We start from the raw sequence: 144179 nt of genomic DNA on the forward strand, positions 1-144179 counted from the left end.
ACCAGAGAAACAATTAGATAATGCATGCTAGAAGGGTGAAGTAGAGGGATGTGCTACTTTATCAACGGTAGTAACGATTCCGTAGTAGGGCAGAGGTAAGCGCTGCTCTCGGGACAGATGGAATTCTTGTGAGAAAGGTCCTTTGCTGTTCTTTGGTTAGCGAAGCAGACAATGGAGATGTTTTAGTGTTGTTACTAATCGAATCGTAAAAAAGTTACAGTAAGAGTTCACGGAGCGGTCTTGTAAAGGAGGGGTAGACGAGAGCAGAGCAGAGCGAGTTGCCGCAGCGGCTGCTGATGTCAGAACGACCGCGCTGGGATTGGATAGTAGGTTAGAGGCGTAAAAACGCTCCGGATTGGTGCATTAGTGTAAAGCCGCGCTAGGAGTGGACAAATACAGTGTGACGTAAACGCTCCCTGATTGGTGCGTTAGTGTGAGTCACGCTGAGACTGGAGGATTGTGATAGTGATGTAGACATTCCTGATTGGTGCGGTAGTAAGAGTCGCGCTGTGAGTGGACAGAATAGCGGTACCATTGTAAGCGGACTAAACGGTATACGGAAAACGAGAAAATGTTTTACCAACCACCAGAAAAGAAGAAATCGTGGTTTGGGAAAATTAAAAGATGGTTCAAGAAAGTAGTTGAGACTAGGGAAGGACAGTTACTTCTTCCACCGAAAACCCCCACATCTGCAATGATTGCGAAATATGGGTACCATACTTGTATTTGGTTAGACAATTGGGTAAAATACACCAAGGACGATGGAGTCCTGGCGTTTCCAGAACATGGTTCCTTTAATTTAGCTGTTTTGAGAAACCTCCGAGACAAGATGATGAACTTAGAACCGAGACCTAGACCGACGCAGTTTGAGGCATTGACGGAATGGGAAGACGAGATGCATGCACGAGAGAAACAGAGAAGTGGTAGGGGTTACAGATATATGTTCGGTAGATCATACGGACATGAGACACATGACGACAGGATGAAAAGGTGGCGGAATGCAAGTATGACTGAAGGTCTGTATCCCGTGAGAATTATAGGAGAAAATGAAGGGTGAAAATGTACTGAGAAAAGGTGGAATATGGATTCGAGTGGGTATGAAGTGAATGAATCAGAAGATGATGTTCTTGATGAAGTGTTTTACAAAAACCCACCACCGTATCGACCAGAACCAGAGGCATTGACACCAAGTGCCCCAATGAGAGAAACCTTACGAATAATTAAAACAGAGACCATGTCACCAGAACTAGGGAAAAGTAACTCTGCAAGAGAGACAGAAAAACAGACAGAAAGTAGGGTAAATGATGAGAATTCAGTGGAACTGGCCAAAAATACCCTAGAGTTGAATGAGAAAATAAGAGAATTGACCAAGAATCTAGAAGCTGTAACAGTTCCAGTAACGATAGGTCCGGTAATGCCCATATTTGAGAAACAAAAAGATACTGAACATTGTTTGACAGTGCCATACAGAGGCCAAAATACAATTGGGAATACTGAACAGAGTCAAATTGATAATCCGTGGGGACCAACAATGAATATGTTTCAACTGAATGTTTCAACTAATCCATTTGTGAATCAGATTTACGCTGAGAAGAGCAGGATCACCATGGAAACAGTATTAGAACCACAAAAAGCCCCAGAACAAAATAATGTAAATAATTCAGTGGGGCCTTCCGTAGATGAGTTAAATGAATGGATCAGAGAGTTACAGAAAAAGGATATAGAATCCCAGTCAATAGATGTGGCAAATTTACAAATAGTATTGGAAGAATTAATATTAGGAACTATCCCTACTGAAAAATTGAAAAATTACCAGGATGAGGAATTGTTGTTTCTTTGCAAGAGTGCAGCCTGGAGAGCGAAAAACTTGCATGAGAGATTAGAGGAAATTACGAATGAAATGGGAAGAGATTTTGAAAAAGTAAAAGCACTGCAAAAATCCTATAGAGTTGATTTCACTGAGAAGGATATAGAGAATCTGAATACCGCAGGTAGGATAGGTCAAATTAAGGACATAATTGGTTTGTTGAGAAAATGGGGAGATGTTGACAGATGGAGAAGCAAGTGGTGCAGAAGACGTGATAATATCACAGAAAAGACATTTTCAGCATTTCCTGTTAGAGAGAAAGAAAAAGTGACGACAGAATACCCCATGGGAGAGATTCCAGGGGGAGGGTATGTCCATGTTCCATGGACAAGGCAGGACATTTTGTCTTTCACAAATGATTTCCCTCGACTACGCGAAAAGCCCGTCGAGTGGTACCGGCAGGTAGACAGATTTGTAAAATTGGCAAAGGTATTATGGATAGATTTAAATAGTCTATTTGATATAATAGTACCAGCAGATTTGTGGACAGAATGCAAGCTGATGATAAATTGGCCTACTCAAGAGTATCCTAGGGACCCTAAGACAGGAGCTCCCGATCCAGAGGTAATGAAGAAATATGAGCAAGTTATGCATTCCTGAAAAATAAGGTACCCCCTAAAGAAACTGATTGGGTAAAGATTGACAGGACCCAACAGGAAAGCAAGGAGTCAGTACATGCATATTACGAGAGACTAATTCAGGCTTTTAAACAGTTCAGTGGAGATGAGAACCTTAGTGATAAAGACTTGAGCCATTTCGTATACAGGTTTGTATATGGTTTACGCCCAGAAATTGGTGATATGATAAAGCAGCATACAGTTGATTGGCAAAATAAGAAAATAGATGAAGTTTTGAGACATGCAAAATATTTCAGTGATGAGATTGAGGCAAAACAACGAAAGCTGAAGGAAAAGGCAATGTGGGCACAGGTAAAGGTAGCCGAACGACAGGAAGCTCAATTGGTAGAACAAGCAAATAATCCAGGAGTGAGACCCCGATTTGGTACAGGGAAAGGGAAAGGTAATATAGAGGAAGCCAAAAAGAAATGCCCATGTCACAATTGCGGTGAGTTAGGGCACTGGAAATCCGAGGGTAAGAACCCTCCAAATACTAATATTAAAAATCGATTGTTGAATCCACAGGTGCGGAAAGAGGTGGGTGGTCAACTGCAGCAACAGCAGCAGGTGGTTACTTCCCAGAACCAGGTGCCAAAACCACCTTTACCACAGAACAGAAACTCACAGAAGTATAGTAAAGAATCGGGATTCTACAATGAAGAACAGGTAAATAAACCATCAAGTGCTCGCACTGTTTCGCAGTATTGTCTGCAACATGATGAGAGTGATTCGGAAATGGATTATTGGCGGTGCCGAAGGGAGGAAGAAGAGTGCGTACTTGGCGCAACTCTAGAAGTAGACCAGACAGGACCATTTGTAGATGGGAAGATTAATGATGATAACATTATTTTCCTAGTAGACACTGGCGCTACTCGATCTACTGTTAGATCAGCAGATGTTAAGAACCTTTCTCTTTCGGATCCAACCAACAGTTAAAAACACATCTTACAGACCCTGTTAAGGTTAGTATAGGGAAATTTTCTGACATGCACCGATTTGTGGTGTGTGACACCAGTCCTGTGAACTTGCTAGGTAGGGACCTACTGTGCAAGATGAACTGCTCTATATTTTGTACTCCAGATGGAATAGCCTTTGAAACACCAGATGAGGATGTATTGTACAAAAATGACCATAGCTAATAGAGAATGTGAAACTATTGGAACATATGCAGTATTTAATCCAGATGAATTGCCCAGAGAATTGAAACTGTCTGTAAAAGCAGAGGTTTGGGATTTTACCGGAGAAGATGTAGGGTTAATGAGAAATGTAGACCCAGTAAAAATTACTGTCAAAGATGGAGTTAGTTATCCAAACATTCCTCAGTACAGATTGACACCTGAAATAATTGAAGGAGTAACTCCAATAATTGAGAAAATGATCAAGCAAGGAATTATTGAGCAGTCCATGTAATTCGCCCATAATGGGCCTGAAAAAGCCAAATGGGAAATTCAGAAAATGCAAGCCCTGAGAAAGGTAAACAAAATTGTTGTACCATGCTGTCCCATTGTGCCAAATCCATCAGTGATTTTGTATCAAATTCCCCATGATGCAGAATGGTACACAGTAATTGATTTGTGCCATGCGTTCTTTTCCATTCCATTGCATCACGACAGTCAGCAAATTTTTGCATTTCGGTTTGGAGACCGTATTTTGGCATGGTGCCGAATTCCACAGGGGTATACAGAAAGCCCCTCAATATTTAATCAGTTGTTGAAAAGGTCATTGGAGAGCCTGCAAAGGCCCGAGAATTCAGTACTAGTGCAGTATATCGATGACCTCCTTGTGGCGTCGAAAACTCGTGAAGCTTGTGAAGTAGACACTATAGCCTTACTAAATCACCTGGTAGATGGAGGATTAAAAGTGTCCCCAGCCAAACTGCAGTATTTTAAAAAGGAAGTACAGTATTTAGGACATAACATTGAAAAAGGATTGAGGAAAATAACAATAGACAGAATCAGAATCATAAAAGGAATGAGAGCCCCCATAACTCAAAGAGAAGTGAGAATGTTTCTGGGAATGGTAAGGTACTGCCGCCAGTGGATCAGCAACTGTTCGCTGATTGCAAAACCTCTGGTACGGCTAACAAGGAGTGATGTAAAAGATACCCTTGAATTGAAAAAGGAAGAATTGGCCGCATTCAAACGATTGAAAGATGGGTTGTGTGAAGCCCCAGCATTGGGAATGCCTGATTATGAAAAATAATTTGAGTTATATTGCAGTGAAAGAAATGGATGCGCACTTTCTGTGTTAATCCAGAAGCATGGAAGATTGAGGAGACCAATTGCATATTACTCATCAATGCTTGACCCTGTAGCTGTAGGCTTACCTGGATGTCTGAAAGCAGTGGCTGCAACATGTCGAAGTTTGGAGCAGAGTGAAGCAATCGTGATGGGATATCCTTTGAAAGTGTTTGTACCTCATGATGTGGCGATTCTTTTAACCAGGAGTCGTACGCAGTATATGACACATAGTCGGCTGACTAAGTATGAGAAAGTCATATTAGGTGCAACGAAAGTGAGCCTTGCAAGATGTGTGAATGTGAATCCAGCAACATTGTTACCTGATGGTGAGAATGTGGAAGTGAGAGATGAAGCAGATCATGATTGTTTGGATGTGCTTGAGTATTGTACGAAACCACGACCAGACATAAAAGATGTACCTTTGGCCGAAAATGAGTATGTAATGTTTGTTGATGGGTCATGTTTGAGAACAGAAGAAGGAGTGTTGAGTGCAGCATATGCAGTAGGTACGGTTTCCACAGTGATGGAAGCATCCTATCTGAAAGGAGTGAAATCTGCCCAAGTAGCAGAGTTAGTGGCTCTGACTCGAGCATGCAAAATTGGGAAAGGTGTGAGAGTGACTGTGATAACTGACAGCCAGTATGGCTTCGGAGTTGTCCACGATTTTGGTCAGTTATGGCTGCAAAGAGGTTTCTTGACCTCAAGTGGAACTCCTATAAAGAATGCTGAAGTGGTTGGAAAGTTGATTGAGGCGATACAGCTAACTAAACAATTGGCTGTGGTGAAATGTGCTGCTCATAACCAAGGGGAAGATCATGTTACTGCCGGCAATCGTTATGCCAATGACATGGCACAGTATTGTGCTAGAAATCATTATTCAGTCAATCGGGCAAAGGAGAAAGAAATGACTTCCTATTCCTTAATGTTTACTAACGTTGTAGGGACATGGGAAGAAGTAAGACAATTGCAGGAGGAAGCAGGAGATGAGGAAACAAGGCAGTGGGTAAAAGCAGGATGTGCAACAAGGGAAAAAGATCATGTGTGGGTCTATCGAGATGGAAGACCAGTCATGCCTGATAGCATGTTGTCTACCATGGCACGGATGTATCATGGCCAGGGACACATAGGGAGAGATGCTATGATCAGGTCATTTAAGCAGACCTGGTACAACCCAAAATTCAGAATCATATCAGAAAGTCTATGTCAGAGATGCCTAATTTGTCAGCAGTACAATCCTGGGAGAAAGACAGTAGTGAGTCTGGGAACTATAGGCCGAGAAGGAGGGCCTTTTACCAGAATGCAAATAGATTTCATTGAGATGACAACATGTAACAGATTGTGGTACTTTCTGGTCATAGTCTGCCTATTCTCCAGGTGGGTAGAAGCATACCCGACAAGGAGAAATGATGGATTGACAGTAGCAAAGCTGCTTTTGAGGGAATTCATCCCTAGGTTCGGGTTCCCAGTGACCCTTGAATCAGACAGAGGAGGGCATTTCTATAATGAAATTGTAAAATTGGTCAGTGAAGCATTGAATGTACAACAGAAACTGCACTGTGCCTACCGACCAGAGGCTTCTGGTGTGGTTGAGCAAATGAATGGTACAATCAAGAACAGAATTGGGAAAATGTGTTTAGCCACAGGAATGAAATGGCCTGATGTCTTGTCTCTAGTTTTGATGACCATACGTGCAACCCCAGATAGAACTACAGGGCTAAGTCCTCATGAAATAATCATGGGACGTGCAATGAGGCATGCATACATACCAGTCAACAAGCTGATGACAATTTCTGATGACATGGTGTTGGAGTACTGTAAAGCCTGGCTGACTCAGTCCATTCTGTGTTTCATCAGGTTGGAGCGGATGCCACCACCCTTGAAAAGAAGCAAGCCCATGATTTAAGCCCAGGAGATTGGATGAGGATAAAGGTCCACAGAAGAAGAAACTGTTTTGTTCCCAGGTGGGGAAAGCCAAGACAAGTCATTCTGACCATGACAACAGCTGTGAAGTGTGCTGGACTGAAAAACTGGATCCATGCCAGCCATACCTTGAGAATACCAAATCCGCTGGATTGCAAGGAGAAAGAGTACTATGACGAATCAGAGTCAAGTACTAAATGAGATCACGAAGAACCAAAGACACATGAAAATCCTGAAAGGGGGGAAAATGAACCAAAGCAGATTCTGGTCCCCAGAAGTGTCTCTCTGAGAAGAAGATTGCAGATCTCTGAAAGCTCAGATTCTGAAGACGAGTAGAGAAAGAAAGGTCCTAATAAAGAACCTAAAAAGAAAGAAGGAAAAGACGAAGAAAACGCAGTAAAAGAAGGTCAAAGAGAACAGATCCCAGATGAAATCTTGAGAGAAATTCCACCTGAATTAATAGACTTGAATGAAGAAGGGACAGTTACAGAGAGAGAGGGACAGATTGCGGAAGACCCCCGAGGAGGTGTAGGGAACTGCAACACCCAGCTAGGTGAAGGGACAAGTAGTCAGCAGGAAGATTGTGTGCCGGAGATTCGAGGAGGGAAAGAAGTAGGGAAACCAGAACAAGTGGTGGATAAAGAAACTGGTGAAAAGGAAAAGCAAGTTGGGACAGAATCAGAAGACAGTGGGAACGAAATACCTGAAGGTCGAGTTCTGAGACAGAGACCTTGGAGAGAGGAAAAGAATGAAAAGAATGTTAAAGAAAGTAAAGTGAGAAAAACTGTAAAACCAGAAGTTTGGCCGAACAAAATAAAAAGACTAAGATATCGACTGTCTCGAGTGAAATCACCCAGAGCTGAACAGGTGAATGAAGTCACAAGTCAGGAAAAATCAAAGGAGAAAGAAACAGTTGTAACAAAAGAATCTGGAAGAACAAGAAAACCTAACCAGAAGTATAAGTCTCCAGAATGGACTTATGTGGCCCTGCCTGAAGAATCTCAAGAGGCAGATAGTCAAGGAAATCCAGAGGAGGCTTTACTGAAAGTGGTTAAAGAAGAAGAAGAATCAGAAATCCTGAGAGTTCTCTTGTCCGACATTGGAGAAGAAGAAGCGGAGATTCAGGAAATTCTGTATCCTGATTGGGTGAAAGAGGCAAAGGACGATGAGATGCCAAACTGATTAATCAAAGAAGCTGTTGATGTGGAAAACGATAATAAAAGAAAAGAAGTAGAAAACCAATAGAACCAAGTAGAAGTTTAGAAGCTTTGGGGTAGAAACTGGTCACAAAGTAGCAGAGGCTAAGTCAAAAGACACGGTCTATTTTAGAAAATGGCTAACACAGATGGTAGTAAAAGTAGATGTACATTCATGAAGAGATGGTGTAAAACATGTTGCTTTTGTACAGGATTATTAATTCTTTTATGGAGCATCCTAGCTCTTGTAATATCATTTAAAGGCACAATAGATACAATAGAAGGAAATGGTCAAAACAAAACTAACATAGGTAAAAAATCAAAATTAGTACCGACTGTAGCAACAAACATTCATTTGCATAAAGATAGGTCTATTAATGATTTTTCTAATAATGCATTTTCAAAATTATTGTATGAATATGTAAAGACTATGGATGTAAGGGACTGCTACGTCTGCATGCAGTTACCTGCTTCTGTGGCAGAGGGAGTGACATATCATCACCTACCAGCTACTTATGGAATAACATGTAGTGTAATAGCTAGTTTGTTTTATGAGATTGGGAAATTAGAGTATTATTTTTCAGATATAGATAACATTTTTGCATTAGTGCCTGCTAATAATAAGTTGAATAAGGTAAGACCTGCAAAGGTTTATGTGAAATTTTCCTAGAGACTAGTGAACTAACATTAAAAGCTGTGTTTAAATATCATTTGACATGCAGTTTGCAGAAAGAAGAAAAGACATTTTTAAATATGGTTGAGGAAAGAAGGCATAAAATGCACAAAAAGGCAACAGAAGGAAAAGTTGAGAAAACAGCTTGGGACATAGAAATGGAGAAACACCTGACAAAAGGAGAGTCAACACCAACAATAGCTTTAGATAAGCCTCAGATAGGAAAACTTTGTATAAGAAGGAATCAAACTGCATATGATAACTTGTTTGTAGGTAACAGTGAGTGCCATGATACATACCGAATCATGGGTGGATGGGGATTCAAAGGTGGAAGAGATCCAGTATTTCCTGGAATATATTTTATCTGTGAGAACAGGGCATATTATCGTTTGCCGGACCATTGGTATGGCACATGTTATGTAGGCTTGGTATTTCCAAAAATCTTTTACATGGACAGAGAAGAGGGTGTAAATAGTTTAAATAGTCATTTAACGCGAAGAAAAAGAGAATCTTGGGCAGAAATTGTGGGTGACATCTTTTGTGCATTGATACCGGCAATGGGAATAACTCTGAATGCAAATAAAATTAGAAAATTATCTACAGTAGTGGATTGCTTGTCAACAAGCACTGCTCATGGATTCTTATTGGTAAATACCTAAATGGTTGCCATGCGTGCTATGGTAATGCAAAATCGTCTTGCCCTTGACATTCTTTTGGCAAAAGAGGGTGGAGTCTGTGGAATGCTGAATGTTCAACATTGTTGCACTTACATTCCAGATGAAAGTAAAGATCTAAAAGTTTACATTAAAAATATTACTGAATTGCACGATGAACTTGTACCACTGGAGGTTGAAGATGTATGAACAAGAATGGGAAAGAAAATAGCTGCTATTAAATTTTTTTTAGTTAAAATAGGTAGTACTGTTATAGGTAAAATTCAGTTTCCATTAACATGTGTGATAGTTGCAGTATTAGTGATAAAATTAGGGTGTATGTGTTGCAGGAAAAAGAAAACAAATAATAAAATAAAAAGAGATAAACTTAAGAGAAAAGGAAAAGATCCAGAAAATGATTTTGAAGAAATAGCTTTAGATGAGTGGAAAGATAATATGTACAAGAAGGTAAAGTGAGATGATTATGAAGAAACTGAATTTTGAGTTATGAGTAAGAAGTCATCTTCGTAAAAGGATACTAAATTTGGGTGTTTTGTGGTGATAAAATCACCAAAGGGGGAATGCTGGAGCGAGGTTTTCCCTAAGAAACGTATACCTCCTCCATTTTATCAATTTGAATTAACATGAATAACTGATTAACATTAAGAGTATTAATTGTTTGCTGTGGGTTTAATTAATCAACATTACTAATTAGAAATACACGTGGGAATCGCATTTGCATGGCTTGATTGATAGGTAAACTAATTTTGTACGCATATTAATATCAGATTTTAGAATTTGCATGTTTTATGTTGCTTTTGTGATGTGATTTGTGAATCGTGCTTTAAATTGTGAGTATAAACTGCAATGCGTGTTGCTTTTGCTAGATAAATACACACACATAGTGGGTTTAGTGAGGGAATAACATTTTAATAGTCATTTCCATGTATTAATTACGTCTTATGTTTCTTTGCTTAAGTTGACCTTTCTGGAGTGGCCACAAAATGGCTGCCATCCCTATTCTGACACCCCGACATAACACAGAAGTCACTGAGTGAAGTGCGCCTGCGCTAAAAGATGAGCAACAATAACCTCGTCCCGACCCCAGGCAGACTGTATTCGTGAAGGTCATCCTTGGAGGAGCGCCAAGCACCAAACAAAGGATTTACTTAAACTATGAACTATTATACTTGATGACACAAAGGACACGGCTCTGCATGGGAATAAAACATGCCCTGAATGGACTAGAAACTGTTACAAATGTACTCAAATATTGAGAAGCTGCATCTAATGCAACATTTGATGTATGAGAAGCAGGAAGAATGGTCCTGGTTAACCAATTAAAATTGTTTTGTAACATGTATTGAAACATTTGCCGATAAAAATTTATTATAAAAGTAGACTAGAGAGGGTAGGTCATTTAGTCGACTCTCAAGAGAGCACTCTATTCCTTGCACACCATCACTTTACTAGATTGCCCGACGTTATGCTGACGGAGAGGACGGTGACACTGCTGGACAGCTTCTGCCAGAGACTCTGATGGACTGATCAGATGCCCAATTAATTTACAAACTGATTCCTTGATTTATGGGCATAGAGACGAAAGATCTGAAATTGACATAGAGGACGACATTTAGCCAGATTAGGTAAATATGCAAACCAAAAATATTGAATGCTATATGATTTTCTTATGCTTTAATTAGATAAACATATTGTTTGCATTTAAAGAACTGTGTTGGGTTATTATTTGAAGTATTTTAATGTATATTGTTTATTAGGAGTTAGGGGTTGCTATTCCCAGAAACTGGCTGATCCATGGCCAATAGCATGGGAGGAACTGTTAGGGTTTAATGTATTTGAGATCCTGGTGAGGTAGGAGGTATAGATAAACTTGTTGATAATCATCAGGTGATTGGTGCACTCTTCCTCCCATTTCCAGCGCATGAAGTAAAGAAAGAAACTCCCCTCTCTTGCGGACCATTGATACTGATAGTGGAATGAATGATTTATTGGTGTTATGGGCCCCACCAGTGAATGAGTGAGTGAAATGTGGTCTGGTCAGTAGCAAGGGGATTTGTGGAGTTCAGCACTGGAGCACTGGGACATTACATGTGGGCTTGGATGGGAAAAGGATTGGCAGGGAGGGCGCAACAGGCAGGCTGTTCTGTGACGTGCGCTGCCGCTAGAGGCTCCACCTAATGAAGGAAAAAGAGGAGTTTCTGACACAAAATATCTGCCTAATATTATATATTTAAGCAGGGAAACTGTGATTTATCCTGGTTTCTAGGTCCACTGTAGAAATCAGCCAGTCTGGCAAGCTCTCACTTGTGCTCGGCACTCAGCTCTGTCACTCCCAGCTCTGTAAATCAAAAGTGAAAGCGCTTGCAAAACAAAAAATTATTCCTCTTGTGCACTAGAAGCTGCAATTTTTCATGAAAACACATATTTTGGATACTATTTATTAGAAATTTAGCATTTGCAGCGGAGGACAGCATTTACCAGCATCATCATGGGTCCGTACCACATTGATGCTAGGTGCGTGGCGGCAGCTCCGGTGCCGAGGCTGATCTCCGGAGCTGGGAAGGGAGCAGTGGGCTAACTTGCCTGGTCCAGTTTGGATTTGGGTCCTGCTGGCTGACGGATTTGTATTCCGTTCTCTTGCCCTCGCCGCTTCTGTCTCTCCCGGGTGTTACAGGCTGGCTCACAAGCAGTTCCCGCGGGGTCAGCAAGAGGTTCCCACACTGCGTGCGGCAATGAGGCATAAACGGGGGAAGACTGAAAGTAAGCAAGTTGGCCGCTCTGAATTTTTCTCCACCGCCTCTCATCACGCTAAGTTGGGCTAATGCGCTGACAGCGCTCTCCTCCTGGGTCTCCTTCCAAATCATGGCATACGGTGTGGTCGGCGCAGGCGCAGCCCCAGAGGTATCACACGCATGCAAAACCAAAAATGAGTGTGAATGTACCCACCAATCAGCAGACAAACAAGGATTTAAAATGTAATAGGAGCCCTATTGCATTTTAAACGGAAGTGCTGGCATCAAAGTAGGCACGAACAGGATGGGGTGGGAGGGGTGGTGGTGGTCAAAAAAGTCACAGACTACGGGAGGGAACGGGGAAAGGCAGGGAACCAAACTGATTTTACAGTAAAGGGGCTGATAGCCTCGGAAGGGTAAAAATGACGACATGCCCGTCAGGAGGCAGGATTACCAAGCCAACCACCAATCAGAATGCAGAAAATATGATGGAAGCCAATCAAAAATAAGTCTGGAAAGTAGGCGGAGCTTCCCTCACTATATTGTATACACCATCTCTCGACGAGACAGTGCATGTGCTGCCTAGTCGAGACCTAAAAAGATTTTCTACTGCAAGCACATACTTTATTAAGAAATGGGAACGTGACAGGTTTGGTTAAAGAACTCTATGTGCCCAGCTAATAGTCACTCCCACCTGATCCTCGCTTGTCACTCAAACTTCTCAAGAATGTACATGTTCCTGGGTGGTCGGTATGCACGTGTAAGTACGGAAATATGTAGTAGTAGTCTCATTAAGATGTTTTTAGAGCTCACTTTGAATGTGATCAGAGCGTGTTGAACATCTGTGATAATTCTCAACGTAGATAGTCCTGACTACGATAATACGCTTGATTGTATTTAATTTCTGCCCATATCTTGTGTGATTAGCTCAACCTGGTGTCCCGGTTTTTTTCCCCTTGGTAGTCTGGAACTTGTAGTCCGTCATTTATAAAAGGAGAAACAAAATGACAGGTCCTACAATGTAAAGAATAAAAAAAGAGGACTAGTTAAGGTACTGACACCTGCCATTGAACTACTTCCCAATACTGCCAGTCAGATATGCACATAGAGGATGTTGTTTTTGGTTCGGACTCAAGGCAACCACCAGCTGGTTAAGGGAGACCAAAGTCCAAACCAACAATTTTGCTTTCCAGAAAGAAACAAGGAAGAAACTACAGCGTGCTGTAATTCACACAGGACAGAGTGTAGGACAGTGAGTTGCAGGAGCAAATAAGTAGCAGTCAAAGCAGCCTCTACTCTGCGTTTATAATTTACCTCTTGGATACCAGGTACCTCTGTCTCTCCAAGAATCATGTTGCTGCTTCCAGATCCTCTAGATGCCACCCTTGCACCCATGCCAGTCACCGCTGCCCTGGCACTATTGAAGACCCTGAGGTGCTGATGACGCCATTTGCCTGCCCCTAAATATGCTGTCACCTCATACTTGAGGAGTGCACTTTTCAGACTATCTTCTTGGATGGTGCAAGACTCCCATATAGGTGTGGCTTAGGTGTGCATTAATTGACTGCGTGGCTCTCCTGCATCCTTGAATGGCTGGTAATAATGGAGTAACCTAATGCAACTTGACATGTGATAGGTAGTGGTGAATGTCAATCTCTTACTGCCAATCTTTGCGTTTTTATAATATTAAATTATATGTGAGCGAGTGGGTGTTTGTTGCTATGCAGGCTTTGGATGGAGAGGACATTTGTGAAGTCCTCTCAGTACTTAACTTGAACGGGTGGGCCCACCTTATTAATTGCACTGTTATGGTGGAACTAACATACTTCATTTGGGGACTGATGTGTTACTATTACTTTTGCAAATGTTAATGCAAAACCAGAGAACAATTTTATATGTTGACCTAATTTAACAGGGTGTGTTATTTAATTACAAATAAAGGAATGTGTATTTATAATGCACATGACTGAAGAAATAACAGCTGACTGAATGTGAGGGTTAGTTGCCTACTTTGATTTATGTTTTTACTTTAGGTTCTCTTGGCTTAGTAATTAAGACTGCATAACTTTTTTGCAAACTGCAATTAAGTTTTTACTGAAACTGCTCTGAAAACTAAAAGGGCTCTGTGGCACACCCGATTTTGTAATTATGTTGTATACTAGAATTTGGGCATGGTGCAATACATTATTTATAAATCGGTAAAGGTATCTAAGCCCCAACAAGTCCACCAGTGTCTATACATTCAGAATAGCTTTTCACTTGTTTTTTGCTCTTCACCAATCAGAGTGAACTGGAGCATGTTGTGTAGGATGCGTGCTTTGTACTTTTCAGGGAATGTGCGGAATGTACAGCTCTGTCTCGGAGTCGAAATACAGGAGCCTGGCCAGCTTCTTTCTTGCTCTTGACACAAACCAGTACGGCCAGCTCAGTTTTTGCAACAAAAGAAAGGGGGCGAGGTTTGTAAAACCTTCGCCTCACATTGAGTAAAGGTATTAAAAGCTGGAAGTCTTCGGGGGTGGGTAGGAGCTCATTCACAGAGTAGATGTAAGGCTGTGAAACAAACGGAACTTGGGTCCCGATCGAACTTCTTCCTGGGCTGTCGAAGGGCTCCTCCAGCTTGAGTTGGCAAGGACGTCGCATGATCGATCGGTGAGGTGTTCCTTACTTTGTGTACATAATTTCTAAGTTTCTTTGCTACATGTATATATGATACATTTTATTCTGGTTTTGCACTTGATTTACTTGATATATGGGAGTCTGCATTAACTTCCTTTCTAAAATATTTTTTGTTTTTTTATTTATTTATTTATAAAGTTTTTGATAGCGAGAACGTAACCCAAGCGGGTATCAGAGCTCTTTACAGCTGTACAGAGGTGAAAACAAAGTTGCTGGGGAAACAACAACAACAATGATAAACAGGGCACTGTAAACAAAAGAGGAACAGTAAAATACTTAGCAGGAAATAATGTAGCATATACGAGCAACAAACCAACAGCAGATGAGCACAAGCAAACGGAGTGGTCATAGTCAGTGGAAGTAGGTGCCGTCAAACAAGGGCATTCATCCATAGGGCTTTCACTTCTTTTTTGAAAGACGCCGTAGAGGGAATCAGTCTAGTGTGAGAAGGCAGGGAGTTCCAGATTCTTGGGGCGGATGTATGATGTAACAACGCGAGTCATTACAACGCGTGCAGTTACATCGCGGTCGTTACAACGACTGCGATGTTACTACGCTATACCATTACAACGCAAGTCTCTACATCGACTTGCGATAGATGGCGTGCTAACATTAGAAAAGCGTAATTTAATATTCCAACTCCAGTCAACAGTAGGGAAGGTGTTGGGATAGTAAACTACACTATTTGTAATGTTAGCACGCCATCTAGCGCAAGTCGATGTAAAGACTTGCGTTGTAATGGCATCGCGTGGTTACATCGCGTTCGATGTAACGACCGCGAAGTAACAGCATCGCGGTGTACTGGCTGCGATGGTAACGATGTTTCCCCTTTGGGGCAATACCGGAAAATGCCCAGTTATAAGTTTTCTTTTTCTGGAATCTTTGAGGTTTCAGCAACAGAGTTGTGAACTCCTAGAAGATCGGCTCCTGCCAGAGAGCTCCAGTTTTTTAGCTAGGTACATCGGGGTCTTGAGATCAATCTTAGCCTCCAAAGGTAGCCAGTTTAAAGATTTCAGTACCGGTGATATGTGGCTATTTCTTCTGGCACCTGTGATGAGCCTTGCAGCTGAATTTAGGGAAGCCCTGAGCGGAGCCAGCTTGTATCTGGGTAGCCCACATAGAGTTGCACAGCCATACTCTAGCGTGGAGATTACTAGAGCTTGCACAGCACATGTGGAAGTTGGCCCCTTTGGTGGCTGCACTAATGTGTTCCTGCATGCTCAATGACTTGTCAAGTATAATTCCAATAGACCTAGCAGAGTCAATAATGTGAGGGGTACAATTGAGAGCTGTTAAGTGTTTCAAGTAATCAGCGTTGATGGCCTTCTTTTTGGTTGGTGCTATCAGGAGGAATTCCGTTTTGGAGGAGTTGAGCTTAAGATTTTGGGTAGTCTGCCAGTGTTGAGTTTTGAGTAAGGTAGAGTTCAGTGATTTGATGTCGTCAGGGGAAGAGATTTTCAAGTAAACTTGGGTGTCATCTGCATACATGTGATACTGAATGTTGGAAGAATTGAGTAAAACCGTAAGAGGTTCCATGAACAAGTTGAAGAGCGTGGGAGAGAGAGAGAAGATCCCTGAGGAACCCCAAGAGTGGATGGCAAGGAGTTGGAAAGGGAGTGATTTACTTTAAATCTTTGCGTTCTGTTGTTGAGAAAGGAGGAAAACCAATTTAAAACAGGGCCGGAGAGACCAATCCTTTGTTTCAGTAATTCTAGGAGGTTATCATGCTTGACCGTATCAAATGCTGAAGATAACTCCAGGAGGATTAGAAGGCAGGCTTCATTCCAATCAAGCATTTTTAGGGCGTCATCTACTATATGAGTATTAGCCATTTCAGTACTATGACCCTGGCGAAAACCCGATTGGTATTGATCTAAGAGCTGGAATTGATCAATGTGGTTACATAGTTAGACAAGAACACATTTCTCAAGGAGCTTCGATAGAATTGGAATGCAAGTGATTGGGCAAAGGTTATTGAGGTACTCTTGATCAGCCATGGGTTTTTTGAGAATGGGCGAAACCTGCCCTACCTTCAGGCATTCAGGAATCATACCTTGATGTAGGGAGGCATTTACTATTTTGGTCCAGAGGGGGACTAAGGACCCTTTTATTTCATTGAAGAAGCTGGAGGATAGAGGGTCATTGAAGTGGTTAGAGGGTTTTAGAGTAGTAAGCAAGTTGAGAATAGAGCAATCATCATAGGGAGTGAATTGGTTCCAGCAAACGTTATTTTTGGGTTAAAGTCCTATGTAAGGAAAAGGCTGGAGTAGAGTGGGTTGGCTCCATCAGGAGATATTTGTGGAAGAGGGAACAATGGTGGGCAGAGGAAGGGGTGGAGGGTGGGGAGTAGGGATAGTCTGGCAAGGGAAAGTAGGTTGTTTGCTTTGGAGAGCTCGTAGCTCGTTTTTGATCTTAGTAGTCTTTTCAACGAAGGAAGAGGCAAACCCTTCACAGGTTGGCAGCGTAAGCGCCTGCGATGGCGGAAGGGTGGGAAAATAGTTGGATTGGAGTTTGATCAGTTCAAAAAGTTTTTTTGGTCTGTTTCTGGCATTATCTAGTTGGCTTCTGAAAAAGTTAAATTTGGCCATCTTGATGTGTTTGTATTATTGAATTAATAACGCGTGTGTGTCACTTTAAATGCACCTGAATTTGTTTTCTTGCCTCGCCTTAAGAGAGTGCTGGGTCTTGTTTTATCGCCTCATCTTTTGGGATTTCTATTTAACGTGTGTTGTTTAAAGGTGCAGTAGTGCATTTTCCTCCTCTTGGGAGTGCAGGGTCCAGGTGTGTCTTATTGTGTCAAATTACAGCACTACATTGTAAGGCATGCAAGTATAGTACGAATATAAAGAAGTCCATTATCCAATCACTAACACAGAGAGATTGATTGAAAAACACCTAACTTGCCTATCAGACGTCTGTGTATACGTACTTACATGTCCCTGCTTGAAAAACTATGTGAGAAGCACTATGTTTCCCGCAAAAAAACAGATCCTGGAACATATGCGTACCATCCAAAATAAAGATCAAGCTTATCTGGTGGAACACCACTTTTAGGAAGAGCATAAAAGTAATCACAATCTTAAGCCTTTCTTTGTCATTGATCGCATCCCTCCAACTATCAGAGGGGGAGACATGATACGTAAATTAAGACCACTGGAATGCAAGTATATACTGGAATTGTATACCAGTGTTCCTCAGGGTCTGAATTCTGAAGAAGAATTGTCATGGTTTTTAGGTGTTCCAGAGTTATCTATTACACAGTAATCGTTTCTCCTCTGAATATGATTTATACTTTGCAATGTAGGTATTTTATACTATAGGGTATATTTTATATGATGTAAATAGTTGGCCTATGATGATATGGTTCTTTTATTAATTCTTGTAACTTTTCAATATTTTTCTTTATTTTATGTTTTTTTAACTTATTTTCATTCTCATGTATGAGATTGAGCATTGATCTGATGGATTGAATTGTGACTACGTGTTTCTTCATGCTCTTTTACAGGACTTGTCATGAAGCGGTATACGCACAAGCACTAGAGGGATTGCTATAAATATGGGATTGTAGTATTGAAAATTATGCAGTTTTTTATTAGCTGTGGATACAGCATAAGTCTCCTAATCACTTGTATTTAATAGGGCACTGATCTTGCGTATTGGAATGTTAGATTGCCCACTTGGGCAGAATTGTCAAATTGCCAGTCAAGTCTACGGGTAATAGCCCACATGGGCAGTATTGTCTATGGTCTTTTTGTGATTGTTTGCTGAAAATTATCTCTGCATGATCACTGTACATTAGCTATTGTTTATAGGCAAGGTATTTGTCCTTATGAATTCCAAACCTCACTTTATGGGGAGTATGCAGCCAATGATTATGCTGTTATGTACACATTTGATATTTTGACATTTAGCCAATCTGATATTTGATATTAGACATTTTGCCAGTTTGGTAAATTTTTGATACTGGACATGGATCGATTGTCATTGACACATGAATTTTGCCCTTGAATTTTGCTTTATGAATTGTGTCCTACTTCGTAATTGCTTATTCATTTTGTAATTATCGTATGCTTAGACAGACCATCCTGTATTTGTATCTATATATACTTACATCCATAAGCTTGAGTGCAATGTGCAACACAATGTCACTACGAAATGGCCGAAGTGTAAACTATACGAGAAATGCTCCCTGTTAGTCTGTTTTTTGTTTTTATATTGAGCACGCAGTCACATTGCACGTAACTTTGTTGTTTCACCCAATCAAGGCGTGCAAACGCCGAAAGGCTTTGGGTTTTTCGACTTTGTACCTGGAATAAATCACCCCAAGCACTTAATGGATTGTGCCTCGTAATTTGCAGAAAGGAGTGTGCGCCTTGCAGCTTTGTTGCGGAGTGAATTGGAACTTATACAGGGGTATCCTCGTACCCTGGCGAGTACCTTGGCTGTTGTGTCCTTCAACGAGGCTCTTGATTCTATATATATATGTATGTATATGTATGTGTGTATACGCCGAAACGCATATATGTCGTTCAAAAATTAAACTGAGTGATGAATACCACTTGGACCTTGGAGTGCTGGATGGTTATTGTGAAAAGCGATAGTCTTATTGGGATATATATGTAGACACGCCACTTGGTGTTTGGCAGTCCCTCACTGTATAGGCTGTCACTTTGGACTCGACTTACCAGCATGCCCCTGTTCTCGAAATAACACGGGAGGCATTACAGCCAATAGCAGAGGCGGGGAGTAACAACGTGTGGAAGGGAGTGGCCTGAGATCGCCACAGGACCTTTAAATAATCCCCAGGTGTGAGGCTCTATTGGGAAACAAGAACCGGCACTGAAGAAAGCACGAAGACTCGCTGAAACGCGTCTGCCTGGTGTTTCCTGGACTTTGCTTTTATTTTGGCAGAATAAATCCTGGATTGTGTACCTGCATATGTCGGGCTCATTCTTTCCTGGAGTGGGCATTGGGTTTTGATATTATGCCAGTATGCTGGAGACTGGCTGACCGGCATGCCCTCCCGATCTGGTGTGACGCGCAAAGACCAGCACCTTTGGATGTTTGTATGCAACTACAGCGCGTCACCCCCCCAAGTGGTTTAAACAGCACAGGCTGTAATGTACCACACGGGGAGAGAGGCTGCAGCAGATGCTGCTGGGGACACTCCAGGTACTGCAAGATAATCCCTGTGGTCGAGAGCGGATGTTTGCGAGTTGCCGAGACACGCCACTTGGTGTTTGGCAGTCCCTCACTGTATAGGCTGTCACTTTGGACTCGACTTACCAGCATGCCCCTGTTCTCGAAATAACACGGGAGGCATTACAGCCAATAGCAGAGGCGGGGAGTAACAACGTGTGGAAGGGAGTGGCCTGAGATCGCCACAGGACCTTTAAATAATCCCCAGGTGTGAGGCTCTATTGGGAAACAAGAACCGGCACTGAAGAAAGCACGAAGACTCGCTGAAACGCGTCTGCCTGGTGTTTCCTGGACTTTGCTTTTATTTTGGCAGAATAAATCCTGGATTGTGTACCTGCATATGTCGGGCTCATTCTTTCCTGGAGTGGGCATTGGGTTTTGATATTATGCCAGTATGCTGGAGACTGGCTGACCGGCATGCCCTCCCGATCTGGTGTGACGCGCAAAGACCAGCACCTTTGGATGTTTGTATGCAACTACAGCGCGTCACCCCCCCAAGTGGTTTAAACAGCACAGGCTGTAATGTACCACACGGGGAGAGAGGCTGCAGCAGATGCTGCTGGGGACACATCAGGTACTGCAAGATAATCCCTGTGGTCGAGAGCGGATGTTTGCGAGTTGCCGAGACACGCCACTTGGTGTTTGGCAGTCCCTCACTGTATAGGCTGTCACTTTGGACTCGACTTACCAGCATGCCCCTGTTCTCGAAATAACACGGGAGGCATTACAGCCAATAGCAGAGGCGGGGAGTAACAACGTGTGGAAGGGAGTGGCCTGAGATCGCCACAGGACCTTTAAATAATCCCCAGGTGTGAGGCTCTATTGGGAAACAAGAACCGGCACTGAAGAAAGCACGAAGACTCGCTGAAACGCGTCTGCCTGGTGTTTCCTGGACTTTGCTTTTATTTTGGCAGAATAAATCCTGGATTGTGTACCTGCATATGTCGGGCTCATTCTTTCCTGGAGTGGGCATTGGGTTTTGATATTATGCCAGTATGCTGGAGACTGGCTGACCGGCATGCCCTCCCGATCTGGTGTGACGCGCAAAGACCAGCACCTTTGGATGTTTGTATGCAACTACAGCGCGTCACCCCCCCAAGTGGTTTAAACAGCACAGGCTGTAATGTACCACACGGGGAGAGAGGCTGCAGCAGATGCTGCTGGGGACACTCCAGGTACTGCAAGATAATCCCTGTGGTCGAGAGCGTATGTTTGCGAGTTGCCGAGACACGCCACTTGGTGTTTGGCAGTCCCTCACTGTATAGGCTGTCACTTTGGACTCGACTTACCAGCATGCCCCTGTTCTCGAAATAACACGGGAGGCATTACAGCCAATAGCAGAGGCGGGGAGTAACAACGTGTGGAAGGGAGTGGCCTGAGATCGCCACAGGACCTTTAAATAATCCCCAGGTGTGAGGCTCTATTGGGAAACAAGAACCGGCACTGAAGAAAGCACGAAGACTCGCTGAAACGCGTCTGCCTGGTGTTTCCTGGACTTTGCTTTTATTTTGGCAGAATAAATCCTGGATTGTGTACCTGCATATGTCGGGCTCATTCTTTCCTGGAGTGGGCATTGGGTTTTGAAATTATGCCAGTATGCTGGAGACTGGCTGACCGGCATGCCCTCCCGATCTGGTGTGACGCGCAAAGACCAGCACCTTTGGATGTTTGTATGCAACTACAGCGCGTCACCCCCCCAAGTGGTTTAAACAGCACAGGCTGTAATGTACCACACGGGGAGAGAGGCTGCAGCAGATGCTGCTGGGGACACTCCAGGTACTGCAAGATAATCCCTGTGGTCGAGAGCGGATGTTTGCGAGTTGCCGAGACACGCCACTTGGTGTTTGGCAGTCCCTCACTGTATAGGCTGTCACTTTGGACTCGACTTACCAGCATGCCCCTGTTCTCGAAATAACACGGGAGGCATTACAGCCAATAGCAGAGGCGGGGAGTAACAACGTGTGGAAGGGAGTGGCCTGAGATCGCCACAGGACCTTTAAATAATCCCCAGGTGTGAGGCTCTATTGGGAAACAAGAACCGGCACTGAAGAAAGCACGAAGACTCGCTGAAACGCGTCTGCCTGGTGTTTCCTGGACTTTGCTTTTATTTTGGCAGAATAAATCCTGGATTGTGTACCTGCATATGTCGGGCTCATTCTTTCCTGGAGTGGGCATTGGGTTTTGATATTATGCCAGTATGCTGGAGACTGGCTGACCGGCATGCCCTCCCGATCTGGTGTGACGCGCAAAGACCAGCACCTTTGGATGTTTGTATGCAACTACAGCGCGTCACCCCCCCAAGTGGTTTAAACAGCACAGGCTGTAATGTACCACACGGGGAGAGAGGCTGCAGCAGATGCTGCTGGGGACACTCCAGGTACTGCAAGATAATCCCTGTGGTCGAGAGCGGATGTTTGCGAGTTGCCGAGACACGCCACTTGGTGTTTGGCAGTCCCTCACTGTATAGGCTGTCACTTTGGACTCGACTTACCAGCATGCCCCTGTTCTCGAAATAACACGGGAGGCATTACAGCCAATAGCAGAGGCGGGGAGTAACAACGTGTGGAAGGGAGTGGCCTGAGATCGCCACAGGACCTTTAAATAATCCCCAGGTGTGAGGCTCTATTGGGAAACAAGAACCGGCACTGAAGAAAGCACGAAGACTCGCTGAAACGCGTCTGCCTGGTGTTTCCTGGACTTTGCTTTTATTTTGGCAGAATAAATCCTGGATTGTGTACCTGCATATGTCGGGCTCATTCTTTCCTGGAGTGGGCATTGGGTTTTGATATTATGCCAGTATGCTGGAGACTGGCTGACCGGCATGCCCTCCCGATCTGGTGTGACGCGCAAAGACCAGCACCTTTGGATGTTTGTATGCAACTACAGCGCGTCACCCCCCCAAGTGGTTTAAACAGCACAGGCTGTAATGTACCACACGGGGAGAGAGGCTGCAGCAGATGCTGCTGGGGACACTCCAGGTACTGCAAGATAATCCCTGTGGTCGAGAGCGGATGTTTGCGAGTTGCCGAGACACGCCACTTGGTGTTTGGCAGTCCCTCACTGTATAGGCTGTCACTTTGGACTCGACTTACCAGCATGCCCCTGTTCTCGAAATAACACGGGAGGCATTACAGCCAATAGCAGAGGCGGGGAGTAACAACGTGTGGAAGGGAGTGGCCTGAGATCGCCACAGGACCTTTAAATAATCCCCAGGTGTGAGGCTCTATTGGGAAACAAGAACCGGCACTGAAGAAAGCACGAAGACTCGCTGAAACGCGTCTGCCTGGTGTTTCCTGGACTTTGCTTTTATTTTGGCAGAATAAATCCTGGATTGTGTACCTGCATATGTCGGGCTCATTCTTTCCTGGAGTGGGCATTGGGTTTTGATATTATGCCAGTATGCTGGAGACTGGCTGACCGGCATGCCCTCCTGATCTGGTGTGACGCGCAAAGACCAGCACCTTTGGATGTTTGTATGCAACTACAGCGCGTCACCCCCCCAAGTGGTTTAAACAGCACAGGCTGTAATGTACCACACGGGGAGAGAGGCTGCAGCAGATGCTGCTGGGGACACTCCAGGTACTGCAAGATAATCCCTGTGGTCGAGAGCGGATGTTTGCGAGTTGCCGAGACACGCCACTTGGTGTTTGGCAGTCCCTCACTGTATAGGCTGTCACTTTGGACTCGACTTACCAGCATGCCCCTGTTCTCGAAATAACACGGGAGGCATTACAGCCAATAGCAGAGGCGGGGAGTAACAACGTGTGGAAGGGAGTGGCCTGAGATCGCCACAGGACCTTTAAATAATCCCCAGGTGTGAGGCTCTATTGGGAAACAAGAACCGGCACTGAAGAAAGCACGAAGACTCGCTGAAACGCGTCTGCCTGGTGTTTCCTGGACTTTGCTTTTATTTTGGCAGAATAAATCCTGGATTGTGTACCTGCATATGTCGGGCTCATTCTTTCCTGGAGTGGGCATTGGGTTTTGATATTATGCCAGTATGCTGGAGACTGGCTGACCGGCATGCCCTCCCGATCTGGTGTGACGCGCAAAGACCAGCACCTTTGGATGTTTGTATGCAACTACAGCGCGTCACCCCCCCAAGTGGTTTAAACAGCACAGGCTGTAATGTACCACACGGGGAGAGAGGCTGCAGCAGATGCTGCTGGGGACACATCAGGTACTGCAAGATAATCCCTGTGGTCGAGAGCGGATGTTTGCGAGTTGCCGAGACACGCCACTTGGTGTTTGGCAGTCCCTCACTGTATAGGCTGTCACTTTGGACTCGACTTACCAGCATGCCCCTGTTCTCGAAATAACACGGGAGGCATTACAGCCAATAGCAGAGGCGGGGAGTAACAACGTGTGGAAGGGAGTGGCCTGAGATCGCCACAGGACCTTTAAATAATCCCCAGGTGTGAGGCTCTATTGGGAAACAAGAACCGGCACTGAAGAAAGCACGAAGACTCGCTGAAACGCGTCTGCCTGGTGTTTCCTGGACTTTGCTTTTATTTTGGCAGAATAAATCCTGGATTGTGTACCTGCATATGTCGGGCTCATTCTTTCCTGGAGTGGGCATTGGGTTTTGATATTATGCCAGTATGCTGGAGACTGGCTGACCGGCATGCCCTCCCGATCTGGTGTGACGCGCAAAGACCAGCACCTTTGGATGTTTGTATGCAACTACAGCGCGTCACCCCCCCAAGTGGTTTAAACAGCACAGGCTGTAATGTACCACACGGGGAGAGAGGCTGCAGCAGATGCTGCTGGGGACACTCCAGGTACTGCAAGATAATCCCTGTGGTCGAGAGCGGATGTTTGCGAGTTGCCGAGACACGCCACTTGGTGTTTGGCAGTCCCTCACTGTATAGGCTGTCACTTTGGACTCGACTTACCAGCATGCCCCTGTTCTCGAAATAACACGGGAGGCATTACAGCCAATAGCAGAGGCGGGGAGTAACAACGTGTGGAAGGGAGTGGCCTGAGATCGCCACAGGACCTTTAAATAATCCCCAGGTGTGAGGCTCTATTGGGAAACAAGAACCGGCACTGAAGAAAGCACGAAGACTCGCTGAAACGCGTCTGCCTGGTGTTTCCTGGACTTTGCTTTTATTTTGGCAGAATAAATCCTGGATTGTGTACCTGCATATGTCGGGCTCATTCTTTCCTGGAGTGGGCATTGGGTTTTGATATTATGCCAGTATGCTGGAGACTGGCTGACCGGCATGCCCTCCTGATCTGGTGTGACGCGCAAAGACCAGCACCTTTGGATGTTTGTATGCAACTACAGCGCGTCACCCCCCCAAGTGGTTTAAACAGCACAGGCTGTAATGTACCACACGGGGAGAGAGGCTGCAGCAGATGCTGCTGGGGACACTCCAGGTACTGCAAGATAATCCCTGTGGTCGAGAGCGGATGTTTGCGAGTTGCCGAGACACGCCACTTGGTGTTTGGCAGTCCCTCACTGTATAGGCTGTCACTTTGGACTCGACTTACCAGCATGCCCCTGTTCTCGAAATAACACGGGAGGCATTACAGCCAATAGCAGAGGCGGGGAGTAACAACGTGTGGAAGGGAGTGGCCTGAGATCGCCACAGGACCTTTAAATAATCCCCAGGTGTGAGGCTCTATTGGGAAACAAGAACCGGCACTGAAGAAAGCACGAAGACTCGCTGAAACGCGTCTGCCTGGTGTTTCCTGGACTTTGCTTTTATTTTGGCAGAATAAATCCTGGATTGTGTACCTGCATATGTCGGGCTCATTCTTTCCTGGAGTGGGCATTGGGTTTTGATATTATGCCAGTATGCTGGAGACTGGCTGACCGGCATGCCCTCCCGATCTGGTGTGACGCGCAAAGACCAGCACCTTTGGATGTTTGTATGCAACTACAGCGCGTCACCCCCCCAAGTGGTTTAAACAGCACAGGCTGTAATGTACCACACGGGGAGAGAGGCTGCAGCAGATGCTGCTGGGGACACATCAGGTACTGCAAGATAATCCCTGTGGTCGAGAGCGGATGTTTGCGAGTTGCCGAGACACGCCACTTGGTGTTTGGCAGTCCCTCACTGTATAGGCTGTCACTTTGGACTCGACTTACCAGCATGCCCCTGTTCTCGAAATAACACGGGAGGCATTACAGCCAATAGCAGAGGCGGGGAGTAACAACGTGTGGAAGGGAGTGGCCTGAGATCGCCACAGGACCTTTAAATAATCCCCAGGTGTGAGGCTCTATTGGGAAACAAGAACCGGCACTGAAGAAAGCACGAAGACTCGCTGAAACGCGTCTGCCTGGTGTTTCCTGGACTTTGCTTTTATTTTGGCAGAATAAATCCTGGATTGTGTACCTGCATATGTCGGGCTCATTCTTTCCTGGAGTGGGCATTGGGTTTTGATATTATGCCAGTATGCTGGAGACTGGCTGACCGGCATGCCCTCCTGATCTGGTGTGACGCGCAAAGACCAGCACCTTTGGATGTTTGTATGCAACTACAGCGCGTCACCCCCCCAAGTGGTTTAAACAGCACAGGCTGTAATGTACCACACGGGGAGAGAGGCTGCAGCAGATGCTGCTGGGGACACTCCAGGTACTGCAAGATAATCCCTGTGGTCGAGAGCGGATGTTTGCGAGTTGCCGAGACACGCCACTTGGTGTTTGGCAGTCCCTCACTGTATAGGCTGTCACTTTGGACTCGACTTACCAGCATGCCCCTGTTCTCGAAATAACACGGGAGGCATTACAGCCAATAGCAGAGGCGGGGAGTAACAACGTGTGGAAGGGAGTGGCCTGAGATCGCCACAGGACCTTTAAATAATCCCCAGGTGTGAGGCTCTATTGGGAAACAAGAACCGGCACTGAAGAAAGCACGAAGACTCGCTGAAACGCGTCTGCCTGGTGTTTCCTGGACTTTGCTTTTATTTTGGCAGAATAAATCCTGGATTGTGTACCTGCATATGTCGGGCTCATTCTTTCCTGGAGTGGGCATTGGGTTTTGATATTATGCCAGTATGCTGGAGACTGGCTGACCGGCATGCCCTCCCGATCTGGTGTGACGCGCAAAGACCAGCACCTTTGGATGTTTGTATGCAACTACAGCGCGTCACCCCCCCAAGTGGTTTAAACAGCACAGGCTGTAATGTACCACACGGGGAGAGAGGCTGCAGCAGATGCTGCTGGGGACACATCAGGTACTGCAAGATAATCCCTGTGGTCGAGAGCGGATGTTTGCGAGTTGCCGAGACACGCCACTTGGTGTTTGGCAGTCCCTCACTGTATAGGCTGTCACTTTGGACTCGACTTACCAGCATGCCCCTGTTCTCGAAATAACACGGGAGGCATTACAGCCAATAGCAGAGGCGGGGAGTAACAACGTGTGGAAGGGAGTGGCCTGAGATCGCCACAGGACCTTTAAATAATCCCCAGGTGTGAGGCTCTATTGGGAAACAAGAACCGGCACTGAAGAAAGCACGAAGACTCGCTGAAACGCGTCTGCCTGGTGTTTCCTGGACTTTGCTTTTATTTTGGCAGAATAAATCCTGGATTGTGTACCTGCATATGTCGGGCTCATTCTTTCCTGGAGTGGGCATTGGGTTTTGATATTATGCCAGTATGCTGGAGACTGGCTGACCGGCATGCCCTCCCGATCTGGTGTGACGCGCAAAGACCAGCACCTTTGGATGTTTGTATGCAACTACAGCGCGTCACCCCCCCAAGTGGTTTAAACAGCACAGGCTGTAATGTACCACACGGGGAGAGAGGCTGCAGCAGATGCTGCTGGGGACACTCCAGGTACTGCAAGATAATCCCTGTGGTCGAGAGCGTATGTTTGCGAGTTGCCGAGACACGCCACTTGGTGTTTGGCAGTCCCTCACTGTATAGGCTGTCACTTTGGACTCGACTTACCAGCATGCCCCTGTTCTCGAAATAACACGGGAGGCATTACAGCCAATAGCAGAGGCGGGGAGTAACAACGTGTGGAAGGGAGTGGCCTGAGATCGCCACAGGACCTTTAAATAATCCCCAGGTGTGAGGCTCTATTGGGAAACAAGAACCGGCACTGAAGAAAGCACGAAGACTCGCTGAAACGCGTCTGCCTGGTGTTTCCTGGACTTTGCTTTTATTTTGGCAGAATAAATCCTGGATTGTGTACCTGCATATGTCGGGCTCATTCTTTCCTGGAGTGGGCATTGGGTTTTGAAATTATGCCAGTATGCTGGAGACTGGCTGACCGGCATGCCCTCCCGATCTGGTGTGACGCGCAAAGACCAGCACCTTTGGATGTTTGTATGCAACTACAGCGCGTCACCCCCCCAAGTGGTTTAAACAGCACAGGCTGTAATGTACCACACGGGGAGAGAGGCTGCAGCAGATGCTGCTGGGGACACTCCAGGTACTGCAAGATAATCCCTGTGGTCGAGAGCGGATGTTTGCGAGTTGCCGAGACACGCCACTTGGTGTTTGGCAGTCCCTCACTGTATAGGCTGTCACTTTGGACTCGACTTACCAGCATGCCCCTGTTCTCGAAATAACACGGGAGGCATTACAGCCAATAGCAGAGGCGGGGAGTAACAACGTGTGGAAGGGAGTGGCCTGAGATCGCCACAGGACCTTTAAATAATCCCCAGGTGTGAGGCTCTATTGGGAAACAAGAACCGGCACTGAAGAAAGCACGAAGACTCGCTGAAACGCGTCTGCCTGGTGTTTCCTGGACTTTGCTTTTATTTTGGCAGAATAAATCCTGGATTGTGTACCTGCATATGTCGGGCTCATTCTTTCCTGGAGTGGGCATTGGGTTTTGATATTATGCCAGTATGCTGGAGACTGGCTGACCGGCATGCCCTCCCGATCTGGTGTGACGCGCAAAGACCAGCACCTTTGGATGTTTGTATGCAACTACAGCGCGTCACCCCCCCAAGTGGTTTAAACAGCACAGGCTGTAATGTACCACACGGGGAGAGAGGCTGCAGCAGATGCTGCTGGGGACACTCCAGGTACTGCAAGATAATCCCTGTGGTCGAGAGCGGATGTTTGCGAGTTGCCGAGACACGCCACTTGGTGTTTGGCAGTCCCTCACTGTATAGGCTGTCACTTTGGACTCGACTTACCAGCATGCCCCTGTTCTCGAAATAACACGGGAGGCATTACAGCCAATAGCAGAGGCGGGGAGTAACAACGTGTGGAAGGGAGTGGCCTGAGATCGCCACAGGACCTTTAAATAATCCCCAGGTGTGAGGCTCTATTGGGAAACAAGAACCGGCACTGAAGAAAGCACGAAGACTCGCTGAAACGCGTCTGCCTGGTGTTTCCTGGACTTTGCTTTTATTTTGGCAGAATAAATCCTGGATTGTGTACCTGCATATGTCGGGCTCATTCTTTCCTGGAGTGGGCATTGGGTTTTGATATTATGCCAGTATGCTGGAGACTGGCTGACCGGCATGCCCTCCCGATCTGGTGTGACGCGCAAAGACCAGCACCTTTGGATGTTTGTATGCAACTACAGCGCGTCACCCCCCCAAGTGGTTTAAACAGCACAGGCTGTAATGTACCACACGGGGAGAGAGGCTGCAGCAGATGCTGCTGGGGACACTCCAGGTACTGCAAGATAATCCCTGTGGTCGAGAGCGGATGTTTGCGAGTTGCCGAGACACGCCACTTGGTGTTTGGCAGTCCCTCACTGTATAGGCTGTCACTTTGGACTCGACTTACCAGCATGCCCCTGTTCTCGAAATAACACGGGAGGCATTACAGCCAATAGCAGAGGCGGGGAGTAACAACGTGTGGAAGGGAGTGGCCTGAGATCGCCACAGGACCTTTAAATAATCCCCAGGTGTGAGGCTCTATTGGGAAACAAGAACCGGCACTGAAGAAAGCACGAAGACTCGCTGAAACGCGTCTGCCTGGTGTTTCCTGGACTTTGCTTTTATTTTGGCAGAATAAATCCTGGATTGTGTACCTGCATATGTCGGGCTCATTCTTTCCTGGAGTGGGCATTGGGTTTTGATATTATGCCAGTATGCTGGAGACTGGCTGACCGGCATGCCCTCCTGATCTGGTGTGACGCGCAAAGACCAGCACCTTTGGATGTTTGTATGCAACTACAGCGCGTCACCCCCCCAAGTGGTTTAAACAGCACAGGCTGTAATGTACCACACGGGGAGAGAGGCTGCAGCAGATGCTGCTGGGGACACTCCAGGTACTGCAAGATAATCCCTGTGGTCGAGAGCGGATGTTTGCGAGTTGCCGAGACACGCCACTTGGTGTTTGGCAGTCCCTCACTGTATAGGCTGTCACTTTGGACTCGACTTACCAGCATGCCCCTGTTCTCGAAATAACACGGGAGGCATTACAGCCAATAGCAGAGGCGGGGAGTAACAACGTGTGGAAGGGAGTGGCCTGAGATCGCCACAGGACCTTTAAATAATCCCCAGGTGTGAGGCTCTATTGGGAAACAAGAACCGGCACTGAAGAAAGCACGAAGACTCGCTGAAACGCGTCTGCCTGGTGTTTCCTGGACTTTGCTTTTATTTTGGCAGAATAAATCCTGGATTGTGTACCTGCATATGTCGGGCTCATTCTTTCCTGGAGTGGGCATTGGGTTTTGATATTATGCCAGTATGCTGGAGACTGGCTGACCGGCATGCCCTCCCGATCTGGTGTGACGCGCAAAGACCAGCACCTTTGGATGTTTGTATGCAACTACAGCGCGTCACCCCCCCAAGTGGTTTAAACAGCACAGGCTGTAATGTACCACACGGGGAGAGAGGCTGCAGCAGATGCTGCTGGGGACACATCAGGTACTGCAAGATAATCCCTGTGGTCGAGAGCGGATGTTTGCGAGTTGCCGAGACACGCCACTTGGTGTTTGGCAGTCCCTCACTGTATAGGCTGTCACTTTGGACTCGACTTACCAGCATGCCCCTGTTCTCGAAATAACACGGGAGGCATTACAGCCAATAGCAGAGGCGGGGAGTAACAACGTGTGGAAGGGAGTGGCCTGAGATCGCCACAGGACCTTTAAATAATCCCCAGGTGTGAGGCTCTATTGGGAAACAAGAACCGGCACTGAAGAAAGCACGAAGACTCGCTGAAACGCGTCTGCCTGGTGTTTCCTGGACTTTGCTTTTATTTTGGCAGAATAAATCCTGGATTGTGTACCTGCATATGTCGGGCTCATTCTTTCCTGGAGTGGGCATTGGGTTTTGATATTATGCCAGTATGCTGGAGACTGGCTGACCGGCATGCCCTCCTGATCTGGTGTGACGCGCAAAGACCAGCACCTTTGGATGTTTGTATGCAACTACAGCGCGTCACCCCCCCAAGTGGTTTAAACAGCACAGGCTGTAATGTACCACACGGGGAGAGAGGCTGCAGCAGATGCTGCTGGGGACACTCCAGGTACTGCAAGATAATCCCTGTGGTCGAGAGCGGATGTTTGCGAGTTGCCGAGACACGCCACTTGGTGTTTGGCAGTCCCTCACTGTATAGGCTGTCACTTTGGACTCGACTTACCAGCATGCCCCTGTTCTCGAAATAACACGGGAGGCATTACAGCCAATAGCAGAGGCGGGGAGTAACAACGTGTGGAAGGGAGTGGCCTGAGATCGCCACAGGACCTTTAAATAATCCCCAGGTGTGAGGCTCTATTGGGAAACAAGAACCGGCACTGAAGAAAGCACGAAGACTCGCTGAAACGCGTCTGCCTGGTGTTTCCTGGACTTTGCTTTTATTTTGGCAGAATAAATCCTGGATTGTGTACCTGCATATGTCGGGCTCATTCTTTCCTGGAGTGGGCATTGGGTTTTGATATTATGCCAGTATGCTGGAGACTGGCTGACCGGCATGCCCTCCCGATCTGGTGTGACGCGCAAAGACCAGCACCTTTGGATGTTTGTATGCAACTACAGCGCGTCACCCCCCCAAGTGGTTTAAACAGCACAGGCTGTAATGTACCACACGGGGAGAGAGGCTGCAGCAGATGCTGCTGGGGACACATCAGGTACTGCAAGATAATCCCTGTGGTCGAGAGCGGATGTTTGCGAGTTGCCGAGACACGCCACTTGGTGTTTGGCAGTCCCTCACTGTATAGGCTGTCACTTTGGACTCGACTTACCAGCATGCCCCTGTTCTCGAAATAACACGGGAGGCATTACAGCCAATAGCAGAGGCGGGGAGTAACAACGTGTGGAAGGGAGTGGCCTGAGATCGCCACAGGACCTTTAAATAATCCCCAGGTGTGAGGCTCTATTGGGAAACAAGAACCGGCACTGAAGAAAGCACGAAGACTCGCTGAAACGCGTCTGCCTGGTGTTTCCTGGACTTTGCTTTTATTTTGGCAGAATAAATCCTGGATTGTGTACCTGCATATGTCGGGCTCATTCTTTCCTGGAGTGGGCATTGGGTTTTGATATTATGCCAGTATGCTGGAGACTGGCTGACCGGCATGCCCTCCCGATCTGGTGTGACGCGCAAAGACCAGCACCTTTGGATGTTTGTATGCAACTACAGCGCGTCACCCCCCCAAGTGGTTTAAACAGCACAGGCTGTAATGTACCACACGGGGAGAGAGGCTGCAGCAGATGCTGCTGGGGACACTCCAGGTACTGCAAGATAATCCCTGTGGTCGAGAGCGTATGTTTGCGAGTTGCCGAGACACGCCACTTGGTGTTTGGCAGTCCCTCACTGTATAGGCTGTCACTTTGGACTCGACTTACCAGCATGCCCCTGTTCTCGAAATAACACGGGAGGCATTACAGCCAATAGCAGAGGCGGGGAGTAACAACGTGTGGAAGGGAGTGGCCTGAGATCGCCACAGGACCTTTAAATAATCCCCAGGTGTGAGGCTCTATTGGGAAACAAGAACCGGCACTGAAGAAAGCACGAAGACTCGCTGAAACGCGTCTGCCTGGTGTTTCCTGGACTTTGCTTTTATTTTGGCAGAATAAATCCTGGATTGTGTACCTGCATATGTCGGGCTCATTCTTTCCTGGAGTGGGCATTGGGTTTTGAAATTATGCCAGTATGCTGGAGACTGGCTGACCGGCATGCCCTCCCGATCTGGTGTGACGCGCAAAGACCAGCACCTTTGGATGTTTGTATGCAACTACAGCGCGTCACCCCCCCAAGTGGTTTAAACAGCACAGGCTGTAATGTACCACACGGGGAGAGAGGCTGCAGCAGATGCTGCTGGGGACACTCCAGGTACTGCAAGATAATCCCTGTGGTCGAGAGCGGATGTTTGCGAGTTGCCGAGACACGCCACTTGGTGTTTGGCAGTCCCTCACTGTATAGGCTGTCACTTTGGACTCGACTTACCAGCATGCCCCTGTTCTCGAAATAACACGGGAGGCATTACAGCCAATAGCAGAGGCGGGGAGTAACAACGTGTGGAAGGGAGTGGCCTGAGATCGCCACAGGACCTTTAAATAATCCCCAGGTGTGAGGCTCTATTGGGAAACAAGAACCGGCACTGAAGAAAGCACGAAGACTCGCTGAAACGCGTCTGCCTGGTGTTTCCTGGACTTTGCTTTTATTTTGGCAGAATAAATCCTGGATTGTGTACCTGCATATGTCGGGCTCATTCTTTCCTGGAGTGGGCATTGGGTTTTGATATTATGCCAGTATGCTGGAGACTGGCTGACCGGCATGCCCTCCCGATCTGGTGTGACGCGCAAAGACCAGCACCTTTGGATGTTTGTATGCAACTACAGCGCGTCACCCCCCCAAGTGGTTTAAACAGCACAGGCTGTAATGTACCACACGGGGAGAGAGGCTGCAGCAGATGCTGCTGGGGACACTCCAGGTACTGCAAGATAATCCCTGTGGTCGAGAGCGGATGTTTGCGAGTTGCCGAGACACGCCACTTGGTGTTTGGCAGTCCCTCACTGTATAGGCTGTCACTTTGGACTCGACTTACCAGCATGCCCCTGTTCTCGAAATAACACGGGAGGCATTACAGCCAATAGCAGAGGCGGGGAGTAACAACGTGTGGAAGGGAGTGGCCTGAGATCGCCACAGGACCTTTAAATAATCCCCAGGTGTGAGGCTCTATTGGGAAACAAGAACCGGCACTGAAGAAAGCACGAAGACTCGCTGAAACGCGTCTGCCTGGTGTTTCCTGGACTTTGCTTTTATTTTGGCAGAATAAATCCTGGATTGTGTACCTGCATATGTCGGGCTCATTCTTTCCTGGAGTGGGCATTGGGTTTTGATATTATGCCAGTATGCTGGAGACTGGCTGACCGGCATGCCCTCCCGATCTGGTGTGACGCGCAAAGACCAGCACCTTTGGATGTTTGTATGCAACTACAGCGCGTCACCCCCCCAAGTGGTTTAAACAGCACAGGCTGTAATGTACCACACGGGGAGAGAGGCTGCAGCAGATGCTGCTGGGGACACTCCAGGTACTGCAAGATAATCCCTGTGGTCGAGAGCGGATGTTTGCGAGTTGCCGAGACACGCCACTTGGTGTTTGGCAGTCCCTCACTGTATAGGCTGTCACTTTGGACTCGACTTACCAGCATGCCCCTGTTCTCGAAATAACACGGGAGGCATTACAGCCAATAGCAGAGGCGGGGAGTAACAACGTGTGGAAGGGAGTGGCCTGAGATCGCCACAGGACCTTTAAATAATCCCCAGGTGTGAGGCTCTATTGGGAAACAAGAACCGGCACTGAAGAAAGCACGAAGACTCGCTGAAACGCGTCTGCCTGGTGTTTCCTGGATTTTGCTTTTATTTTGGCAGAATAAATCCTGGATTGTGTACCTGCATATGTCGGGCTCATTCTTTCCTGGAGTGGGCATTGGGTTTTGATATATATATATATATATATATATATATATATATATATATATATATATATATATATATATATATATATATATATATATATATATATCTATATATATATATATATATATATATCACCAACTGTGCTCAGCAAATGAGGCCGCACACACTGCAGGTGAGGAACATCCTTTATTTAAATGCAAACAGGCAGCTTCCGATCCCGTCGTAACATCCCTGGCCTGACGCGTTTCAGAGTCTTTTACTCCTTCCTCAGAGGCAATCACTCGCATTCGTTACGTTCCATGCAATACTGACAGTTCCCTGCGTGCTTTAAATACCTTTTATTGGCCTCCGGTGTGCCATTGGTTTTCAAAGTATTTCCCATTGCACGCTGGTTCTCGTAGTTCAATGCTGCACAATTTAAAACCCTCCAGTGGGTCCAATTGCGCTGATACTTTTAGGGATACTTTTTTTCAGCCCTCCATTGAGCCCCCAGATCGGACTTTGCCTGCTTTAATATTTAACCTGCTGTGCCATTCACAAGAAGAAAGTTCCACAATGTATGCATCCATAATGAGCCCCGGATGGCGCGATCCATCTACGGCCTGGAACCGCCGTATATAATATATCACCAACTTTGCTCAGCAAATGAGGCCGCACACACTGCAGGTGAGGAACATCCTTTATTTAAATGCAAACAGGCAGCTTCCGATCCCGTCGTAACATCCCTGGCCTGACGCGTTTCAGAGTCTTTTACTCCTTCCTCAGAGGCAATATATATATACACATTATTCCAAGAGTTTAGAGAGTAAGAATGCACACTCAGAAGTCCATTGCTAATCACCAGGTTTAATCCTGTAAACCGCTACGCGTTTCGACACGAAAGTGTCTTGATCACACGAATTACCACAGTAATACATGACGTGCATAAATAAACAATAAACATAGAAAAGGCACTCAATTTGGCACCCTACTTCTGACATCACCAATGGCAGCCATCTTAGAACGGTCATCTAATGCTTTTTCGTGCATAAATTGACATAACTGCATTCATTATTTCGTAATTACGAGGTAATTGCAGTGCTTAATTTGTGCTGGTGCTTTCCGGTGCTTAGCACCGGCACTTATTTATCAGGGCCGGGTCTACATGTGTCTACCCGTCATATAGCATTAATCATATAAATACCTCACTCAGTTACTGACTCAGCGCAGACAGTGTTGATTTTGTCTCCCGAGTTATGAATCTCGGTAAAGAGTGTTGCGGCTGTCGGAGCCAAGATGCATATAATATGAATCATGATTCATTACTGCTCCAACCAACCCAGACTGGTCTAACCATAATTATTTGCTGCCAATATCCATATTGCATGCGCATTTGCCTTAGGCGCCGCCACGGCGCCGGCCCCTACTTCAGTGTTGCTGGTGGCAGGATGGGACACTGATTAGCCTAGATTTGGTTTGACAGGGGTAGGCTGCAGAGTGCGCAGGCAGCGTGCGCAGATTTCTTTTCAGAATGCCATGCCCCGGCACACCCGCACTCCACAAGTCAACAGCGGATGACGTTGAGGGCAGGCAGCAGCACCAGCTCCTGCAGACAGGCCTATCAGTTAAAAAAGGCAGTGTCCCGGCCACCAACCACCAGTAACTGTAAGTAATAAAAAGTCATGCTATGCTCATGTTTTTTGTTGAGCCGAGCGTGGTGTTGTCGTGACGGTTACCATGGTAGCGCCACAATCTGAAGATTCAATGATGCCCAGGGCCCTGGCCTAGCTGTACAAATTATATCACAATAGGACCCAGAGGCGCAACTAGAGCCCAATTTCAGGGGGGCGAGGGGGGCTAAGAAAAAATTTCAGGGGGGGGGCTGAATCTTTTAAGCCATAGGCAGAGTGGAGCTGCAGGGGTTCTTAGAAGGGGTGAAACACCAGCAAGGCCTCATTAACATGCAAATGGTCTTTTAAAGACCTGTGAAGTGCTTGGGTGCGGCTGTGTGGGTGCCGGGAAGCTGTCTCATCCCGGGCTGCCACACACGACGGGGGGGTGCTGAAGCCCTGTGAGTCCAATGGGTGTTGCACGCCTGATAGGACCGCCGGGTTAAGTTAAAGGCCCTCCCTTGAATTATCCTCCCCTAAACAATTTACTGCTTTAGACTCGAGTGGTTAAATGCCATGTTAATTAAACTTGTTGCCTTCTTTTTTACGTATAGTTGCACACCTAATGAATGTACCCATACTCTTGAAGGCTCTTTAAGCGTGCCATGGTTTGTGCTTGTAATCGTGCCTTAATATGTATTAAAGTGATGTTCAAAACCAACTGACAGGGGTAGGTATGCCTCGCAATAATGTCCTCCATTAATTTGATTTAAAGCAATCTATACAGCGTGGCATAGCGGCTGACTCGTGCGGACTTATTTTTCCAACTAAATATTTTCTTTTATTTACGGTGGAGGCTGGCAGAGCTGCAGTATGTATGTGTCTATTATGGACTTAACCAAGATTGGAAAATGCTCCAAGTTCAAGCTTAATGTAAGCTCAAACGTACTCTCCCCTTTCTGCTGCTAAAAGACTTTTAATCACCACGAGAGCCCCCTCAGAGTTTCTTCCCTCTCCCCCAGCCCCTAAACAATCTGAATCTGGCACACATCCCTCGCGTGGCCTTTAGAAGTTAAAAAGAGCCTCTTTAATGGACACAAATATTGTTTCATGGATGTAATTTACTATTTACTTCAGTGTTATGATGACCAGACCAAGAAACCCTGTCTACATTTTACACATGGTGGAAGAAAAGAGAAGATTTTAATATTTCAATGGAATTAAATACAAACGTTGGTACAAAGAGCACTTAACTTGCACAAAAAATGTATACTTTTGAGCAGACAAGGCTGACTTGCAGTGGGTTAATAGAAAACGCTGTTTGTTGAAGGCAGCATCTTAATTTATAATTCTTAGCTACCAATATATGAGTGACATTTTCATGCTTCCTGGTCTGAGTAGTTGTGTGTGACATTTCCATGCTTTCTGGGATTACAACTGATTTATGTGCTAGTTGAGGATTTGGGTGGAACCAATAGAGTAAGTGGGTAGAGCCAGTGGAGGAAGTGGGTGGAGCCCCGGGAAAGTAGGTGTGGCCGCCACCAAACATTTGAGCACCTGCACTTCATATTTGACAAATTAAGCACTGGGTAATTGTGAAATACAAACTGAACAAAATTAGTAAATGTCTCCAGCATGTCATATTAGAATATACCAAAATGATTCCAAGGAAAATTCCATCATAATATTGGCAAGCTGTTCCATCTGTCATGACCGTATTCAATAAAATACATCGCAAATGACAATAAAAACAGTATGCGTACTGAATGCGATATTATAACCTGGCTGTATATCGTCCAAATCAAAAGGAACTCCAAATAAAGAAACAATTGTAAAGAACTGAATTTCATGCGAGCTAGTGCCTAAATGAAGATTCTTCATATCTAATGGGCAAGTGCCAAATTCAAAAATACTCCATGCAGTGGGACAAGATGTAGTGTAGAGAAATCAAAAACCAAGTGGCTGTGTCAAGAGGCCTTCCTATGATTTAAAAAGATCAAACTGTGCCACCCAACACAAAATAATCAATACTAGAAAAAATAATTATAAAAGTGCTTGAAAAAAAGTCTCTTAGCTTTGTGGAAAGTGCATCGACAGTCCTGATGAAGAAAAGGGTAGGGTACCCGTGAAGTATCAATCAAACATGCTGATGATGGGTCCCTTCCTTTCTTCCTGTAATACAATAAGACAAGAGACTAAATTAAAATCACACTATATGAGTAAACTACTTAAATTTACAGCAGCAACATTCTTTTTACAGGTACAGTATACAAAGGAAAAGCAAAACTCAGCTTTTAATTGTCATGTAGATGAGTGGCTAATTCCTCATCAAGGTTGTGCCCCCCGGGAATCTAGTTTCTAGCTCAATGATCCATTTGGATTCCTTTTTCCATAGAGCTAATTCTCTATTGCCACCTCTTTTACCTACATTAACCTGCTCAATAGCAAAAAATCTCAGTAAAGAGTTATTTGAAAAATGTTTCTCGTGAAAATGGCGGGCGATGGGGTAATGCAGATCTATATTGGTGATGGCACGTAAGTGTTCCTGAACTCGTTTTTTGACCATGCACGTAGTGCTACCTACATACCTCAGTTTACACGGGCATTCCAAAACATAAATGGCAAAACTAGTACTGCATGTCAGAAACTGATCTATTGTTCTGTTTTGTCTAAGCCCTGGTATCTCAAACTCCTTAACCATGTGGCTACTTTTACATGCTCTACAGTGGCCACAGGATAGAAACCCTTGAGATTGTGGACATTCCTATTAGGGGTTTCTGAGATGTCTCCTTTAACCAAGATGTTCCTGAGACTTCTACCCCTTCGATATGTTATCAGTGGTCTGTTGCTTATACTAGGACCTATGACGGTATCTGACTTGAGGATTTTCCAATTATCGGCAAGTATCTTTTTAACCTTAGCAGAGTCATGGTTCAATGTAGTAATAACTCTGGATTCCCCTTCCTCCTCAGTTGTTAGGTGTTTTGCTTCCAGAGTGCTTGATCTGGTCGTTTCCTTGATTTTATAGAGCGCCCGAGTAAGGGCCCATTCTGGATACCCACGTTCTCTAAACCTGATAAGAATTCTCTCTTGTTCAAGATTGTACATTTCATCAGTGCTACAGTTCCTTCGCGCCCTCAGTAACTCTCCGAAAGGAATGCTCCACTTCAAAGCCTCTGGATGAACACTGAGGGCATGAAGGAGACTGTTCCTTGCAGTTTCCTTTCTATGAAGACTAGTAACCAGTTTGTCTCCTTGTATCGTAACCAAGGTATCGAGAAATTCTAGGCTTTTTTTACTCATATTGGAGGTGATAGTGATGTTATATGGGTTTGTATTTAAATTCATAATGATGTTTTTGGCTTCGAGTTCAGAACCACTACATACAATAAAGAGGTCATCAATATATCTAATCGAGACCCTAACCAAGTTAAAGTCAGGTTCGAGATTTTCATCTTTGCGAATTTCCTCCTCCCATTTGCCCAGAAACAGGTTCGCAAAACTTGGTGCGAAGCACGAACCCATCGCTGTACCGCGCAGTTGCTTGTAGAGATCACCATTGAACATGAAGATATTGTTGGTAAGAAATATCCTCATCATCTCTACAAGCATGTGAGTGTGCTCAAGATAACCTATATCCCTTCCTTTCAAAAAGTGAAAACAGGCCTCTATACCCTGGTCATGGTCAATAATGGTATACAAAGAACTCATGTCCAGGGTAATGAGTATGTAATCACTTGCCCATTTCACTTTCTCTATTTTATTCAAAAAATCTTTGGTGTCCTTAGTATAGGAAGGTAGAAGTGTTACATAATCTCTCAAAAAATGGTCTATATATTTTGATATATTCTCATGAACACTCCCTATAGATGATACAATAGGTCTACCCGGTGGTTTAGTGGGATCCTTGTGTATCTTGGGCAAAAGGTACAATATGGGCAATTTGGGAAAGTCTTTCTTCGGGAAACAATACTCCTGCCATGTAATCAAACCTTCCTCCTGTCAACAGGCCAGTCTTTCCCAAGTACCTGTTATACTTTGATTGTATTCTGTGGTGTTACTAGTATCATAAAAATTAACATCACTCAATTGTCTCTGTGCTTCGTCAATGTAAATTTTTCTCCCCCAAAGTACAATATTACCACCTTTATCTGATGGCCTGATAACAGATAATGAAATCCCCCTGTTTCTTGGATAGATTAAACCTTATATTATTGTACTTTGCTGTTCTGTACTTCTGTTTGATAAGTTCTTTCATGACCACTTCATGAAAGGTATCTATCGAGTCATGAGGAAGAACCGGACAAAAAATAAATTTTGGTTTGAAAGGAGTACACGCTGCTTTATCGGTACTAAGACCCTGTGTGTGCATACCCCCTTCCTCCTCAGCTGACTCATTACCCAGGCTGTGGATCGTTTGTAGTACATTAACATCTCCAACAGTTAATGTGGGTAGAATTCTTTCTTCACCCCCCGATGCTGTCAGATTTTCTTGGGGTCTGTTATTAAATAAAGTATGCCAGGGAAAGGTGCGAGTGTAAGACCTGAGGCAGATAAACCGGAGGGAAAGATGCTTAATATCAAATTCAGACGCTATGAAACACTAAAAAAACAAGAAACCTCCAAATGGTGGGAGGCGATCTCCCTCCAAGATTATATGAAAAAAGATATGATACCACGAGGCTTAAGAATTTACATCACCCCATCGCATGAATCCCCCAATCCTCAGATGCTCGATGAATGGGCGGCAAATTCAGCATCTAGCTCAAAGAACATGCTAGCGATATTGGTTAAATATGCATGGGAAGAACGTGAAGCAATCATTAAAGAATTTAAATAAATAGAGGAGGACTTCAAAAAAAGTACAGTACAAGAGAACATAAAAAAATTCAAGGATGATCTGAAGGGAAGGATGAAAAAATATGAGGATGATATAAAATTTCGCAAACAAAGGAAATTACATAGAGACTGTGGGGACTATGAAATGGCCGCATTCTAACTTATAGTCCCAAATACGACCATCTGTACAAACAACAGAACATCAAGGAAACGGGAATCATTGACCCCGCCGTCTCGGCAGACATACAAGAAAATGTATTTATAAGTGATTCAGACACTGAAGGTTCCGTACAAACAGTCAGTACTGTCTCAGATGTAGAGATAACATCCAAATCCGTGACTTTTTTAGACGAATTCCGGGTGTTGAGAACGCGACGACAAAGAGAACAGGCACAATCAACACCACAAACATCACAGAAAACTCGAGGACAAGGTCGGGGGCGAGGGAGAGCAAGAGGCAGGGGCGCTCCAAGAAAAGACGTCTCAAATGGAAACAAAGGAGACACAAACAAAGAGCCAATGGGAACCAGATGTGGGGGCTACAGAAGAGCCAAATAAACATGGATATTACAATGGTAAATCGAACTATTATCAATCTCTCATCGAGTTCATTAACTGAAACAGAAAAAACTACTTTGTGTCTAGGACTTACTTTTTGTCCTACTGAATTGTTTAATTACACCAATACCAGGCTAGACATTTTTAAATTCATACAAAAGCTGAAACTAAAAAAATGTCATTCTTTATTTAATAACAGACCCCAAGAAAATCTGACAGCATCGGGTGAAGAAAGAATTCTACCCGCATTAACTGTTGGAGATGTTAATGTACTACAAACGATCCACAGCCTGGGTAATGAGTCAGCTGAGGAGGAAGGGGGTATGTACACACAGGGTCTTAGTACCGATAAAGCAGCGTGTGCTCCTTTCAAACCAAAATCTATTTTTTGTCCGGTTCTTCCTCATGACTCGATAGATACCTTTCATGAAGTGGTCACGAAAGAACTTATCAAACAGAAGTACAGAACAGCAAAGTACAATAATATAAGGTTTAATCTATCCAAGAAACAGAGGGATTTCATTATCTCACTTGCCGAAGACAAGAATGTTGTTATCAGGCCATCAGATAAATGTGGTAATAGTGTACTTTGGGGGAGAAAAATGTACATTGACGAAGCACAGAGACAATTGAGTGATGTTAATTTTTATGATACTAGTAACACCACAGAATACAATCTAAGTATAACAGGTACTTGGGAAAGACTGGCCTGTTGGCAGGAGGAAGGTTTGATTACATGGCAGGAGTATTGTTTCCTGAAGAAAGACTATCCCAAATTGCCCATATTGTACCTTTTGCCCAAGATACACAAGGATCCCACAAAACCACCAGGTAGACCTATTGTATCATCTATAGGGAGTGTTAATGAGAATATATCAAAATATAAAGACCATTTTTTGAGAGATTATGTAACACTTCTACCTTCCTATACTAAGGACACCAAAGATTTTTTGAATAAAATAGAGATAGTGAAATGGGCAAGTGATTACATACTCATTACCCTGGACGTGAGTTCTTTGTATACCATTATTGACCATGACCAGGGTATAGAGGCCTGTTTATACTTTTTGAAAGGAAGGTATATAGGTTATCTTGAGCACACGCACATGCTTGTAGAGATGATGAGGATATGTCTTACCAACAATATCTTCATGTTCAATGCTGCTCTCTACAAGCAAGTGCGCGGTACAGCGATGGGTTCGTGCTTCGCACCAAGTTTTGCGAATCTGTTTCTGGGCAAATGGGAGGAGGAAATTCGCAAAGATGAAAATCTCGAACCTGACTTTAACTTGGTTAGGGTCTGGATTAGATATATTGACGACCTCTTTATTGTATGGAATGGTTCGAAGCCAAAAACTTCATTGTGAAGTTAAATACTAACCCATATAACATCACTCTCACCTCCAATATGAGTAAAAAAAGCCTAGAATTTTTCGATACATTGGTTACGATACAAGGAGACAAACTGGTTACTAGTCTTCATTGAAAGGAAACTGCAGGGAACAGTCTCCTTCATGCCCTCAGTGCTCATCCAGAGGCTTTGAAGTGGAGCATTCCTTTTGGAGAGTTACTGAGGGCGAGAAGGAACTGTAGCACTGATGAAATGTACAATCTTGAACAAGAGAAAATGCTTATCAGGTTTAGAGAACGTGGGTATCCAGAATGGGCCCTTACTCGGGCGCTCAATTAAATCAAGGAAACGACCAGATCAAGCACTCTGGAAGCAAAACACCTAACGACTGAGGAGGAAGGGGCATCCAGAGTTATTACTACATTTAACCATGACTCTGCTAAGGTTAAAAAGATACTTGCCGATAATTGGAAAATCCTCAAGTCAGATACCGCCATAGGTCCTAGTATAAGCAACAGACCACTGATAACATATCGAAGGGGTAGAAGTCTCAGGAACATCTTGGTTAAAGGAGACATCTCAGAAACCCCTAATAGGAATGTCCACAATCTCAAGGGTTTCTATCCTTGTGGCCACTGTACAGCATATAAAAGTAGCCACATGGTTAAGGAGTTTGAGATACCAGGGCTTAGACAAAACAGAACCATAGAACAGTTTCTGACATGCAGTACTAGTTTTTCCATTTATGTTATGGAATGCCCGTGTAAACTGAGGTATGTAGGTAGCACTACGTGCATGGTCAAAAGACGAGTTCAGGAACACTTACGTGCCATCACCAATATTGATCTGCATTACCCCATCGCCCGCCATTTTCAGGATAAACATTGTTCAAATAACTCTTTACTGAGATTTTTTGCTATTGAGCAGATTAATGTAGGTAAAAGAGGTGGCAATAGAGAATTAGCTCTACGGAAAAAGGAATCCAAATGGATCATTGAGCTAGAAACTAGATTCCGGGGGGGCACAACCTTAATGAGGAATTAGCCACTCTTCTACATGACAATTAGGAGCTGAGTCTTGCTTTTCCTGTTTATACTGTACCTATAAAAAGAATGTTGCTGCTGTAAATTTAAGTAGTTTACTCATATAGTGTGATTTTAATTTAGTCTCTTGTTTTATTGTATTACAGGAGGAAAGGAAGGGACCCATCATCAGCATGTTTGATTGATACTTCACGGGTACCCTACCCTTTTCTTCATCAGGACTGTCGATGCACTTTCCACGAAGCTAAGAGACTTTTTTTCAAGCACTTTTATAATATTTTTTTTTTTTTTCTAATATTGATTATTTTGTGTTGGGTGGCACAGTTTGATCTTTTTAAATCATAGGAAGGCCTCTTGACACATCCACTTGGTTTTTGATTTCTTACACTACATCTTGTCCCACTGCAGGGAGTATTTTTTAATTTGGCACTTGCCCATTAGATATGAAGAATCTTCATTTAGGCACTAGCTCGCATGAAATTCAGTCCTTTACAATTGTTTCTTTATTTGGAGTTCCTTTTGGTTTGGACGATATACAGCCAGGTTATAATATCGCATTCAGTACGCATATTGTTTTTATTGTCATTTGCGATGTATTTTATTGAATACGGTCATGACAGACACAACAGCATGCCAATATTATGATGGAATTTTCCTTGGAATCATTTTGGTATATTCTAATATGACATGCTGGAGACATTTACTAATTTTGTTCAGTTTGTATTTCATTATTACCTCGTAATTACGAAATAATGAATGCAGTTATGTCAATTTATGCGCGATAAAGCATTAGATGACCGTTCCAAGATGGCTGCCATTGGTGATGTCAGAAGTAGGGTGCCAAATTGAGTGCCTTTTCTATGTTTATTGTTTATTTATGCACGTCATGTATTACTGTGGTAATTCGTGTGATCAAGACACTTTCGTGTCAAAACCTGTAGCGGTTTACAGGATTAAACCTGGTGATTAGTAATGGATTTCTGAGTGTGCATTCTTACTCTCTAAACTCTTGGAATAATTACGAACCGGCTTGGGGCTCCTACCGGCCGATGCACCTCCTGACAACGGGACTGATCCCGGAAGGACCCAGATTTGTTTACATTATATATATACACATATATATATATCAGCAATTTATATACATCTATACACCACCATGATGGGATGAGAGCACTGGAACATTTTTTAGGAAAGAGACCCATTGAATTCCATACCCATAACAAAATGCTAATAGACCTAACTAAGTTTTGTTTGTATAACAATTACTTCTTATTGCAGCAACAGGTCTATCACCAAGTGAGGGGCGCGAGTTTTTCGCCCAGCTACGCCTGCCTCCATATGGAATGGTGGGAGGAGATGGTAGTAAAAATCAAGTATGCAGAGATATGGTCCAACAATGTAATCAAATGGGTCCGGGCTATTGACGATCTATTTATGATCTGGCGAGGGTATAAACAGAGGGCAGAGTAATTTATCAATGATTTGAATAATAACAATGTTAACATCCATCTCACATATTCCATCAGTGAGAGCGCAATTTGTTTCCTGGATGTGGAAGTGTATGTTTCAAACAACATATTAGAAACACGCCTGCACCGTAAACCAACATCCGGGAACACCATTCTGCACTCAAGCAGTTTTCATCCGAAGCATACAATTCTTAACATACCCTATGGGGAAATGCTAAGAATTCGGAGAATATGCAGTAACGAGTCAGATCTAATAACAGCACAGAATGAATGTAAATCTCGCTTCCTAGCAAGAGGGTATAAATAAAAAACGATAAATGATGCAATAAGTCGAACCAGAGCCAAAACACGGGAAGTTTTACTCTTCAAACCATCTGCCAGTAAAACTAAACGAGCAAATAGAACAGCCACAGAAAGCAGCCCTCGCTTAATTCTCACATATAACAGACAGAAGGACAGCCTGAGAAAAATTGTTAAGAACAAACGGCACTTAGTGCAAAATGATCCGCTTATAGGGGATAAAATGCCAGCTACCACCCTAATTACATATAGGAAGGCGCCAAGCACCAGAGATTACATAGTCAACAGTAGTCCTGAAGTAACAAAAAGTACCAATTGGCTGTCCAACTGTAAAAGTTTTGTTCGCTGTGCAGTCTGTAGGGCATGCAAATATGGTGAAAGCAAAACATCATATTCAACATCATTCAGGGATCGACCTACGGTCATAAATAAATATCTGACCTGTAAGTCTGAGTTTGCCGTGTATGTGCTGCAGTGCTTTTGTGGACTGCGGTATGTGGGGAGCACAAAACTGCAGGTCCACAAGAGGGTACTCGAGCACCTGCAGGCCAGCACCTGATAAAAAAGATCAGCTGACTACACAGCGAGTCATGTGATCAAGGCTCTAAGGAGCCTAAACCTGTAATGGCCGGCATGCTGATGGGACAATAAAAAACAATATTCAGCACCTTATATGTGGTCCGTGCTCCATTCTTCATAACTAAAGTGTCAGTGGTAGTGGCAAGTGGAGTGAGTGGGATATTATAAACTGGTTTTGTTTTCTCTGGTTGAACGCGTACCCCCTCTCGATGCGGGCGGGCAGCTCGCAAAGAAAACCCAGTCTGGAAACGGACACAACTCTACAATCCAGGAGGATTTACGGTGTCCTGCCCCCCCAGCAGCACTAACACAAACAGCTACTGGCTCCAAGCCAGGACGGACTCGAGTCGGAGGATGCGGGGCGAACTGACGACGGAAGCAAGGTAGGACTGCGACAAGTGATACGCTGGGTAGAGAGGTGTGCTAGTGACCTCTGTGGGGCTTGAGACGAAGAGTCCCAAACGCCAAACCCCGAACGGGCACAAGTTACAACATACAATCCCTCAAACATGTCGGCCAATGCACTGAGAGACCCCGAGGCAGACGCAGCAGAAATTTTTAGCGACATGCATACACTTAGTATGGACTCAGTACTCCATAATGCACCAGTAGAAGCACGAAACACAAGTCTCAGGGACAAATACAAGATATTAGAAAAACTGATGAAAATGAACAGAGCAAGTGGTGGGAGGGGAAGTCCCTCCAACGTTACCTTGATGTTGGAAGAATTCCAAGAGGTTTAAGGATCCTTATAGCCCTAAGCTATGAGACACCAGACCCCAGAATGATGAAGGAATGGGCCGAGACAAATTTAGAATCATCAAGAAAATTAGTAACTATATTGGTGAAATATGCAGAATTGGACAGAATCAAATTACAAGAACAAATAGAAACCCTCAATGAAGAAATAAGTGAGATGGGACATAGTGTAGAGGAAACCAAACTTAAAGAGGAGATGATTAAACGCCTTTAAAAGGAAGAGGAAAAAATAAGAGAACGAAAAACATACAAATATCACAGAGATAAAGCCGATTATGAATGCGGGAGAATGTTTACATTCACAAAAAAATATAATTCGATGAAGATAGCAAAATATAGCGGTCTCTCCAAAATACAACCCAAAAGCAATAGAGGCAAACAAGCAGACTCCTCAGCTTCAGAACTAAGTTCAGCAATCGAAAGTGAATCCGAAACGGAAACAGGAAATAGGGATACAATTCCCAGCAACCATCTCACTAGAAGACGAGCTGAATTTTTTAGTGGAGGAGAGAAAACAAACACTACGACCACGGCGAAAGCAAAATCCACAAGGGAAAGCAACACCATTAAACGCTGCGAAAGGAGACGTGCCAAACGAAGTAGAACAGACCAAAAGATATCAGACCCGTCGATGGAACTGCAGATAAATTCCAACACAAAGCCCGCAAAGACCAACAACATCACTGTAACGAATCTAGCAAATATAGATCTGAATAGAGCAGAACTACAATTACTCTCCCTTGGACTCCCTTTCTGTCCAGAGAGCACGTTTGACTACTCTGCAACCAGGATGGATATATTTAAAGGCATTAGGAAACTCAAACTTAAAAAATATCATCTTCTCAAGGAAAGAACTAATGATGTATGAAAAAAATAAGAGGATATGGAACTTGGACAAATCTCATCCCCATACAATTTAACAGCAGAATAAATGCCACTCCTAAGTGATCTTAAAGATTTGGCTCAGGAGAATACAACACAAGGAACCAGCAGCCAAATATCCATCACAGAAATAACAACTAGACCTAAAACTCACGCAAAACTGTTCAAAGCAAAATCTACGTTCATCCCTGTCACGCCCAGGGATGCAATAGATACATTTCATGAACAGATCACGGTGGGGCTTAAACAACTGAACCGCAAAATCAAAGACACAAGAAGGACAAAAAAGAATAAACAATAAATGTAATATCATCAATTACCAAATTTAAAAACAACAAAGATACCATCATAAGAAATGCGGACAAAGGTGGCAATCTGGTCATTTGGGCGAAATAAGATTATGTAAATGAAGCCATGAAGCAACTGGCTGCCAGGCAATGCTATCGAAGGAGTGATCCAGCATCCCTAAAAGCCACTTATAACACCTATTATAGCAAATTAATGGCTTGGAAGGCTATGGGTCTAATTTCAAAGGTGGAATACAAATTTCTAGAAACGATACACCAACAACTCCGGTTATCTACTTTATTCCCAAACTCCATAAAAACCTGTTGAAACCACCAGGCCGCCCGATTATATCCGCCATGAATGGACTAATGGAAAAAAACTCCCAGTATGTTGATCACTATCTTCAGGAGTTCGTTCAACAATTACCATCATTTTAAGAGACACAGGAGATTTACTGGCCAAAATTCACAATTTTTCCTAGCAACCAGAATATTTGCTGATCACCATGGACATCACAGCACTCTATACAAGCATTAATCATAAAAGTTGGCTGAGAGCTGTACAACACTATCTCAGAAAAAGAGCGGTGACAGAAGAACAGCACAGCAGAACGCTCTTGGACATGATAGACTTTTGTCTAAATAATAACGTTTTCTTATTTCAGAGCATTTTATATCAATAGCTACGTGGTGTTGCCATGGGGGCCAGCTTCTCCCCAGTTATGCCTGCCTTCACATGGGCTGGTAGGAGGAGCTGGTCCTACATAGGAAATTCGAAAAAATCTTTAATACGAATATAGAGACTTGGCTGAGAGACATTGATGATTTGTTTTTAATATGTCATGGGTCATAATCCGAAGCAAAGAATTTTATTGGACAACTTAATGTTAATGAAATTAATCTGCAATTCACCGCCAATATCAGCCCAGATATGGTCACGTTTCTAGATACAGTAGTATATATTTGCAATGGGAAACTAGAGACCAAGGTACACAGGAAACCGACAGCGGTAAATTCTGTCCTACATGCGGCTAGTGCACACCCGAAGCATCTCATCCAATGTATTCCCTATGGGGAGATGATTCAATTAAAAAGAATTTGCAGCACTGAGATAGAACTACATGTCTCTCAGGAAATTAGTCGAACACGTTTCTTGGAAAGAGGATACACCAATAAATGTATAGATGCCCCCCATTCTCAAAAGCCAGAAGATAGACATTGTTAACCTACTAGAACTTGAAGAATTACAACCAAACGTGGCTATAATACAAAGGGCTACCAATACAAATAGTGAACACACACCAGAGGATACCTTCAGAATGATAGTAGGTTACAGTAAGCAAGACAAAACCATCAATCGAATTATCCCAAAAAACTGGCCAATCGTGTGTAATGACCCTGTGATTGGCCATCTACTACCTAACAGACTGTCTATCACCCATAGAAGAGCGGCCCAACATGAAAGATCAGTTGGTGAAAAACAACCTCATTGACAGACAGAAGGGTAACTGGCTGAGTCAAAGAAAAGGGTTTTACAAATGCAAATCCTGTAAGGCCTGTCAACATGGCACTAACAAGACATCCTATACGACGGCATTCAGCAACAAAGAGCAGTGCATAACCAAGGCTTTGACATGTAGGACCGAGTATGTTGTATATGTCTTGGTGTGTCCCTGTGGGCTTAGGTACATGGGAAGTACCAAGCTACAGGGACACAAAAGGATATTGCAACACATCAGAGCAATTAAAAATCATGACCCCGTGTACCCAGTAGCCCGTCACTTTGAGGAATACCATCACTCAGACCCCAAAGATTTAAAGTATTATCTTATAGATAGTGTACCGGCTACTAAAAGGGGTGGTGACAGGGAGAGAGTGCTACGCAAGCTAGAAACGAGGTACATACCAGAATTCGATTGTAAACATCCTGGAGGGTTAAATACCACTGAAAACCTGTATACATGTATCTAATAGCTTATAGCCACAAGCAAGATGATACACAAACTGATAAAGACCACCTAACTCATCAGGAGAGACGCTGTTAATAGCCAAACGGCAACAGAAGTCAGTAAAATAATAATGATTTTAACATTTTTATTCACATCTTTTTTTATATGTACACTTAGGAATATATTGACACCAGCACCTTTGAATTTAGTAGCACTAATTTCACTCTTTATGGTCATATGTTTACACTGACTTTACTGACATAATTGTTTACAATCTGGGAAGTTATTACATAGTGTTTAGGATAAACTAGTACTGTATACCATGCATAATTTGCACAAGAAATAGACATGCCTATACAATTAGATTTTTGGTCTTTTAGATATTTTAAACCTAAGTTTTTAGTGCATTTTTACATCTCAAAATGTACTGTTTGTGTATTTTCAGGGTACTGGGTAATGTTACATTTGGAAAAGGTATTCAAACTAGGCCTGGGCTAAAATTCCGTTCCGCTCACGGAAATTGCGATAATTTGACATTTTCGCGTTCCGCGGAGAGCGCGAAAATGTCAAAATTTCCGCAATCTGTATTTTACCGGAAATCTTTTGCTTGCTCGCACTGTAAAATAATAGATTCTCGCGATGGCCTTTCCTGAATCCCCGCGTTCGCCGACAAGTTTTCCCGATCCGGTCGCGTTCTCCACGAGATGTTGGATTGTTGGTAGCCATTTGCGCTGTCTCGCAGTAACGTCATTCGTCGCGCGATCACGTCTTTCTTCTCGCGATCATGCACCGCGAGACAAGTGAAAACAAGATGGCCGCGCCTGCGAGCAACCGCATGGGTAAGTTGGCGAGCCGCGACCACGCAGAAAATACCGCGAACGGGCGGGAAAAAAACTTCCGGATCTTTCCGCGTGCTTGCAGAGATTTTTAACATTTTCGCGATAATTTGCGAAAGTGAATTTCGCAAATTCCGCCCACCCCCAATTCAAACCTGTACGACGTAACAACCCACTCCGGTTTGGTTAGGTAAAGCATGATGTCTAAACAGTACTATTAGTTTGTACACTTTGCACATAAATTTCTTAAAGTTTTACAAACATATGTGTACTACTTTTAATGTTTTTAACCCGTGGTAAGTTTAATGAAATTAATTACTCTTTACGGATGATAAGACAAAGGTGTTTAAGTATTCAGTAAGCCTGCTGTTATGTCAAATCCAGACGTTGGGTATTTATACCAGAATTCAGTGGCCGATCTGTATATTGGGCTGAGTATAATCAAATGTACAAGTGCAAGATTCTTCAGACTGTAAGGTCTAAAAACGGTGTTCACATATAAATATGACTGACTTTAATTATATTCACTTTTGCACTGTCACTTTAAACACTGTTGAAAAAAATTATATAAAAAAGATCAGCTGACTACACAGCGCGTCATGTGATCAAGGCTCTAAGGAGCCGAAACGCATAATGGCCGGCATGCTGATGGGACAATAAAAAACATTATTCAGCACCTTACATGTGGTCCGTGCTCCATTCTTCATAACTGAAGCGCCAGTGGCAGTGGCAAGTGGAGTGAGTGGGATATATATATATATATATATATTTCCACAGGACTAGTCCTTAGATTTGGTTAAACATGCATTATTATATATATTTATATGCATGTATTTTTGTATATGCTCCGGGATCCCGCACATGGGCAGGACTATTCAGTGCTTAGAACTTTGATGAGTATACCCCTGGAAGAGAACTAGGATTACAGGTCATTTATCCTAATGCTGCCTCAGCCATGTACTGCTATTGCATTGTAAGTACACTTCTTTAAATAGGCGTGTGTTCAACTTTTCAAAATTAGAGCAAGGTTGTGGTGGTCTTGATGGATACAGGGTAGTTGTTTGAGATCGTGGGTGCTTAGTTTGAGAATTCTTGTTGCCTTTGTACTTTTTCTACACTTTATTGCACTTCAGTCTAATGGTGTTCTGTATGCAGGTCTGGCGAATGCCACCAGAAATGGTGAGCTTGTCAGCCACATGAGGGAAGTGCTGGTTGTGATTGCTTTATAAATGACCAATACATTTTGAAGATGGCTTGAGAAGTAAGGGGAGCCAATAGAGTTCCATGTGAGGTATGTAATCCGATTTCTTCAGCACATGGATGAGACATGTGATGTGTAGGACAACCTTAAAGGAGGCTGTTGTGGAGCCTGAAAGGTCATGCATTAGGGCATTGCCACAATCCAAACACAAGTTCAAGTGCATGAACAGCAGTTCTGAAATTACTTACTGTCAGGAGTAGTTTCACTTTCTTTGCTGGTAGCAGGCCACCTGCGGCTTCTTGCAGATGTATTTGTCAGAGATGGGGTTACTTAATTTGGGTAGGGTACTCCCACCAGATAAGTAAATCTACCCTAGTCAAATCAAAACACAGTTCTGAGTGAAACGTTGCTCAACCCCAGATAGCAATGGGAGGAGCAGTAGATCATTTTAGAAAATACACTAGGACCATCAAAATAAGGTTAAGGGGAACAGGAGTTATGAATTCTACACATTTTAAGGGAATTCTTTTTATGATAAGTCTTACAACCTAGAGTCTATCTAGCTCAACAGGACAGGCTTCTGGGCACTTGGTCTCCCTCCAGCTAGGTATGCTGTAGAGTCTACTCTGCTTTAGTCAGCTGGGCACTCTTGGAATCAGGAATCCTTACTCTTTTTTGTGTCACTAAAGCAGGTAAACAGGAAGCCAACCAAGCAGTTCTACTTCCAGGCTGCGAGCAGGATTCAGGATACCTTAAGTCCATGTACGAGTCCTCTAGTTCCAGCAGGAGTAAAAAGTCAGGATTTCTTCCAAGCAGGCTGTCTTCTTCGTATGGTCCTGGAATGTTCTGAGGAGGTGCTAGAATTGCTAGATTTATCCTGTGCACCATCCAATGATTGGAGAAATGCCGCCACCTCGTACTACCTATTTTCTCAAAGTCCCCAGCTCCTTTTGCAGCGCTTCCTCTTTGCCATACTGTAAAATTATCCAGGAGTCCCTGTTTCAAGATGGCAAAAACAAGCTGCCATCAGATAGACTTGACTCCCAAGCCACTCCCCTAATTAGGTGTGCTCTTTTTTCACCTGAGAGGGAAAACTGTTTTTCCCTCATATTTTGACTAGAGCCTGGCTCTCTGAGAGTCCTGGCAATGAAGCGCTCTTTGGCATCTCCAAATCAAATGAGGTAGCGCTCAAGCTGCTGTTTGTTCTTTCAACAGTTCCTGTCCACAGCAAGATAGCTAATCCCTGCTAAGTGTTCAGCAGTTTAACACCTAGGCAGGCAACTTTCACTCAAATCAGGGTCATTATTTCTCCTTGCCAAGAATGCATATTCTAGCTCTCTTGGTTTTATGTGTGGTATGATGATCCTAAGGCATTTATGGTTCAGGCATCCTAAGGTATATATAATATTTGGGGAAGTCACTTTTCTGCCTTAGATATCAAAATCTGACTTCATCATTAAATCTGATTTTCAAATCTAAGCAGTGAAAACTATAAAAACATTCTCAATGCTAAACTTGGGGGTTGGTCTAGAAGGCCTACACAGGAAAAAAACTTTGGGCTTTTATTTCACTGTGAAAGTACACTAGCACCAATATGCAGTGTGTCCTATTTGTATACATTAGCTCTGTGCCCTTACAAGGCATACTGTAAGGGTAATATATGAACATAGAAAAATGGGCTCTACCTACATGGCTATGGCATTATTCTCTGCCAAGTTTCACTGCAGGGTATTTTAACAGCAGCAGGCTAGATCTGTGGTGCTCCTTGCAGACACATATATTTTTGTCACATGTGTGTGGTGTAAATATACATTGTAGCCCACATATGAAGTTCTTTCCAGGTTATAGACACACTCTAGGCCCCATTTACGATGAACCTACCAGGAAGTTAAATACGGAGTTCCAGTGTACTGTACATTTTAGACGGAGAGCACAGACACTTTCTGCTGTTTAGCTGTAGTTAACTGCACATAGTCCTAAAAGTCAGCAAAAATAATGGCCGGTAAAAGGAGTTGCTCCTGCTGAGAATCTGTACTACAAAAAGAAAGACTGTACCAGGAAGGACTGCACCTGCAGCACCCCAGGATTCCAAAATAAGTACTAAGCCACTGTTGAAGGCATAGAGAGAGTCCCCAGGGGCTGACCTAACTCTCACTTTGCAAACTACTTCAGTGATTCCTTGAGCATTTGGGCTAGCTCCTTGTAAAGCCACAACAACAGAGCACTCCTTTTCAAGTGCCCAGCTGGTCCCTGACTAAAGATTAACGTGTCGCTGCAGGAGCATGCTGGGGAATCAAGTCCGGATCCACCACAAGGTGCCCATCAAGCCTATGCCCATGTTTAGAGGTAGATTGTTCTCTCTTGCCCAGTTGAAAAAACTGTGAAAAAGTACCCTCTTTCTGCATGGTTGGCCCCACTTTTTGCTGAACTGCTGATGTACTTTGACTGAGTGTGCCCTAGGCTCCTGCCAATCAGGTACCCAGGGCCTATGTTCTTTCCCTAAAACTGCATTGAAGACCAAACCAAATTGGCACTCTCTGGCCACAGGGCAGTCCCTGGTAAATGGTACCACAGGTACCCAGTGCATTGTGACCAGACAAGGCCTCTAAGGGCTGCAGCACCTATTGTGCCACCCTTGGAGGCCTTGTACCTTTACACTCACACACTGCCTTTGCAGTCTGCGTGTTTTGGTGCAGAACAAGGTGATGAGTCGACATGGCACACATCCCTGTGTGCCATGCCTACAACCCACTGCCCTGGCATAGATCATCCACCCCTCTAGCTGGGTGCACTATACCAGTGGTGAGGGTACAGGTGCATGAGCCCTGTACCACTTCAGTGTCTAAGCCAATTCTTAGACATTGTAAGTGCAGTACTGCCATTAAGAGTATATGCTGCTGGGAGCTTGTCATTACGAATTCCACAGTACCATAATGGCTCTTCTGAAAACTGAGAAGCTTAGTATCAAACTGCTCAGCACATTAAACCCACACTAATTCCAGTGTGGGATTTAATGAAAAATGCACACAGAGGGCATCTTAGAGATGCGCTCTAAAAAACGACTTACCACTAGTGTCCAGGCTGAGTGTCTGCTTTCTGCTGCCACCACCAGACATGTTTCCGGAGCCCTGGGTCGAGAGCCTGCTGCTCTCGGGGGCCTGAACCAATACACATCCTTGGACGACGTGCCAAGCCTCCTCCCCCAGGATGGGAAGGGTCCATGAAGGGGAAGCTTCAGAGGCTTGCCGCCTTTGTGAGCTTCCCCAGGCTTTTTGCTGCCTTCAGCAACTGGTCCCCACTTGTTCTGACCCCAACTTTGGGCGGGAAAACCTGCGGGGAAAAACAAGTGAGGTGAAGGTATATGTCCCCCTCCCACTGGAGGGTGGCATAATAGGGGGTGTACCGACCCCAGGGAAGAGACCCATTAGTCCCAACCTTTTTAACTACCTGTAACACCTCTAAATCTAGTATTTAGAGGCAACCCTGAAGCTTGCTTTCTCAGAGAAGAAACCACAAGAAGGAAAGAAGAAGAAGGACCGAACAGCTGTACCAAAGCTGGGAAGAGGAGGACGTCTACTGACTTGGCCCCAGCCCTACCAGCCTGTCCCCACCCTGAACCTGCAGAGGCAAAACCCCAGTGTGTCCTTCAGCCTGCAACCTCAAGAACCCGGAGGACCTGCCCTGCCTTCCAAGGAAAAGACTTTGTCTCCCATGGACACCGGATTTGGTTGTACATAAAGCCTTAAATGGCAAAGGACCCAGTTACCTAGCTGATAAACTCATCCCCTACCAGCCGGGTAGGACCCTACGCTCTGACGAGAAATCTTTCCTAATTACTCCTCGCTTCAAGAAATCCCGTACAGGAGGTAAAGCCTTCTCTTATAAGGCCCCCATGTTATGGAATCAACTCCCCCTAAAATTTCAGAGATGCGATGATCTTTTGATTTTCAGGAAACTCCTTAATAAAGAACTCTTTGCCGTTTAGTTCTTTGTTGGTTCTGTTCTTGTACTGCTCTAGTGTGGAGATACCCCTTCGGGGTTGATTCGGGCACTTTATAAAAATTTTAATTAAACACCTGCATATGTGGTTACAATAAAAGGAAGGCACTCTCATAGGGAGACCACTTTGCTCAAACCACCATTGAAGAACAGGAATCAAGTGATGAGAAACAGGAACCATCTCTCCATAATCGACTGAAGCCGAAGACTAGTGTGGCAGGATATATTAAATGGGGGATTGAGATGCAAATAAGCCCATGGGACTACTGCTGTGCAGGCTGCCATAATCCCTTGAACCTGTAGCTACTCTTGAGCTGAAGTTGAAGACTGCTGTAGGAGACAGTGCAAATGTAACTGTAGATTCTTCACCCTTTCCCGGGGCAGAAACACTTTTTCTTTTTCTATGTCGAACAAAGCACCTATAATCTTAACTTGAGTCAGAAAAAGACCCGACTTGTTCTCCTTCAGTAGCAAGCCCAGGAAGGAGAGAGTCTTGATGAACTGGCCAGACCAGATGGAAGAGCCTTGAACTAATAATGATCGTCCTCAATTGCAAAGTGAAAGTACCTCTGACAGTCCTAATGGATCATTATGTGAAAATAGGCATCCCAAAAGTCCAGAGTCATTAGGTAATGCCCTTCTGCTATCATTGGAGAGAGATCATTTTAAATGTCAAGTTCTTGACCAATTTGTTCAGTTTTTTTCAAGTTCAACACCCGTTGGAACTTTCCCCCTGGCTTTGGAATAAACAATTTATGGAATAAAAGCCTTGATAATTTTCCTCTTGATTAACTGGTATTATGGCCCCTTTCTGTAAAAGGTCTTTCATTCCCTTTGGTATTAAGTGTATGTTTACCAAGCCTATTTTCAGCAGGCTGACCCGGGGCCCTAGATACTGCATCATCAATTAGGACTTGCAAATCTGCCCTAGAAACTGTAACAATCTGATCTGGTGAAATGCTAGATGTCGAGTAACATGGTTGCTCATCCATTCTACTCCGTGAGTTGCACTATAGCAGCAACTACCTAAATATGGGTATCACTGACAACGTGATGATCACTGGCTATTAAAAACACCTAGATGCATGTCTCCCATGGCATGCGCTCTCAGTTTAGCATTGGATGGTGGCGAGAGACGGCAGAAAATGAAGACTCTCGGTACAAACTCCTCTACAAATAGCATCACCACCTCAACTGCAACACCTGGGGACTTAGGAGAGAATGTGGCCTAAAGGCTAGAGCTGCAACCTCAGGTATGAGTATCGGCAGGGAATCTCAACAGGCTGGGCAAATCACTTAATCTCCCTCTGCCTAACAATATAATGTGTCTGTGTAGCGCAACTGGTACTCATGTAAAGCGTTCTGATACCTTCGGGTCAAGTTTGCGATATCTAAAACTCCTAAAAAAATGTGGTACAGCAGCAGCAGAACAGTAAGTCGCCACCGACTCGTACTCCAAAAATCCCTGCTCTGTATAGCGTGAGGAAGGTAGCAAAAGCAAGAACAAGAGGCAGGGGAGGAGGGATGGATCTTATATGCATGCTGCTATTGAATGTATTAGAAAGAGAAGAAAGCTTTGGAAGTGTTCTGGGGAGAAGGGGCAACCTCACACTGTAAGGGCTATAACGAGGAGGACAGATGTGGGGTAATAAGATTCTTAGGAAGGTTACAACGGCTGCAGATATCCATGTGTTTATATTTCAGTGCCAATGTTTTCATAGATTTCTATTGCATGAGTGATGCTTTACATATAGCACTGCCACTCATATCAGACAATAGGTTAAATAAGAATGATACCAGTTGCAGCTTTCTATAAAAATATGATTAAATACATGAATGAGTAAAAAAATAAAGATGGATCAATACAGCTGAACATCTCTAATAAAGATCAGCGATAATTATAGCCCTCAAACTCTAAGACATCCTAATGGTGGAGGACTTTGCAATGATTGCTAACTGAAGACAAAGGCTCAGGTTTACTAACCGTTGGACAGCAATACAAGTAGTTTTGCAGTACTGCTTTGCACGAAAATGAGAAATAGCTCAGCGTCAAATTTACAACTTATCTCACAGCGAAGAAAAAATAGTGCACAGTGACATTTGCATCCCAATACTGGCAGTCCATGATATAGCGCAAAACAGCAGAGAACAGAGTATTTGAACTCTACTAAGTAGACCCTCAGAATAGAAACATTTGGTAGACAAGTGCAGAAAGTGAAGCTGGTTAGCCAGGAAACATTATGGAGCGCAAAAGGGAAGAAGCAGAAACTCAACAGAGTAAGAGGAGGTAGAAATCTCATATGAGAATTCATCAAACTCCAGTTGCTTCTGTCCTCCAAGCTCCCCCCTGCCAAGAAAGCTGCACGGTGAAATGCATTGCTGGGCTGTATAAATCTGGTGGTATGCATTCGGTAGGTCAGTGGATGAACTAGAAAACAGGGAGCATGCTGGAAGAGGCGCATCAAGGGAAAACTGGTGCAGAACCTCAGGATAGCCATATCCACAGGTGGGGGTCCACACAGTCTAAAGCAACTCACTGCATTATCTTAAGTAGGCTAGATTACTGTAATGCTCTGCTATTGGAGTCTCCAATGTTCCTCATTGAACGTCTTCAAAGAGTGCAATCTTTCGCGGCCAAAATGGCCCTGATGAAGCCACGTCGCTCATCGGATTCTTTGGCCCTTGCAGAGCTGCACTGGCTGCCAATACTACAAATAATTCAGTTTAAATCCCTTTGTATAGTGTTCAAAGCCCTTCATGGTTCACGGCCTAAGCCCCTACAGGAGAAATTCACCTGGTACATTCCAATGAGGTGTCTTCGCTCGTCTTCTGCCCACCTGGTGCGAGTTTCTAGATTCCGAAGAGTGAAGTCAGGCGGCAGAGCATTCAGCACTTCCACCGCAAGGCTCTGGAATAAACTTCCATTAGAAATTAGACAGTCTCAGGACCTCCTGCAGTTTAGAAAGAAGGTTAAAACTTAGCTGTTTCCCAGATGTTAGTCCTGCGGTTGGGAGAACGCTCATCGCAAATCCACCTCTTTCCATCTGGGGGTGTTGATGTCACATACGCTAGGGCCAAGGTACCCTTTGGGTGAAAGTTGTGCTCTACAAATTCGCTATACAATACAATACAGTAACAGGGATTGGTGCACAATCACCAGAGTAGGGTCAAGCATTTTAGCCAGCAGTAGGGGGGTGTGGTCCCCCGAATTCGTGAAATTTGTTCCTACCGCATCCATGCCCTCCAACCCCTGTGCAAGCCACTGTAGCTGGGAGGCCAGGTAGTAATATTAAAAATTCGGTACTCCCAAGCCCCCCTTCGCCATTGGGCGCTGCAGTGTGCTGAGTGAAACCCTCTGCTTCCTTGTTTCTCAGATCAGGTCTCGGAGCAAGGCGTCAAGCTGCTGATACCAACCTGTGGGTATTCCCATTGGGATGTTGACAAACAAATATCAAATGCGTGGTAACATGACCATCTTTGACAACGAGACATGGGACATAATTGGAAGACGCAATGAACACCAGAATGGGACACAAGCCTTAAGGGATCGAAATGCCCATGGAAGATTTCCATCCCGCAGGTCTTCCAAGGAGTGAAAAATATGAATCCCTAGGTACTTAAAAGTGGAGGCAGCCCAATTGAGATACAGCCGTAGGTTCGCAGGGCGAGGGTCAGTTGGTGACGCCGGGAACACATATGTTTTTTGTCTATTAACCCGCAAGCCAGCCACATGTTCAAATTGTGTTAGGAGGTCGAATGCTGTTGCGGTGCCCATCACTTCATCGTTAACTTAAATTAGGAGGTCATCAGCATAAAGTGAGATGATACGTAGATGATATGTTCCCGGCCTCCCACCGACAGCCCCAATCCTGGACTCCCCTGATGGAACAATGCCGCCAGTGGCTTAATCGCAAGAGCAAATAGGAGGGGCGACAGCGGGAACCCCTGTCTTGTAGCACAGAATAATTGATATTTCATTAAGACCACCTTGCCCGTTTGAACCCTGGCAGTGGGATGGCCATAGAGCAGACGCACCTACTTAACCCAGTCATCCCCCAGACTCATACGTGTCATTGTTTCAAATAAAAAGTCCTACCTGACAGTGTCAAAGGCCTTTCCAGGTCTATCGACAGGAGAGCTGCCTCAGGTAGTAGCTGCACATCAGGATGATATAGTACTGAGTGTAGTCTGCACAAATTATTAGAAGTATTACGGGACAGAACAAAGCCATTTTGATCTCTTTTAATTATACCAGACATGAGTGGCAGAAGCCGAAGCGCCAGCGTCTTACTCAGTATTTTAAAATCTGTGGTGAGCATGGAAAGGGGCCTGAAGTCGGATACCTGTGCCCCTTCTAGGACTGTCTTAGGGAGGGGGATCACCATTGCATCCCTAACTGAAGCAGGGAGTCGCCCTATTTGAAATAATTCTGCATACATGGACTCCAGTCGGGGAGCCAAGGTCGAGACGTGTGCTGAGTAAAACTCTGCTGGTAGACCATCCGGTCCCGGGGTTTTCCCAGTGGCCATACTCCATGGCTATCTGAATCTCTTGGGCTGTAATGGGAGGGCCCAGTGCCTCCCTATCCTGCAGGTCTTGTACAACCAGAGGCAGGTGTGCCAGGAAAGCTAACTGGTCTGCCTGCAGGATCTGCGGGGGCAACTCATATAGGTTCTAGTAATAGTCTCGGAAGAGGTCATAAATGCTCTCAGGATCATGAATCGACTGATTCGTGTTAGTGCGCACATGGTTGATTGGGAAGCCCTGAGTCTCTGGTTTAATTTGCCGAACTAATCGGCGTCCAGGTCTCCCTTCCTCCTCATGCGCTCTAGTTAAGTATCCCTTATTAACATAACACCTCAATCGTTCCAGGGCCTGATAGTACCATGTCTGTGTGTCCTTCAGTTGCTTTTGTTGCGCTGGACCCTGATTCTGTGCATCACTTAACTCGTGTAATTTATCCTCTAACAATTTTATTTCCTGGTGTAGTTCCCGTTGGGCCCGAGTTGATTGCCCCAGGCAACAACTTCTTGTCACCAATTTAAAAGCCTCCCATTCCACTAAAACTGTCAAGGCTGTCTGCGCATTCAAAGTAAAATATGTGGCTGCGGCGGGGCTTAGTGACTCCCGAAAGCAGGTGTTCTCCAGCATTTGCACATTAAGGCACCACACCGGGATCAATGGGCGCCGTCTCGTGGGCTGGAGGGTCAATATCAGGGGACTATGATCTGGAAATGTATGGCCTAGGTATTCAGTATGTGTGATGTTTTGTCCTAGGTTCGGGGAGCACAGAAAGGTGTCGATCCGTGTATGTAACTGGTGTATCAGTGAGCAGAATGAGCAATTTCTGTCTTGTGGATGCTGTGTCCTCCAGATGTCTTCCATCCCCCATTGGTTCATCAAGTCCCTAAATCCTGCTGCTGTACAGTGGGCCTGGGCCCTTAACAACGGTGGGTCTGATCTGTCCAATGAAACATCCACTACACAATTAAAATCACCACCCGGGATTACCTCCGACTCTGCCCCATCAGCTATATGTGCAGAAAGGCTTTGCAGGAAGGGAACATGTTCCTGATTGGGCGCATATATACATCTCAAGATAATCTCTTGTCCACACAGCCTCCCTGACAAGAATCTATATCAATCATCTTTATCTATTACCGTGCGGGTGGGCTCAAAGGCCACCCCAGCTCGAACACAAATTAAACACCCCTCTAGCATGTGCGGAGTATGATGTGCCCTCCAGTGCCTATGCAATTTTCAGGTTTCACTGTGAGTTAAATAGGTCTCTTGAAGTAAGGCTATCTGTATCCCACTTCTACGGAGAAACCTGTGCATATTGTGACATTTGACAGCCGTCCCCATCCCCCTAATATTCCATGTCAGAATCTTCAGTGTCCTTGTGTGTGCATTATTCAAATAATAACAGAACCATCCCTTGCCTCTCATCCCCCTCAACTGCTCCTCCAAACATTGTGCAGCACCATACCTGCATTCAAAGTAAAACAAAACTAAGTTGTAAACCTGCAAAGAACCAAACTCCCATTCCCCCGAGCTGCCTGGCAATGGCCTGCCGCCCAAACTGCAAATAGTGCATTCAAGATGACAGAAGGCCCCAACCAAGTCTAGTTGTGGACTTCTAGTTGGGGGTAGGCTCATAAATATAAACCCTGATGGTTCCACTGGCCCGCGCTGGCCTGAACCCTCTAAGTCCTGGCCCTCCGGATCCACTGGCGCGAGTCAGGCTGTACCGACATCAACCCACAAGCAGCGAAGCTGACTGTTCAGAGACGATACATGTCCTCCATATGTTCAACTCAACCCCTATAATTGAACTGTGTATCATAGTGAAGGAGAGATGACATACACCTTTTACGAAGGGCACATAGGCAAGTTAATTGTTGCTTACTATGACTAATGCGTGGAACAAAGGAATGAATATTTATTTATTTGTTGATTAATTAAAACCATTACAAAAAGAGGACAAAAATAAATACAAACCAAACACATTACCTAATTGAACATTCCAGGATACAATGCATAAAGTTGACCACAATCAATTAACTTTTTCCAGTTCGGGATAATTCAACATTATTATTTCATTTTTAAAATAGTTTACAGGACGTGGCAGTTTTCAAGAATAAAGTGCACATGTGCCATTCTATAAAAATAATAAACAATATAAATGGAACAGTTATCTAAAAGTAGTATTTTAAAACAAACAATTAGTACATTATCTAAAGGTAGTACTATAAAAACAAACAATTAAAAAGTGCCATAAGGATAATTCATCATCATCTTAAAAACAACAGCATCATCATTTACAGCCTTAACAAATTCAACATATACTTTGGGTGTCAACCTTACATAATTTCTTTTCCACTGCAAGTATAAATTTTACAAATTGGTGTATAATATAGACGTTGACACCACTTAGGCAGAATATTAATGCCGATCTACAAGTCCTAAGTCCCATTTCTTTAAAAATAGGTTTTAAAATTATTTTTCGTTCCTTCATCATTTTTGGGCATAGTGTTACAATATGCAGCAAGGTTTCGTCATACTGCCCACACAGCCGACAAATATTTGATGCCCATTTGAACTCCCATTTAGGGGTTCCATCTTTGGTTGGATAAATTCCAAACCTTAATAACATAAATTTCTTCTTAATTAAGGGTTTTTGGTGATGAAAAAGTAAATAAGGTTGGGCCAACATTTTGTCGAAACAATTGGCAATAGACCAAAAGTGTTTTTTTTTTCTCAGCTCCTATTTATCCGACAATTCTGACAGCAAGGCGACGGTTGAATTAATGATTTTTTTATAATCCATTTTACTCTTTGTTTCGTCTTCCAATTTGGGACATTCGAATTTTAGGAGACACTCAGCTAAATAATCCTGCCAGCTTCTAGAGTATTCACTGGTCGAAATCTCGCTCCAACACATATTGGCCAACGTGCCCTCCTTGGCTCTAGATAATGCCAATAGTGTTTTTACAAATGATGCTTTACGCACTAAGAGCTGTTTCCGTAAGCCAAATTCCAGTCTTAAATTGGCACATGAAATCTGACTAGGAATCCTAAAGACTGATTTATATGTCCTTGAAACTATGGCCTCCAATACTTTCACGTCTCTACCCTTAAAAATAATAGACCCATAATCCAGGGAGGGAATAAGTTTTGCTTTCATAACTTTAAGTAGATGGTCATAATTGGGGCATACTAATTTATCTCTTAACTTTCGAAATGCGAAGGCAAGTGAGGAGCCTTTAGCCTCCAAGTTATTGAAGTGCTGTCTGAATGATAGCATTCATCAAATGTAATTCCCAAATATTTATAAGTTTTTACACAGTCCACAGACAAACCATTGATACTCAAGTCCTTTACCCCAAGTTTGCCTTTTCCTAATAACATAATTTTTGTTTTTTTTATATTAATTGTTAATCCATTTTGGGTTACATATATATTAAAAGAATGTATTAATCTTTTTAATCCTATCATAGTTTGGCTAAGTAAAATAGTATCATCAGCATACTGTAAGTATTTAATTTCTTTACCCATTACAGAAGGGGAATGTGAATTTACGTCATTAAAATGGGTTGGGAGATCAGACATAAATAAATTAAAAAGACAAGGAGCGAGCACACATCCTTGTTTTAACCCAAGATTTGTCTCAAGGCGGCGGGTAGTATGTCTACCATTGCCGATTTTGACCTGCACCCAGGTATTTGAGTACAATAATTTAATCATTTTTAAAAGAGTTTCTGATATACCCCAATTCATTAACTTTTTCCAAAGAATATTTCTGGGTACAGAATCAAACGCGGCTTTTAAGTCAATAAAACAAATGTACAATTTTTGTTTCCTACATATGGCTCTTTCTCCTAGTAAAGACAATAAAATCAAATTGGTAAGAGTCGATTCTCCCTTCCTAAATCCTGTCTGAAAGATTGGAATCAATTCTTCTTTTTCCGCCCAAGACTCCAACTCCTCTAACAGACAACTTGCGAATATTTTAGCATCTACGTCTGTGAGGGTAATTAAACGATAGTTTGCAGGATTCTCCTGGGGCCCACTTTTGTAGATCGGCTGTATTATACTTCCCCTCCATGAATCCGGAATACAGCCTGTCTTACGAATTTCATTGAAGAGGACCGTTAATAACTCTAGCCAATACTCAATTTTGACTTTAAAAATAGCGTTCGGCATTCCATTAGGTCCAGGGGCTCCATTTGATCTAATTTTAAGTAAAACCTTTTTAACTTTATCTACCGACCATAACTTAATATTCGTAGAGCCTGGTGTGTCCCTTACACCAAAAGGGTCACACCCTTCAACTGGCTCCAATTTACCTTTATAATCAAGACATTCAAACTCCTTTATCAGTTGGCTTCGGGAAGTTAATTTATTATTAAAAAAATGTATCCAGCTTAATTCATCTATATTGGCACTTGTATTTCTAAAATTTCCATTTTCTAAATTATTAATTATGCTCCAAAACATTCTCAGGTCCTTAGATTTACATGCGTAATGGAGTTTAGCCCATGACTCTTCATAATACAATCGTTTAGCCCTCCAGATTTCATTCTTGTAACCCCTCTTTAAATTTCTGATTTTAAGCGATGTTATGAAGTAACAAGATCCCTTAGCTTTTCTATATACCGATCTTATTGATTTATTAAGAGATCGTTTCAGATATAATAGACGATGGGAAAACCAACCCGGGTTCCTAGGATTCAAAATTCCACCCCCAGGTCGTCCCCTATTGGGGAATTTATTCAATAGAGATTCACATAAGGTTGGCCAAAGGGCAATCATCGAGATTCCATCAGAGTATTCGACCCGTGCATTTAGGATTAGAAGAGAGAGAAAGTCAATAATATCTTTCTCTGTTTTCTCATTCCATATTAACCTTTTTAAATTAAAAGTGACCGGGGCCGATCTTAATATTTTAGTCTCTGGTAAATACTCGAAGGGTAAATTGATCGTAAAAACTTGCGGATTGTGGTCGCTCTCAATCCTTTGCACAACCTCATAGCTTTGAACTTGATCTGCGAGTTTATCTGACAATATCGTATAGTCAATTATGGAAAGACAGTCGGCTTTATTAAATGTTGGAAGATGCTCCCTATCATACAACATCGTTAAATTGTATTTAATAAATTCACAATTAGACCATTGGGATAGAAGATCTGAGAGGGTTTCCCGATTTTTATACAATAAAAGGTGAGTATTAAAAAAGGAGAGATGACATACACCTTTTACGAAGGGCACATAGGCAAGTTAATTGTTGCTTACTATGACTAATGCGTGGAACAAAGGAGAAACTCTAAATCCAATTGCGTGCATGCATAAAGGGCGACAACACCTGTCTGCACCATCCAGCCAGATCAAGCCCCGGAACAGTTATTTCATCAATTTATATGCCATGTAAATCCCCCTTGTAGAGCTATAGCAACCCTAAAAGTAGGGCATAAACATGCTGGTCATTGTTTGACAGTAAGTCAAATTGCAATATGTTCCACTTGTGTTTAGGTGCAGCCACTTCCTCTGAAGATATCAGCCAATATAGGATGCTGGCAGCTCAAATGATAACCTATATCCTGTTTCAAAGTTAGAACCATCATGACTCTGCTGGAGACTGTGACACTGACCGCCACAGAGGGCAATAGAAACAGCACAGCCAGATGTGTCAATCTCAAGCGGCACTAGCACACCAACTACCAAAAGAAAAATCACAGACAGAGGGGCATTCACATGGAAACGAGTATAAAGTATTTCAATTTGGTCAGAGGATCGCAGACTGTCAGAGAAACACATCAAAACTATAGAAGGATGGTCTAGCATTCATTAATTTTGACCTGCAGAAGAAGACTGACAACATCGAGACATTAATTGCTGTAGAATACATTAACTGGATGTCAGTTCTTATCTAACGACTGGATAACACCTTCGTGGACTTCAGGGAGGTCCTTTAAGACATCACTTCACTGGAATACCTACCCTTTAAAGCAACACTATAGTGACATGCATGCACGCTGGGCAGTTCCAAAAAGACCTAGATGCAGGCACTGTTAGAGAACATTAAAGATTCTGTAGGAGCTCTGGGAGCCAACACTATTGCTTTCATTCAGGTCATTTACTACATCAGTATCTTATTTTCTTGAACCTCCTACTTTGGTTCTTGATTATTTTGCTTCACCTAGTAGCTTGCAGTTAGGATGTGTGCGATTGGGTGTTAGCCCCAATTTGCATTATCTTTTGTTTTGCAGTCTTTGGCGTAAAGCAATTTTGGTGCTGTAGTTGTGTCAACTTTTGTCATTAAAACACTTCTTTACATCACCCATGGTCACGATAAACTAAAGTAAATCTTGGTCAAACTAACAACAACGTGCAGAACCTTGAGAACAGCACCAATTCCTTTCTATGCAGTAAATCTAGTTGTTTTGGTTAATTTCTGCTAATCAGCACTAGAAGCAGAACCAGAAATGTTTTGAAAAACCTGGATACACTGAACACAATATACTAACACTTTTGAGAGAGAGCGCTGGGGGTGTCCATGTATGTGGTTAACATTTTTGAAGTATGCCCTACTTGAGTTATTGTCCAACAAGTTAATGGATGCTTTTCTTGCCTGACCTGTCAAAATACAGAGGAAATCAAAAGCTTTTATGTTCAGAGATCTTATTATAGGCTATGAGTGCATCTCTTTTTATATCTAGATAGTTAGGATGAGGATACAACAGAAATATTTGTTATGTTTTAGCCCTTTCTTTCTGTGCCATCATTCCAATGCAGACAAGGGCAGATCCTGCCTAGGTAATAAACCCTACCTTTTCAAGAGCTTAGACTATGCTGGTGTGTTAAGGTTTCACATTCATCTTTACCTGTCCCCATCCTTTCAAGATTATTTGCTCTTTAGGAGATTGGAGGGGTTACTAGAACATTGCTTCACCGTGGGAACAATAGGTGTTTTTATGATAGTTCCAACAGATAGCTCAGTAGTCAACTGTGTGACTCACACACACACTTAATGCAAAGGATAATAGTGTTCATTTAGATCTGGTAGCACTGAATCCAGCCCACCTTTGTTAGTTAAACTAAGCTGAAGCTGTGTCTTATCAGCCCACAGCTCCTGGGCTTGCCTGGGCAAATTACTGCAGCCTATTTGCTCTTGTTAGAAGAGAAGGTAAAGACAGTCCAATGTAGGAAACCAGTTCTCCCAGTTCTATGGCTTTCATGTGATTAATTTGTGATCAGTATTAGTATGCATGCATTTTATGGATAGTCTTTGATGCTCAAATGGAATGTCACTCACATGGCACCAGTACTAATACCAGTGAGAATACGACATGTACCACTGCTATTGTGTCTAAAGAAGCATTTTCCGGGCAAGCCCAAGTGAACACTGTGCTTACAAATAGACTGTAAAATCGACCACAGTGAAATGCATTTTCTCCTTTAGGAGATAGCCACAATCACATAAGCTAACCCTAGACCTAATAGAAGAAAGGAGGGTTCATTGTTACAAATAAGCACAGTTTACCATTGAAAGTACTAGAGAGTTGGTGAACATTTTAGGGTGAATCCTACACCTTCCTATGTTGATTAGGGAGTCGCTTGACCATTTTGTCTTGCGCTGATCAGTGTTCAAGATGAGAATGATGAAGGTACAGAAAAACATCAGAGAAACAGCAGTCCAAAGGGCAAATTATATGAATAAGTTCATTTTGAGAAAAAACCCAGACACTACTGATGAGTCACCGTGGAAAATAGAAACGTTTACTGTGAAGAGATGAGTGAATTCTTAGATTCCTCTTGAGGAAACAAGAATAAATATCCTAAATATAGACATCCACTCGGGCCCCATTATGCTAGCCGACAAACACAGTGTATCCATCCTATTGAGGCAGTAGACCTTGAGTTGCTTATAGGCAGGGGTTCATTTAAAGATCAACAGAACCAGCTGATGTCCTGCTCTCCAACCCGGCAGCCTGACGCCTCATTTAGAAATGCTAGATCCATTGCGTTCCTGAGAGCCTCACTTTGTTCTGCTGTCAGAATCCTTACGCTAGTGGCATCCACAACAGGGCCGCTGGCTACGCTTTATCAGAACGCACACCCTATTTATGGCCTTTGAATGTATACAATTTTATGTTTGCGACTGCCACGTAAACCATGGTGTTTTATAGTAGGAAATGTTCAGAAAAAAATAAATCATCTTATCTTCAGGCAGAAGCTAAAACCATTTTTATTTTGTTGATGTTATACTTCCCATTTCCTCCTTACATCACTGTTACCAGAAACGCTCAATCTGATTTTAATTGTGTTTTTATACTTTTAATGGGGCTGGTTTTACAATTTTCATAATATATTTTTAAAAGCTCTGTGTTAGCTTTTCAATTTAGTTTTTTTATGTAAGTATGGGTTTTATTCCATATTTGATTTTCCTTGGGCATAAAAAGGCAAAATAAAATATAATTTAAATTAATTGAATTTGGCTGACCGGCAAATGCATGACTTCCTGAATGAAGGTTTAAATTGCATTTGTATAGCGATTACTACCCCAGATGAGTATGCAGTTTTCACCCTTGAGTTCATTGCATGTATTTATTCTGGGTTGTGTGTGAGCAGCAGGGTCGCTAAGTGTGTGTACCTCATTTTCAGCAAGCTAGAGTTTAGCAGAAACCAGGTATCTATTACGTAGGTGTGCATCACTAGGGAGTGGTCTGTACGGAAGCTCTGGGGCAAATTTCATGCTCTGGACTTTTTTCTCCACAGGCAAACTTGTGATGATTCATATATTATTTAGCATTTTTCATTCTAGTTGTTGTTTGTTCCTTTCCACCTCCCCTTCATTTACCATGCTTATCACTGTTAGTGTCTAATTAATAGGGGTCAGATAGCCAAAGGGAATAGTGGGTCCTAGGTGTCTCATTGAAATGCTTCATTCCTACAGGGCCATCACAGGAACTCTTTTTTTCTTTTTTTTTTTTTTTTGAAAACCTTTATTGACAGTTCAATAAGAACAAGTATGGGCCTACAACCCCCCAGGGCCGGCCGCTAAGCAATCAGAGCAATAACGACAAGTATAAACACAGGCAGCACTTCGGGGAGCAAAATCATGCTGCTAATACTGTGAACAGCCAAGTAGGGCACCAGGAGAAAGAGGTTTTCATTTTATGATGAAACAAAGCAGAAGGATCAGGTGACAAGCAATTTTAAAACAACGATCACGGATATGCAGAGTAATGAACGTTAGCGATTTACAGCAATCTATTCGGTCAATGGCGCAAACACAAGAACATCAGGATGGGGAAAAACATAGTATACAGTTGCGCCCGCAGTCCCCCGCCAGAACTCCCCAAGAACACCCCGGAAGTTGTGAACACATGGAACGGCAACGAGGCATAGCAAAAGGAGGTGTATCACGCTGATCCCAGAAAAAGAAAAACAAAAAGAATCAGAGAAGAAAAAGGAGGCCATGGAAAAAAAGATGAAAGAATACAGAATCCCCTCCCCCAACCCCCCACCCTGCACCTCTGCAGATGAGTACGGCCCCCCCCCCCAGCAGTGTGCCTGTCGCCCTGGAACCAGACCCGAAATGTAGGAGAATAGGGAAAAAGAAGTAGGAAAGGACCCCCACCAGACGGGGGGGTAGAGAAAGTATTTATAAACTGGCGGAGGGCCTTCATAACAGACCCCCGGCTTCTCCCTCCCGCACGGTAAGGTTCCCCTAAAGTGAACAAGGAACAGCACAAAAACAATCTTCTCAAACCACGATGGGGAGCATTATGCACCTATTGTGCCAGTAGCCATGTCAGGAGAGCACACCACCCCAAGCCCGCCCGTCCACTAGGCGACCACCCCCGAGGGGCCAGCCTCATCCCTGACCACTCTGTGGAATTCTGCCCATGCCAACCCCTCGACCCAGCACCATACCCAATGTTCCTAGGCAGAGGAATGTCCAACCACGACAGAGAAGCGACGCACACAGGCGGGGTGGAAGTCTCTGAGCATCAACACAGTCCGCCGCGTGAGGAAACAGGCTTCCCAGTGCTGCCCCAGGATCTGCACTGCACGCAAGGTTCAGGAAGGCAGAAGCAGCCAAAGCAGACATTAGTTGCTGGAGTTGTCTCTGGGTCGCAGGAGGGCATGCACGGGATGAGGCCACCACATCCCACTCAGGTCCAACGCCTCCGGGACAGATCAGGCCCTCAGAAGGTCGAACACACTGTAGCACACTGGCCGGGGCGTCCAGTCGTGTACTAACCTCAGGGGTGGCCGCCACAGCGTCCTCCTGCGCGCAGTGTGGGTAGACTCTGTGTTCGTGCGGACAGGCGGGCCGCCACTGCCCCAACTCCGACGCCACACCATCGAGCTTACTCCCCAAGATCACGAACCCATGAACCAAGGAGGAGTGAAGAGTACCAAGAGCCTCGAGGAGGTCGCCGTACCCCAGCTCAGCTCTCTGTGATCTCGCCGCCACACTCCCAAAAATCGTACGCTCACAGGCCCGCTGCGGCCCAGCGGACAGGATGGTAGGCTTCATCGACCCAAGATGGCCGCCAAGTATGCCCGACCCTCACCGGGGCCGGGACCCCGGGACAAGCGTCGCGATGTCCACGTCGCGGGTGACCGGGTTCCGGGGGCAGGCAAAAAACTATCCGTGGTCACGGGCAACAGTCGTCCCCACCACGGACCAGCTCCCGTAGAAATCCGGGGGCGGCCCGCAATGATCGGGGCAGGATACGGACGGCGGCCGGGCAGCTCACCAGCAAGGCAGGGGCAGTCACCGGAGGATCTAAGATTTGCACCCCCGGTCATGCACTCGGTCAGCTACACTGGGCAGTAGAAGTGACCACGCTGAAATGTAGGCCGAGTTTGGCACCGCTCCGGTGGGCCGACTCCACCCAGTCACCACCGGCCGCTGTTGTCGCACTGCCACCCGGCCACGGCGTCCACTCGATGTCCCGGCTCCAGGGCCGCACAAGCCGCAAAGTTCAGATGCAGTTTTCTCCGGCGATAGCACGGCTAGAAACCTCGGAGTCACATAGTCGGGAGCCCCTCTCCTTCAGGAACACGACCACGTAGCACAGGTTGAGGATCTCAGGCAGGATATCCGTGCGGGATGCGGAGGTTCACGGAGCCGGGAGTCTACGCTGCCGTCCCGGTCGCCATCTTGGCTCCTCCCCCTCACAGGAACTCTTGAAAGAATGATGTGTGATTTGAGTTAATTGGCGCTAAATGCTGCCAGATAGTAGCAAATCCCATAACTGCTAGTGGTGTAAGTAGTTGTACCACCAATGATATTTCTAGATCACTTCACAAGTTAGCTGTGGTATTCACTGCATTTGCTATTCAAGAGTTATACTTATCTAATAGGATATTCATACATCACTACAGCATTTCCGTGTATTCTTTACTATCTGTTCTCATACCTTTACTCTTGCCAGTTACATTGGTAGAGTAACATTTATGAAAATGAGGTAAACAAAATGCATACTATAAAATCCAAATTGAAAGACAGGGGGCCAGTGCATAACGATGAGACTGCTAGGAATAGAGTGCATCAAGCGTGGGTAGCCTAGGTCGAGTGGCCGGGATGTTGAAAGAAAATATCACCTTAAATATAAGCGCCTGCCGGCATGGTAAGAATCTAGCGAATATCATGATAAAGAGAGGGAATCTAAGTTCCCCTGAGCCATAAACTGGGTTGAAACAAGGCTCCAAACAGAGCTGTGCTGCAAAAAGAGAAAAAGAATGCCACAGAGGAGTGATGCGATAGACCAGGCTAATCCACCACAGAGGCAACATTGCAATGACCACCGTATAAAGGATACCGTCACACAAGAGAGCACAGAGATGATTCATGGCTCCAGTTGGGACATCAACAGGGCCCCAGCAGGGAGGCAGCAAGGGGTTGGGTAGGGTGTGGCAACTCCTGGAATAGGAGGAGGCAGGTAACAGCTGAGCACAGCCCAATTGGCCAACTTGATGTGGCAGTTGAGAACAAACCTTGGAGCCGGAGAGGAGGAGATCTCAAGGGTGAAATTTTAAAAAACGGGCCGCAGTGGCACAGGAATGGCAGAGCACAGCCTGCCCAAAATGTAGCCCCACTACTTAGGAGGACGAGTCCAAGGGACTGTGGACACAAGCAGGCCTCCAAAAACTCCTGAATACAGGTAAAGAACAGGGCGAAGGGTGTATCAAAAGTTAGGTGGGAAGGCTACAAAAAAGCTGAGAGCTTAGAAATGGGGCACCCTTATGTTCACCCGGGAGATAACCCGAAAGCTGATCCGGGACAAGGCTGGCGTAAAACAGTGGTGCTCTCTGAGCTATTGAAGAGCAACATAGGATTATAGCTGAATGGCACGCCCAATTTTCTTAAAAGAGATGGTGTTATGGTGTGCAACAAAGCAGGCCAACTTATACCAGCATTTTGTTTTTAACTGGTGGTTCGGGAATCCATAGGCTCTGCGCTGCTCAGAAAATTAAACTTATTGAGAGATTAATAAAGTGTCCATAAATAAAGAAGCAACATTTAAAAACCTTCCGTAAATGTGTAATAATGATTCAGTTGAACTCCTTGGATGATTAAGTGAGTGTCCTCAAAAGAAAAAAAGTTAAGAACCACTATCCTATACACACTTGAGAAATATTTCTTACTTCCCTTGGGGGTACCCAAAAAGAAAGAATGGGCACTCCTACAAAACAAAGCCCTAACAGAGGTTCACGCTCAGGATGACACTGAACTGTCCCTGAAAAAAATTTATTGGCAGTCTATGAGGCATAACCACCTTGGAGCATGAAATTGATGGGGTGGTAATAGATATAAATATCTTGAGAATAGACTTAAATTCTCGGAAGAGGTTCGGACAGTCAAAAATACAGTGAGAGAACATACTGTCTTTGGCAAGAATTTAAGAGCAGAAATAATCTAACTTAAGGCAGCCACTCAATAATGCAAGAACAGAAGTTGCTGAGGAGCAGTCTTGGCTATATATCATCTGTCTGATGAGAAGATAGAGGAGGCATCCACAGAGTGCTCCAGTGAAGCTCTACAAAAAAACACCATCAAACCGGTAGAGCTTTCCAATGTATTTATGTTCAAGAGACGCCATCATGTGCCAGGCTCCCTACCAAAATCAGAGCCACTACCCAGACCTATTGTTACGGCATCCTCAACTCTGTATACCAGGACATAATTATGTAGGTGGTTAGACTTAACTGTCTGATTCAATTAGAAAACACACGTTTTGTTATTCCCAGCCTTCAACCAAGAAGCGCAGGCAAAAAGAAGTTGCTTCGAAAACCCCAAAGTGAAACTTTGTAAGAAAAACCTCAAGTACATGATCTTATTCCCAGCTAAACTGCGAATGATGTCAGAAGAAAAACCTGTGTTTCACGTATCCAAAAAGTATCTCGAAATTGCAAAATGACTGCAGGAAAGTAGGTGGGAAGAAACCATTATTGTCACCAAGGCACATGACAGGAGACAGTCAACCAAGAGAGACAAAAATCCATACAGATAGCACTGAACAGGTGAGCTGTGTGGACCAGGCATACAACTCCTTTGAAAAAACTCTAATGGAAACAGTGAATGTCAGAGATCACAAGAGGCCAGATGTGTTTGCCCCAACCCCACAAAATGTCTTTCCTCCCCAAAAGAGTGGAAATGAGATAGGTTGGAATGTTGTAACAATTGTAAAATGATTAACATCTGAAGTGGGAAACGGGGGAGAGATGGAGAGGTGGACATTTGGAAGCTCATTAATAGAGGCAGTAGGGTAGTGTGGTGTGGTGGGAGATAATAAATACATCCCATTATGAAATGGCTCAAAAAGATCTTATGGATACTTCCTTTGTCTGTCCAGGCCATGATATTATCAAGGTTGGACTATGGAAATATCCTATACCTGGGCGCTGCTAAGACCATGATCAGACATCTTCAGGTGGTCCAAAACTCTGTTGCCAGGCTTCTATTTCGGCTTCCCGAGCACTCTTCTGCATCTGAACTCCACTGGCTCACGGTGGACAAGCACATTAACTTCAAGACTTTTTGCTTTATGCACAATATCAACTCAAGTGCGGGACAGCAGTTCCTGCAAATCGAGTCGTCCCCTACCGCCCCTCATATTCTCTTCGCTCCAGTAATCGTTCCCTTTTCAGAGGTGCCCAGAGTTAGACACACCAGTATGGGTGTCAGCTCCTTTTCTTTTCTGGGCCCTAAACTGTGGAATACTCTCCCTGAATCTCTTAGAGGCTGCACCTCCTTGTCACCTTTTGCAAGGAGCTTTTGAACCTGTTCCTAAGCTCGGAAATCCCTATGGGTAGCTATGCGCTATACAAGAACTCAATAATAATAATAAAACCCTTCATGGGGAATGAGAGGTATTCCTGTAGAGTCAGAGGAAAGGGCTACAATACAATAACATTTTAAGAATATTGTCTTGGAACGTGAATGGTCTGAGTTGCAAACTGAAGAGAGAGGTAGTGGTGCAGTTCTTCATTAGACATAATCCAGAGCTACAACTCCTTTGGAAAACCCATTTGGAGGGCCCACTCCCCTCACGCCTAGGCTAAATACAACGCAAATTGAACACTTAGAACTGGACTTGAGAAATTGACTCTTCAACGGTACTAACCTGGTTCCTATATCTGACCCGCACTCCATTGCAGTCGACCTAAACCTCTGACTTTTCCTTTGGTTCATGGTGAATAGATTACTGCAAATTGCACTTTCTGCTTCTTGGCGCTATTTTCACCTAAGATTTTAGAAATTAATATCAATGGTTCTACTGATTGGTGTTTGATTTTTTTGGTGCCATTTTATTTATTTAAAACTACTCTATATTTCTAAATTAGTTTGGGATTTTTCTTGTGTTATTCTTTTAATGTTATTACTGTATGAGTGCTCCTTAAATACTTTACACATTGCCTGTAAGTTAAGCCTGACTGCTTTTGTGCCAAGCTAGTAGATGGTTAAGAGCAGGATCAGTTAGTGACTTTTGTGGTTATTGCCTGAGTGGGACTTCTACCACCTTCCACAAATATCCCAATTTCATACAGAGACCAATTGGTACAACTGAATTCAAGCTCAATTCCAGTTGATTATATGTTAGTCTTGGCACACTGGTGGGGGATTCCAGTGCTACCTTTTGGTAGAACTGCACGAAGCAAGATGATTGATTTGGCATTATTTTTGTATGTGCTTCAGATTGTCCTAAATATGATACCTGACATAAATTGTAAGAGAATGGACAGTGGGCCAAGATGCTTACTGTGGAAAAGTGCAATTGCAACTCTTAGCAAAGAACCCTATAACAGCAGGAGTGCTCTTGCCGACCGCAGAAAATACTACTGGGCCTCCCAACTGTCATTAATGAATGTATTTTTAGCTTTCAGGAAGAACCGTCAGCTAGAGAAATGGCAAGCTGACAACTGGAAGTTAGAATGAGGTGATAGGCTAACTGTGGAAACACTCAGATAAACTTTAAAATACTTTGGGCCAGATTTATCAATATTAGGAATAACGATTACCTTAATGCGATTTTCTGCTAATCACAATTAGTAAATTGGTATTCTTAATGTATGAAACTCATAGACGTTCATTTAGCGATTCCTAGTGGGTCGCATATTGACCTGCCTCATGAATATTAATGAGGTATGTTGCAATTTGTGACCCATTAGGAATTCATGTCATCAAAAAGCACTCTTTTTTCAAATGCAACTAATTATTCTTAAAGGAAAATGGGATGCTTTGATAAAAAAAGTTTTTTTTATTTTTCTGTTTGTTTAACAGATAAGGTTCCCATTCGTGAATACATTACCAATACACTTCTGAAGTCACTAAATTAATAATGTTTTGCGGCAGTAATTCTATTGCAATACATACCATTCCGATCTGGTATTTGGAAGGGACTCCCCTTCGAAATACCAAAATGGTATCTGGTGGCCAACCAAACTTCCGACGTATTGTTCTACTGAATCTCAGTTTTGGTTTGATACATACCAAAATGCTTTTTTGCGGTCACAGAAGGGCCGATTCTGCAAATTTGCCTGCTTGCCACAGCAACAAATCTTGATACATGTGGCCCTAAGAGATCCATGCATGTGGGAATGATTTAAAAAATGTTGGACTTAGTGAGAATATTTAAATTAAGGGATATCTCATGGTCAAACTTCGGTAAACCTTTTGAGGACTTACAACAGGAGTTTGAGATGTCCTATATGCAAAAATACAGGTACCTTCAAGTTAAGAAAGTACTCTAACTGCTAGGGTTGATTCCCTTTGTAGTTTCTGAGTTCAAAATTAGGTACTCAGTCTTCCTCTTCCTGTTACTAGGCTCGACATTGCTAGTTTTTTTTCTTTAGATAAGCATTTTTTATGTTTTTCAGCCTTCCAGCCAATTGTGCCATCATATATTACTATGTGACACGAATTGATGACTTTATACGATCTCGTTTTGGCTCACTGTATCGGACACCTTTGTGTAATCAAAATAAAGTTTAATAAAGATTTGTTAAAAAATAGTTAAACATGTACTCTTACAATACAGTGACCTTTGCAAGCATATGCCCAAGGAATCACTACACTGAATTGAGGACCATATGTATAAAAGTTGGGATTTGCAATTTTCAAATCGCGAATCCGTTGAAATCACTATTAGGGAATCATAAAAGGAAATGTATGTAAACGCGGATTCCACTAATAGCGATTTCTACCTATTCATCATCGCAATTTGGAAATCACAATTTTTTGAAATTGCAAAATTGCAATTTCCTAATAGGAAATCACAAATTAGCAAAAGTTACTTTCTGGATGCAGACTTATTATGTCAAACCAGGAAGTTAAGAAATTCAGGGTGTAGCCAAACCCGGAAGCCTAGGAAGGTGCTGGAAGGGAGGCGCCCACATGTCTCACCGCTGGGAAGGCAATACCTTTGATTGAACTACATCATTTCCTAGAAAGATGAGAACAAGGACTCTGGGAGCAGGAAGTCTCTTTTACTGTTTACTCATTTGCTTCCTCTCTGGTAGGAGGAGGAGCCACGCCATTGCTGCCACTGCTGCTCGCGGCTTGACTCGCGGCTTGTTTGTCTGTTCCGCAGCCTGATCCGTTACGATCCGCGGTGATCTGCTGCAGTCGGTCTGCCTGCCTGCACATAAAGAGCCCGAGAGCTTGAGACCGAGACCCGAGACTCGACCGCCCGCCTGAGACCCGCAACTCCACGCCGCCGCCCCTACCTGGTGCCTCTTCTCCTGCTGCTCGCGGCAGGATCACTGGAGGGCAGCAGCAGGGGTCAAGCTGAGGGAAACTGTGGAGACGTAGAAGAGATATTGTAATTGTACTTACTTATATAGCGCTTACTAACCCTGACAAGGCACTGAAGAGCTTTACAACAAGTAGCACGCTACTCTGGAACCGAAGGCGCCCACGGTTCTTTCTTGGAACATAGAGGGCACGATTAGACCCTCCCTGCTTGCTCCTTGGTGTGGAATCCAGTCCACGTTTTGCAGAACGCCGGAGGAGTGAGAGAGAGAGCGGTGCAGAGCAGAGGGGAGTTGAAGCGGCGCCGCCGCCACGATCGCCGTTACCGCTACCGATACCGCTAGCTGCTGTCAATCACTGCTGCTTAGAGCTGTAGCACCATCGCCCCGTAGAACCAGCAACAGCACTTGCATTAAGCGGCCACTAAGCAGTTACAGCCACAGACAAACCAATCAGCTATAGCCGCTATCGTAAACCGCCTCTACAGCCACACATCAGCCGCAAAACGGGGTGTGGGGGCCCAGCCTGCACTCGACCTTTTCACCAGTGGCGGAGGGCACTAGTGAGCTGCCCCCCGTGATCGCCAGAAAACCACAGCGAAACCGCAGGCAAAAACCGTTTCCGCCGTTCTCGCTGCAAGCAACCCACGAACCCCCCAGGCTTTAGGCTCCCCAAGCCTTGGGAACTTCAGATATCGGCCCTCCTCCCCCTGCGCTGCCACCTGCGATTGAGTACCAGAGCCTGGAGATGGAGGACGCACAGCGGTGAAACTGTACTTACGGTGAGCACAAAGGGGGGAGCGCAGCGCAGCGAAACTTTCTCATTTGAGCAGCAAAGTGGGTCTTCGCCTCTACCCTCGCGCTCAGTTATTGAAAGCGAGTTGAGGAGTATGTAAAAAATCGGCAGAGGGGGCAAACTAGAGCAGGAGGAGCAGAGAGGAGCAGCGAACTAAGGCACTAGCAGCCCTGGTTATAGATAGGTGGTCTGATACCACTGATACCACTGAGGGGTATTTGTCAAGCTAACTGCTAAGCACCATTCAAACTGCTCGGTCCTCTGAGGTGGTGTAGGAAAGCATCAACTAATACCACATTCCCCTGGCTGTTTGTTTTTGGGCATCTTTTGACATGTTTCAGACGGCCGGACAGCCCTGGTGATATGAGATCAGGGCGTATTCGCGGTTGCCCCACAAACAAAGGGGGGGAAAACAAACGCACGAAGAAATGTAAAACATCGCAGAAAGAGCTTGATGGAATAAGAGAAAAGCCACTGACTAAATCCAGGCAAACAACCCAGAAGGAAGGCTCATTAATTGACTTAACAAACATCAATTCTAATAGCCCGCGTAGCGAGCAACTGACACAGGAAAAAAAGAGCAGCAGAACAAAAACCAGTCTTGCATTGCTCCAACCAAAAATCTACACAAAGTTTCAATTTTTAAAAAATGCGGCGGACACACTACTCTCAAACACCAATGAATCTCTAGGTTTACAGCAACCCATCGAACCATCTCAGCCTACTCAGCCCGCGCAGCACTCTGGCTTACAGCCAGTCAATAACAGCAACGGAAGCCCCTGCCCTATGGCTAGGAGGCCATTACAAGTGACATCAACCCCTCAGCGCGATAAAAGCTGCATCACAAGGGGCGCGATAACCAAAGGGTTTCAGCCAGGAACAAAAATTCTCTTAGAAGCAAATCTGATCCAAGTGCATAGGACAAATAACAGCAATAAAAAAGATCAGCCAACAAATATACTCCACAAAAGCTTCACAGACCCCCGCACTTATCCCAATGAAACCTCTTGCGAGGGCAATACATTTGGTACTGGAGACGAAGCCAACGGTTCTATGAACTGTATAGCAAAAAACAAAGAACAAATTAAGAATCCCAGCAACTACAACTTCGCAAATGTAAATACCAAAAAGGAGCGCTGGGAAATAAATGATCCAATTCTGAGAAATCAAAACCTAACTCAAATTGAACAAGTAATGGATCATGATAGCATGTCAAGGCCTGGGAAGAACATGGCCCGCACAGATAGGTCATCAACTTTGCCACTTGAGGCAATAGAAATATCCTCATTCCTGGGAAAGGAAGAGTGGGAAGATCTACTAGCTGCATATACTCAAGACAAAGGCAAAAGCAAGTCAATCATCAAAATGCTGAATACGCCTATCACAATAAGCGACATCTCACATTAACATCCAGTGACGGATGAGGAGGCACCAAAGATGGGTCAAAAAAGCCCCACAATTTCTGACAATCATGATGAAATCCCAAAGCACGAAAATGCCTGGTGCAGTCTGCTCAAAACAATACAACTCTTAGTAGAATCCCTCAACTATCAATCGGATAAAATGGACACTCAATTGACGCTACTTGACACACTGGCTGTATTTGTGGTTGCCATTGACGGGAAGTTGGGCACGCTAAACACGCTTCTTCAAAACAAGCTGGCTCAGCCGAATCAAATATTTGGGAATGCTAAAGAAGGGTGCGGATGCGGCACAATCATTGACAAATTGGCAACTTTACCGACAATATTGAGCAATCTGTGCACACAGCTTAGAAAGCCCTCCAAGTGCAAACAATGCAACCCTCGTAACAGCTCCTTTTTGGCTGACACAAACAACTCAAGGATTAAAGAAACGCCGGTGAGCAACAGACAAGGCAATTGCAAATTAAGAGCACCTCCATCTATAATCCCAATAAGTTCAGGGATCTGTGAATCCGGAACAACAGAAATTCCACTCTCTGCATACTCTGAGGAAGAAAAAGCAAGCCCAAAAACGAACGCCAAACAAAGACGAGCAAAAAAACGCAAAGGCAGGAAACACAAAATTGTCTCTCAACGTAAAGGCTTTATGCACCTCTTTGGGAATGTTCCAACTATGGAACAAGGCGCAGCTCAATCCGAGCATGCCTTGTGCCCACCGGAAATTGAGGAAGCCATCAGTACATCTGAGACTCCCACTAAGGCAAAAACTCCTAATAAGACGGGGTGTTATATTAAGCCCAAAACAAAAATCACGGAACCACCTGGGATTCGCATACAAAAAGAGCTTGAAACAGGAACACAAAATTGACATCCCCAAACCGGTGAAGCTCGCAATATTTTCCTTGAATCCAGCGCGAATCAGGCACAAAACAGTGGCAGACAGCACGGCCCCAACTTACAGAAAATAAAAAACCAAGAACACACTTGGGGTGCGAAGCCTGGGAATATTCAAGGATCAAAAAAGGCAGAGACGGCCATAGGGCAGCCAGCAAGTAATTCACTGATAATAACCCAAGAAGCACCGCCCACGAAGAGAGAAGAAGAAACAACATCTACTATAGGGTCAGCGGATTTTACACGCAACATCTCCAGGCCCGGCGAAATGTGCCACCCGGCCGGGCAACCAGCATTGAACAAGCATACTATTAGTCGTGACCTAAGAGTAACTGCACTCAACGCAAACCAGGTGAATACAAATGCAATACGACTAGTAGAGGACCTGCGACTCAGCCCCCGCAAAAAAGAGGGAGGACTGTCAAATGAACAAAGAATCGCTGAGTCTCTGGTACGAAGCCAAACACCTGGCCGAGAGCTAAGAATCACTGCACCTAATTCTTGCCAAATGAAAACAACTGTAAAAAGACTAGTAGAGGATATGCGATCCAGCCAACTAAAAACAGAGAGCGAGCAGACAAGCGAACAAGGACATACAACAGGCGTCGTTTGGTTCAACCCGAACTACTGCTCGCAAGGAAGACATGACATACTGAATAGGGGGAACATCCTACGACTGCTATCTCATGTCACCTCTTTGGCAGAAGTAAAAAGCTCAGACCTGGTATCCATTGAATTTGTAGTCGATGAGCACACAGGAAGAGAAAAAACAAAAGCAACTTGGACAACCTTGGCAATCTCACAAAAAATATATGCTGAGGCTGAAACCTTTAAAAACTGGGGAATCACAATAAAACCATACGTAAAGCCTAGATACCCTGAAATTCTTGCCCCGGTGAAAAAAGAGACAGAATTAACTATTACGAAAAGCCTCAGAAATCCGGTCCTGAGAGGCGCGGCAGGGCCAGAGGGCAATAAGGTTGATCAATATAATGACAGTGCCCGACGTATAGTAGACGAACACATACAATCATTGGGACTGCCCGACCCAAGATGGATAGCCAGAACTTTAAATAACAACGAATGACAAACCGGCCTCAAGCCAGGGGAGGCCGCACACGACTCATTAAGAACATGCTCATGGAATATTAATGGCTTGGCCTCCAAAATATCAGACTCAGGGTTTATGACATACATCAGGAACTTCGACGTCGTGGCATTCCAAGAAACATGGCTTGCAGACCCCCCGCATCTTCATGGCTACTTACGCTTTTTCTCCGCTGCAAAAAGGACAGCTAAATACGGGCACCTTAAAGGTGGCCTAGCAACTTATATAGCAGCCACAAGCATTTTGACGGCAAAAGAAGTTGGCCCAACTCTCACAGACTTATTGGCGGTAAATATTCACCTGCCACAACTTATAATAGGCTCCACCGAAAATGATATTACTCTAATCAACGTCTACATTCACCCGAGAAAGAAAAGAAGCTAAAAACCTTTGCAGCTTCATGGAGTCTTGCATTAGGGAAAGACCTACAACAAACGTTATTCTCACTGGGGACTTCAACCTCAACCTCATGGGCGCCACGCAAGAAGTTGACCCACAAATTCAAAATGCAATCTGGGACATTCCTATACAAGCGATTTCACAGATTTCCAAGCAAACAAAGCTAGGTAATAAGATTCTGGAAGATCTGGTACATTTCAACATCAGGGCCTTAAATGGAAGGACATCTGGAGACAATTCCCCAGCTGCAACTTTTCATTCAACAAGAGTAAGCAGCATTTTAGACTATACCTTCATTTCATTACCATTATTTCAGTTTTTAAAATTTAAAATCATATCAGATAGGTCGTAGCGGAGACAGCGATCACTGCCCCCAAGAAACCATCTTTAAGATTGCAAAACCCAATTTTGAACTCTCGAAAGAACCAAAAGAGTTAACCCATACCGTCAACTTCAAAAAAATTAAGTATTCAGCAGTAATAGACGGAGCCTTAGTGGAAAGAGCAAAACAGTATTTTGGGAGCTGTACTGGATACAGCGAAATCACAAATTGGGAACATTTTACAAATACTATGTCCATGTACGCTACAAGACCTAAAATACAACCACAATTAAGCAATGAAAGATCGAGCAAATTCTCCCGAGAACATAAAGGAAAAATCAGAGGCATAAAAACCTCAATCTATCGCACAATGAGAGAACTTCAACAGAATCCTACGAACCTAGCAAAGCGTGATCAACTACGGAAAATAAAATTAACACTGAAAAAATCAAAATGGGAAGCAAACAAATCCGCTGAGGACAACCTATGGGCGAGACTACACTCTGACATCAAACGGAATGACGGGGCAAGGTTCTGGAAATCAATAAACTCATTTATAAGACCCATGCACCATGGGGTCTCATCTAACATCTCAGAGGACAAATGGGCAAACTATCTTGGCAGCCATTTTCACCAGGCTGCGAGACATAACCAGGACCATGAATTTGACACTCAAAAATCTCTAATGAGCAAAAACACAAATTATACAGAAGGGCAGATTCAAAATGATAGAGAGAATCTGCTGAACTTACAAAACACCATTCAGCGTTTAATCAAGAAGGGAATAAGAGAGGGAGCACCAGGGCCGAATGGAATCCCGCCAATTCTCTATCAACAAGATGTGGCAGGCTGGGCAGCAGCCCTGGAACCGCTTTTTCTGGAGATAAGATACTATAACATCCTGCCAAGCTCCTGGAAGGGCTCAATTATCTCCCCAATTCACAAGGCAGGAGACAAGGCTTTCCCTCAAAACTATCGACTGGTGGCTTTAATTGACAATGAGGCAAAATATTTTGCAGGCATCCTACTAGAAGAGCAGATGGCCTGGGCAACAGAGAGATCCTTAATCCCAGCAAACCAGACTGGCTTTGCCAAAGCAGTAGGGACAATGACGAACATCTTGAGCATGGGCATGCTAATAGACAAGGCAGAATCTAACAAAATGCCCATACACTTCTGCTTCATTGACTACAAGGCTGCTTTTGACCATATAAACCGGAACCTTTTATGGTCTAAACTAAATGATTGGGGGATACCTAGACCCCTTTTGAACCTGCTAATCAACCTCCATACAGAGACCTGGGTACAGATAAAGGTGGGGGATGGATCCGTCCTGTCCAGGCGCATACCGACCAACAAGGGCCTGAAACAAGGCTGCGTCCTGGCCCCCACCCTATTTAATCTGTTCCTAAGCGACCTTGTCCCCATTTTAAATGGCTGCAACTCCCACGCCCCCAAATTAGGAGGACTGCAACTACCTTGCCTACTTTATGCTGACGATATCGTCCTTATAAGCTATACCATGGTAGGACTTCAGCACCTCCTGAATGCAACACAATGATATTCAAGTGAAAATGAGCTTACAATAAACATGGAGAAAACCCAGTCAATGACCATCAGCAAGAAAAGAAACAAATCAACATCATGGTACTGGGATAAAATAAGAATCGGAGACACGCCAATATATAAATATCTAGGAGTGAAGATTGATAACGGAGGGCAGTTTTCCGCCCAAAGAACGAGCATTCGAGGGAAAGGGATATCTTTGGCAATTTTGCTAAAATCTCTAAACAACAAACTTTCTGGCCCGTCTCTCCTGCCCTTGATGCAAGTAATCCGCGCTAAACTTCTCCCAACGATTACCTACGGGAGCGAGGTGCTTAGAGGAAGAGACGCCAAGACCCTTGATAATACAATAACAGCTGCCTACAGAACATCTTCAGCTTGCCCAAGCAAACCTCACCAGCTCAAATTAGGCTTGAATTTGGCATTGACCAACAGATCCTGGCAAGGCAGGGAGCCTACATGATAGCCTGGGACAAAGTGAAGAAATCGATACAAGGAACATTAAATGAATATTTGTGGATGGAGTTAGCCCAACACCCGTCCTCGGCAGCAGCCAAGTTCCTACGGGACAGCCTGAAGAACACGGGATTAGAGCAGCTCTGGGATACCCCAGCAAACCACACAACCTTCAAAAAACTGGTCAAAAAATCGATCAAACAGCTATCATGGGTTCAAGACAAGGCAGCCCTTTCCAAAAGAACGCATGGCTGGATGATCCTAAATTCGTATTCAAAGAAGGCACCACAGTACTATTTTGGCGAGGGATATTCTAAATCCACCTAAATGTGCTTTTTAAAGTACAGGCTGGGCCTGCTCCCCTGCATTCAAAATCTTCCAATCTGGATCAAAATAAAAGCTGATCCTCTTTGTCGGCTATGTGGTTTGGGGCAAGAGGATATGCTGCACTTGATCTGCTCTTGTGAGAAACTACGTGATGAACGAAAACACTTGTTGAAACACCACTTTAATCAGCAAGGGGTCCGCACACGTAGAAAGGCAGTTCTTGTTTGCTTTTCTTCCCACGATCCTCGCATGAATTGCAGCTTTGTAAAATTTATGAAGGCAGTGGAAAAAAAGATGCCAAAAATCAATCTATAACGGTCCCTGTATCATCGACTTAACACTGCTTGTCGACTGACATTATTGACCATACGAACTCATGAGGAAACCGAGAAAGAAGAAATAACCCTACTAACATGAAGCACGCAATTTTATTCTGTTTTTACCTAGAATTGTATTTTTGTATTTTTACCATACCTGTTCTTAATCAACTTTGTATAGCAATGGTTTTAAGTAACTATGCTAATAAAATTACTTACTTACTTACTTGTTCTTTTACTGTTCCTGAGAGCCAGAAGACCAAAATATGGAACAGCATCTTGGAGAAGGTGAACGCCCTTGGTGTCACACAGAGGACCCTCCCACAGATCCGCAGATGCTGGTATGATCTGGGATCTCGCACAATGGAGAAGGTGGCCATCAGGATGGTTGAGGGTCGTGGCACAGTTTGTGGACCCTCAAAACACCCCCTCCCTCTATGGAGAAGCTCATCGAGAGGAGACTGGAACCAAAGAGTGTATTGGGAGTGTCAGACATTGGCACCTCTAATCCTGCAGGCAGCAGCCAGGGTAAGTCATCTCCCCTTTACTTACTTAACATAATGTTTGTTAGCGATAGTTGCTTTACCTTGGCAATGCATAATGGGAGTTGTATTACACCAACATTGCATGCTGCACTCTGTGCTGATGACTACACCACATATGTCTGTACATCACAAATAAGTCACAAACACATGAAGCACAACAATATTGTGAACAGACATTACATTTCAATACATTTCTCCTCTGTAAGACATAGGGAAGGGGGGTACTTGGAGCTGGTTTAGGAGGTCCAGAGCCCGCACCTCCTATGGGTACATCAAAGAATCAAAAAAGGGGGGCCTCCTGTTTTTGAGAAAGGAGAAAGAATATTTATAACAAATGTGTCTGGAACTATGTCATGAGGACAGTCAATGAGACAATCTCATGTTGCCTTCACACATCCCCAAGGGGATGTCATGCTTCATCATATGTTGGTGCTCCTCATCGGGCCACCGATGAAATGCCCTATGGTTCTCCAGAAGGGTCACTTTGGTGGATATCTTTTTCTGAGATGCCGTATGATGCGCGCAAGTGAGGTGACTGGCATGGTGGAGTAGTGGAACATTGTTGTGGGTTAAAACTGATAGGGGAGATCATAACCTATCCTTTAACAAATAGACCACCCTGTCAGAAATAAAAACCTTTAACAGGCAAATGCTACCCTAGAGGTTTGAAAGGAACTGTGGTAGTCAGTGTATAATGACTATGCGGGAAAAGTACCCTATAGTTGTGAGGTGGAGGCCTCACTCTGGTCTCCCACTCAGTTATTTGTCGACATGTTTCTCGCCTAAAAATTGGTCTGAAAGATCCGTGGCACTTTGTCAGGACATCAACATATATAATGAAAAACTCCCCCACACAATTGTGCTGCCCCTAAATTGCTACCTAATGTCTGTGTGGTTCAAGGTCCAACCTGTAAAGATAAAGATATATAAAAAAAGAGAGAGAGGTTATTTTGTCCATGATATAACCAGGTTTCTGCCGCCAAAGGGTTAAGAAGGCGGAAGATTGAAAGGAAATGGCTGGTGGCACAATCAGGCAGGTCAGATGAACATTGTAAAATGTAAAAAAATGACACAGACAGACAACAAATGTAGGACACCAATTGACACAAACAGACACAAAACCAGGACACCAATTCTGTTCTGTGGCAGTGATGTCCGCAATGTACGTTGTCACTGCAACACAGGTCCTAGAGGAATGGTAGTGATGTATCTAGGGCAATGCCAACATGTCCCCAACATAAATGGTAAATAATAAATAACCCGATGTGGATGCGTCAGCATTCGTTGTGGAAAATGCAGATTGTGTTGCTTAACATCGTTATTATAAGGTATGTGTACGAGTTTATGCTGTAGGATGGTATATACGTGTTCACTCAAACCATGCGATATACACCAGTCATGAAGGCGGGTAGCCTGAGTAAATACAAATGTGGACATATAAAGTGGGAGATGTGCTCATGCTCGCATTCGAAGGTGCTCTAAGTGGCTGGTGCCGATTATCGGCCTATGACTAAGCAACCGATGCATTTATACATTAGTGACTGTATGCCTACATTGTAACTATGGGTGATAAAGTCCTGTCTGCGATCAGGAAAATATCCAGATGGATGTGACTGGAGCCTAAGTTCATTTTCACCACATCAGGTGGCACGGCGGTGCCGCGTTCGAATGTGCTCCGCTGTGGAAGAGGCACAGTTAGATTCAGCGGGACTCACAGTAGTTTAAAAAAAGTATATGGCCAGCAGAAGGCTCGGCATGGGTACTCACAGTTTTAGAGTGCGGATCGTACGTCTGCACCTACCCTCCCGTATCCGCATCCCTGGGATTTGGACTGCTCGGATCCATGCTGATGTTTATATGCGGTGAGAAAAGGTGGGCGGCTACAAAGTGTGCGGTCACTGGAGTATAACCGTGCATATCTGGCGCCATATTGGAATCGTTAGTCAGTTCAAAGTGATTGCATGGCAACCAAGAGTTAGAAGTGGGACATATTGAAAATAGCGTAGTCGTGAGTGTTTCTCCTGCATTATTGAGATGGTAAGGTGGGAAATAAGTATCCCAAGTGGCACATTCCATAAGGAAGCACATGGCTGTGTCATTCTTGTGATATAGGGAGTTGTTCCCTGGGGGAGTGTCGGCGGCTCGAGTGGTATTCATTTCGTTCAGGCGAATGCCTATTGCTTGAAATGGATGGCGCTCCATGACATATTGAAGGTATTGTCTAAGTACAATAATTTCGTCAATCAGAGCAGAGAAATGGGTACCATGAAATTGGATATGAGTGTCTAAATCTCAATCCATGGTATCATCATTGAGTCCGCTCTTGTGGGTGTGAAGGTGGAACACCCATCGCTGTTCTCGTCTTAAGAGGGTCATGGCATTCCAGGAAGGGTTGGATTAGAGGACTGTCCATTTGAGATCATCAGTGGAGTGCTTTAGTTCCTTGAAATGGTTTCTCATTTTGGTCGCACTCCGACCACATCAGATAGTGCTCCTGTGTTCCCCTATCCCGATTTTCACTGATCATGGCGTCATCTCTATGTAGTACATACTACGGGGACAAGTTTTTAGTATTGCAGTTAGTGTGTTGCCTTTGTGTCCAGGAGAATGAGCCTAAATGTAGGGTGGTGGAGTATGAAGTTGAGTTACTTGCAGTACAGCTACTGCTTGGGTAGTGTCCGGTAACTGGTAGAAGATTCCAAAGGGTGGTCTGTGTGTTGGGCTTGTTCATACGTGGTCTCGTAGGTACTAACTTGTCTCTCAGATTAGATGTTCTCATGATTGCAAAACGAGGGCATTCTAAGTTTAGGTACCCTGTATTCAAGATCCATCATTGTTTCAGTATGATTTATTTTACTTTATTTGAGAGAGGTGTATTGGAGGTGACACATGTCATCACTTCTTCTTTTGTGTGTGTCTTGTTTTTAGGGAGGGTCTCTCTGTTGTTATTGTTTGCCCTCTTTTTTGCAAGTCTAGTCATCTTCTGAGGGTACCTTCGTTCAAGAAGGTTGTGACTCAGTTCTGTAGCTTGAATGTGATAATCTGTCAGGTCTCTACATTTACGTTGGAGGTGTAGAAACTGACAGTATGGGAGGTTTTCCCAAAGGGCCTTAGGGTGGTGGCTCTCAAATGAAAGAAGGCTGTTGCAGTCCATGTCCTTTTTGTATGTTCTTGTTTTGAGTTGGCCTTGTATGAGGCCAGAATGGGGATCTCTGAATCTGAGATTGAGCTAGTGAACTTTAAGTAAGGGTTCAATGTGTTGACCCTATCTTTAAAGGATTTGCAGCTGTCTTTGTTGGCTTTCCAAAAAATTAACGTGTCATCTATGTATCACTTCCATAATAAGATGTTGGTCTTAAATGGATTTGTGGTGTAGTTGTTGTGTTTGGATTCAAAATCGGCCATGTACAGACAGGCTAAGCTGGGTGAGAATGTACTCCCCATTGATGGCCCCTGTATCTGGTGGTAGATCTGCGTCTTGTACAAGAAATAGTTGTTCTTAATGGCAATGGTTCCACTTTCAATAATGAATTCAGCTGGGTGGTCATGGGAAGGTTTGTGGTTCTCAAGAGAGTGGCAATCACTTCTATTGTGGTGTCCTGGGGTATGTTAGTGTACAGTGCCTCAACATCCAGTGTTATCAAGAAGGTGATCTCCTCAGGGTTTCCAATGTTGGCAATGAGATTCATAACTTCCTTGGTATCTTTTAAGTACAATGGAATAGCCTTGACCAATTGTTGGAGGAAGTAATTGCAGAACTGACTTAGTGGTTCAAGTACCGACCCTATGCCTGAAATAATGAGTCTCCCCAGCGGAGGCCATGTTCCCTTTTGTATTTGGGTAATACATAAAAGTAAGATATAACAGGTGTCTCATTTACTAGGAATAAAGCCTGGTTCTCAGCTGAGTATGTTAGGATCCTAATCCATTTCAAGAGGTTTCCTGTCGGGTCCGTGTCCAATTTCTTATGTTAGTGTGTATTGGCCAGTTGTCATTTCTATTCTTTGTCATAGTATTCTGGGTTCTTGATTACAGTTTGCTCCTCCTTTGTCTGCTGGCTTTATGATGATTATCTTGTCTTGGATCAGATTATGGAAAGCTGTCCTGGACTTAGTGGGGAGGTTGTTGTAGTGATTGGTCTTTTTAAGTCTGCCCACATCCTTCAGTACAGCTTGTTCATATGTGAACAGTTCGCTTGGTGTCATTACCGCTGTAGGTGTGAAGGTCGATTTGGGTCATAGGCCTGTGTCCATTTGTGTGTCACTTTATTCAGTTTGGAAACAGAGTGCAATCTGATTCTTTGGAAGAACTGGAGAAGCTCACTGGTTGAAGAGGTGTGAAACCCCGAAACTGGTCCTAGGATGCTTGTTTCCGGTCCAGGGAGGACCTGGCTTGGCAGTTCGGCCTGGACTGTTCCCATGAGGCAGAGGGTCAAGACTGATTTGCATATGGCCAGGTCTAAACTGGGGTGGCATGGTGAGCAAAAGAATGATGGATTTAACCCAGATCTCTCGACTGGGGGTGAATGTTTGGATTTGTTCTGCATTCCGTCCATCAATTGTGTCTCTTTTGCTTTCTTCCCCTAAGTGCGCCAGATATGCCCAGGCGTGGGTCCTGGGCTCACTGTGTCACTGGACTCAAGCTATCCTGGCTGAAGAGGGGTGAAACCCCGAAACTCTTCCTAGGATGCTTGTTTCCGGTCCAGGGAGGACCTGGCTTGGCATTTCGGCCTGGACTGTTCCCATGAGGCACAGGGTCAAGACTGATTTGCATATGGCCAGGTTTAAACTGGGGTGGCATGGTGAGCAAAAGAATGATGGATTTAACCCAGATCTCTTGACTGGGGGTGAATGTTTTGATTTGTTCTGCATTCCGTCCATCAATTGTGTCTCTTTTGCTTTCTTCCCCTAAGTGCGCCAGGTATGCCCAGGCGTGGGTCCTGGGCTCACTGTGTCACTGGACTCAAGCTATCCTGGCTGAAGAGGGGTGAAACCCCGAAACTGGTCCTAGGATGTTTGTTTCCGGTCTAGGGAGGACCTGGCTTGGCAGTTCGGACTGGACTGTTCCCATGAGGCACAGGGTCAAGACTGATTTGCATATGGCCAGGTCTAAACTGGGGTGGCATGGTGACCAAAAGTATGATGGATTTAATCCAGATCTCTAGACGGGGGTGAATGTGTTGATTTGTTCTTCATTCCGTCCATCAATTGTGAGTCTTTTACAGCTAAACACCAACAAGACAGAACTACTCATCATCGGGCCAAACCCTGACGTCTGGAACAACATATGGTGGCCCCCTGCCCTCGGAAACCCACCTACCCCCACGGACCACGCATGCAACCTGGGAATCATCCTGGACTCTGAGCTCAAAATGGACCGCCAGATCAACTCCATCTCTTCCTCCTGCTTTGACACCCTCCGCCTCCTACTTAAGACCTTCAGATGGATCCCCCGAGAGCACAGAATGACCTTCACTTACGCCCTGGTCACCAGCAGACTCGACTACGCAACGCACTCTATGCCGTAATAAACAAAAACCTCACCCGCAAGCTACAGAACATCCAGAACGCCGCCGCAAGACTGGTACACAACCTGCCAAGACACTGCCACATCTCCCAGCACATGCGCACACTCCACTGGCTTCCCATTGAGGCCAAAGTCACCTTCAAGATGCTCACCCACGCACACAAGGCCCTCCACGACACCGGACCAGCATACCTGAACAGCTGACTCAATTTCCACGCACCCCAAAGGACCCTACGATCAGCCCAGCTCTCCTACGCCGTGGTCCCCCACACCAGAAAGACCAGATCAGGAGGCCGCTCCTTCTCCATCCTTTCACCCAGAGCCTGGAACGCCCTTCCGCTCCACCTCTGACAGACAACATCGCTTCCCATCTTCACAAGAAACCTCAAAACCTGGCTCTTTGACAGACCCCCTCCTTGATGGACTGGAACCAGAGCCCGCCCCCGCCCCCACCCCCAGCACCTTAAGACCCTTACGAGTGAGTAGTTGCGCTTAACAAATACCTGATTGATTGATTGATTGATCTGTTCCAAAAAGGTTTAGGAATAGAGTTTTAGAAAAAAGTTGGGTATGGTCGTTGTTCTCTTGAGAAACCTAGATGCCACATCGGGTTGGCGACTGGGAAGGGAGGTTCATGGAATCCATACATTGGAGGACAGGGAAGTAGTTCTGGAAGTTTCTGTTGCTGTTGTGGCTCTCATTGCTGGAGCTGTTGTGAGAGGATTGATATGTTCTCTCGGACGAGGTACAATAATCATCTGAGGAATGGTCGTTGCCGGTAGGTTGGTAATCCTCCTTTGTGTATGGATATATTCTTTCCCTGTCAAATTTGCGTATGTCCTTCTGTAGCTTTTGTATTTTTTGCTGCATCAAATAGTCCTTGTGTTCATTGAGTTCAGTTTTGATTTCGACTAGCCGGGGCTTGTAGGATGAGATGCTGATGATAGCCTTAAGTGCATTCTCTGCAATATTGATTTTAGTTATCAAAGCATCGGAAAGACGTTTGGCTGTGCTGATGATCAATACCAGTTAGTCCAGTGTGCATTTCCATGCTATCTGGCTCCATTCTCGTCTGAAGATCAGGTCTTCTAGAAACAGGCATGGTGCTATGCTGACTATCAAGCCGTTAGGTGCTGTGTTAGCCCTCAAATATTCAGTCATGATGGCTCCATGGAGGGCTATCTTCATTTGTTTTTTTTTCATTGATGCACTGGAATTCCAATCACCCTGACTATTGCTGGAGGGTGGGTACGCCCATCGTTGTTCAATAGTGATGGTGTTCTTAGTATTTCGGCAACTATGTCTTCCCCATAACTTAGGCCGAGTGGGGTCCATGTTATGTGTCTGTCAGGTTGGTCAGAGAGTAGAAAGAGGAAGAGAAATGAGATAGTGTATTGTACCTCGGTTAAACTGCTGTGCAAGTAACGTTTCAATACATTTCTCCACTGTAAGAAAGAGGGGGTACTTGGAGCTGGTTTAGGGGGTCCAGAGCCCCTGCTCCTATGGGTACATCAAAGAATCAAAAAAGGGGGGGCTTCAGTTCCTGAGACAGGAGAAAAAAGTATTACTAACAGGTGTGTCTGGACCTATGTTATGAGGACAGTTAACTAGACATGTTGCCATAACACATCCCCAAAGATTCTTTGATTTTTTGATTCTGTGAACAGATATTGACCATTTATTTAAACGAACCATATGCATCAATTTCCACAGATCACACCCAGGATGTGTCAGAAACAACTGAGGCTGTAAAAGCTACTGACACACATTTGGAAACGGAGAACAGCGCATTATCAACTCCTATGCGCATCATCCAGCTCCAACTGCGAGGAGAGCAACCATTGCACCTCTACCACACCTGGTGGATGGTGATGAGGGACAATTCCAAAAGTAGAGACACATCTACATTTGTGGGCCGGACGCACAGTCACCATAGAGGCCAACCAGCAACATTCCACACTGAGAAAATGTCAGACAACATAGTAGACAGTTCTCTGTTTAGCGCCTGCAAATCATCTGCTAAGCATGTCAAGGTAGATGCAGCAATTGTAGAAAGGGCAAGACTGGTGGATTGCTGCCATGGAGAAAGTGCGGAGACACAGGCAGTACCTGGCATGCTTTGATGCCTTCTCTCGTTCCATTAATCGGTTGGCAGTAGCCACAACAACTCTTGCAAGGAGAAACGTAAGCATATAAAATGACATGGAGCACTGCTTTCAGGGTGTTGCACATGAGCTAGTTCTAATGACCACAGCCCACCTGCTGCACGTGCCCCGTCCTGCTGAGCCTGCAGTGGTGGTAATTCATCATCTGAGTCAGATTTATCCTCAATTGTGATGTTGTGCAGACCCATCCTCATGGCGATGTTGTGTAGTATGGCACATGAGGCGATGATCTTACAACCCGTTTCATGTCTGTACAGTAGTGCTCTGCCAGTCTTGTAGCACATTGTCTGTGTGCCCTCTGTGTACCTTCTTGTTCTTGGAGTCAGGTATGGTCTGACTATCCAGGGACTCATAAGAGCATGAGAAGGATAACCATTAGGCCATATTATACAAACAGTTCTGGCCAAGTCAGCAGCTCTCTTACCTAGTAAAAAAAACATCGCCAAATTCACCCTATGACAGTCGTTTTTGTATTCCACTGTGGCGGAACATGAAGGAGGCATGGGTGCTGCCTAGGTATCTGGCCACAAGGTCTGTTATACATGAGGCATCACACACTACCTGCACATAGAGTGAGTGTGAGCTTTTCCTGTTTCTGTTGATGAATTAATTTGCTGAGGGGGGGACATATGGCAATATGTGTGCCATCAACACAGCCAATGATATTGGAAACTGTGCTACCCAGTAAAACATTAATTTGGTCTGTTACAAATATTAGGGAGTATTCAGAAAAGATATGTATTGGTCAACTTTGCTAACTGTGATGTCCAGAAACTTGCGAACAAACCAAGAAAATGCATTTTTGACACCCTACCTGTCACTGCTATGACTCCCAGGTAACTGCAGGAAGCTAATAGGTGTTGGCAACTCAATACCTGTACATGTGGTGGGATTGCATTTCTCCGGAGTGTTTGGGTCTGAAGTTGAGATTGCAATGCAGCAATTCATTCCAGGATTATGTCACTACTGAGTCTGTACTTCACAAATATCTGTCTGTTAAAACAGGGTGACCCTCAACCTAAATATCCTATTCTGTCTCCTCCTCCTTCTCTGCCTGACAGCCAAAATTCTGATCCGCCCCACTAAACCATATCCGTATGCCATTCAAAAGGAGCCCGGTGCATTTTGGGAGCCTTTTTTATGGTTTGCACCTGGTTACTTGATCCAGATTGATGGTAATTGCATTTCCTAAATGACCATTTTGCGACTATTTGCAATTAGGAAATCCTTTGTAAATCCCGTTAGTGATTCGCTATTTGCATATCCTTATTTGCGATTTCCTATTTAGCAATTTACAAAATGAGATTTCCTCTGGATGGAAATCGCATTTTGCGCCACCAAAGCTGCCTTTCATACATTTCGTATTTCCTAATGGCCTGCAATTGGGAATCACACCGACAGGAAATGCAAAATGCCTTTGTACATATGGCCCATTGAGTGCTAGCGGACCCTTTATATAGGTACTCCATTTCACAAATATACTGAACTTTAATTATTAATATTCAGGCGTCTCTGGAGACACTTAAATCAAAGGTTGGGGGAGTAAGTTTGGGTGGAAGCCTGTGGATGCCCCCAGGAGGCCTCAATAAGAACCAGTTTCAGACTGATACAGCTGAAGATGTACACTGAACATATTATACAAGAACCCTCCTGCAGAGAATTTTAGGGAGATAGAATGATAAATGTCTTTGAGTGTAACCAAGAGGGAACAGTTATTCTCACTCTGTGAGAATTCCCTTGAATACAACCATTCTGGAGAGCCGGTAGACAGATCACTTCAGTCACAAGGGTAGGCCTACACTCTTCATTTAGATGTATTGGGGATGTGTCAGCAATAAACGTTGGCTAGTAATTCCTAAATGTGCTGTAATGTTGCTTTGATGGTAGCTAGAAGAGACATTGTGAAACTATGTGGTATTGAACCCACCCTCTCCCTATAACTGGGGGGATGTAATAGGGACTAGTGAATGCAGGCAGAGAAGGTAATATATAAAGCTGGGAATACAGGAATTTATGAAAATATGGAGTACTTGGAAAGAGTTTCCTAACTATTAGTGATGGGCCCTTAAACACAAACAATGCTTTTATGACAGAGAACTTGTCAGTATTATGAAATATTATTTTACTTTTTGTTCTGTTTTCTCTTTCGTTTAGATGCGATGACTCATTACTTATTGGGAACAATCAATAATATATATGTATGTGTATATATATATGTATATATATATGTGTGTGTGTTTACATTTTAAAGTATATATATGTCATTTTATAGAATGGCACTATAATTCACAAGCAATATAGCTATTTTGGTGACAGTTTAACATGAAAGTTTAGCTGTACTGGCGGCTTGATGCATGGTGGTATGTGTCGATATGATTTCGGTCCATCACATTTGGTTTGGGAGGAGTATGGAAAGGTTTGATAATTATAGACACAGTCCATCGATGGTTATAGAGAAGGCAGAAGCTCTTGCCACTCTTTTGGTGAGTCTGTCCTTTTGCATTCTAAAATTGTTTAAGCCTATGTGCTGATGTGTTTGTACAGAAACTGCATCAACTACTAGCACAAGCTCCATACTACAGCATCTGTGACAGGGTTTGTTTCTGTTTGTATGACTATTGTGGTACACCTCACTACAAATGTTGGCCTATCAGACATCTCTGAGCAGGTAAGCTGGGGATTCTAAGATCTATATGAATGACACTAGCAGTGTTGTGAATCTGAGGTTATTAACCAGAAACCTCCACAGAGTAATATTGTTTTCTTGCAATAAAATATAACATCTTGATTGAGGGTAGTAGTTACCTGATTATCTGTCTTTAGTACAACCTGAAGCAAATATCACCATTGTGTTCTCTGATGGATGTTATTCCCAGGGCACTGCTTGTGCAGCAGTATGGGACATACTTACATTGCAGTTTTGGTCCTGGTTGGGGTTGTCATAATTACCCAGGTTGGTAATCATTGGTTGAATGCTATGTCGGGGAGCATAAGGTATGCCTACAACATGTTTTTAGTTTATGAAATTAACTCCGTGGCGGAAAATAAATCTCCGTTTGATTACCCTCTTGGTAACTTTATTTCGGTCGGAGACCATAAAAGCACAGGTAAAATATATACATACAAGATAAAATACATAAATATTTAAGCACCTAGGTTAAGAAGTTATTAAACAAGAAGTTCTCAAGGAAGACATGAGAAACAATTCAGTTCATCAATATTAAGAACAATTAATCACGGCAGACCTCCTCCGCCACATACCATATAAAAAACGAGAGACAGAAAACACAATGGGGGGTGAGGTGGCATATCTTAAAATCCTACAGGCTTGGGCACATTGTTTTAGGCCCAGATTTTTACACAATGGTGCCAACCAGGATCTATGTATTGCACTATAAGCAGGGCAGAAGAATAAAACGTGGATCATATCTTCTTTACTTTCATTGCAAACTGGGCAGAGTCCCTCTCCTCGTCCAGCCCATTTGCAAATCAATGCCCCCAATTCTCCCTCAATGATGGAATGAGTTGCACATTCACTGTACCACAATGTGTGGGTTATGGTAGAGCTCAAGCATAAATTAAAGTTTATTTCATTTTCTCTTGATGCACACTTTGAGAATTTTGTAACCGTGTTTATTGATGTCTGTTGCACTTATTGTTGTGCATTGCAAAATCTCAATCAAAAAAAGTAAAACAAAATAAAAATGTAATTTGGTCCTATATTGCGATTTCCAGGTTATCTTTGACCTCGTGGTTTATGATGTCACCAGAACTCCTCAATTACGATATTGTATCATATTACACAGTTACCATTATGTGGCCTCCGCATATGCCTACATAGATACAGTTCTTAGGTTCTTTATCCTATAAACTGAAAGAAATCACACAAGCCCACTCGGTCAGCTGTAGCAGTTTATTGTCAGCACAGCAGGTAAGGACGACGCGTTTCGACCACGTCCGTAGTCTTGGTCACATGACCACCGCCTCTATTTGCATTTGTTTTAAAGGTACGTGCACATCAAATTATCAGAGACATAGAAGAAATGTTACAACACATCATTTTTGTGATAAAAGAAAATAGTGAAAAACAGACTCAGCTGTTTTCAAATTAATAATATTGGAAATCCGTTTCACATTTAAAGTTTTAAGGAGTATTAAGGGTGAGGTGTTTAATTAACTGCAGTAAAAGGAAATTGTTACCTCCGAGAGACTTTCTTATGAGGGATAAAGGACTGGTGCCATAGTTGTAAGTCGGCTTGGTTGAAAAAGTGATGGGACAAGTGCCCTTATTGCTAATTCTTGTCGTGACTAGAGGAATTCCTCGTGGCTATTCTCATCCTTGCTTATTTGTGGTTCTAGGTGTAAAGTACCCCAAGAAGTGACTAGGAGCTGACTCAGACATACGTCTACTCCGGTGCTTTTAGTAATTAGTGCTCAATATGTGGATCAAGGTGGTTCATAGCGTGAATTCTGTAAAGTTAACAAAATAATAAGAGTTAATATCACAATTAAAAGTCATCAGACATAATTTAAAACAACTATCATATTGAAAGGACAAGTCCCAAAAGGAGGTTAGATAATTTCATGTGTTTTATCAGGAGTAAACAATGCGTCTGAATACAAAATCGAAGTGAACATATACACGAAAAGGAGAGTGGGTGAATGTAATAAGGAAGGGGAGAGGGATGGGGGTGGGTCATGAATATTCTGCTACGGCTAGGCTACCGTGATACCATCTAATTACAAGTGGGAATAAAATTCCTCGTCTTGATTCATACCATCTGGGTACTTAGTGCCTGCTAGGAGGATAAGACGTGACTCCAGTCTCCGGAGTGCCGTGGTGCAATTTCCCCCTCTAGGGTTGTGTGTGATTGTGTCAAGTCTTAAATATCTCGCTTTGGTCAAGTCTGAGCCATGCTCCTTAATGAAATACCATGCCGTGCTATAGCTATGATCACAATTGGTGATCGCCTGCCAATGTTCTAATATAGGTTTTTTGATGGGAAACGTAGTTGACCCAATGTACCAAAGATTTACAGGGGCATACAATTGCGTAAACAACAAAGTCAGTACTACATGTAATGAATTTAGGAATTCTCCAATGGGTTTTGGTTCTGTCCAGGGTAACCTCCAATACATTGCTGCTATTTTTGCAGGCTTTGTATTTTCCACATTTGTGGAAACCTTTAGTTTGTTTGAGCCAGCTATTTTCCTTGGGTTTCAGGTGGCTATGTGTAAGCATATCCCTCAAGGACTTCTCATGTATGTAACTGATGGAGTTGAACTTATTTCATTTCTTAAGATTAGATCTTTCCTGAGGATATCTCACCTATTTTTCAGAATGTTGTGTATCTGGTTTGATTGATTGCAGTATTTGGTAATAAACCTCACTTGATGCTTGTTGTCAGTGCTAATGGGCTTCTTTTCTGCTGTTTTGCTTAGGATTTCGTCTCTGGATTCGCTTCTCAGCTTGGGCAATGGCTTTCCTAGAGTATCCTCTCTCTCTGAATTCTGATTTCATTTCTCGTTTCGTGTTTTCATAGGTAGTAGGGGTACTGCAATTGCGTTTGGCTCTAAGGAATTTGCTGTAGGAGATACCCCACCTAAAGCTGGACGTGTGGGCGCTAGTAGCATGGAGAATGGAATTGCCTGCTGTTCCCTTTCTGAAAAGATTCGTACTGATTTTCCCCTTTTCTACGCTGAGTTTGAGGTCCAGAAAGTCAATGAATTCCTGACTATAGTGTCTGGTAAATTTGAGATTCACGTTATTGCAATTCAGACTTTCTATGGACAGGTTCAATTTAATTTCTGACCCCCTCCACACAAAGAAAATGTCTTCAATATACCTGAGCCATGTAGATACATTAAATATCCAATGTTCGCTCTCGTCATTCCAGAGCGCCTGCTTCTCCCACCAGCCCACCATGAGGTTGGCATAGCTGGGGGCGAAGCACATGCTCATGGAAGTCACCTATAGCTGCCTGTAGTGTTCCTTTTAAAAAATGAAGACATTCTCTTTCAAGCATGTTGTAATCATGTCAAGGACCATGATGGTGTGTTCTAGGATCTGCTTTACTTTGCTTTAAAAAATAACTGACACGCCTTGATGCCATCGTCGTGTCTAATGCTAGTATACAAAGATTCCACATCAAGGCATACCAACTAGGGATCTTCCCCATGGCCACATCTCTAATCTTTTGTAAAAAGTGTGTGGTGTCCCTGAGATAGGATGAGCGGTTCTTCACATAAGGGAAGAGAAAGTGGTCAACATATCTGCTGGTATTTTCTATCGGTATTTTCTTATAGACTTTTCTTAGACGATACAATGGGTCTACCTGGTGGGGTGCTCTGATTTTTGTGGACCTTCGGGAGGAGGTACAGGGGATGTGTGGTTGGTGTGTCATTTCTGAGAAAGCATGTCTTATCCCATGAAAGTAAACCTTTCTCCTGCCAACTTTGGAGTTTGCCTGTGTACATGTTGTGTAGATCAGTGAGATATTTCTTGTCAACCTTGCCATAGCACGTTGGGTCACTGAGTTGGCGGTATGCTTCTGTGGTATACATGGTCCTAGTCATAAGAACCACATTGCCTCCTTTATCAAAGGGCCTAATGATAAGCTCCTGGTCTTTTTGTAGTTTGGAAACTGCCTCCCATTGGATCTTACTCATGTTGTTACTTCTGGGGCCTTTTTTCAGTAGTTCAAGGAAATCTTGAGCTACCAGGTCGCTGAAAATGTCAATATTATCTCTAACCGTAATGGGGACATGTTTGGATTTTGCTTTAAAATCCGTAGATGCTGTTTCAGCTACATCAATTCCCAAGAGGTCTGAAATTTCAGCAATATGTGAGGGATTAAAGGATCAAGTGTGTCATCTGTGACTTCCTCAAGGGTAGTTAGGGTGTGAAGGGCTGGAATATCCTCAATGGCTAAGCTTGTGCTTTCTGTTTCTACTGGTCTACATGGTACCTCTTTTGCATTCTTTTTTACAGCATGTATTTTACAGTTTTAAATTTCGTTCAAACTTATATAAATCAACGCGTGCTTGTGCATAACCAAAACTAACATCAGGACAAAAGGATAAACCCAATTCAAGCACACTTATTTCTTCATTTGTAAGAACCTTCTCAGTGAGATCCATTAACACTTTGACCTCCTGAGGCGGAAGCCGGGAGATTCGCTTCTTGACTTTTAGAATTAATGATTGTTATACTGTGATTTTATGTTAGCAGTTTTAAAAACCGATTTGAGTGTATTTTTGTGTTTTCACTACAAGACCTACCTCTCTCCCCTGGGCATTTCCGCGCTGCGGTTTGGAACGCCGCTGCGGGATACTTCCTTGTGTTGACGACACCCCCCTGGGCCACATAGGCCACGCCCACCACCATTCAGGCCACGCCCCTGTCCCCACCTATTATTTAATATGTGCTTCCTCCGGACGCGCAGCGGGCGCGCCGTTTGCGCGCCGAAGGCGCGCCCAAGGCAAGCCCGTCTGCGCCCGTCCGCGACCAGACCGCGGCCGGGGCCAGGCATGCTGCCAGTAAGTGGGCGTGCAGGGGAAGGATCGTGTGGTCAAGGAATGATCTATGGGCTCTCAATACTACTTCTGAATGTTGCAGTCATGGGATAGATCCTCAGACTTTTGCTACTCTTCAGTTTTGTGGGACTTGCGGGCTATCACTGGCACCAAGAGACATTGCAAGGCTTTCCAAACCTAAGCCGCTGATTAACAAAGGCCTTAGAGCAGGCCTTTTGAATTGCAGATCCCTTGTTAAACACACAGATGATATCTGGTTACTACTAGAAGAGCACGAGTGGGACGTTCTGTTTTTAACAGAAACATGGATCAATGAGGATAATTTAACCGCCATCGCGCTGGCAGTACCCCTGGGATATTAAATATGTTGTTCGAACCGTATTGGCACTAAAAGAGGTGGAGGTGTGGCGGTCATATTTAGAGAACAGCTTGTATTAACATCCTCGGCCCCTACCATGATTCAGGGAATCGAGGGGCTTCACTTTTGTTTTCGGGTGAGTCCTCAGTTATCTTTAGCGGGATTAGTGATCTACCGCCCACCTGGCGGTGAGGATCCCAATTTGCTAACTCTGCTGGAGACGATTGTCCAGTGCTCCCTCCTCCACCCTCATTTCATCGTGGTTGGGGATTTTAACATTCATATGGACAAAGCAGACTGCGTTCCTGCAGAGCTGCTGAGATCCACACTAAATACTGCCAAGTTGAGATTGATTAATGACGGCCCCACGCACAGAGCGGGTCACATGCTTGATCTAATTTTCTCTAATATTAAGGATGTGAAGGCGGAGACACCACTACCGTTACTCTGGTCAGACCACTCATTGATCCCATTTAAACTAAAGATAGCTATTGATAGTCCTGCTTCAAGTAAATGCTCTTTTTTGAAGAGACAATGGAAAAAATTAGTCCCTGATATCATGGGCCCTGTTCTGGCTCAGAACATCCCATCTCTCACCTTAAATGCTAACATGGACGCACAGCTATTCAATGATTGGATCGGGAATATGGTTTCCTCCATTGCACCAGCCTCACGCGCAATATCTAAACGAGACTCCCCCTCCGCGCCCTGGTTCTCTCAGGACCTTAGGGCGGAAAAAGCAGCCTGTAAGAGGCTAGAGAGACTGTGGAGGGTAAAATATGGGCCCTCAGAAAAAAACAGATATAAGGAAGCATCCAAAAAACTACAGAAGGCTATTAGAAAGGCAAAAAAACAGTCTTACGCGGATTCCATCCAGCAGGCAGAGCAGTCGAGCAAACAGATGTTTAAGGTGGTACAGTCCTTTTTTAAACCTAAATGTATTGAGAGGGAGGTCCCCCCGTCTATCACTCTGTGCGAAAACATCTCGGAGTTCTTTGATCAAAAAATCAAACAAGTCTATGAGTCCTTTGGGTCAGAGACAAAAATGGTGAAAACGGACCTAGCTATTAAAGATGTGATGGGTGAAACCTTAGCTCAATTTCAGGTGATACCCCTGAGTGCGGTTAGACAAGAACTAAACCACTGTAAATCTGGTTCTCCGGACGATCCATGTCCATCTAAACTCTGGTGCACCATAGCTGATTCTGTGGCCCCCACACTACAACAGATCTGGAATACGTCCGTTGTTTCGGGGGTGTTCCCAAACATCTGGAAACATGCAACCCTCCTCCCGCTTAAAAAAAACCTAATGGGGATCCAAAAGACCTCACCAATCTACGCCCGATCTCTCTGCTAGCAGCACCGGGTAAAATGTTCGAGAAAATAATACAGCGCCAGTTGAGCAAATTCATTGAAGACAACAAGATACTGCACGAGACGCAATCAGGCTTTCGTCCTGGCTTCAGCACGGAGACAGCACTTATTGAGGTGGCAGAGTCAGTAAGGTGGTCGTTGGATTCAGGAAGTTCAGCGATGCTGGTTCTCCTGGATCTGTCGGCCGCCTTCGACACGGTTGATCATGCTAGACTCCTGATGCGACTGGTTGAGATAGGCATCCGCGACCAGGCTCTGGGGTGGATACAATCGTATCTGTCCCAGAGAACACAGAAGGTGGCACTGGAGACGGTATCCTCAACACCCAAAGTCCTCAGTTGTGGCGTCCCGCAAGGGTCGGCTCTCAGCCCCCTCTTGTTCAACATCTACCTCGCTCCACTTTTTACGTTGATTGCCAATTGGGGTGTCAAGGCAATATCATACGCCGATGACACCCAATTGGTATTTCCGTATTCAGAGGTGTCGCAGGAGTCCTTCTCGAGCTTTAAGGGCTGTCTCCAAGATGTGGCCTGTTGGATGAATACGAATAAACTAAAGCTAAATGCTAATAAAACGGAAGTGATCTTTTTCGGTAAAGGCCCCCCTCCACCTTCAGAGCTATGGTGGCCAACGGAGATGGGACTAGCCCCCTCACCCAGCCTAACGGCAAAAAATCTGGGAGAGCGATGGGATGATAGTCTGTCCTTTATCTCGCATACTCAACAAGTAGTCGGCTGCTGCTTGAGTAAGCTGAGGAATCTCCGTAAAATTCTAAGACTTCTACATGAGAGTTGTCGGAAAACAGTTATCCATGCCACAGTGACATCTAGGCTGGATTACGCCAACGGCCTCTATCTGGGCTTACCTAAATACCTTATTCAAAAACTTCAGCTGGTCCAAAATGCGGCTGCGAGACTGCTAATGCGGATTCCTTTTAAGCACTCTGTCTCTCCGTATCTTCGATCACTGCACTGGCTACCAGTCGACAGCAGAATCAAATTTAAGGCACTCACGCTGGCCTTTAGATCTCTGTTTGGCGCCTGTCCCAAGTATCTGAAAAATCGGCTCCCGAGATACTCCCAGGCTCGTGCGCTTCGCTCCAATTGCCGAGTTCGACTTGCCGTCCCACAAGCAAAAAGGGTTCGGTTGGGGGGGGCGAACTTTTTCAGCTAATGTTGCAACACTTTGGAACACTCTACCCCCAGCAATTCAGCAAGCCCCCTCTGAATATTGATTCAAGCGGCTGCTAAAGACCTGGCTCTTTGCCCAACCACGCTAAGCTTCCCCACTTCTGTTCTCTGGGTTAACTGTGTTTCTTGTTCTAGCGCCGGGACACCTCCTCGTGAGGTAGCTGTTCGCGCTTTATAAAATGCCGTATTATTATTATTATTATTATTACCGTAAGCTTTGGTGTGGTGCTCCCATTATGTGTTCTTGTTCTTCTGGCCTCTCGTTCCCAAACCAGTTGTGCTTGGATTTCCTGGGCCTGACGTCCCGCTTGCGGGTTTTTTTTGTGTGTTTTCTTGTTTTTTTTATTGTCGGCCTCCCTCTGTTGGATTGTTCTTGGCCTGCTGCATGAGGAGTAGTTTGTGGAAAAAAGACTGCTGCTCTGTGCTAGCTGTAGCATTGCTGTCTATTGATTACACATCGGAACTGAGGTTGCTCATAGAGCCCTCCTTTATCGTTTCCAGAAGGCTTAATGTTCGATTTTTGGTGACCTCAGACCTCAATTTGTCATATTTTTGGGCAAATGTTAAGATGTGCCCAGTTGCGTAGTCTTTTTCATTGCGCATGAATTTACGTTGTTTTCTGGCAATTATATCTTTTTCAAAGACTTTCATCTTCTCATCCACTGCCTTGATGACATTTTCGGTTTCTTTCTGGTCGGTCTCTCTACAGAGGTCCTCCATGATGGTATGTATCTGTTCCTATATAGTTTTGTGTTCGTCCCATGCATTGGCTATTAGTATCCCCAGGATTCTTCTTGAACATGCAGTGGTGTTATCCACTCAGTCTTTTAATACCTGTTGTTTGGGTATTGACAGTGTTGGGGTTATGAAAATGCTGAGACCACGGGGGATTCGATTCACCTCCAGGTAGTTCTGAATAGAGGTTGCTTACCACCACCTGCTAGTCTCTTTACGTCTTAAATTCTAAACCATTTAGCCTTCCTGCTTTAATATGGATTGGGTTCTTTCCACTCTAACACTTCCAGATGGCTTCATGTTTAGTGATAATTTATTAAAAATAGCCTTTGCAGACTCTTCATGCCCCTTCATAAACTAATCTGCCATGGTGATAGTCCAATATTGATGTTAACGGATGTATATATATATATACTTTTTTTTAAATCGTGCCTACAGAGAGTATCACCATAATTATTGTTGGCTAAATGTATGCCATTGTGGGTGGCGACTTTTAAAAGATGCGTAACTTCACAAACTCTGAAGGCAGAAGAGTCTAGAACAGTCCACAGACAATCCTGATCTACTCCTGGGAAATTTGTAAGTGGTCTTTGCATTTTTTCAGCTTTCCAAGTGGTTCCATCCTATCTAACGTCTCTATTGTGTAAAGTGCCCTTTTTGTATCAGATCTCATACAGTGAGTGCATAGAGAAAATATCTTCATTCACATGATGTGTGTAAGGAAACAAGCTTTCTGCAGGTTTACTACCACTTTTTGGCTATACTAGGTACTGGTCTAATGACTCTGAATTGCCTTGCTAAACAAGACTCAGTGCGCGTGCTTTAACCCTTAGAATTGGGTATGTTTATTGGGCTTGTCCCTAGTTGACATTTTTCAACTTACTTGTAAGTCCCTAATATATAGTACGAGTGGTATCTAGGGCCTGTAAGTTGAAGTGTCTGTCTTGGACTGCAGCACTAGTTGGGCCACCAGGAGTACGACAAAATCAAACATAACTCCAGTCTGGTACTGCAGACAGGAAGGACAGTTTAAAACTGCTAACTCAACCTTACCATTTAAAGTAAAAGCAAAGCCCAAACCTATCCTTTTAATATATGTTTGTGACCCCTAAGGGTGGCCTATGGAGCCCTAATGCGGGGTGCTGTATGTTAAAAAGTGACACGTACTTTTATATTTTTCAGCAGTAAAAACTCTCATTTTACATTGTTACTGTGGAAAGGTTAGTAGCCTCATTGGCAAGTATAGACTTAAAGGCTGAAATCTCAGCCCGCTAACTTCTGAATGGAACTACAGAAGTCAGTACTGTACGTTATCAGAACAATTAGTGCATTAAATCTGATTTCATGATGAAATGGAATTTATTGTCACTGCAGGGCAAAGTGCAGCTTTAGAAGTTTTTCAAAGTTTCCAGTGCCCATGTACTGCTGTACACAGGTTCTGTCCTGCAGCTTTTTGCTCTCACTGGGAGACGTGCTAACAAATCACAGAAAAGGAGACAATAGGAGCATGCATCGGAGAGAGATTTTATCTCCCTCATGCAGGTAGCCATGTAGGGCCATAAGGTGAGCTTCACAGAAGAAGCTGCCTTTGGAGGGCAAATAGTAAACACCTGAGAGAGGAGCTGCTCCTTTGTTGAGGTAGACAGGCTAGCACTAGGGACAGAGTCGGGGAAGCCAGTTGTCATCAGCTATCCAGGGGCGTGTATCCCCCCTTGATAGCCACACCCCTCAGTTGGGATATAGACCGCTGGACACCAAGAGACGGGTTATGTCATGTTGCAAGTGGGCAGAACGGTGCATCCTTGGATAGCCAGATGCCACACTCCACAGGAAGTAGTCATCAGGAGGAAGTGAACCAGGTAGCCCATTGACTACCGGCCACATCTTATTTTTTTCAGAGGGTAAAGAGGGCACACCCGGCACTCAGAACTCAGATTTTGTCTGGACTCGAGGAAGAACTTCCCTGCTGCACTGTGGAATCGGCAAAGAGAGACTTCACCTGCATGGACTGCACCTACTGAACCTGAAGGCTTGCAAGGGAGAAGGACAGTGCTTGTTGTGTCCTGCTTGTGGAGCCGAGCCAAAGCAAGAGACTCCTAGGGTCAAATCAAATCAAAAGAATATTTATTCAGCCAATTGTGGCCATAAAAGACACAGTTCAATACAGTACAGCAATAGAAGGAATAAAATAATCATAACATAGCAGTTAAAATAGCAAGATCATATGCAACATTAATGCTCAATAGGTAAAATTGACACAATGACCTATTGGAACGGCCAAGTCACCTAAAAACGTGTTAAAAGAGAACAAATATAATTAAGACAGTTAACAACACTTCTAAAAAGTGCAAGGTTCGTAATAAAATCATAAATAGGCTAAATTTAAAACAGAATTTGTTCCAATACAATGAAAAAAATACCTAAAAATAAAGTGTACATTCTTTCAGTATTTCATCAACACAAATCGGACAAGGGTAATTTCCACTCCATAGTTTTTCCTAGCTCGAACTGCAGCTTTAAGAAAGGAGCACACCCTAAGCAAATGGCAGATGTATTCAATAGTTGCAGATTATAACAAGGCCTCTTTACATCCACAGTGTTCCAGAAAGTTTAAGAGAAGTTTAAGAAACAGTCTACAGTGATGACTTAAATAATTTAAAAACAACATATAGTGTAATAGTGACTACTCAGAGGCCCCATCACAGAAGCAAAGCAGAGCTCTGTCCCACTGGTGCATCAATCTGGATTCCAGTGCTCAAGAAACGCCAGGCCGAGCCAGCTCTAAAGCAGGAAAAGAGAGACCTCTCCCATTGTGTTTAGATCTAATGAAAGATAAAAAGCAAGTTCTGCGCTAGCAACTAGCCTATAAAAAAAACAGCACTGTGTTTTTTGCCAACTCAGTTTGCAACCTTCTTTCTACACAAAATTCTCAAAAGAGGCTCTTTACCCAGAGTTTGTTTTCTTTCTTTATGCTATTTGGGGACGTAAGCAGAGAGGTTAGCCCGAACATATACACAACTTTTATCCAGACGGAGACAGTCTGAGATGACATCCCTACAAGGCTTGCAGATTGTCCCACACACTAACAAAGAGTAAAAGTGGGGCCAGTTGAATTCTATCCTCAATGTGGCACTGGTTTAACTCCGCATTAATGATGTAACTAGAGGCAGCGTTGGAAGCTGTAAAAAAACCTCTTATCATATGCGTGTTTCCTCAAGCTGGAGAGGGGAGCTCTTGTGGTAACCTCAAGTCCAATACACAGCAAAGGGGAGGCATTGCGCACTGTACACCTTTAAAAGAGACACAATGAGAGGTCCATAAACTGGACGAAACCGTCCACCAGTACCCCCAAAGTGTTAGGGGTCAAGGCCAATAGGACCGCGTCGTCAGCATAGAGCAAGACAGGCACCTGGATATCATCGATTCTGGGGGTGTCCATCAGGGTTGAGGTCAGATGCGAGCAGAGACCATTGATATATAAAATAAAAAGTAGGGGGTGGCAGATTGCAGCTTTGGCACACTCTGCGCTTAAGACAGAATTCTGTGGACATTACTCCATTTGGGCTAACACGCACTTTTGCTGCCAGATCAGTGTGCAAATCATACAGGAAGTTTACCAAGGATACCTCTACAGCCATATCCAACGACCTCAATCACAACTTGGACCTATTGACAGAGTTGAATGTTGTTGAAAGGTCTATAAGGGCCAGTTATAGAAGGCAGCACTTAAAGACATACTTCCTGACTATCAAGCTCAAATTTAGGCACTGCTCCACTGTACCCAGCCCTGGACGAAACCCAAATTGGAATGGAGAGAGAATATCTTGCTCTTGACCCCATGCAGCCAGGCGGTTGTAGATTACTCAGGCAATAATTTTCATTGTACTGTCTAGTAAAGAAATTGGTCTATAGTACTTTGGGGGCATGCAATCAACTTTTAAAATAATGGGCATGATGGTGGAAAGTTTCCAAGAGCGTGGGATGTGTGTGATTAGAGAGCTGTTAAAACATTTGTGATCAAGGGACTCCTGAGGGCGACGTTGCATCTTATAAGATCAATTGCGGTCAGGCGCCTTGCCACCTGTTCTCTGGAATATGGCCAGCTCTACTTCTGAAAATGATGCTATTACAGACAGTGGATTATTTAAACTAATATGTAGAGATTTAGCCACCTCAGCATTTTGCTTTAGATGGTAAATGACTTAGAAGTGTGCCACCCAGGCTGAGCCTAGACTGCTACATTGGAGCAGAGAGCGATTAAGGGCACTTATCGACCTAATTCTATTGACAGTGTCCTATCCTGTATTCCTTGAATAAGGACCACTCCATAGGAACCTACAGCAAAGGGATAAAAGTGGCTGAAGCTGACTGAAGACTGCTTCTACCTTCGAGGTAACTGTTTCTGTACACCATTGCTGGTCCCTGTGATTAGCTCCTTGCTGGAGTTGATCAGCCAAAGCAACTAAGTGTTACATTTTTCTAATTTGCTAATGTTTGTTTGCGGTTAAGTGAAAAAGTTCATATTTACTATACCTTGTAAATTCTGTATCTCCGGAACCCTGCGGTGGATCTTTTTAATTTTGGTGTAAAAAAATAAATATAATCTATTTTTATAAATTGGTGTTGCATTTTTTATTGTCTCGTGTATTTCTTCTTCAATTGTTTTGGTTCTTTTTTTAAACTTAACACATGTTCCTTTCTCTAAGCCTGACCACTAAGATCCTCAGCTACCCAAGGTTAAGCTTAAGGTTTAACAAACGAAAACGACTGGTCCTAAGGGGATTGGTAAGTGTATTGCACAGGGAGGTCCCATGACCACACCATATAATAACCCAATTTCCTCCCAATGTGTCTCAGATATTAGATGGAAAAGCACACTAGAGAATGTTCACATATAGCGCGTACTGGCTTATTGTGCTTGTCCCATATCTTGTAATACCAAGGTGCAGAGCATAAGCAACTATATGTATATTGCCTTTGTATCAGCAGAAAGGGCCTTCTCTCATACAAGTTTCCTTATTCCACTATATAATCCAATGATTGGCTCATACTAAGGATCTGTGTGATAATTTAGCTTCCTTTTTTCAAGGAGAAAAAAATACAAATGTTAAAAACCTCGAAATGGTGTTATGCAACCATGTCTAGAAGAGCATTGCTGACATAATTCACTCTAAACTAACCCCTTATATCATCTGCAGCTAATGGAAATAGTGTTGCTGTGCCTTTCCTCATTAACCTAGGGTAAATAGTTCACATTAACTTTCTGGAAATTGCTGGCCCGATGGCTTCAGCTTTACCATTAAACCCCGTTTCATCTACGATTTTGCCTCACTCGGGAGTAATAAAAGACCTGCTTTGTACCTTTTGTAACCTTTCCCCTTTGGACGGCATTGTCCCCCTCGAATGGATAAAAGCGATGGTATGTCCTTTATTAAAGAAACTTACTGCCAAACCCTTCATCATGGCCAATTTCAGGTCTATCTCTCTACTTCCCTTTCCAAAGTTCTGGAAAAGTACGTCAACAGGGTACGTTAGGGCTCCCGAACAAAAACAAGCTTTAGGATCGGTAATAATGTAGAAGGTAGTAGTGACTACGAATCGCAACTCAAACTAATATATAAAATGTAGTTGGTATACAATAGTAAGTAAAAAGCATAAATAATTGATTTGGGATGGTGCTTTCAAGGTTATCCCACACCCTACTACCAAAGGTGTGAGTTCACATTAGACCTAGGAGATCCAATGTGTTAACATGAAAAAAGGAAAACCATAGCACTCAGTAAGTAATAACAGAAAACATGTAAAGTCCAAACAGTAATGATTTATGTTGAGTAGGAAATATTCTTTATTGTAGAAATGCATAGTTTAGGTCAGAGGTGTCAAACTCAAATTCATCGGGGGCCGCATCAGCAGTTTGGTCACCCTCAAAGGGCCGGTTGTATCTGTAGGAGTATGTGTCCACTCTTTATTATCATAAATTATTGTCACTGCATTCAATTATTACTGTTTTTTGTAATAATATGTAATAACTAGCTCTGAAAGCAGAAACATAGTCAGAATAATGGCAAGTAGATATTCAAATGTACAATTATTGTACAATTTATTGAAAAAAGATTTTTGGTAACAGACAGTAATTTTTAAACATACAAATATTGCCAAACACTGTTTATTCCACATATGGCAAACACAAGCCATTAACTTTTTTTAACTTTTCTGACTAGATGGCTGACATCGTTTTCCTGAGGTCAGTCCATCGATGTCTGGCGTTAGGTCTTGTGCTGTAGCAATCCGCAAAACAGCATGGAGGTTATTTCTGGCTTGGAGGCTGCTGCGCAATGCGCTGAAGAGGCGGCCGCGCATGCGCTGAAGAGGCGACCGCGCATGCGCTGAAAACTGTCCATAGGTAGACGTAACCAAAAAAGAGGCAGTACAAATGTTTGCAAAGGCCTCACAGTAAGTTGTTGCGAAAAAACTCTTTTAAATAGTGGCTCATGCGACTTCTTCAATCTACACCAAGATACGTTTGCTGACTGAGTTTACAATAGCAATCAGAAAAGCAATCAGTTTAAAAAATAAATGGAGTGAAGGCAACCCGAACACTAACCCTCAGGGTGAGGAACAGGACAGCACCCCTCTATTTCCTGAAACAAGGGGACACGGGGGTGGAGGGAGAGCTTACCTGCGTTATCCAAGCTCCGGGCCGGGGGTCACATAAGTTCCTCCTCCTCGGGATCCTGCGTGCGGGGCAATCACAGCTCGCAATCCAGGAAATGAAAAGGGAAAGCTCAGCCGAGCCAGCACCTGGGGCGCGGGAAGGCGCTGCGCGGGCGGACGGGGCAGTCAGCTCATTTGATCTAGTTCAGTGGCAGCCCGGAGAAATCTCAGCGCAGCCTTCCCTGGCAGCGCCGCTGGAGGAGTCCGCTTGTCCGCCCGCGGCCAGCGCCAAGAAGCTAAACAACAATCCACACAAACAGTGACACACTGTGGCTGCCTGGGCTGCAGAAGCCGAGACCAGCGACCAGGAGCCTGCGGAGCAAAGGGGCAGAGTCAGCGCTGGCTGGGGCCCTGCAGGGCAGAGGGACGCGTGCTGCACTCGCTTCTCCCAGGGCTGCTGCACCTTCCTGCCCGCCTCCTGCCCCTCCTCCTTTCACTCCTCTCTCCGGTGCGTGGTGCGCTCCCAGCTCCGCAGGAAGGACAGCGACACTGGAGTTAAATATGAGGCACTGCAGCTCCCGTCGGGGGTTCATTGCTTACACATGCTTTTCGTTTCTTGTTTAGCTTATAAAAAGCGTTTGTTAGTATCAGGAGGACTGTAGTATATTACAATAATTACAAGTTTGTGTTCTACAATAAAATGCGAGAATAAAAGGCTGGCGGCCGGCGGCGGCTACACGGGCCACATGACGAGGTCTGGCGGGCCGGATTCGGCCCGCGGACCTTGTGTTTGACACCGCTGGTTTAGGTGTTCTCCAGTACATTCATGTTTCAAAAATGCATATTCTTCAGTTCTCAATACTGGATGACAGCCGCACGTTTTTCATCATGCAGTGACTTTTTCAATGCTGTGTAACATTTCTAAACAGAATTGTACATTAGAAAAAGAGAAAACAATAGGTAAAGGAAAAAGAGAGACAAGCTTCTGAAAGAGTTACCCATTGAGCTTTCGTGGTAGAAAGTAAAAGTAATGCTGTCCTGAACAGCTTAACCTAAAGTAAACGTGCGTAGTTGAAGATTGGACCTATGCCTGCAGTCAGTATATGTTAATAAGAAAATGTGCATGACAGAAAAGTACGCAATCAAAGCTCGCCTACACCATGTTTCAGAAAAATATGTGCAAAGATACAATACCTATTGTGCACGAATAGTTGTCAGCACAATGGAAAAGCATATGTGCAAAAACATATACATTTTAAAAATTATATTTGAAGCATGCAAAAATGAGTGCCCATATGTACACAGTAAATAGAGTGAAAATTCTCCTAGCTATCGTAACGGAAAGTTTCAATTCTATTAAGGACTCGGAGGCGAGGATTATGCTATACTTTCTTTACTTCATTTGATATAGCAGCCATTTTAAAACAAGTTAACAAAACCACATTTCCCAGACGTCCCGGGAATTTGGTGAGAAAAAACAAACAAGGGACAAACATATCCCCAAGATCAATGTCCAATCATAGTGCTGTATCTACCATATAGCCATCTTCAGCCTCTTGCCAATCCTCTTTCGTTGCGCGCGTCACGCCATCAGTCTTGTTCTTTGATTCTTGTTTCCCTGAATCCGCTCCTGGAATCAAAACACAGGGCTAGAAGTGTAAGACGGCCAAAGAAATAATGGCGTACAAGCTGACAATTCATTATTTGACAAAATCCTGGAACTTGAGTAACAAAAATCCTAAGAACCACTGATACCAAATCTGAATACCAAACCACTTCAATTCATGAAATTATAGCAATCAACTGTAAAAAAAAAAGAGAGAAAAAAGGTACTTACTCTCAACGGGTGGGCAGTTCGAGAGCTCTTCACGGGTGGGTTAATCCTCGCCTCTGAGTCCTTAATAGAATTGAAACTTTCCGTTACGATAGCGAGGACATTTTTCATTCTATGTCAGGACCAGAGGTTTCAGATTATGCTAGTTTAAAGCTTACTTACCACCAAATGAGCCATATCAATATTAGGCTTGAAATAAAACCATTTAAAGGTTGAATCTGATGAGCAATCCGCCGCATTCATTATTCCTCCAATCTTGCCCCAAGCGTAAAGACCTTGGAGGCCATCGCACCCCCTGTCGAATGAGCTCCAAACTGTCGCAGGCTAATACCCACCTCCTGCATGGCCCATCGCATCCAATGTGCAGTCGTTGGAGATGACACCGCCCAATGCGGTTTTCGGAGAGCTATCAGAAGTTGTCTCTCCCATGGGGGTCTATGCTCCACAGACGTTTCTTCATAGGCTTTTAAGCATCGAACCACACACACTTTGGGGAAATCCTGGGAACTCCAGATACTCTATCACTTTAGTATGACATTTGGTCCTTCGCCGAATGGTAAATGACACTGAAAGGGAGAAAAAGCTCTGCTTGTGATGTCCTGAGCCCTTACATCCGAGACTCCCCTACAGGAGATAAGACAAAGGAGCATCGCCAGCTTAGCAGACAGGTCCTTTCTTGAACTCGTTGGATTGCCAAGACAAAAACAAGTTGAGAACTCTGTCTATTGATGGTATAGGCAATAGGATATAGGCACCGATAGGTAATTTCACTAAGTATTTGTAAGGAAAAGTGGTGACGGTGCTGAAGGGTTTGAGAGAACCACCTGCCTCCCTAAGGTTTGTGGCCTAAGCAACAAGACAACATAATCAGCATACCCCAGCACACGTGAATTCAATAAATGACAGTTTCAGATGTTATTCACATATAACACAACAAATCAATCAGTTGATTCTTTCTTCTTTTAATTTTTCTTCAAGCTTTTAGTGAGTGAACTGTTCCCAAGCCAACACGTGTCGTCGCCTCAGTAAGTTTGTACATGCGACTTGTTCATGGCTAGGTGAAAGATAATATGAAATCTCACATTATTCATTATCTGCATCCTTTTGTTTTCTCCAAACAAATGTGCTCCCAGGGAATCCCCAAGTGACTGAGTTCAAATTGTGTATTCACACATTCACAATCAGTGCTTGTGCATGCATGTAATTGTTTAGTGACATTTAAAACTATATATAATATACAATGAAAATGATTGAATATTATTGTCAATCATTACAACATAGCACATGGTGCATGTGACATCGTGAGATTATGTGATGAAATATAGTTATATATGTATATTTGCACCAATTGCCACCAAGAGCATCATTGTGTCATCCAGTGACAAAACGTAAAACACCACTGCATTCTCCAAACTTAGACCTCTCTAATGTCTAAGTCAAAGTCGTATCTCATATGAAGAAAAACCAACCTGAACTGATTCACTGAATTGCAGTCTGCAAGTGAAGCAAAAACGACATATACATATATTACTCTCTGTTCTGATCTCCGTATAGCAATAGTAAGTGCGGGGGCGTGGCTTGGCGCCTGCGGATGATGGCGGCGCTCCGGTGAGGCTCCGGGGCGGTGTTCGGAGACATGCCGGTTCCTGCTCTGGTTTCCTGACGACGACCGACTGACGAAGTGTCGGAATATGCCCTGACCCCACCCGTCACCGCCGAAAGTATCTTGGAGACTTCGCGACGCTGCAACTGGCATTCGTAAGTCCTGTCAGGATTTACTCGGTTGCGGCCGCCATCTTGGGCTCGCTGAGCAACGCGCACTATGAGGCGGTTGCTCCAACGTCAGCTCCAGCGCTCTGTATGCCTGCAATTGCACGTTCCTAATGGCTCTTAATTTGCCTGCTTTCCTGTTTCCTCACTCTCACACGGAGCGTCAGCATTTTTGGACTGCCTATTCCCTCTAAAGCGCAAGGACGACGTTCCTTCATGGAATGCTCTGGTTTCATATGCCTGCTTCTATGCCCTTTCTTCAGCCATGACTTCATTAATGCCCCTTTCCTCTGATTTTATTCGTAAGCAGCAATTTGTTTCACTACAGCAGGCCAGGTGACCCTCTGCTGTTGGCGCTCTTACTCATTGCGGACTCTTGTGAGGTATGTGATGGGACTTTTCTTTTCATCCTTTTGTTCCTCTGACTGAGCTCATTTTGAATTACACAGTGAGTTGGTGCCACCCTTCTGCATTATAGTGCCGCATGGATAATATTTTGATCCTTTTACGGATGGCTTCCTCCACTTTTTTTGTGTGCGTTTCGACGACTGTTTTCATCGCGGTGCTGTGAAGTTGGCTGCATTCCTTTCCTGCGGTATTCGGACGTCGTCGCACTCCTGCTGTGCGCTTTCTTGTGTTGCCTTCATTCTTGCTTCCTGTGACTTTCATTGTGTCAGCCATTCCATGGATTCGCCACATGGGTAGACTTAAGTCAGTGTCACGCTTGCCTCGTTCTACCAAGCCTCAGCTTGTGAAGAATTCCAAGGTTTTCTCTGGTTTGTCGCAACTAGAAGATTCTCTTAAAACTCATCTGGCTCAGATACGCCAATGGATCCTTCCAGGCACCCGCAGGATACTTCTAAATCTAACACGAAAAGACCCAAGTCAAACTCTCTTTCGCCTCCAAAGCATTCGGGGCCAGTATCCATGGAATTGTTGTTGGAAGAGATAAGGTCCTTGCGTCCTTTTATGGAAGAGACTAATATTAAGCTCCAGGTCCTTACGGATAATTGGTCGCAAATGGAAATGAGGGTAACTTCAATTGAAAAATCTGTTCAGTCGTTCCAAGAGACATCCTCTGTGGTCTCCAACTTGAAATCCCAAGTATCTGATCTTCAACAACAAGTGGAGCAGCTGGAAAACAGAAACAGGCGCAATAACCTTCGTATTTATGGCCTGGTTGAAGGACTTGAGGGGTCTGACCCAATCACCTTCTTCAAGTCGTTCCTTCCCAAGCTCTTGCATCTGGCGCAGGACAAGTCCCTCAACATTCAACGAGCTCACAGGCTGGGTCGACCACCTTCCTCTACTTCTTCATCTCAGAGGCCCAGAGGGGTCATCATTTACTTTTTGGAATATACTGACCTTTTGATGGTTTTAGCGGCGGCCAAATCCTCTCCGAATTTAACCTGGTCTGGCTCACCCCTGTTCTTCGCGCAGGACTATGCTAAGGCTACGGCCACTCGGCGAAAGGCTTTTCTGAATTTAAGAGCGGATCTGCCGGCGATGGGGGCGCGATACGGCCTTTATCACCCATGTTTATTCAAAGTTACTTACAATAATAAGACTACAACTTATGAAGATCCAGTGCGCTTACAAAGTTTCATCAATGCGCACAAATCATCTGCCATGGATGCCTCCGGACCATCATCCTCTGCTTATGGCTGACTAGTGTTTTTATAATTCTCCTATGGCTAATGCATTTTATGCTGTGTTTCTTTAGAAACTTTTTTTTGGTTGTAGTTCACCTGAATTTTTCTGATTCTTCGAATGCCCTCGTTGGTGACTCTTTTATTGTTTAGGCATGTTGGTTGTTCCTTGTTTTCCTTGTTTAGTCATGGTTCCATCCTGATTTGCTGGTCTGTTTTAACCCTTTGTTCTCCTTTTTTTTCATCCTACAGGAGTTTGTCCTCGTGTTTGATGATGTCTCTCGACCCCTGCCTCGATGCTCCCCGGTGTGCTGCCTCACCCTTGTGGTTCCTTCCTCCCTCCACCCTTTCTCGTATCTTCCCTTCGTAGGTATGTTTTTTCCCTACTTCCTTATTTACCTTCCTGGTGCATCTGTTGGTTTTTCCTTTTTCCCTTCCCTTCTACTTTTTCTCTTATTTGTGTTATTGTTCACACACTTTCATGGTGATTTATTATCTCTGATCGGAATTCTTTGCCTCTGTGAGGATTGCATTCTCCTTTCTTCTTGGTACACTCATTTCTCAACTTTTCTCCCCCTTCTGGCTTCCTACTCCAGTGTCTCTATTATTCTCTTATACTCTCCGTTTTATGTTAGTGCTTTTGCTCCTATCTCTTGTGAGAATTGCATTCCCTGTCCTTCTGCCTCCATTTTTCTCTCTACTTCTTCCTTATTTCTGGCTTTCTGGGTCATTCCAGACACTGTTGCATTTTATTCTCCCTCTCTTGCTATGGCTCACACTTGTGATCACTTGTTTTCTTTCTTTTACTTCAACATGTTTCCACTAGTTTTTCTTTTTTCTTTCTGTCCTCTCTACTTTTCATGGGTTTTTCTTTTACTGGCTCGGTTATTCACATTTTTTGTAGATAAGTTACTGTCATGTCGTTGAATATATTGTCATGGAATGTGAAGGGTATTAATTCTCCGATTAAGCGTCAACGGATTTTGTCGCACCTTGCCAAATTGAATGTTGATATTGCATTCCTCCAAGAAACGCATTTAACTGAGGTTGAATCTGTTAAGCTTAAACGTGGTTGGGTGGGTGAACTGTTTTATTCGCAAGGTGATGGCAAACGCAATGGTGTAGCAGTCCTTTGTCGCAAGTCTCTTCCCTTCCAGGTCCTTACCCATGAGTCGGATGCTTCTGGTCGATGGGTTTACGCCAAGTTATCGCCACAACTTTATTCTGGCGGGGGATTGTAATCAACCTGTCGATCCTTTTATCGATAGGGTGTCCACAGCCCCCCATATTCCCAACAAGCCCCACAAGCTGTTTAGCCATGCTATTTCACAGCATAAACTAGTAGATTCCTGGCGCCTTTGCAATCCAAAGTTGCGGGAGTACACTTTTTATTCTCCCTGTCACCATTCCCAGTCACGACTTGACTACATCTTTGTTTCCCACAACCTCGCTCAATCCCTCTTACACTCTGAGATAGGCCCGATATTGCTCTCTGACCATGCTCCTGTTCTTACAAGTGTTGATGTATTCCCTAACAATGTTGGCCCCAGGAGATGGCGTTTCAACAATTCCCTCCTTGCAGACCCCAAATTTACAGCCACCTTTACTTCCTTTTTTGATGAATTTTTCCTCCTTAATGCTGACGATACTCTCCCTGACCACACTATTTGGGATGCTTTTAAAGCAGCAGCACGTGACTTTATTATTAGTTACGTTGCGAACAAACGTAAGAACGCCCGGAGGTTCACTAAAAATCTCCTTTCTGACATTAAAACACTGGAACATGCGTATTTCACCTCTCACTCTGCTGACAGCCTGACAGCTCTTATCGCAGCAAAAATGAAGTTTAATGAGAAGTCTACGGAGGATGCCTCCTTGTACCTGTTGAAGTCTACTGCTAAATTTTATGGAGGTAGGAACAAGGCAGGAAAGCTCCTAGCTAATTATTTGAAGATTAAGCATAATAAGTTAAATATTGGATCTGTTTATGACTCTGATGATAATTTAAAACACATGGATGTTGATATTCTCGCTGAATTTTCCCGTTTTTACGAAACTCTGTATACCTCCGAAACTCAGTCTACTCCCAGTTCCCTTGCTCGTTTCTTCTCTACCATTCACACACCAGCTGATTTCCCTCTAGATCTCTCCTCTTTAGAATCGGACGTCACACAACAGGAATTACTTCATGCATTGCAACATCTCAAACTCAACAAAGCCCCTGGTCCAGACGGCTTCACCGTCGAATTCTACCTTCATTTTTCTAAATTGTTGATTCCACGACTTCATTCTCTTCTCCATACTTTTATTTCCCGCGGTGCCTCCTCAGGGACGTTTTCGGATGCCCATATTTGCCTCATACCTAAACCTGGGTAGGATGCACATTACTGCAAAAATTATAGGCCCATATCCCTAGTCAATATTGACTACAACTCTTCGCTAAAACATTAGCGATCCGATTGGACCACCTTCTCCCCGATCTTCTAGGCGAGGAGCAATCTGGGTTTGTTAAGGGCCGACATATTACGGACAACACTCGACTTTTATTCAACATCCTGTCAAAATCCTCCCGTTGTCAGCACTCACTTGCAGCGATTGCCCTTGACGCCGAAAAGGCTTTTGACCGGGTTGAGTGGCGCTATCTCTTTCACACTCTCACTTGGTTTGGTTTTGGCCCTAGATTTATTTCTTTAGTTTCCCTGTTATATTCCCATCCTAGAGCGGCAGTATTTGCGAATGGTCAAATCTCCTCCTACTTCGACCTAGGCAGAGGCGTTCGCCAGGGTTGCCCTCTGTCCCCTTTTCTTTTTAACCTTGCTTTGGAGCCTTTTCTGTCCAGGCTGCGTCAAAATCCTGCCATCCATGGTTTTCAGATTGCAGACTCGCATATTAAACTCACTGCTTATGCAGATGATATTTTACTCTTTCTTTCCAACCCTGCAGAATCCATCCCTGCTTTCATGACTGAAGTCAGAACTTTTTCCTCTATCTCTGGGTATAAACTTAATCATGATAAATGTGAGATCCTTCCCCTGACCAAATTTACTTTCAAGCAAGAATTTATTGACTCTCGGTTTGCTTGGAATTTGGAATTTGGAATTTGGAGGGGTATTCCTAAAGCGCAGACGTTCGCTCCGGAAGGAGCATCATGGCGCTGTAAATCCTGTAACCAGTCCACAGAGTGAAAGGAGGGGGGGGCTAGATGGCAGCTTTAGTCCAGTCGTCGGAAAGATTAAAAATCCACGTTTTGAGGAGCTTCCTAAAAGGCTTCTCGAGTGTTTGAAGTCTGAGATGCCTTGGCATGCTGTTCCAGGCTTTAATAGCCAGGGTGCTGAGAGTTTTTCCGCCTTTAGACTTCAGATTGAATTTGGTGGGGGTCATGAGGTTTTCTTGTGAGGATCTGAGGGAGCGGCACGGAGTATAGTGAGGGAAGCGTCTAGACAAGTAGGACGGACCGGATTTGTTGCAGGCTCGGAAGGCTACAATGAGAATTTTGAAGAGTATTCTCTTGTGCAAGGGGAGCCAATGTAAGGTTTTAAGGGCTGTAGAAATAGAGGATTTGCGTGGAAGTTTTAAGACAAGACGGGCGGCAGTGTGCAGAACACTTTGAAGTTTCGAAAGAGTGGACTTTTTGGTCCCTGCCAGAAGACCATTACAGTAGGCCACTCGAGAGAGTATAAGGGCTACCGCCACAGTCTTTCTGGAGTCGAGCGGGAGGAAATCAAAAAACTTTCTCAGGGACTTAATTATGCCGAAGCATTTTCCTGCTACGGTCGAGACGTGGAGATCGAAAGAGAGCTCAGAGTCGAAAAGGACCCCAAGGTTTCTGGCCGATGAAACTGTCTGAGGTGGAGCAGCAGAATTGTCAGGCCACCACAGGGCAGGGCAGAAAGAGGCATTCTTTCCAATGGGAAGGATCTCGGTTTTATTTGAGTTGCAGCGGAGGTGGTTAGCGTCCATCCATTGAAAGACTTCTGTTAGGCAGTGTTTCAGATTGAGCTCTGCCATATTGGAATTGTCGTCTGGGGGGATGATAAGCTGAGTATCGTCGGCATAGGAGGTGACGGTTATGCCGAACGATTCTATAAGGGTAAGAAGAGGGATAAAATAGATATTGAAGAGGAGGGGACTTAGGATGGAACCCTGGGGAACTCCACAGGACACCTTTTTCTCATTAGATTGGAAGGGGCCAAGGGTGACAGTTTGGTACCTGTCGCTGAGGAAAGAACTAATCCAAGATAGAGCAGAGTTGGTAACGCCGATGTCCATGAGTCTATTAATCAGAATGGAGTGGGAAATGGTGTCGAAAGCTGCCGTGAGGTCAAGAAGGATCAAAATGGCCTTCTTCCTTTGATCCTGAAGGATTTTGATGGTATCGGTCAGTTCGATCAAGGCAGTTTCGGTAGAATGTTTAGACCGGAACCCGGATTGCTGGGGGTGAAGTATGTTATGGGAATCCAGAAAGGTCTTGAGCTCCTTGTGGACTAACTGTTCAGTTATTTTACCCAACGCGGGTAGCAGAGTGATGGGGCGGAGGTTGGTCAAATCCGAAGGGGGTTTGTTCGCCTTTTTCATGAGTGGCTTAACCACACCTTTTTTCCAAGAGAGGGGAACAGAACAGGAATTGAGGGATAGGTTGATTATTTCATTGATGATGGGGTTAACTTCATCAATGATGAGGTGAAGGACCTTTGGGGGACAAGGGTCTGAGGGGGAGCCAGATTTGCAGGAAAGGATCGCTTCTCTGGTCTGAGTCAGAGTCACCGGGGTAAAGTTTTTGAGACTGTTAGCAATCAGGCGCGGTTGATCCAGATCCGGGATTAATTGAACAGGAGGGGGAGGGGGGACGTTTTTATGGATGGAGGTGATTTTATCATCAAAGTAGTCGGAAATCTTGTCACATAGTTCTTGAGATGGGGGGATTTCCGGTTGGAGAGCTTTGGGTTTGGTGAAGGATTTTACTATTGTAAAGAGGGTTTTTTGCTTTTGGCTGGCATCCTTAATGGCGTTTACATAATAAGTTCTTTTAGCTGATTTGATAGTTGAAAGATAGTTTTTCCTCTGTAGAATGTAATTACTACGATCGCCATTATTGTAGGTTCTGCGCCATTTACGTTCCGCTTTCCTGCAGAGGAGGTGTGCGGCTGTTAGGTCAGGCGTGTACCAGGGGGCTTTGATTTTAGTTTTCTTCAAAGTACTGTCCTGTTGATTGGGTGGGCATCGTTTTGTAATTTCTTGAGAGAGCCAGTTATTGAGACAAACTGCATCTCTATCGATGTTACCAGAGGGAGAGGGGGCATTGGTTGGGGAAAAGGGATGAAGAATAAGATTTTTCTGGACAGTTTTCCAATTAATGGAGTGAACGTGTTGGCGCGTGCGTTTTTTGCAGGTAGGAGGGTGACAGCTAGAGATATGAAAGGGGATCAGACAAAGATCAGTCCAAATCTGGGGAATGGGGAGCAGGGTGGAGATGGACGGGGAATTGGAGCAAACGTCCCAAGGGAGTGGGTAGGCAGCTTGACGCTTTGTTGTAGATTAAAGATATCCAATGTCTGCAGGAAGTTTCTGGTGTGAGAGTCGGCTAAGGTCTCGAGGTGTAGGTTGAAATCTCCCAGCAGGGTAAAATGTGGGTAACGGAGTAGGAAGTGTCCAAGGGCATCGTTTAGGGAGTCAAGGAATTTAGCAGCATTGCCAGGTGGGCGGTAGATCAGGCCACCGGAAAAGGAGAGAGCTTCACTGAGTTTAATACAAAAACCTAGTCCCTCTACGTCAGTAAGAGGGTCAAGGCAGAAGGTGTGGCAGCTAAAGGTGTTCCTTAGGATAAATGCAACACCTCCTCCTCTACCTTTCTGTCTATCCTTACTGTGGAAGGAGTAACCCGGGGGGAGGGCAACGGCTATGTCTGGGTTACTGTCTTCAGTGAGCCAGGACTCAGTGATCATGAGACAATCCAGGTCATGGTCAATGATGAGATCGTGAATATCCTGGCTATGTTTACACATCGACCTGGCGTTTATCAGGCCACCTGTGAAGAAAGGTCGCAGGATTTTGGGGAGGTTGGCCGCTCGGCATCAAAGTTGAGTGTCCAGCGACATTTGTAACAGCTGGTGGAACCGAGTACTTTTGATAGATCAAGTTTACAGGGGCAGCCGAGTCCGCCTCGGAGTTGGTGGAGGTCGTTAGGAGCATACCTGATGATGGGAGGAATTTGGGCAGGAGTTCCTACGCCTGGCGCGGTCTTGGCGCGGACGGGCGCAGACGGGCTTGCCTTAGGCGCGCCTTCGGCGCGCAAACGGCGCTCCCGCTGCGCTCGTCCGCTGCGCTTCCTATGCATGCACATTTCTAGAGAGAGTGGGCGTGGCCTCTAGTGGGCGTGGTCGGCGAGCGCGCCTGGTCTAATGGCGGCCGCTTTATCAAAACAATAGCGCGACAGCGTTTGCACCGCTGTGAGCTTCAAGAGGCTTTTACTGTTAGTGGCAGGAACAGTAATGATCACAAAGCAAATCAATCAGTGACACCACACAATTTTAAAAACACGATGGTTGCAAGGTCTGAATCGTACCTCCAGCTCCCGGCTTCCGCCTCAGGACTGGGTCAGGGATTGGAACGTTGCGCTGACGATCAGCGTTTAAGTAGTCTAAAAAGGAGGCGTGGCCTCTAGTGGGCGTGGTCGGCGAGCGCGCCTGGTCTAATGGCGGCCGCTTTATCAAAACAATAGCGCGACAGCGTTTGCACCGCTGTGAGCTTCAAGAGGCTTTTACTGTTAGTGGCAGGGACAGTAATGATCACAAAGCAAATCAATCAGTGACACCACACAATTTTAAAAACACGATGGTTGCAAGGTCTGAATCGTACCTCCAGCTCCCGGCTTCCGCCTCAGGACTGGGTCAGGGATTGGAACGTTGCGCTGACGATCAGCGTTTAAGTAGTCTAAAAAGGAGGCGTGCTTGGTGTCCTTCACACATTAAATATCTGGGTCTATACATTACCCCCTCAATTTCAGACACTATTTCTTTATGTATGTCCAAATGCGCACAAAAGATTGCAGATCTCACAGCAAGGTGGCATCCTTTATACCTTTCCTGGTGGGGCCGTCTTGACACTATTAAAATGATGATTTCTCCTATTGTTCTATACACACTTTCCAATATCCCAGTCCCCATCCCAACGAAATTCTTTACAAAGATTAATTCAGCGTTATACTTGTTTTTATGGAACTCCAAAAAACCCAGAATGTCTCTTGCTCGACTCATCCGTCCTGCCTCTGAAGGTGGTGTCAACTTTCCTGACTTCCCTGCATACCAGAAGGCCTTTTTATTGCGTCAAGCTTCCCTCTGGTTACAAGATCCCACTTCCCCCTGCCCTCTATGGCTTAAGGTTGAACGTACTCTCCTCTCCCCGTTCTCTTTTGCAGAATATCTTGCTTTTTCCCGTAAACCCTCTTTGATTCCTACTTCCATTCACAAGTATACTCTTAAGCTTTTACTGTCGGCTGCTCCTGGCCCTCCTATGATCGTTGCTGATTTCCTTTCTTCCACTATCTGGCATAATAAATATCTCCTAATTGGTCGCAAGCCCTTTTATTGGAAATCTTGGAGAACCCGAGGTTTGATTTGGATTTCGCAGCTTTTCTCTGGTTCCACCTTTGTTTCTTTTCCTGATCTCTGTTCTTCCTTTGGCTTACCCCAATCCTTTTTCTCCAAATATCTTCTACTTAAGGCTGCTGTCCTGGAGATGCATGAGCGACTTTCGGGTTTTCCTTCTCCCCCTATTTCTCACACCCCTATTTTTCGACTTCATTCCCTCCTCCGTACTGCCCCCAAAGCGTCTCTTATCTATAAATACCTTCACACAACTGAGTCACTTAGACCTAAATCCAAGGTTGAACTTCAATGGGAAAATGACCTCGGGATAGATTGGCCGATATTTTTATGGGACAAAATCTGGACAAAATTGCGTAAAACTTCTAGAGCGGCTTCGTTGACACAATCCCTATTTTTTATCTACAACAGATTACTTCATACTCCTTCTACACTACATAAGCGATTTCCTACTACCCCAGACAAATGCTGGTCGTGTGATGCTCCCAATGCTACCTTACTTCACATGATATTTCTTTGCAAACATGTACATGATTTTCGGCTACAGGTGTGGGCTCAAGTCAATGTTATTTTTCATACTTGTATTCCTTTTTCTCTTACTCACCTTTTCCTGGGCAGTTTATCCACTAGCTGGAATAACGTAGATATGTCTGCTCGCATTGTTGATTTGTTATTGGCTGTTGCTTTTCAGCTGATTACTGTTAATTGGAAAAATGCATCCAATATTTCTTTCAAAGCGTGGTGGTATAATGTCTGTCATAACCATAGACTTGATAATGCCTTGGTCTTTCCTGTTCAATTAGCAGCTAAACGTGCAGACTTGTGGCTCCCCATTACGCTATATTTAGATAATTGTGCTGCTCGCTCCTCCCTTCCATCGCCTGCTCAACAAGAAGTTCCCAAACCCCCATGATACCCTTTTCACGTTCAGAATTTTTCATCCTGCTGTTTTATTTTCATGCTCTTTGTAATTAGACGTTTAGTTATGATTGATATAATTTCTTTGTTTCTTTTCAATGCCCATGTTCATTGCTGTGTTGTGTACTTTCTCTTACATATTGCATTTTTGTAATCCCCTCCCCCCCCCTTTTTCTACCCCCTCTCCCTCTCCCCCTCCTTCCTAATTGATATTCTGTATTGCATTTTCCTTTTCATTGTCTAATAAAATTCTTTTAAACTTAAAAAAAGCAATAGTAAGTGCTGTGCATTGCTTAGAAAACCTTCAAAAACCTTGAATTTATACATACTTCCATTGTGGCGATAATTCCAGGCCACACTAATCCTGTGGCGTGAGGTAAAAATTCAATAAAATCTGCTGGGCATATTTATAGATTTCTTCGGTTGCTCCATTTCCTATGCTCCCGAATCTATGAAACCTAAAACAGAGCAGACCTGGCTTTAAAAAGGGGTTTAATCAGTATGTAACCACCCTGTATCTGGTGTCAATCTAAAACCCCGGGCCCTGCTACGGCATAAACAAAACTATTTGTTGGAGTCTTTACCTTAAAGTCGAGTCGCCGATCCGCGTACTGGCTCCTCACGCCGATCTCCTCGAGTACGAGTGCCGGCATTTCTTGTGTGGACCCAACATGTTGGCCAGAAAATCACGTGATCATGCATCTCAAGCATGATCACGTATGTGATTATAAGCATCGCCATCTTAGAGAAGGCAATACCGCTTGTGTGTAAGGCGGCTCCCCTATGATTCTTCCTTAATGCCCAATCGTTATACTTTACTGTTACTCATGTCCGCGAGATCACGTCCCCAGCGCGTGATCACGTGTGTGGTTGAAAACATCGCCATCTTTGAAAGGGCAATACCGCTTGCATGTTATGTGGCTCCCTCGTTATTCTGTCCCTATATTTGCTCGAAGATAGATGACATTCCTATTATATTTGTAATGCCATTATACCCTCCATATTGTCTATTAATGCTCAATGCGTTATATTGTAATGTTTCTCAAGTTCGCAAGAGATATCAGTACATATTTCTCTCATTTTTGCAGCGGCCATCTTAACAAGGTTCCCACCTTCTCTCTTAATCTAATGTTCAAAACATCTTACAAAGGCTGTCATGAATATATGACGCATATTATATCTATGTTCTCAGAATCGAATATCCATCTCTGTTAAGTCTAAAAATCCATGATGTTCGTAAGATCAAAACACCAGTAATTAGATATGCATACTGGCTCTCATGACAGCAGGTATGATTACAATCATTCTTACTGTCTATATTATGTGTATGCTGCTATTTAATAGCTCAAATATTACTGTCAGTGACTAATGTGTATAAGTGACAAGACTATAAGAAAACCAAGACATTATACATTGCGATATATATTGCTTCCCCCATATTGTACCACACACTATTTGTGGTATTACATCAGATCACATCAATATCGCATACATTTTTTAACTTATTTATGCAAAATTCGCTCTATCTTTAGTTCTCATCTTCCTAAGAGGTAGTGCATCTCATGATCAACATTCATCCCAATGTCTGTCGTCCGTAATTTAAGAATCCAGGATGCCTCATTCCTGCTTAGTCTTAATTCTCTATTTCCTCCCCTCGGATGTGTCAAGGTCTGTTCTATCCCATAAAAAGAGTAGTCTTTGTGTTGTCCTTATGCGTGGCAGTCTGTGATGTGTGTCGCAATGGGGTATCTGAGGTCGCCCTGTTTCCCCAATCCTCTCACGCAACGGTCTCATTGTGCTCCCCACATATTTTTTGTTGCATCTGCATTCAATTATATATACAACAAATTTTGTACTGCAATTTATATTCGCAGTGATCTTGTAGCGTCTGTCGTCAGGGCCCGTGAAGTCCAGTTTCCTATTGTTTGCCCATTTGCATGCTGTGCACTGCCCACACTCATAAAATCCCACCGTACGTGCTGTCAGCCAGTTAGTGTCTATTCTTGGTGTAGGGTAACTTGGGCTCAACAGGTTCCTGAGACACATCCCTCTCCTGTATGTTATTTCTGGTCTGCTGTTAATCGACCCAGCTAGTGTTATATCCTCTCTCAAAATGTGCCAATGTCTGTTAAGACTCTTACTCAGAACACTTGAAATGTTGTTGTAATTAGTAACGAGTGTAATTCTGGTGTCTTTTTTTCTTTTTGTTCGTCCTTTCTTTCAGAGTTTCCTGTATTCCTATTTTCTCAATTCTTTTCTTGGCCTTTTCTAGAATACGTTTGTCATATCCCCTTTGTTTGAAACGTTGTATCATTGTTTCTGTACATGCTTTAAACTCCGGCTCTGAACTGCAGTTGTGTCTTGCTCTCACAAACTCTTCAAATGGTATAGCATTAATCTGGTGAGAGGGGTATGCGCTGGATGCGTGTAGATTGCGTTGCTCGCTGTGCACTTGCGGTGTAGCCTACTGTGAATCTGATTGTCCCTCACATATAGTTCCGTGTCGAGAAGTTCTATTTTCTCTTCACTATATTCATATGTGAATCTGATGTTCAAGATGTTACTGTTAAGATGTTCTACAAATTCAACCAGTTTGCCAGTGTCTCCTGTCCAAACCATAAGACAGTCATCGATGTATCTACCCCAGAATAAGATGGAGTCAGTCCATTTCGTACCCTCGGGCCCCAGATCCACCTCTCCTCCAGCCAACCCATGAAAAGGTTGGTATACGAGGGAGAGAACCTGGAGCCCATGGCCACTCCCTGCTTCGGCGATACCATTTGTCCTTGAATAGAAAGACATTGTTGTTTAAGATCAATTCTATCATTGTGATCAGCATCTCTGCGTGTTCCCATGTGCTTGCTGACCGTGTACTCAAAAATAGCTTTCAGTCCACACTCTCTTCTGATGCTTGTATTAACATTTAACGTCACTAGTGTCATATCATTCTCCCATTTTATATCTGGTAGGATCCCCAAGACATGCTTTGTATCCCGTATGAACGATGGTAAGTTATTGACCATCGGTTTAAGGAAGATGTCTACATATTCTGATATTTTCTGCGTGGGGCCCTCAATCCCCGATATTATGGGCCTCCCTGGTGGAAAGATAGGTTTTTGTGTATTTTAGGGAGCGTATATATGCATGGGTATCTAGGCCAGCCTACCTGTAGATAGCTGTATTCTTCTTGGTTCAAAATGCCCATCCCGTGCCACTGTTTCAAGTGTCGGTTTATGTGGTCTGTTAATTTCCAAATTGGGTTAGTAGTCAGGGGTTCGTAGCAGTCCACGTCGCCCAGCTGAGACAAAATTTGATTGTCATAGTCTGTGCTGGACATGATAACAATGTTCCACCCCTTGTCCGCCTCCTTAATAATTATACTCTCATAATTTCTTATGTCTCTGAGTGATAGCCTCTCCCCATGTGTCAGGTTGTCATTCACTACATGTGGTCGTTGTTTTTTAAAGTCAAATCTGTCCAAATCATTAAGTACCAATTTGTGGAAAATGTCAATGTTATTGCCTGTGTGTAGTGTGGGTGTCCATTTCGATCTTTCCTTCAAGCCACTTGCAATCTGTCCATCACTAATTACATTTAGATCTCTCATGATAATATCAGCGGTAATCACTTCATCCTCACAATCATGATTATACATCATGAAATGTTTTTGAAAAATGAAGATCAAAAAACATTTCATGATGTATAATGAAGCAAATAAAAGAACGAATGTTGAGCAGCAATTGCATCCCTTGAGTGAAATCCCTATTCAAGAGATAATTGACACTACACTGTTACTTTCACTTACTGATTGCGCTGGGGATGTGATCTCGCGTACAGGAGTAACAGTGAAGTATAACAGATTGGGCATTAAGGAAGTATCATGGGGGAGCCGCCTTACACACAAGCGGTATTGCCTTCTCTAAGATGGCGATACTTATAATCACATATGTGATCACGCTTGAGATACGTGATCACGTGATTTTCTGGCCAACATATTGGGTCCACACAAGAAATGCCGGCACTCGTACTCGAGGAGACCGGCGTGAGGAGCGAGTACGCGAATCGGCGACTCGACTTTAAGGTAAAGACTCCAACGAATAGCTTTGTTGACGCCGCAGCAGGGCGCGGGGTTTTAGATTGACATCGGATACAGGGTGGTTACATACTGGTTAAACCCCTTTTTAAAGCCAGGTCTGCTCTGTTTCAGGTTTCATAGATTCGAGAGCATAGGAAACGGAGCAACCGAAGAAATCTATAAATATGCCCAGCAGATTTTATTGAGTGTTCACCTCACGCCACAAGATTAGTTTGGCCTGGAATTATCGCCACATTGGAAGTACGTATAAATTCAAGGTTTATGAATGTTTGCTAAGCAATGCACAGCACTTACTATTGATATACGGAGATCAGATCAGAGAGTAATATATGTATATGTCCTTTTTGCTTCACTTGCAGACTGCAATTTAGTGAATCCGTCAGGTTGGTTTTTCCTCATATGAGATAGGACTTTGACTTAGACCTTGCAATGATCATTGTATATTTTATATAATTTTAAATGTCACTAAACAATTACATGCATGCACAAGCACTGATTGTGCATGTGTGAATACACAATTTGAACTCAGTCACTTGGGGATTCCCTGGGAGCACATTTGTTTGGAGAAAACAAATGGATGCGGATAACGAATAATGTGAGATTTCATATTATCTTTTACCTAGCCGTGAACAAGTCGCATATACAAACTTACTGAGGCGACGAAACACGTGTTGGCTTGGGAACAGTTCACTCACTAAAAGCTTGAAGAAAAATTAAAAGAAGAAAGAATCAACTGATTGATTTGTTGTGTTATATGTGAATAACATCTGAAACTGTCATTTATTGAATTCACGTGATTAAGTTGAGAACTCTATTGACATCCCATAATTCCAAGTATATCGGTTCCGGGGGCAGTGACAGCCAGAGACCCCTCAGAAATCGACAGACAAAAGGGTGCTCCCCAACAGGAGCCCCTTGCACCGAAACATGTCCCGCTGAAATCGCGGATCGAAAAGTATCCCCCAAGCGGTAGGCTAAAGCCTTGCCAGGATGTTCAAAATCTAGGATACATCTGCGCCCACGGGATCATAACCCCGTCGCACACACCAACGACACCATCGCCGCCAGGCTGATCGATATCTTTTGACTGTACTATCTGCCCAGCCAATCTACTCCTGTAATCCTCCACGCCATGAGATGCAGGGACCCGTTGAGCACCATCTGATGTGGAACCTGACCTGGTTTGAGAAGCAACTCTGGAAAGTGGGGGATTCGGATTGGAAAATCCCAGGAAAGTTCCAGTAGAACTGGAAAACAAACTTGCGACCTCCATATTGGTGTGATGAGAACCACCTGCGCTTGCTGCCGTCTTATCTGGTGTGACGCCCGAGTGATCATCGCAAAAGGCGGGAACGCATAGGCCTGCTCCTTCGTCCATTCTTGCAGGAAAGCGTCCGTGGCCACCGCGAGCGGCTCCAGCCTCCAACTGAAAAATCAAGGATCCTGATGGTCCAACCTGGAGGCGAAAAGATCCACTGAAAAAGGACCCCTAAGGTCCTGCACCATTGATAAGATGTCCGGATGTAACTTCCACAGACTGGAATCTCTGAAGTGCCGCGATTGCCAATCTGCAACCTGATTCTCCCACCCAGGAAGATATTCTGCGGTCACCGAAATATGATGGCCGAGGCAAAACTGCCATAGGTCTGTCACAAGATCCGAAAGCACCTTTGAATGGGTGCCCCTCAGGTGGGTTATATATCGGACTGCTGATATATTGTCAATTTTTAACAGGACAGCTGACTGTATCCGGTCCCTGGTCCAGCACCACACGGCGAAGGACCCCGCCAGCAACTCTAGGCAATTGATATGCAGAGTTTGCTCCTGAGGAGACCACGATCCTCCTGTGGAAAAATCTCCACACCTGGCGCCCCAACCTGATCTGCTGGCATCGGACTTGATAATCCGGTCTGGGGTCGAGACAAAAATCGCTCTCCCATTCCAGGCTTCCATGTGAGAGAGCCACCAAAGAATCTCTTCCCGTGCCTCCTCTGACAGGGAAACTGGATGGGAATAAGGAAGCCCCTTCCACAAGTGTTTAGCTTTTAGACGTTGCAAGGCACGGTAGTGCAAAGGCCCTGGAAATATGGCCTGGATGGATGCTCACAGAAGCCCCAGTATGCGGGCGATTTGCCGAAGCGGAACCCCCTCCTTGGTCAAAGTTTGCCGCAACTTGTGCCGGATCTTGGACATCTTCCGCGAGGGAAGGCTGACAGTTACTTCAGTAGAGTCTATCATGAAAGCCAAAAAGGTGACTTTCTGTGCTGGGACCCACACTGACTTTTTGGTATTTATCGCAAAACCTAGGCTTTCCAGGAGGTTGACTGCTTGTTGTAACTGATCCCGTAACACCTGTGAATCTTGTGCCAACAGAAGCATGTCATCTAAGTACACAATAAGACAAGTCCCCCGCGCTCAGAGGTACTCCGCGACTGGTCTTTGCACCTTCGTGAAGCACCAAGGAGCAGACGACAGCCCGAAAGGAAGAGTGGTGAACTGGTACACTCGCTGGCACCAGAGAAACTGAAGCAATTTCCTGTGTGGTGGAAAATTAGGGATTGGCAAGTAGGCATCTTTTAAATCCAAACAGACCATCCAATCCGCCAGGTGCAACATGTCCCTTAGGAGGTGAATTCCCTCTATTTTGAAATGGCGATACACAAGCCATTTGTTTAATTCTCGTAGATTGAGGACTGGGCGTTGCCCCCGTCCGTCTTGTCTGCTAAGAACATATTGCTTATAAAACCTTGTGAGCGCAACGAGGTGTGACAGACTGCCCCTTTTTGTAAAAGGGCGGACACTTCCGCATTGATTAACTCCGCCTCTTGGCTGGAGAACTGTATAGGTCTTGGCAGGACTGTTTGACTGGGGTTGCTACAAAACTCTATGTGAAATCCCTGCAACTTTTGCAACACCCAAGCATTGTTTATGACCGTTTCCCACACATGCACAAAGTCAGCCAGCCGGCCACCCACTCGCACCAGAGACGTGGAAGAAACACTTACCAGAGTTAGAGGTGTTGTCACCATCTCTGAAGCCTTGACCTCTGGATCTTCGTCCACTAGAAGGGTAGAAGTTGTTGTAACGGGCTTCATTTTGATATTGCCCTTGCCTGGAGCAATGTCCCCTTGAGTTTTGGAGGTCCTGGCGGTTGAGCGGCCGCTGCACTGACAGGCCCCACGAAAAACCCTGGAGGAAAACACCTTTTTGATGGAGCACTGAGCCTTATCAAGCGATGTGAACGTGTTCACAAACTTGCCGAGCTCCTTAATAAAAGGCTCGCCGAACAAACCTCCCTGGGCGACCGCCCCTGCTTCGGAGTCGGCGAGATCCCCCAACTTCGGATCCACCATGATGAGGAAGGATCTCCGCAGCTCCGTTGAGAGACCATAATTGGCGTTCCCTAGGAACACTACCGCCCGTTGTGCCCAACCCGAAAGGGCTTATGGGGATATAAGGGCTCCTGATACTTTGGCATCTTCAGCCATGTCCAGGATCATGGTGAGCGGGTCCAGGGCATCCAGACGCTTATCCTGGAATGCTCTCCAGGACCGGTCTACCCCCTTCTTTGGAGCCTTGATGAATATGGCTAAAAAGGTAGTCATTCTGGAATCCATTTCTGGTGCCTGTACAACTTTCCCATCTAGGGAGGGCCTTGGACACTCTGACCGGAGGCGGCTATGGGCCTCCTTTCCCATGGGAGTTTGGATACGACTAGCCACATAGCCAGCCACCTTCACGTTAGATATTTTGGGTTAATTGCGAGTCGACCAGAATATTATCCTCGGGGGAGTACCACGCTGTCCAATTCCAGCTGCGCTGCTGTTTTACCCCCGGAATTAAATCGGACCAGATTTTTCCCAGGTAAATTCACATGTGGTTCGAGATACTGCCTGCTCCCATCCAACCTCTACCGACACCACGGGGGAGTAAGGTACACTCCCACAAGTTGACGGAGAGCCTGCTCTGCCAGTGCCCCACAACCTCCATTGGCACTCACCCCACCAGGGCCTTCTCTAGGACGGTGTGATTGGTGCCTCTGCACTGTACAGTGACTTTGTGAGCGCACTGTGTTTTCCGACTGACTGACTGAAGGATTTATAAAGCGCACTTTTGCCGAGGCGTCTTGGCGCTGGGTGAGTATGATGCAGACAACAACAGATCTTAAGACCTTGGAAAGAGCCAGGTCTTTATCATTTTCCTAAAAAAGGCCCTATTTGATTCTAACCTGATTATCTCAGGGAGGGAGTTCCATAAGATGGATGCTTGGTAAGAGAACCCTGTTCCTCCCCATCTAACTCTTTTTGTTCTGGGTACACAGACCAATCCTGTATTGGCAGACCTGAAGGAACGTTGAGGCTGATATACAGAAAACAAAGTTTGGATGTCCACAGCCCCTCCTCCATATATAGCCTTATGCAATAATCATAGGGCTTTAAAGTTCACTCTCTGACGGACTGGGAGCCAATGTAGTTCCTTACTCGCCGCTGACGTCGGGTGATATTTAGGTAAGCCAAGTAAAATCCAGAAAAGCGTTCTGAAGTGATTGAAGTTTTTTGATCTGTCCCTTGCCAGCTCCCTGATAAAGGGCATTACAATAATCGATTCTGGACAAAACCAGAGCTCCGACCACTGTTTTCCGAAGTGACAGAGGAATGAAGGGTAGACTCTTCCGCAGGATTTTTAATATGAAAAAGCATGCAGAGGAAACTTGATTTATTTGTGAGGCAAATTTAAGGTCTTTAGCAAGCACAAATCCCAGGTTCCTGGCCTTAGGCACCGGGACTGGACAAGTGCCTGCCTCTGGTGGCCACCAAATTTGGCTCCATACAGAAGGAAGTTGCACAAACTCTAAGACCTCAGTCTTTTCTGTATTTATCTTTAAAAAGTTTGAATTCATCCATGCCATTACATCTGTAAGGAAACTGTGGAACCTCTCAGCTGTGAGCCCAACACTTTGGGTCACAGAAACCACTAGTTGGGTGTCGTCAGCATACGACACCAACATTATACCATGATCTTTAATTACAGGAGCCAGGGTAATAGATTAAATAGTGTTGGCGACAGGGCTGAACCCTGTGGGACTCCACATGGGAGATGGAAAATTCCCAATTGCAGGCCATTCCAGTGGATCAGTTCTCGTGATGTCAAAAATGATGTGAGTAGAGTCAGAGCCACATCTTCAATACCCACATCCTTCAATCATTGCAGCAATACTGCATGATTTATGGTATCAAAGGCTGCAGTCAGATCTAACAGGATGAGTGTGGCTCTGCCTCCCCCATCCATCACTTTACGGATCTCTTCTGTGGCCATGATTAGAGCTGATTCAGTGGAATGCTGGGAGCGAAAACCATGTTGTGTGGAGTCCAGAATGTTACTGCTGTCCAAATATTCTGTCAATTCTAGATTCATGGCTTTCTCGAAGATTTTTGATGGTAGTGGGAGACAGGAGATTGGCCGGTAGTGTTTTGATTCTGAGGGATCTAAGGAGGCCTTCTTTATAATGGGCCTAATGAATGCCTTTTTCCACGAGATGGGAAATTCGCTGGAGATAATAATCGCATTTAGTAGAGGGTGTCAAGGAAGAACTTACTTCTTGCGGTACCAGGTGTAATATATCAGGAGGACATGGGTCCAGAGGTGAACCCGATTTGGTTTGTAACAGCAAATTGGCAACTTGATCCTCCTCCAGAGTGGAAAAATGGGATAACCTTTGCAGAGATGCCCGATGATCCAAAGAATCAGCACTGTTTATTTTTTTAACACACGCAGTGGTGGCTAATACATTGTATACCATTTGAACTTTATTCTGAAAGAACACGGCCATTTGTTCCATCCGGCAGAAATCCTCTATCACCCGGGCATTTTGATAGCGCCGTTACCATTTTGAACAACTCATTGGTGGAATTTTTTGCCTCAAAAATTTTAGCGGTAAAGTAAACAGATTTACGAAGTTTTATAGCTGCCTTATAGTCTTCCAATGCACAGTTATAATCTTTTTTATGATCGGCATAAATACAATATGGTTTTAAAAGCACCTGCTGTCGCGTTCCTTGCCGCCAGCATTTTTCAGGCAACCATGAAAGTGTCAAGATAACTCTGGTAATAAACATCAAGATAACTTTAGTGATTGATGGACCTGCTACAGAGAGATGGGAGTTTTGTTGAGCAGACGTTTTGACTCATCATAAAGTAGTGCAGGAGGTTAAATGCCTGCTGCAAAGCACGTGTACCATGCAGATCACAAAGTGCATGAAATGTAAATAGGTCAGTGCGTTACTGCTTCTGTCAGAGAGCCCCTTTTGTGACTTGCTGTTTATATGTTTAAATCCTAATTTAGTACAGTGAGCTATTAGCTACCATCAAAGAGCTGCATGCAAACTGCAAGGTATAGATTTGAGTGTTGTGATTTTCCCCCTAGCCTTTCATTATATTTATGCTGCCAAGAGGGTTCACTTGGGTAGGAATCAATTCTTATTAGTAAAGCCAATCCCCAACCATGGTGTAAGGTTGTAAATTCTGAGTTTGTGCTTCTCCAGACCAAGTGCTCCTAAACTATACGGTCTACCAGTAGGGATGACTTATGACTCCTACATCTTGAAGACCTTTGTCTGATGTAACATTTCCTATACACTGATTTACACACTTTTGATTTATCATCTCTGTGTGATGTGTATGTGATGTAAAGTGTTCTGACATCTTAGACAGGTATGAGTGGTGCTATTAAACAAAATAAATGCATAAGAGAGAGGGAAAGATTGGTCATGGAGACTTGTGGGGCACTTTTGAAAGGTGGGTGTGAGGGAATTTGTGGAGAAGGAGGTCATTGGGAGGTGCCGACAAACATTGTTGCACGGGGCACCACCAGCGATAAAGCCAGCCCTTCACCACCTGCCCAGAGTAGGCAGTAAATGGTAGCTTCAAAGTCCCCATAATTGGGGATGACCGTGCAGAAAAGGTCCTGATAATTCCTGGTCCCCATAGCTATGCCCTATTTTGCTAATTTAAACTCAGAATTGCACTATCCAGAGGTCCAGTTATTGGGCGTAATTCAGCCCAGGGTGTTTCAACACACCTGCATCTTGTAACATCTAACCGAGCCCTTGATGTGTCGAAGTATATGTTTGCAACAGCAAACTAAGGTCGGTCATGCTGTGATGAAAATGTTTGTTTCAGTAGCAACAGAGTTTTTTTGTTTCTTGTGACAGGTACAGCCTTCTGGTTTGCGCCCTGATTCAGATTTTGACATCCGACATCTCAAGATAAAAAGTCAACCAGATGTAAGAACAAATCTTTCTTCCTTCACTTTGGACAAAGTCAGTCTTGCCACCTATGAAGGGTTCCTCGCCTCAAAATGTATGGTGAGACATTGTGTTTTAAATCACCAAATCCGCAGACATTCAGTGGAATTTCTCTGTAATTCCATGCAGGCAGTCACCAAAGAAATATTTCGGTACATGAGTAGTAAGTAGACTTCTCAGAAATGAGTCGCATGATGGAACTTTTAAAAAGTAAACCTGCATCAGTAGAAAGAAAAAACAACGTCCCCAGCATCACTTATGCCTGCCCGTGTCATTATCTTGAAACAGTAAGCTTTACTGAAATGATTTCTTTGATGTTCTTTGTAGTTTGCGCAGCTTATAGGGTTTACATTGCGAGAACATGCTGTTGGACCGCTCCAGCAGCATGTTATTAGAGAAGGAGCAGGCTGCAGGCAGGCACACAGGGCACGTGGGTTCTTGTCACTCTGAGCTTCTCAAGGCGTCCCAGTTCAATTACATTTATGAAGACTGCATCATCAGTGTTGATCTATACACAATTGTATAGTGGTTAGAATACAAGCTTTTACGGTAAGAAGGACAGATGTCAACACAATTAAACGTCCCATTTGCCATATTCTGCAATCGTTCTTGCCTAAATACAGGTATGAAATAAAAAAAGTATATTTTTGTAGTGAAGCTCTGACATCTATATGCATGGTAACAATGCTTCTCTCATTGGGGGTAAAGGCCTCTCTGGCCATCTTTATTCCGTCTTTGGAGTGGCCATTGGGATTGAGGAGGAGGAGCATGAACAACATAGTGATGCAGGACGTTAGACAGAGCTGCACATAGTCAGTGATAGAGGGGTGTCCAACCTCTGCACCATCAGTCCATCACTCCACTGCTTCTTGGGGATTTCTCATAATGCTGATATAATGAGAGGAGTTGAGGGGAAGTCTGTAAGCAATTCGAATCCGACAGACACTTCAAAATACCGACTGAAAGCATCTGTGCTCAACTATTTACTATTTTTTTGGGGGGGGGGGGGGGGGGGGGTGGGGTGTAACACCCCAATCACCCGTATTAAAGCTACGCCTCTACAAACACTAGAGCCAGGGACACTGGAATGTCAGGTTCCATCTCTGGAGGCATCCCATTGTCCTCCAAAGGAAGGCCGTAGAAGTAAGGGGCTATGGTATGGCACGGCGAATCACGAGGTTTCACTGGCCAATGCTATGTTCTAAGTTTAAGCCTGTGCATTCCTATTACTTCAGTTTCAAAGCATGTGGTTTCCTCACTGCGAACACCCGCCCTATGCCATGTGCTCTCCTGCGGTGCAGCCCTGTTGGTTCAATGATTCAAAAGCAAGGTTATGTGAGTTCAAAAGTACTCGCCACTGGTGACGGCTATTTTGCTTCCAGTAAATACAAAATGTAATGGGATGATAAAAGATACTGTTATCTGTAAAATATAACACTTTTATTATTGTTTCTTTTGAAAAGTTTGTAGACTAACCACTATATCACTGGAAAGCTTGATTTGTATGTAAATTTTGCGTATTCTTTTAGCGCCTAATGCTGATGTTTTTAGGCATACCCAACTTGGTATTTAATAAAATTGGGACACAGAGTCACCAGGTGGTTAGTGATCAATCCTGCAAATAGGATAAACAAAGTCGAGATTAGAATTGAAAGTTCTCCCTCTTTACAATGCACTAAGCACCTATGTCACGTTGAGCCCTTACAGCGCCTTGTAATTCGTAATCCACTCCTCTGTATTTATATTACAGCAGGTTCCGCTGTTTGAAACTGTGTAACCACGTACCCTCCTCCTCCAGGCTGAATGTCTGCTAGTACATGATTAATTGCCTGATATTGAACAGGGACGGTGCTTGTTTCCCAAAATACACAATAGCTCAGGGAAAAAACACTGGCTTAATCTGGCAAACTCCATGAAAGTGGGATTAAACTGCCAAGGCTCTGCCGTCCCTTGCACCTTCTCTCCAGGCTCTCTCCGAGACCTTACTTTCCCTCTCAGTTGAATTTCCCGTTCTCTCTCCCCTGCAGATGAATCTGGTTCTCCGTTCTCCTGGGTGTTTCTAGATAAAAGAACAAGCATTTGCACTGCAATCGGTCTCGCCTTTGGGACCTTATATGTATTTAGCTATGAGCACATTAGCCTGGCTGCTGAAACACCTACTGTTCTTTAACATGGAGGCAAAGTAAGCACCAAACTGCGTGACACGCCAGGTATGGGTTCACATGGAGAGAAATATTGCCTTTGAGTGGAACATGGTATAGTCCAAAGCTCTATTTTTAATGTAAAATCAGGCCCTTCGGTGGTCATATCACTGAAAATACAAGATTTGAGAGAAAAAAATCTGTGCTCGTGGAAGACCATTTCTATGGACTGGAATATAGAGAACGCTAAAGTGATTCTGAACCCTCTGTTCTTAGATAACCATTAGGTAACTTTATTGAGATATGGGTCCCCTGATTCCGTCTGGTTATGCCTCAGTAATGGGATGCCAGTGAGTATCACAACATAAGGGCTGGTACATGGTGGAAGGTTCATAACAGTCTTATTAGTGGCTGTATCAGTGTTCTGCATATCCAGCAAGGGCCTATTGCTTGTCAGTTGCAGTTCCCTTTGGGTACTACCATCTGTTGAACAATCAGGATCACAGTTTGGGCAATTGTCGCCGCCCCCGTATGGTGCTTTACACTTCCTCCAGGGATTCATCCTTTTTGGGGGGCAGTAGAGCTCAAAGCATAGAGGTCGCCATAATAATAAGCTTTAGAGACAATAGTGGCAGGAAGAAGATGAAGATCTTGCTCTTTGGCCGTGTGCCGCACAGGGAGGCTGGAGGATGCAGAATTAGTCTGTTTGGCAGAGCTGATAATGGCTAAGTGAGCCCACAAGCAATGAAACCGAGCTGAACCTGATACAGCATTGGTCAAGTAGCGAGGAATTAAGCTCTGAAGGTAAGGGGCCAAGTTGAATCTCACCACATCACTTAACCAATACAGACTACCAGTGCTTGCTTTGGAAAAATCAAAGTGCAGGTACTCTGTACCAGAGTGGCCCCCTCATAATTTGTACTATTTCTTTTATAAGATTTAATCTATTAAAAGTATCCACGGTATGTGGCTGGGGGGGCTTGAAGAATATTCGGAGTCCCTTCCCTTTTGACACATACTACCAAGTAGGGAATAAATAACAAAAGATGTTAGTGATGGCCCATTACAGACCATAATGCTTCTTTTGGCTAGAGCCCGAAGCCCCCTCGCTCTTGGGATCACCCAAAACCCCCCTAGGGGGGCCCTTCCCACAGTTTGAAGACCCCCGACCTACGGGGACAGTGACTGCTAGGTCTAGAATGGTCTGGTGGAAAGCCAGTAATAACTCATGTGCAGTGTTTCTTCGCATAATCTGTAATTTCTCCTTCCCAACATATACCAGTGCTACAACTACTATCAGTCAGACTCAAATACACATTTTCCTCTGGACAGGATACTGCCCGTGTTGAATGGCACACGACAAGTACATCACAAATTAAGAATTGAAAAGCATCATCAAGGTACAGTGGTAGATTCACATGGAGCCTTGTGCCTTGAGGTACAGGGGATGACAGTACCCTGTGGAGCTTTAAACATAGGATGACAGGACCCTCTGGAGCTTTAAACATGTGGCCCCAAACTCCAACCAACCCCTCCCAACCAGGAAACTGGAGTGTGAGAGGCAGGGGTATCTAGAGGGTTGACCAGAAATTGGGGGTGGCTGATTCGTCTATCAAGGTACAAGAGTCTACCTCAAGAAGGAGCCGGGTTATCTGAAACAGAGAGTTTGCTATGCAATCTGGGCCGCTTTCTCAGTAATTCCGGAGCCAGTGCTTAAAAAATGTAAGCAAATGTATGTGGGCATGCACAGAAGGGGTGGTAGTTTTGAATGCACAAGACGCATGCACCGTTCTGAGTGGGTCCCGGACATCAGATTTGTATGTTCCTGAAGGTACAGAATACAAAGAGTGGCACGCCTAAAGCTGGTGCTCAAAGTTGGTTCCAGACCCTGGCCAGATTGTCAGCAGAAAATGTAAATAAACATATGGATATGCCAAAAAGAACCTAGCAAAGATCAAGCCCTGCTGAACTTATGTTTGATACCCAACCTACAGCGCAGACCTCAAAGTGAAGTAACAAGAGAAGAACTGGAGGGTGAGCGGGTTGGAGGATGGAGTGAACATAGGATGACAGGACCCTCTGGAGCTTTAAACATGTGGCCCCAAACTCCAACCAACCCCTCCCAACCAGTAAACAGGAGTGTGAGAGGCAGGGGTATCTAGAGGCTTGACCAGAAATTGGGGGTGGCTGATTCGTCTATCAAGGTACAAGAGTCTACCTCAAGAAGGAGCCGGGTTATCTGAAACAGAGAGTTTGCTATGCAATCTGGGCCGCTTTCTCAGTAATTCCGGAGCCAGTGCTTAAAAAATGTAAGCAAATGTATGTGGGCATGCACAGAAGGGGTGGTAGTTTTGAATGCACAAGACACATGCACCGTTCTGAGTGGGTCCCAGACATCAGATTTGTATGTTCCTGAAGGTACAGAATACAAAGAGTGACACGCCTAAAGCTGGTGCTCAAAGTTGGTTTCAGACCCTGGCCAGATTGTCTGCAGAAAATGTAGATAAACATATGGATATGCCAAAAAGAACCTAGCAAAGATCAAGCCCTGCTGAACTTATGTTTGATACCCAACCTACAGCGCAGACCTCAAAGTGAAGTACCAAGAGAAGAACTGGAGGGTGGGCGGGTTGGAGGATGGAGTGAAATAGTTGCATGCATGGCTGGTACCCATTGGTCACAATAACATGACTTCCCTGCTTACCCGTAGGCGTAGCTTATGCTTCTCATCCACCAATGCGCAGGACAGGAAGAGGTTGCTTCCCACAGTGCTCAGCATGACAGGCTGCTTGCTGATATTTATACCAGGTAGCCAAGAGTAAAAGTTAATATTCAAAGTTGCTGCGGAGAAAGAGGGATTGTTAATTTGTTTTGTGATAAAGTGAGTCACAATGACAACAGTAATGCTGGTTTAGTCGTAGCTTCTTTAGACAAACTGTACTGAGGTTGAGGATGTGGCGTAACGGTCAAAGAGCTTGGAGAACCAGGTTAGAGCCTTGGCATCAGCTCAACATCCTGTGATTCTGGGCAAATCACTTAATCTCCCTGTGCCTACCAAAAATGAATGTGTCCTTGTGTAACGTAACTGGTGCTTATGTAAAGCGCTCCAATACCTTCGGGTCGAGTTTGCTTCATAAAAATGCAAAAAAACAAAAACCCTGAGTGTGGAAGGGGTGTACTTAAAACCACGCTGCGCGCCGGTGTAAGATTTATTAGACGGTACACTGAGGCAAACGTGTGTACAGCTCCTGCAGGTATACGTGTCCAGCAACGCCCCCTCCTCACCTTGGCGAACCGCGTCGGACTCCTGTGGGTATAGGGCACCAGCTGGGTCTGTCCGAGTGCATTGTATAGTACCAAGCTGTTGTTGGTGGCATCAGTAATGCGGCACAGACAGTTCGAGAAATGCCAGAACCCCTGGTCTTCTGTGCCCAATTCTTTTATCTCATCTAAAGTGATGTCACCTGAAAAGGGGAGATGAACAGGTAGTTAATACAAGAGAGCAGGACACCCGAATGGCTGTTTTTAGTGAACTTTAGTCTTTTGGGTAATTTCAGCTCCATGTGGTTAGATAAAAGTGCAATCTGGTGCCTCTTGTCGGGGTCTTACTGCAAGCCAGTAACCAGTTGCCCCTAGCGACACAATTGAAGATTTGTTTCCACACTTACCCAGAAAGAAATCAAAAAGTACAAGAATAAGCTTAGAAATGGGTTTGGACAATTTAGCAAAAGATGTGTCAAGCCACGCTCTTTATCCTCAATATGCCCACATCGGCAAAACTCGTACCCCATCGGTGAATAGGTTTATATGCAAAAAGATCACTTTTACTGGTTCATTGACCTCGGAGAAAGAAGCGGAGGCTCGGCATTGATACTTGACATGCAGCTTGCAGACAACTGAGCTGGGTGATATAGCATTATTATTAACTCATCCATTACACTCAGATAACCCTGCTGTGAAGTTTCAGGAAAAGTCATAAACCCCTTCCACACCTCCAGATGAGGGCCCACCTTACCTTCGTCCGCGTCGCTTTTGTGGATTTCCTGGTTTCCGTCCCGAAACAACAGAAAGGGAACTTTGCTGGTTCAAAGCTAAAACTGAAGGCCTGTGGAGACAAAGGCAGAATGAGGCCCTGCTCTGTGCAACACGCTAAGGGTTAGACAGCTGTACCTGAAGACAGTCTCAGTGCAAACGCACACCCATGCCACCCACTCTTGCTTGTGCTAAATGGGCGGGGGGGGGGAGTATGCTGTCCGTCACGATATTTATTATCGGTATATTAGACCCGCCTAGGGCAAGCGATAGCACGGCATGTGGGCAAGTGGCCTTTAGATGGCGCTGCAGATTTGTGCTACACTCGGCCATATTGTATAATTATAAAAACACATGTACACTTTGCTGGTCCCGGCAACAAACAGCCCTGGGAGGGTCTGACTCACTCTATGGAGTACGGGGCTAGTATAAAAAGCTGTGTCCCAAACTGCAGTGTGACAGTCCTGGAAAGGGGGCTGATTAATATAAGGAGAGTGCCCTTCCGAAACACGTCGACTCCAGCTTCTTTAGAAGAATCATAAATTAAGCTCAGGTGACTGATATCACGGACTACCCGGTAATGTGTCTTAATTGAGCGCACCGACTTTGTGAGCGGAGCACAGGCTCGCCACCGAGCGTTGAAATGGAAAAACAAGAGGCAGAGTTAGCGCCGGGCATGCATACGATGTATAGCATCGCATGCATGCGAGAGGGACAGGTCAGGCAAAATGGAGTGCATGCAGCCAGCCAATCGGATGGAAAAAAAGCATTTACAAATGCAATAGGACTCGTATTCACGCGAGCCCTATTGCATTGTAAATAAAACTGAGGTGGTCCAAGAAGGCAGGAATGGCAGTGGGTGGGGAAGTTGTGGTGGGCAGAGAAGTGAGGGACGGCAGGAGGGAACAGAGGCAGGCAGGGGAACAAAACAGTTTTAAAAGTAAAGGGGCCGAAAAATGACGAGATGGCCGTCAGGAGGCAGGAATAAGTTGAGGAAAACCAATCAGATTGCAGCATTTAGGAATTCGGCCAATCAAAAAGATAGCCGGAAAGTGGGCAGAGCTTACCCCACTATACTGTATACACCATCTCTTAACGAGACAGCGCATGCGCTGCCTAGTCGAGACCTAAAAAGTAGAAACCTGCTCAAG

This window comes from Triturus cristatus, chromosome 7 (assembly GCF_964204655.1).
Source record: "Triturus cristatus chromosome 7, aTriCri1.1, whole genome shotgun sequence".
In the NCBI taxonomy this organism is placed as follows: Eukaryota; Metazoa; Chordata; class Amphibia; order Caudata; family Salamandridae; genus Triturus; species Triturus cristatus.